At 34.9% G+C, this 109,797-nt stretch overlaps 1 protein-coding gene and 1 non-coding gene across 2 annotated transcripts; both read right to left on the bottom strand.

Annotated features, from left to right (window-relative positions):
* Positions 1-1,177: 1,177 nt before the first annotated feature.
* TRNAA-AGC (transfer RNA alanine (anticodon AGC)) lies at positions 1,178-1,250 on the bottom strand. The gene has a single exon. It is a non-coding gene; the product is annotated as a tRNA-Ala (tRNA).
* Positions 1,251-17,900: 16,650 nt separating this feature from the next.
* On the bottom strand, positions 17,901-67,637 carry ena (ENAH actin regulator enabled). Its single transcript, XM_089649670.1, has 14 exons — positions 67,325-67,637; positions 50,818-51,778; positions 40,373-40,538; positions 35,009-35,164; positions 34,800-34,897; positions 33,827-33,998; positions 33,408-33,628; positions 31,603-31,678; positions 28,636-28,689; positions 27,167-27,361; positions 25,173-25,334; positions 23,394-23,603; positions 22,852-22,969; positions 17,901-21,509 (listed from the first exon to the last, which is right to left on the bottom strand). Exons 2-14 carry the CDS (start codon positions 51,591-51,593, stop codon positions 21,481-21,483), a joined length of 2,433 nt encoding a protein of 810 aa, XP_089505796.1. The 5' UTR covers positions 51,594-51,778; positions 67,325-67,637; the 3' UTR covers positions 17,901-21,480.
* Between the last annotated feature and the right edge of the window lie 42,160 nt (positions 67,638-109,797).

The following is a 109,797-nucleotide window of genomic DNA, read 5'->3' as shown; positions in this document are numbered from 1 at the left end:
GTAAGCTGTGTGGAGGAAGTTCTGGGAAGGAAAAAGGTATCAGGGGTGGTTAGGAATCTGGGGGTCAGTAGTGACGGACGTATGGATCCATCCGTCCCATTGTGATGCAGAACGATGGTTCTAGACAGTTCGGATGGAGAGGTCAAAAGGTCTCCCTTAAGCAGTCTCTCCTGACCTAACCCGCTGTGGCGGGAAGTGGACAAATGCATCGGCCGCCAAGACCTAGATTATAAAACTATCATTATTTTGTATAAAAATTATTCCTTGAAATTCTATCATTTGCAAAACTTATTTATAAGTATGTCGATTGCTAAATTGTAAATCAAAATTCCTGCGAATCAACATAAGAATTGAAATTAATTTGTACAGAAAGATCTCTCATGCCTTGTATTATTTTAAAGAAAGTTTAGAGGGGGGTCAGATAGTTAGTAGTGGAGGTCTAGGCTCACAGCGCGTACCAACTACTCCTCGTTCAGAACAATTTATGCTTACTGAAAATTCTTCAAGTACGCACTAAATTATAGCTTTTTGTTTTCTTTTTTAATACAGAAAATTTCTTTCGAATATTCAAGTCATTCAAGTATTATTTAAGCCTATGAAATTATTATTATTAATATTACATTAATTAATTATTAAATTGCACTAAATGAAATTTATTTTTCTACATTTTGGATTTTAATCATATATTATATTATTTTTTATATTCCTCTTGTGATTTTTAAACAATTTAATTAAATACTAAATCTTTTTCAATGTGATTTATCTGAGATAAAAATATTATTCTTTAATAAAAATAAAAATCGATATTTTTGTGCAATATCAATATTTTATTTGCTCAATTTTTGCAAAATCTGGCTTCTTTTTGAATATTTTAGTAATATGTAATTTGCAAGAGATTAAAAAAATTAAAAAAACCCTCCATATTTTATAAATAATTTTAATTCACTTGGTTCAACATTTCACTATTAAAATAATTATCAATATAATTCTGATGTCTCCCACAAAAATGACACCACAGATAATAGTAACAATGGAGATGGGCCATGAATCACTATTAGTATCGCACTGCTTGCACAATGCGTCTCACTTTGCCTTTGTTTATATTTATCCACGAAACGAATGACTTTCATTGCATAACAAATAATTACTCGCCTGAAATATCCATACAAATTGAAAATATCGAAGACGGGAATTGAACCCGCACCTTCTGATTGCTGGTCAGGTGCTCTGAACCACTAAGCTACGCCGGCTTATTCCCAACCCACAAAATAATTCAATATGTACTAGTATTTGTAATGCGAGGTGGTTCTGCTCCGGGATTTGAAGGTCTTGCCGTAAAAACACTAAAAATCATTAAAAATTATGTTTCTACACCAATCTCTCATATTATAAACAATAGCTTTAAGACAGGAGTTTTCCCGAGCACGTATAAGAAAACCATAATCTCTCCAATATTTAAGTCCGGTAGCCCGGAAGACATTTCTAATTATAGACCCATTTCACTCTTATCTAATAAAAAATTGCTAAAAAAAGACTAACTGCATTCTTTAAAAAAAACTCGATTATAAATGAAAATCAATTCGGTTTCACAGAGGGAAAAAGTACCCAAGATGCCATTGCAAAAATTTCATCTAGTATTCAAAGTACCCTGGACAAATCAAATAAATGTATAGGAATTTTTATTGACTTAAAGAAAGCTTTTGACAGCATTTCCCATGAAAGACTTATATTAAAATTAAAAGAAAATGGCATTGACCACTTAGCCCTTAAATGGATAGAAAGCTACTGAACAGAGAGAACTACTGAACCTCAAATTGTAAAATTAAACCAAACTTTTAGTACACCACTAACAAGTACATTTGGCATTCCTCAAGGCACGGTCCTCGGACCATTACTATTTCTAATGTATGTAAATGACATTTTCCAACAGAAAATCAAAGGTGAATTAATCTCTTATGCTGATGATACTGTTTTATTAATAAAAGGTCAAACATGGGAACTAGTTAACAAACTTGCAAATGAATGTATTAATATCTTAAAATCATGGTTTGATAATAACCTACTCACACTTAATGCCAAAAAAACAACATATGTATTATTTTCACTACAAAAAATACCTAAACACAAAGTAAATATCATAATCCATGATGAAAATTGTGACAATGTCAACTGTAAACTACTTAATCCTATTTGTACTGTAATCAACTCTTCTTCTGAAATTAATCATCGATGAAAATCTGAAATGGAAAAGCCATATTACCGAGTTAGTAAAGAGAATAAGGAAATGTATATATATATTTGTTAGGTTAAGAAATATTTTAAATGTGAAAATACTAAAAAATGTATATTATGCTCTTGTCCACTCCCTGCTTATTTACGGAATCATAGGTTGGGGAGGATCTTATAAAAACAATCTAAATTCAGTAAAAGTCTCGCAAAACATTATTATAAAGGTAATACCTACTTAAAAAAAACTCCACTTTCCCAACAAAATTGCTTTTTAAATTGTTTCCAGTGCCAAATATTGATGATATATTTAAGCAAACTTCCATTATAAAAATGTGTAAAGAAAAAAATAACAAAGAATATCAAGAATTTTACAAACTCATGAGAAATGGAAATCAATTTATTACGCCAATCTTTAAAACAACTCAAATGCAAAACCATTATATTTACCAAGCCATAAAAAACTACAATAATCTCCCTTCCAAATTGCGCTGTATTACGAACCAACAAGAACAAATAAATAAAATCAAACTTTTTTTCCAAAAAAACTTGTATTAAAAAATAAATAAATACATTATTATATATTTTACACATAACATAATATTATAACATTGAATCTAAATAAGAATCGTGGCTCCCTTATCAGGCACAAGAGCTCCTCTTTTCTGATAAGGTATACATGACCAATTATGAACCTTAAAATTATATTTTTGCAAAATATGTATGTATTAATGTAACCCATATGATCTATATTAAAATATAAAAAATAAAAAAATAAAAAAAATTTCAATCAACAATTATTGCTTATTATATTTTTTCACTTGTAAACAATCAACTTTATTTTTGTGGGAAAGGCTTTGTTAGTGTGCTGAATTACCACTAGATGGCGTTGATACATATTATATCTACATTTGTTGGTGAAATGTTTGACTTGTCAAAGATTATTATTTTTTAATGATAAACTATAATTTAAAGGGATATTTTAGGCGAGTAATTATTGCTTATGATAATTTGTTATCCTTTGTGCCATGCATAAAAAACATTGTCTTTCAAAAAACATTGTTTTTCATTGCATAGCCACTTTGATAGTGCGTGCAGTTTGATCGTAGCTCGGCGACAGTGGGCATACAAAAATGTCATATCGCCCTGGGTAGTTCAAACGGACGCATATCATTAAATACACATTTTTCTCAACATCATCAAAGTCTCAATAACTTTTGTGGTACAAATTTGTCCAGGAACACCTCCATTAACAAACTTTCCATAACACCTTTTGCCATTTACAAATTTACATTGCTGCAGTCAAAAAAATTCATAGATATATTTTTCTACACTAACAGAATATGCATAATGGGTTAATTCACAATTATTACAAAATTTTACAAGAGATGATCAAACTCTTTCAGATGATTTCACCAATCTAAACTAAGCGAACTCTGTGAATTAAAAATTAGCGAAGGTTTTATCTGTTCCATTAAGTCATCATAAAAAATAAGTCAAATTTGTACATTACGGTGTATATTATCTGTATAGTATATTATCCGACAACTACTATAGTCCGCCCCTAATTTTTACTAGTTGAAAGCACAAAATCATGCTCCATAATTGTTCGGTATTCATAACTAACTAACCAACTCGCAGTACCGCGAGGGTAAGCAGAGAGGACGGACCGCCAAACAACTCTTGGCACACACTTCTTGCCTCATTCACATTCATACATCGTCTCATACATACTCTTCTCTTTACATGGCACTACTCGAGTATCTGATTCACTTTGATTGTGCCTTTGCGAATCTCCACATTTCTCACACGATCATACATGGTTTTATAATACATACGCCTCAGGGATCTCATTTCAATAGCATTCAATCTATTTTCTTCCTTTGTCTGCCAGTTCCATGCCTCACTTCTATACATCAGGGTAGGTACCAGCACTCCATGGTGACTGATAGCTTTGCTTCTTTGGACAATTTAGTGAATATTTCGGTATTCATATTATGTCAAATTCAGTAGTACACCGTGTGCTAGACTCGAGCGTCAAGCCAAGTACAAGGACGGGTTGAGTTATCTATTATCTTACTTACACACTCAGTTACTATACTGAAGTTTATCTTGTTCATTATTGATGTTTTAGGACATTTCTCTATGTGTTCTAGTAACTCTCGCATGTGATTCTGTTAGTTTCGTTTAACTACATTTTTGGTTTGAATAAGTTTGAAAAATAGACTTCTCGCAAGCATAAACATAACGCCTTAACCCCACAGGCCTCTGGCATATTCTGTCGGAAGATCTGGGCATTTCCGCTTTGCAATAAAATCCAAATAAATGTACATTCTGACCGTATCTAAAAACTAAAAACTGTTTTTGAAAGGTGACGAAATACGCTTTCAAATTTTATTTTTAGAAATAAACATTAAAAAGTTTTAAAAATAGCTTACTTTCATTTTTCCGTCTAAACACTGAACTAAAAAACACATTTTATCATATAAAAATTCATGATTTTTATTATTTTTTCTCGAATTTTGGCTTTGGAACTTTGGCTTCATAGAAGTGTACATTTTAATACTTCTATGAATAATTTCTAGATTTAAATATAAAGTGTGGTGTTTTCTCTTTCTAACACCAATAAGATCATATTTCTGACCATGACAGTAAGAGAGGCACAACGATTTCTATGATACCTATATGATCTGTTCCCAAAATCTAACAAATTGGCCAGAGAGTCAAACCATTTATCAGTTATAAGCACCCATTAAACTATCAATTGCGATGGGATACGTTTCAAGTATTATTCTCAAATTTAAAGATAGAATTATTATTTTATTTCGAATTATTAATCTCACTTTTATTTATATATAACTAGTATTTTTTATAACTTTACCATATATTTTCTTTATGAAGTTAGCCTAATATAAATAATTTTTTTACAGTATTATTTTTACCTACTGCTTCATTCCCTTAATTCTATAAAATAGCGTAGATCTTTATTAAAATAATTATAAATTTAATACAAATATAGTTAATCAATGCTTTAATTCTTATTTTTATAAAACGTTTCTCAAAGAAGCAAAAATGAAGCCAAACGAACTAGGATATTTTGTGTTAACCTTTTGAATGTGGAAATATTTTGGTTTTATAAAAAGAATATCACATTATATCACTTATACTCTGCTCATGAACAAAAAAAAATTTAAACTTTTTTGAAATGTCTTTAGCTATGTTTAGTGATTTTTAAATCTTTCCCTTTTCCCTTCCAGTCTCATGAAAAAATTATCAGAATTGAATTGTTGCTTGTAATGGCTTTAGCTATGTTTTGTAACCGGATCTGAAAAGCCAGGTATTTCCCAACCTTCATCTTTGCTTTCTCTTTTCCCTCCCCAATATCCTTCAGTGTTACAACATTCCTCAAAATGGGATGCTATAGTCCCCATTGGCTTAGAGTAGTAATCACGAACAGAGTATAATTAATTTCATGCATAAAAAACTGATTTTGTATAATGACTGCAATTTACGATAAATAATAACTATTACAAAAAATTAAAAATTTAAAAAAATACTGCATAATGTTCATGATTAAAAAATCTCAGTCATATAAACTGATTTCCGTAAAAAAAAATCTGATTATTTTTTATAAAATGGTTTAAACATTTGTTAATTATTTAAATATTACTTTAATATGACATAATCTCGCTGTAAATAATTTTAGATTTTATAAATGTTCATAATCATCACATTAAATTTATGGTTTAATTTTAAGGCTATGTTTGATTCTACTTACATTAAACTAGAAAATTATTTTATCTTTTCTTTTAAGTTTTCACAATCAATCTCTCAGCCAAATTTGTATGCACAAATATTGTATTATAACGATTGCGTATTTTAGAAAAGTACCAATAATGTTGTCGTTTTTGATATACTTTTCAAAACCGTCCACAAATATTCATTTATAATTCACAATTAATGCAATTCAATGGGATGTCAATTTTAATCTATCTTATGTCATATTGGAAACGTTTGAGTTTAGAATTGATTCATGTCGGAAACGGAAGAAAAAAAATTGAGTTGTTGTCATTCAGAGTTATTTATGTTAAAATAAAAATGTCAGTTCCTGACCTGTTTATTTCTCCAAATTGCACTTTGACCCTATAGTGTCATTAATTTTCCACGGGTTTCCATAACTGTAATTTTGGGCGTCGACAAATACAGGTTTTCACAAATAATAGTGGTTACCGCAAATACTGGTTTCCGTAACACTTGGTTTCAAAATAAAAACCACTTTCTCCCTTTTTGTTATACATTGTTGTGTGTTAATTTGACATTTGATATTTTCACTGAATGAAATGTATAATTGTTACAGTATTTGGATCTGAATGAAGTAATGATGATTTTTAAGTTTGATGGCTGATATAATGAGAATGCTAAATAAATTTCTCAGTTAATTTTGAAATGATAACTTATGGAAATCACTTTATACATTGTCTTTATTTTTCGACAAACTGATTTCCGATTGTTACAATATTTAAAATACATAAAATCAAATCGCTGCACTGCCATTTTTTTATAGAAATTTAATTATAGTCCAGTTACTGCAAGAACTACCTTGATTTGTACGAAATATCGTCCTGGCGAGTTTTTAATCAAGCCAATGTCAGGCAAGTAAAATGTTGCCATTTTTGGCCAAAAGTGGAAATCTCAGGCATCAAAATTTTGCAATATCTGTTCCCTAATAATGAATACTAAATAAAAACAACGATCTGAATGAAGCTTTAAATTGTGAATGCGGCTTCAATATTTTTCAAATTCCTCCAAATTATTGATCCCCACAATATTAATGTTTTGGCGTTTAAACGGTTCCCATGGAACGCCGATTCTCGCCCCGTTCTAGGTTTTGATCAAATTGTGATCAGCTGACACGCTAATGGCCATGTTGTTATACTTGAAAGCTAATCACAATTAGATCAAAAGCCGAAACGGACCGAGAATCTGCGTTACATTTTGAATTTTTTGCACTAAAGGTCTCAGTTAAATGGGCTATCTCAACCAGTTTCAGCCGTTGACAAGAATAACAACATGACCGTTAATCCAAAGATGAAACAGGCCGATAATCAGTGTTTAACAGGAACCATTCAAAAAATTCTAAAGGCGCTGATTGTTGATTTGACGGTAATCAAATGTAATGTAGTTTGAAACACCCAACTAATGCCGGGGAGGACAGGACAATGCTGTCTTGTCTTTGTCCTAGTGTAAACAGTAGTTTGGAAGATAGGACAATTAACCAAGACATTGTCCCTGAGATACAGGGTTTTCCAATAAGAGGTGTTATTTTGATGTACAATCGTAAAAGATCAATGGTTTCGTTGCTTTTGTGGCACGTAGCGCCGTCTTGTTGAAAGTAAATGTTGTCCAGATCAATACCATCCAATTCCGGCCATAAAAAATCATTAATCATCTCTCGATAGCGCAATCCATTCACCGTAACTGTTGCTCCAACCTCATTTTTGAAAAAGTAAGGTCCAATGACTCCGCCGGACAATAAACCGCACCAAACAGTCACACGTTGAGGATAGAGAGGCTTTTCAACAATAACTCTTGGGTTTTCCGAGCCCCAGATGCGACAATTTTGTTTGTTGACGAAGCCACCGAGGTGGAAATGGGCCTCATCACTCAAGATGATTTGCATTTGATTCACTCAAGTGAATTTTAATAATTTCAATGCGTTGTTGACGCGTGTATCGTTCCATTTTTATTAATGGCGTAGTTTCTACTTGTCAAATGTTATAAAATGACAGCTTCAAAAGTAACATCTACCGAAATAGCGGGCTATTCAAAATAACACCTCTTATTGGAAAACCCTGTAGATGGGAAAACTATATTAGCAGGATAATGTCTTACCCCATCACCGCGCCCAGCCGTGTTGTCCGTGTGTAAACGCGTTTGGACAAGACGGTACGCAGTCGCTTCACGCTTACATTTCTCGTATTTTGGATTAAAAATGTCGCGTAAATGAACATTATCAATATATTTTGTTATAAAACAACTAATATTTTTCGCAAACCTGCTCATAATAGGTGATTTCGTATATCTATTTTCACAGCATTCTGCGTTTGAATTACAGTTGAATCGTTGTACTGTCCCATAGTCCTGTCCTGCGCGGTTGAGGCTATTCACGGAGCTGTGATAGGATAATATCGTATTGTCCTCGTGTGATCTCGGTATAACTCTCGTAATGGGGTATTATATCTTAAAAACTATAAAGGTTACGGTAGTTCTGTGCGGAACTGAAATGTTTATAATTATTACACCATTATTATACATAAACAATAGTTGTATAATGTCTGGGAATGGTTTTTGTATATTAGAATTCTGCTCGAAATGCAATTACATCCAATGTTTTTTTGTTGAAAATTTTGAATCTAAATGATTTAATGAATCTGTTAAATTAACTACATATTAAATTGTTAAGCGTAAGAAAATTGGATTTGAACCATTGCTTAAAATAATAATATTAGTGAAATGACGCATGTATATATGAACGATAAAATTGTGGTTATGTTACGTTTCGAAAATGTATTATAGAATGACACACTTAACTTTGCAGTCTAGGCGTTGTAACTGTAGATATTTTGAATACATAAAAAATTAATGTATTTAATAAAAAATCTTATTTTGTTCGTTCCTCTTCTGGCTGCCTGCAAAGGTTAATATGTCAAGCTCTATTTGACGTGTGGCGCTCAATTCTATCTGCCTGCCCTTTCGGAGGCACGTAAAATGGTGTGTAACGAATAATTTATTAATGTAATTATAGTTAAATATTTTGCAAATATACAGCAGGGTTTTCGATTATTTTTAAAGCGTTTTTCGAGTGTCGCTAAGAAGTGTGGATATTATTATTATATCACGATAATTAAAATTAAACGGTATTAGGAATACCAAATGACAATTCTTGTACTCATTAAGGAATATATCTTTTATTCTTGTAATCATTATTTGTATGTTATTTGCTCCCTTTTTCCAACGAACGATCGGCAATCTGTTTAAAACGAGATTGTTGATTTTTTACTTTAAATATATTGTTTGTTTAACAATGCGTTAAGGTTTGTAATGAAAATAATATAATATTGTCTAGGTGCATAATATGTAAACTTGTCGGGTGGCGATTTTTGATGTTTTCAAAATAAATATTGTATTTATGAAATTATCGTGTTTTTATTTATTTTTTTATTCACTATATATTATGTTTGATTATATTTTCAAATGTTGAAATTGAAGTTTACATGTTTACAGGGGGCATAGTCCAGTGGTAACGCATTGGACTGCCATTCCGAAGGTCGCGGGTTCGAACCCGGCGTGCGCAGATAAATTTTATTTGATTAATTTGTGTTATTTCACAATTAATTAATTAAAATAATATATAGTATATTTGCGGCACGTTCCAGAGTGGAAGATACTACCAGTATCGCCCTGGTGTAAGACCACCATTCAGAATTGAAACGTTGCTCCAAATGGCTTTAGCCGTGTTTAGTGACTAGATCTGAATAGCCAGGTACTTCCCCACCTTCCTCTTTCCCTTCCCCACTTACCTTCAGCCTCACAACATCCCCCAATTGGGGATGCCATAGTCTCACTGGCTCCAGACGGGAGCAGTTGGGACTCTTGTGAGGTATTCACTATAAAAAAAATAAAAAAATAAAAAACACATGACCACAAATAAAGCTCAAAGTTTGCAAGTGAAAAGTTCGAAAGCTAGTAAGCTCGAAAATTCAAAAAGAATTCTCAAAGCTCGTGTACCGGACAGCAGATGGATGTACCTAATAATTAATTAATAATTAAGAAAATGAATATTCTGATATCACATTTTACGATGAAGAATTCTTTGAGGCTTATCTCGCACGATGAGTCATCTTGCTAAGAATTTAAAGCACTGCACACGTATCATATCGCCAGTTCAAGGATGAATTAGTCGCACGACAAACCGTGGGACTTCAGTATATGTTTAGATTTAAGAATAATTGCTCCACATTAACATGTGTAGAAATTATTGTATTCGAACCACGTGTCATATCGCCAGTTCAAGGATGAATTAGTCGCACGACAAACCGTGGGACTTCAGTATATGTTTAGATTTAAGAATAATTGCTCCACATTAACATGTGTAGAAATTATTGTATTCGAACCACGTGTCATATCGCCAGTTCAAGGATGAATTAGTCGCACGACAAACCGTGGGACTTCAGTATATGTTTAGATTTAAGAATAATTGCTCCACATTAACATGTGTAGAAATTATTGTATTCGAACCACGTGTCATATCGCCAGTTCAAGGATGAATTAGTCGCACGACAAACCGTGGGACCTTAGTATATGTTTAGATTTAAGAATAATTGCTCCACATTAACACTGTAGAAATGATTGAATTTAAACCCAATAAATACGCCAACATCTGGCTCAACCAGTCAGTTGTCCGACGACTTTCGCAAGTTGTGTTTCTATTCAAATCCTTACCCAAGGTACCCCCAGAGGAAACCGGCATTTACAGTCAATGTCACTGGCGTAGGTGTCCAGTACAGCTCGCAAACTCTAATCTCAAAAACTCGAAGTTCGATTGAAGATTTCAAAGTGATCTGAGGGTTATGTTGTTGTGTTGCGTTTCCTCTTTCGGAACACTTTCGAGCGTGCAAACTCGGCCATCTATACAAATTGGCAACTGGCGAGCACTTAATTGAAACCGGTCATTACTTAAGATTTGTCCCTGAAGTCAAGGAAAGACCCAAAAAAATATTGAGTATGCCTGATTACGGAGACAATGAAAATCCACAAAAACACATTCCTGCTTCATGCCGCTTGAAGTCCCGAAAACCCTTCTGGGTGGAAGGAGAGAGGCTCCTCCGGTTACCTCTCACTCCAGAAGATAGGTGGAAACTTGTAGTGGCAATCGGCTGACGCACATCTTGTGCACGATCCCATTAGGAGATAGCCTATATTCCCACTACCTCGTAAACTACTTGAAAAAGTGTGTAGTTTGCATACATTCTACCCATGCGTCGCTCTAGTTCGAATGCGCAAATTGGACAACACTGTTAACTCTTGACAGGCCAAGAAATTGAAATTGCGCCTTGAAACTCGAGTTCATACCAGCTGCATAGCTTAGAAGTAGTGTAGATTACGGAGTTGTATTTTGGTAGGCGCCAATTAGTTGCCACTTAAAACAGGAGTTCATACCAGCTGCATAGCTTAGAAGTAGTGTTGTTTACGGAGTTGTATTTTGGTAGGCGCCAATTAATTGCTACTTAAAACAGGAGTTCATACCAGCTGCATAGCTTAGAAGTAGTGTAGATTACGGAGTTGTATTTTGGTAGGCGCCAATTAGTTGCCACTTAAAACAGGAGTTCATACCAGCTGCATAGCTTAGAAGTAGTGTTGTTTACGGAGTTGTATTTTGGTAGGCGCCAATTAATTGCCACTTAAAACAGGAGTTCATACCAGCTGCATAGCTTAGAAGTAGTGTAGATTACGGAGTTGTATTTTGGTAGGCGCCAATTAATTGCCACTTAAAACAGGAGTTCATACCAGCTGCATAGCTTAGAAGTAGTGTAGATTACGGAGTTGTATTTTGGTAGGCGCCAATTAATTGCCTCTTCAAACAGGAGTTCATATAAGCTGCATAGCTTAAAACAGTATATAACCGACTACAGTATAGCGCCCTTCGTGGTAACAGGACGCGTCCAAACACGTCCTCCAACCGCTTTGTGTTTTTTTAGTATTTTCAAGGGAAATGACGCAACATCCCTTTGAAATTATTTTTAAAATCAATCAATCAACATTTCAACTTAAATAAAAATAAACTTAATAATTATTAGAACTTTGTGATTTGAGTGCAGTGTTTTAAAAGTGAATATTCGGAAATTTGCTCAAAAATATTGGACATTCGAAACGAACGGTGATCGGTAAATGCACCCCAGATGTTTTCAACGTAATTCTCGGAAACTGGGGAAGTTTGGACCCTGGCAAGTTTTTTACTAAGCCCAGGGTAATTTATCATCCAGACCGTCGATTTTTATTGCGGGTAGAATGCACCACTTCAACAATTACCAGGAACAGGATTACATGGAGATAAATGATGGACTTGCCGAACGTCACAGCGGTGCTGCCAGGGTCTCTTATATATGTGAGGTGTCAGCGCTTTATTATTAGCAGCAGATACATACCTGGACGCTGTTGTTGGATGCAGTGGACTCTCTTGCTGCAGCAGCTGGTCCAGTTCCTTCACCACCTAGGATTCTTGCTTCAGAGTCTCTATCTTCGTAGAACGTCACAGCGGTGCTGCCAAGGTCTGGTATATGTGAGAGGATAGTGTATCAGCGCTTTATTAGCAGCAGACACATACCTGGACGGAGGATGAACCTCGTGCTGGCACTGTTGGTGGATGCGGTGGACTCTTTCGCTGCAGCAGCTGGCCCAGTTTCTTCACCTAGGATTCTTGCTGCAGAGTCTCCATCTTCTATCTTCGTGTCACCTGTTCCTATACTTCATTTTACTTAACTTAACCTCACTCTATTTTTGTAGTATTTATATTTTTCTGTAATACCTGCATCAACTGTTAAGCGCCACTGAGGTAATATCTCACAAAAGTGGCGCTATACAAATTATCCAATAAATAAATTAAAAGTAGTGTAGATTGCGGAATCGTGTTTTGGCAGGCGCCAATTAATAGCTGACAGCCCTGAATTGTTAATGCCAAGTTGCGATGCCTACTCAGCTATTCCAAATACAATTAATTTTGTGGGTAACAATAAACTCACTACTGACTATTATCATAGACACCTCAGACTTATGACAGGTCTTATACAAACCTAGTATAAAGTAGTTCAACTAGTGTTAAGCATCGATGACACGGGGCTAGTTTACAAGCTACAAGCCAGCGAGTTCGCTAGCAGCTTGTAAACTGGCCCCGTGTCATCGGCTTTTTTACAATCTGCTAGTTGACTATCCGATTTACTCGCCATTCGCTGGCGTGTTGGCTTATAAGCTAGTTAACTAGCCGTGTGTCATCATCGCTGCTAGTGAACTAGTTGCGAGTATCTTTGCGTTTTGGCATTCAGCAAAAATGTCAACGGAAGTAGTTCGCGCGGCAGTAATTATCTTAGCTTATGCTATCAAGAAGGATTTACAATGAAAACTAAAGAAAAACTTGAAGCAGAAAAGAAAATGGGCAAGATCAAGGATAGAAAAACGCGATGAATATGGTGCTTCCAGCCGTTTATTGAGAGAGTTAAGGACGAAGATCCTTTGGCTTTGAGCGAGTGAAAAGTTTTGTGTGTCATCGACACTCGCTAGCTTATAGACTCGTTGACTAGCAGCTCGTAAACTAGCCCCGTGTCATCGATGCTTTACACTGGTATATACTTCTTTTGAAATATGCATCGTCTTGCTACACTAATTAATTGTTCTTTAATTTATTGCTATTATTATCCTGTTTACCACTGTACGCTTGTAATTCGATTATCACTGTATTGTAAAAGCCGTTATATGGCGTTTGAATAATTAAATAAATAAATGTAAAAAAAAGACTTGCATTACGATTCTATAATTATGTATATATATAGTTGGGACCTTTACAAAGAGATTGGTATATAATATTCATATAAAAACATAGAATAATTTTGTCTTTTCTGCCATTGAAATGAGGCCGGCGCAAAAGTTAGAACTACCCTTCCCGGTGTTAAGCATCAATCGACCGAACGGGTAAAACTACCTTTCCTGGCCGAAGTGTGTTATATAAAAAAATAAACATTTTCATAAGAAAAATATAAAATCGTATTAAAATAAAAACACATATTCATTTCGTTATTTTTTATTTATTTACAACACGGAGGAAGCAATTTTAAAATAATACAAAACTGACGTTTCTTTCTTTACACTTCCCGACACAATCAACATCTTTTACTATTGGTTTATTGGTGTCCATTGGATTATTTTATTCTTAAAAATAAAGACTTTCAAAAATGATTCATAAGCACTTCAAATAATAAATTATATAAAAATATTCAAAATAACACAGGAAAAAAAATAAAGCATACAATTCTTTTAATTTATTCAAAAAATTTCATAAAAAATTATTTATAGTTGTTTTGTAAAGAAAAAATACACAAAAAAAATTATCACAATATATTAATGTATCACCGAAGAATGTAAAAGATTTAAAAAAAATACTATTGGAATAGAAAATCATAAATTAATTATTATATATAAACTTCAGAATTTCAAATAAGTAAAACCAATTTGACAAGTTTGTTTTTTGTTTGTGCGTTCAAATTTTGCATTTTGGCTTCGATTTTATAAGTTTTTTAAATTTTCTGAAGATATATTTTTTAAAGAATGATTTAAGTAGCAAAATTTTTTTTTCAAGTAGCAATTTATTAATGCTTTAAAAAATAAAGAACAGTTTTAGACAAAACATAATATTTATAACAGATTTGAAGGCCTTTTTTTCCACAAGAAGTCAAATGAAATAAACACAATGCTCATGTTTTTATAATGGACTAGTATTTGCTAACCGGTTTCACCTTAGTTTCAAAGCTATAATTTAAATAATTCTTGTATAGTTTTTTGTGTTTTGTGCTCGAAAACTGTTACATCAATCTAAAAATTCCAGACAGAGCTGTGCAAAATTTCATGATGCCAGAACTCACCGTTTTAGATATTTTGCTGCTTCATATAGCAATCAGATTTTAACTTTCGTTAAATCTGCAAAGACCCTCAAACCGTCAGCTCATTCTGTCAGGCATTTCTAGGATAACAGAACTATTTTCAGCTTACAACGTCATTTTCACTATGAGCTTTGGAGCATTAGAATACCCATTAAACCGTTAAAAAATAAGAGAATATGCAATATTTTTTGTTCTCTATTAAAATTGCGTTGCATGAAAATACTCTTTGTGTGAAAAAGGTTTAAAATTTTACGCAACGAAAAAAAAAGATTCCATTACAAATTAGATTTTTTGTTTTTCTATTACATTTGGAAGAATAATAACACTACATTGATAAGGAATTTCATTATTGAATATACACACAACATGATGTATGCTTACATATTAAATATATTCACGTTCAAATGCGTCGTTTCCTTTCTTATAAACAATTATTACAAAAGTGTCAAACTTCCCGTCAATTCTAGCAAAAATGTTACAACTTACGCACGTGCGCGCCACCGAAAAAACATTGCACCTCGATGTGCCGTTACATGTTAAGTTATTATTATTAATTAATATGCGTTCATCGTATATAAAAATCCTTACTAACTAAACTGGTTACAAATATTCACACATTTATATAAATACTATTACTAAAGTAATAATTACTTTTAAATTAAATAATTTTAAATCAAAATCCAATCAGATTTATTTAAAATGCTGTCTTTTCTATTATATTTCAATTTTTTTTTATAATCTCTAGTGGGTAGGTACTATTTTTTGGCTGTTTTTTAAGATTTTTAAAGAGATCAAACAAAAAAACGTGAAAATACAATGTAAAAAATTATATATAAAAATTCAACATATCGAAAAACTGTCTGTCTATAAATTTTGGAAGCAATTTTTTTTTTTTTAGAAATAAATTTTTTCAAAATATTTATGATTTCTTCACAGGATACTTAATCACGATCATCAAACATTTTTGTGCTGTTATCTATCCAATTTTCAACAAAGATGTTAAATATTTTTTGTAAAATTTTACACTTATCTTTTTTTGTTGTTGTAGGAATCGCTTAATTATTATCATGAGTGTAACATCAATAAGCAAATTCAGAATATACCACGTACACTTTCACTGACTAAATAATGTTACAGCTTAAGTTCAATTGAAACAAGAATGTTAAAGCTCAAGTTCAAATGACTTCAGAATATGATAGCTTAAGTTCAGTTGAAACAAGAATGTTAAAGCTCAAGTTCAAATGACTTCAGAATATGACAGCTTAAGTTCAATTGAAACAAGAATGTTAAAGCTTAAGTTCAAATGACTTCAGAATATGACAGCTTAAGTTCAATTGAAACAAGAATGTTAAAGCTTAAGTTCAAATGACTTCAGAATATGACAGCTTAAGTTTAATTGAAACAATAATTTTAAGGCTTATGTTCAAATGACTTCAGAATATGACAGCTTAAGTTCAATTGAAACAAGAATGTTACATACACCTTGAGAAAATAGGAATAATGTTGTTACAGCTTAAGTTCAAATGAAACAAGGATGTTAAAGCTTAAGTTAAAATGACTTCAGAATAAGATAGCTTAAGTTCAACTGAAACAATATTGTTACGGCTTAAGTTCAATTGAAACATGATGTTAAAATGGCTTCAGAATATGACAGCTTAAGTTCAAATAAAACAAGACTGCTACAGCTTCCGATAAAATGATAACACAGCTTAAGATTAAATGATAGAAGAATGTGACGTCTTAATTTCAACCGACATGGTTGTGACAAATTAAGTTTAAATGACGTAATGACGGATGTTACAAGGTAATTAGTTCAAATGGCGCAGGAATGTTACAGCTTATGCTCAAAAGACACATAAGAATGTTACAAAATGAAGTATTATAAGAGTTTACAGCCTAAGTTCAAATGGTGCAAAAATGTTACAAATTAAGTTCAAGTGATGCCAAAATTAATTTCACCACAAAAAACAATGTAAATTAAATATATTTATCAAAATCAGTTTAAAATTAGACCAATTTTTTATCGTTTTGATATATTATGTGTAGCTATGTTTTGTTAATACTTAATGTAATTATAACTTCAAAGTCATATAAAATCCAAATAACTCATCCACATCGCCATAAATACATTAAATAGTACCATAATCTAGAGGAAATTAATGACTTAGTGGTATATTTAGATTTTATACCAAATAAAGGCAGTCGTAAATTCACACAATATACGATATTTCTTAAAAAAAAAACCTTACCACATTAGTATCTTAAAATCTAAAATAAATACTTATTGAGATACAGTATTTTAATTTATAACTTATATGGATAATATTTTTATTATATTATATTTCACCTACAAAGCCTAATTTGAAATATTTAAAATTCGTCCATTTTTATATCTCATTTTCGTCGTCGGTTGATGCAATATTTTTTAATTTTTGTTTTTGGCAGTTTTTTTTGTCTAAAGAAGTTTAAAAAAAAATATTGAATAGCGCACAAGAGTCGCAACCGTTCCCAATCGTCAGTTGGATTGCGGCATCCCCGATAATTGGGGTATGTTGTGGTGCTGAAGAGAGGGCGGGAGATGAGGGAGAGGAAGATTGGGAAGTAACTGGGTATTCAGATCCAGTCACCAAACACGGCTAAAGAACAAGATTCTCAGTAGTGCTTTTTGGAAAAGAGAGGCGCGACACGAAATGATTCGTCATATGTCAATCGGCAGATTTTTACATATCGAATAAATACATAATTATGTGTACTTAAATAAGTAAAAAATAATAAGTAATGTACAAGCACGAAAAATATTTCGCAGAGATATAAATTTTGCACTAAGAGTATCAAACAAAAACAAAAAACAATCATGCTCACATATTGTATGCTTCCAATATCAGCTATAATTAAAAAAAATTACAAAAAAAAAATCTAGTTAATGCTAAAAAAAAGGAAAATTTTGTAAATATAAGTAGTGTCATAAAAAATCCACATTTTGTTTAAATCGGAAGTCATTTGTTTCTCATCATTATTGTTTATAAAATTCTTTCGTCAACTTTACGTATTATATAAATAATGGTTATGTTTAAATTTTGACTTAACACGAGGAAAGACCATAGTCATAATATGAATAATTTTACAATTTAACACAGCTTTATGATAAATATTACAAGTTATGTGTGTATTTTATTATTATGCCAGGATGTTTTCTTAGTATACTTTTTCAATGGTTTTAAATTAATATTTTAGCATTTGAAATTGAACAACTGAAATGATCTTCAAATCGGACATACAAAATTTACTGAGTGCCTGAGATCAATTCCTCTATCACGACACAAGCAACATTTCCGCTTAGTGTGATGGTAGTAGAAGATTTTTAAATATTGTCAGGTTATTCATTAAAAGAATTCAGGTTAAACCGTCCTCAACGATCCTTAGCTCAAACGCAATCATACTCAAATGATTCAATATCACACATAATTATTCTCATATCACACAAATCAAGTATCTTTGGATTCTTAAATCAGATGCAATAATCCTTATTACACAACATGATATTTAAATCAGGCATAAAGATCCTAAAAACATACACATTGGCCCTTAAGCTGTTGAAGGCCGGATCATATTAGTGGAACAGAAAAATATTAGTGGAACCTAAAGTTTTATTAACCCAAACGATGCTGATTTCGTTTTTCATACATTTTTCGAAGCATTAAGGTCAAAATCGAATCACAAATTATTCTAACAAGGATATTTTTAGAATACTCGCATGTTCTCCAGAGACCCATCCGCGTTCCACTGGTTAAATCATTTGCAATGATCCTTATCACACAGCATAATCCTTATATCATACGAAATGATACTTAAATCAAACAAAATCCTAAAATCATACACAATGATCTTTAAATCATGTGCAATGATTCTTAAAACACACAGCTTCTTAAATCATTTGCAATGATCTTTAAAACATACCACAATGATCTTAAAATCATGTGAAATGATTCTTAAAACACACAGCTTCTTAAATCATTTGCAATGATCTTTAAAACATACCACAATGATCTTAAAATCATGTGAAATGATTCGTAAAACACACAGCTTCTTAAATCATTTGCAATGATCTTTAAAACATACCACAATGATCTTAAAATCATGTGAAATGATTCTTAAAACACACAGCTTCTTAAATCATTTGCAATGATCTTCAACAACATACCACAATGATCTTAAAATCATGTGCAATGATTCTTAAAACACACAGCTTCTTAAATCATTTGCAATGATCTTTAACAACATACCACAATGATCTTAAAATCATGTGCAAAGATTCTTAAAACATCCAGCTTTTTCAATAATTTGCAATAATCTTCAAAAACATACCACAATGATCTTAAAATCATGTGCAATGATCACAATGTACCACAATGATCGCAAAACACCCACAAAGCTATTTTATAAGGATGAAGATCTGAAAAATCTCATCCCTTGGTTGACCATATAAAGAAGTTGTCAATGTTAAGATGAAAATTTTAATATAACTACTGAAAATAATTATTCTAAAACCATTGACTAAATAAATTCATTGACAACATATTCGAACGCGCTGTAAGTATATTTATATGTATAAGAATGTACTAGATATTATTTATAAAAGTTTATATGTAATATATTACATTAGGTTATTAGATAGACATGCGCCAAATTGTTCTAAAAACAACAATTCAACTCTGTCGGTGTTAAGTTATTTATAAAATTATTTCATAATTAAAATATCTGTTAGAACGCATTGATATATAACAAACACATGGAGTAGAACAAAAGGCTATTGTACATTGTTTTCCATTTGAAATTTTAATCATAATTTCGATATTCTGTTTCAAGTGGTTTTTTTTAATCCAATCAAAACCAGCAGGTTGTTTTTTAGGTTAGGTGGGCCAGCCTGTCTCTTCTGTACCAATGCGTTCACAACACCTAGACCTAATTACAATGATAATATATATTATCGTGTATAATAATTTAATTGCCGTAGAAAAGAATTGTCGCCATGCTATAAAAAAAACTTGATTCAGTCGCCAACTTTATAAATATCTTTCGTTATAAAAACCTTACCCAACATTTCAATAAGCAAACGATTCACTTCTTCGAGACATTTAATTTTACCGTCAGATTCGAGTGCTGTTTCAACAGAAGAAACCGCCGTTCATTTAGCCGTGTTTAGGTCTAGATTTGAATAGACAGGTACTCTTCCTCTCTCCAACATACCCTGAATTTGGGATGCCCTAGTCTTACTGCCATAGAGGCGGTTGGTTAGCATTAATTTAAGTTTTTGCACTGTGATTGTGGATTGAACCTGATGATGTTAAGTACTAGTTAGTAGACGAGTGTACAAATGCCACTGGTTCCTATCCAGGTGTCGTGGGCGATTATAGTATTTGTAATTTTAAATGTCTCGTAAAACTGATTGAATGCCTTCACATGCCAACTTTCGTTTTGAATATCTATGGGGAAAATCAATTTTAACATTACAAAAGCGATATTAAGAGAAAATCTATTAAAAAAAAAAATTCTAATAGCAAAATTTGTATATCAAATACAAAAAATACTTAATAAGAATGAAATTGAATGCAGTGTTTTCTTGTTTAAGTCAATTGATGAGAAATTTCACAGAAAAAAAAATCCTTTTGTTATTTATTTGAAATAAATTGCATAAATTCAAATGTCTTTTTGAAAACAGCAATTACAGAGTGCTTCAATTGGAATTGTTCAAAATGCAAAAGTGGAAAAACTCGGTAGGGCGTAGCACTTTTCACTGAACAGACGAACCCAGTGTGTGTCGGAAGTGAGATTCATTTTCGCTAGCTTCTTCAAAAACATATCGAACATTTTCTTTCATTGACCTGTCTGGGGCATAGGAGTCGATAAGTTTAGGAAACTCCTCAACTCCTGCTGGTCTCCTGCCGTCTCCCTCCAGTTCAGAATGCCCTTTCGATGCTGTATCTCCACACCTTCCAGCAATCTAAGTTTTGATTTTACAATACTAATAACCATAGGTCATTCATCTCATTCCTGGTTACACTGACACTGATTCCTACCCACCCAACAAGCGTTTTTCCTTTGCATAACTTCTTATTCTTTCTTTACTCAAAAACACCTTCCATAGAGCATCTCTAAAGATGTGGAGTAAATGCAAAAAAAAAAGTACTTCAGGCATTATTACTGTCTTTTATGTGGTGGAGTTTCAATACCAACACCGAATATATAAATTCATAAATATTTTCTCACTTTTGCATTTTGTCAATGGTTCACTGCTCATGTAAAAAAAATGTAACAGCAACGTAAAAAAAAAAAAAAAGATGAAAAAATAAAGTAATAAATGCGTGGGATGGTATGTTTAAATTGCAGGATTACACAAATGCAGAGGATCGTAGGGCGGGATGGCGGTGCCCTGTCGCATCCTCTTCCTGTCGCTAAGTCTTTGCTCTTTCGTCTTTACTCTTTGATAATAATTGGCCGCGGGTAGCGAATAATGGTGATAACGCTAATTGTTGTTCGCCCGTCGCAATTACCTTCTCGCCAGTTCCATTTTGACAGCTGTGAATCAAAAATAAACAATAATAATTAATAAATGAGAAAAAAAGATTTTGGCATTCTCACACGATAAAAATATTACCATTTGTTATTTCAGCTACTAGCATTATATCTAGCTCTCTCTCATTCAAAATTTAGGCGTATTAGATCTATCAAAGAATTTATATATAAAAATGCAAAAATCTGTCATATTAAATACATGTAGGATTACGAAAGATTTTTTAAATATTTATGTTGAGGGATCAGTAGGATTTATAGGCCCTGTTAGAAGTTCTACCGAGCCGAACCCTCTGATATGAAAATATCTGGAGTCGGTGAATTATTTTCCCATTTGATCTCTGGTGAGTTGACGTGTTGTTCTTGTATTGTTTTGTATTTATTTTGCTTATATAATGCACTTACATAATGTTGATTGACTAGATGATCATTTGTGGAAAAGTGTGTGGAAGGGTTTTTCCTTTGGGGAAGATTTAACCCGGACAACAAAATCGGAAGTTTAAAAAAAAAAAAAATTTGAAAGCATCATCGCCTTTCAAAAACAGTTTTTAGTTTTGGGATACATTCAGAAATATTCCATTTGCAAAGCAGAACACACAAATTCTCCAACTGACAGCAATATGCCGTATACATTAATTTTGGACCTCCAACGCTTTAACGCCTGAAAGACCGGAAACTAACAAATTAGGTCCCCGCGCACTGGTACTCGCGAGATGATAGTGCAACACGTTTCGATGAGATATTAGTACGCAATAGCGCCTCTATAAATCCAGTGATTTTAATTTTTTCAAAGTTTCATAAGAAGTGTCAATAGTCGATTGAAAATTAAAATAATAATATGAATTATTTTTATGAGTATTATTACTTTTTTTATACGTTAAATAAAAAAAAGTAATTGCTAATATTCCTAATGCTGAATGAGCAGTTTACAGGGAAACGCGTTCCCCGTGATTTGATATATTTTGTTGTCCATCCTATACAACGATTCAATTCTGAATGGTGCAATTATATCTCCTAGAGGGAAGAGATAGAAGGCTTAGATTGAAAGTGGCTTGCCTGCGATAATCTCCTGCCTGATGGAGCTATATATCTCTGGAACGGAAAGAGCCACAATTCTGAGATTTGAATTAAATATAGATCTATCACTAGCCGTATCTCCGAGAGCGTTAGAGCTAAGGGACTGAGAGACGGAGGCAACGCACCTGTGACAATCTCCTGCCCGATGGAGCTAAATATCTCTGAAACGGAAGGAGCTAAAAGTCTGATATTTAAATTGAATGTAGATCTATTATTAGTCGTATCTTCGAAAGCGCAAGATCTACGGGACTGAGAGACGGATGTTACGAACCTGTGATAATCTCCTGTTTGATGGAGCTGACCTGGGCGCGCACTTCTCGAAGCACCTCCTGCTTGAAAGCCTCCCACTCTACGGGGCCCACGCACATGCCTTCGCCCGAGCCGTTCACCTGCAACAAATAATAACAACTTAAATTAGTATGCGCCTGAATAGATATTATACACACTAGAAATAGATTTGAATAGAAGCCAATGTCGCCAATGACTTGGTACCTTTTGGTTCTAGCACATTAAACATGCGTTCTGTCTCTCTTACACTTGCCTGACATCTATTTGATCGAAATGAAAATGTCATAATGATGATGAAACATTGCTACATCGCATATCTTAAGTTCTTCTTCATTCTAAGGTGAAATCCAACACATGTGTCATTAACGTGATGGATTTTCAGGGTATTTAGCTGTAGCCTAATGAACACTCCAAGGCTGTCTGAAACGTTGGCTAAAGCAGGAGAAAGAAAGCGCAACATGCCAAATTGAGTGCCAATGAGTTGAGTATCACATCTTCGCTTGTTGATGCCGTCCGTCTCCTTACCTTATTGTCCAGGTCGTTGCCGGTTGGCGGTGGGGGGGGCGCCGGTGCTCCATTCGTGGCTGCTCCGTTGCCATTGTTATTCCCGGCGGCGATGGCCATCATGGCTGCGGCATTGTTGCCATTGTTGATTGTGATGCCGTTGCCATTGCCCAGGCGATGCGGCAGAGTGGCGGATTTCTCCCAAGTCTTGAGAGGTTCCTGTCCGCCTTCCTGCAAATTTAATAAATTGACGAGGTCAATAAACGAGTATCGGTGCGCGTGCACTATTGCTGCTACATTTATACCGAATTCATCAAACTTAAGAAGCCATGTTTACCAATATACTGATTCGAGTGACAACCATATCACCTGGATGGAGGAATTTCCCAAGACTGCTGACGGATTGATCGAGTATAACAGACAACAAGATTATATGACACAATATTGGAGTTCAACATAACTCAAATCAGCAGTAGCAGTGGAATGAGGGATTTTTAGTGCATAAGTTTAGTTCAGTTGATATTATTCTGTCAATAAATATAATCTACTTAATTGACCTGTTGTCATTTCTCTATACCTCAGAAAGGCTGACGTAGTGGCCGACCGGCTGCTGATGTCTGCATAATTCTTCAGAAAAGTATAGAGCCATGACCTTAGTCGGATTCCTACAGACTTAAGGCTGTAGAAATGAGATTCCTGTGTAGTAAAACCATTCATGGCCGTGATTGCGGATTTGTGGTAAAAACATGCATGGCCGTGACTTTTTATTTAAATAATGACATACAGAGCTCCGGGCCAAAAAAGGCCCCTTCCTCTTAAATCATGACTTTAAAATTGGTTGTAGGAAGATAATTTTTATTTGACTTTTAGAAATAATGGCATACAGAGCTCCTTATGCATGGCCGTGTTAAAGATGTGTGGATTAGCAATAGCAATGAGCAAGATTAAGAAAGAAATGGTTTGGACATATAGAGCGAATGGAGGTAGAAAAAAGTGTCAGGAGCGTATTTGCCTGCAAAGGAAGGATGCTTGGGCGCACTAGGTTCAATACTCACAGCCAGTAACCGACTTTCACGTTTCAACACAAGTTATGCTTAGGAAAAAGATCATTACTATAAACCTTACAATTTATAAATTTCATGTGTTTTTAATTTAAATATATAATATGAAAGTGAATGGACAAACACGTCGGAATCGCCTGAGGAAGACACGGCACGATCAAGTTAACCAAATGCTTGAGTCGGGTCAAGAGGGAAGATGTCTCTTGGTTTCACAACATGGTATTTAACTCACCAGGTATCTGAGCCTTCTTCCTATCAAGTTGGGACATTACCTCAATAAAGCAGGACCCAATACGGTGCCTTTTAGTATTCCTTTTATTATGAAAATATTTTTAATCTCAAAAAGGAATATTGCTCTTATTATTGATAAGGAGATGGTCTGCATTTCCTCTGTAAGTACTCAGGTCATAGGCCCATTGCTATCTCCCATGTTTTGTTTTATTCCTTTGACAGTAGTCCAGCCCCTCTAATATAGTCTACCAGGGTTATCACTGAGTGATAGTCTATGTCTCCCATTTCCATAACATGGTATTGAATTCCTCAGTTATCCGAGCCTTTTCTTACCAAGGCGGAACATTGAAACCATAGATGAATGGGATTTTTCTTCACCTGTTGACATTTCCTTCAGCTATTAGTGTTTACTTTCCACTCACAACAGCTGCATGTAACATGTCGGCGTGAGGTGAAAGTGTCCCGTTATTTAGTTTCTATCTGTTGGCGTCGTTGAGACATTGCTTACCTCACTGCGGTCAACCTGCGCCCGGCGTCTCGCCAAGGTTCTCGCCATCTCGTTCATCATTGAGTGCATGGGCGTGGCGGGCGCTGGAGTTGGCGTGGTGGCCTTGCCGCCGCTGCCGCCAGACGACGTTGAAGAACCGCTGTTCTCTTGGGGCATCTGCTGCTGCAAAGAGATAAAAACATGTTAGAAGCAAGCAAGGTGAATAGATACAATAGTATAGGTAAAATAGAATCAAAATGCACAAAATAAATGATAAAATTCATGCGTTAATGAAAATTTATTTATATGCCCTTCTAGGGGTAGTTTTTGAAAATACATGTTTACAGAGTAGATCGAGTGAGGGATCGTTTACTATGTTTTCATTTTTGCTAAATTCAATTAGACCATTCCCAAGTCGATATAATCGATATTTGGTGATATAAGACTGGTTTTTAGTAAAGAGACCTAGCCCTTCAAGCCTCTGGCATATTCTGTCGGAAGGTAGGAGTATATCCGTTTGCAAGAAAATTCAAATAAATCAAAAAATTCTCAATGCTATCCGAAAACTAAAAACTGTTTTTTAAAAGGTGATGAAAAAAAACACTAATTAAAAATAAACAATAGTAAAATATTAAAATATTTAAATATTGAAGACAATATTAGTGATTTCTAAACGAAAATCTGAAACAGAAAAATCAGAAAAGGAAACGGTCACATCTGGGACTCGAACCCAGGACCCTTGTCTTTCCGGGACAGTGCTCTACCAACTGAGCTAATGGGACCCTATTCCCCTCGGTCACTTTTAACTGTATCATACTTCGAATAAGAACCACTAACAATGTGCCAATAAAAATGTGCGGTGAAAAAATGAAGACAATGTTAGTAGTTCTTATTCGAAGTATGATACAGTTAAAAGTGACCGAGGGGAATAGGGTCCCATTAGCTCAGTTGGTAGAGCACTGTCCCGGAAAGACAAGGGTCCTGGGTTCGAGTCCCAGATGTGACCGTTTCCTTTTCTGATTTTTCTGTTTCAGATTTTCGTTTAGAAATCACTAATATTGTCTTCAATATTTAAATATTACAATTTGAGGTTTTACTCAATAAAGTTATTCCGAAAAATAAAAATATTAAAACTTTGAAAGGAAACATAAAAAAGGTTTAAAAATTAAAATTACAAAATTTTCTTAAATTTTTCTCAAATTGCTGTCGGAACCTTTGGTTTCATAGTGGTGTACATTTTAATTTAATTCCTCTATGGTGACTTTCTAGATTTGAATATAAAGCGTGGTGTTTTCTCTCTCTAACACCCTTTAAATCATATTTCTAACCATCACACTAAGGGAGACACAAGGATTCCTATGAGAGATAAGCTGTTCCCAAAAGCGAACAAATTAGCCTGGGGTCGTTAAAAGTAAACAAAATAACAAGGGTCAACTCCCTAGATACCCAATACAACAACGCCTTCCGCACAATGTTTTGTCTCCCCAGATACTGCAGCGCTTCCCGTATGTTCACGGAGGGGCGAGTTCACGGATATGCAGCCCTTATTAGATCCAGGGTGGCAGGAATGAGGGAAAGGATAAGAAGCTCTGGAAATATCCTCACTATGGAAGCCCGCCTCACTCCATCCTCCAGCATTGACGCACAATGGAGAAAAATACTAGCGCCTAATATAGTCACGGCTCCCTAAAGGCTTCAACTTACTATTATTCTATTTATTTTATTTTATTTTCAATTTATTCTGTTTTTATTTCTTTGTTTTTCTGTTCTATCTTTTTGTTTTTGATTAGATATTTTTTGTATCTCTATATGGAATGTGTGGGACTGCACTAACTTCCCCACATACCGGAATAAACACTTATTATTATTATTTCTACTGCCAAGAAGAATTTATGAGCAAATTTTCATGAATTCTGTGACTTTTGATACTATTTTACCTGTACTAATCGTATCCTTATGGAAGCAGGGCCTTAGGTCATGTTTACAGAAGAGATGTTAATTATTTTATCACTTACCTTATTATTAATTGGCGGCGTGGCCTTCTTAAGCCTGGCGTGCTGCAGCTGGGCGGCCAGGGAGGTGGCGGGACCACCAGCGGGGCTGTTGGAGGCCATGGGCGGCGGAGGAGGGGGCGGGGGCCCGCCACCTCCTACTGTCGCCGGCTGCAGGACGGCGGCTCCGGGGGGAGGCGGTGGGGGAGGAGCGCCACACTGGAAAAATACATAATTCATTATTGCTATCAGAACACTTTCGTCCAGGCTATATCGTGGCCCCACATCGTAGACGGAGGATCTTTTTCAAGCCACTGTGATACAAGATGGTTCTAAATGTACACATATATTCAACTGAGTATTTTAAGTCGCCATGTTATTTTATATATCATTGCCGGGCGTGTAATACCTCTAACATGAAAAACAATTTAAGAGTGTAAAAACCAATTTTGAAGCAATAAAATGAAGGTGGACCAGCAAATAACATTTATTTATATTAATAATGACTATTAGCCACCGCCCTTGGGGTGATTTTTCACGAAAATGGCGCTATATAAATAGGCCAAATATTATTATTATTAATGTATACAAACATGTACATAAACTGATTTCCCGAAAATTAATAAAATAATAAAGAATTAAAATAAATAAACAAATTAATTAAAATTAATAAAGAATTGTAAATCTCTCTCCATTTTCATTTCTTCCCCTCCTCAAAACAACCCTCCACACAGCATCCTCACAGGTGACACTCTTATTAATGAGAATCCAATGGAGCTTGAAACAGGTTTATATTAGTAGCATTGATGGCATGTTGTGGAAGTTTGTTCCATGCTTCCACTACTCTATGATAGTAGAATGGATGACATGTTGTGGAAGTTTGTTCCATGCTTCCACTACTCTCTGTTAGTAGAATGGATGACATGTTGTGGAAGTTTGTTCCATGCTTCCACTACTCTATGTTAAAAGAATGGATGACATGTTTTGGAAGTTTGTTCCATGCTTCCACTACTCTATGATAGTAGAATGGATGACATGTTGTGGAAGTTTGTTACATGCTTCCACTACTCTGTTAGTAGAATGGATGACATGTTGTGGAAGTTTGTTCCATACTTCCACTACTCTATGTTAGTAGAATGGATGACATGTTGTGGAAGTTTGTTCCATGCTTCCACTACTCTATGTTAGTAGAATGGATGACATGTTTATAAGACAAGGTTTTATGCATAGCATAAAGGATAACAAATAATTAGTCGCCTGAAATATCACCGAGTAAAAATAAATGCCGCCAACGAGAATTGAACCCGAGCCTCGTGATGTTCATCATCAGAAGGCACGGGTTTATTTACATTATTGTTTATAATTATTTGATAACGTTTATGACGCTGCCGACCTAAGGATTGACTGTTGTGAATTGTTATTTTCCGGAACACACATTTCCGATAAGTATGCCGGAATCATTCCATTAAGTGATAAATATGCAATTAAATTACCTGTAAGGTGAGTGGGGGGGCAGCAGGGGGGGTGGGTGGAGGCGGCACTGGCCCCTGCAAAATAAATAAATAACATCAAAATACAAATAACAGGTAAAAATGAGAATCACTTGCTATGTGATATCATGGAGTGGTTTAAGAGGTTACTCATAGATGGCACTAGATAGTAGTTTAAGAGGTTACCCATAGATGGCACATAGCTGTCGATAATGCAGGAATTGAGACTATAATAAATACTATTGCAACCTCAAGGTCAAGGCCCAGAATAATTCCTACCGCCTGCTAAATAAGCCATCAGCGCTAATTGTTATCTATCATAATAATAAAAGTCCAAAGTGTTTTGTTGACCCTGGAATTTTATTTATAGGGTTTAACCCGGAGTATAATATAACTTCCCCACATACCGGAATAAACACTTATTATTATTATTTCCACTGCCAAGAAGAATTTATGAGCAAATTTTCATGAATTCTGTGACTTTTGATACTATTTTACCTGATACCTGATTTTTATTTGATACTATTTTATTTAGGAAAGTTTACACATTACAACTATACATACATATTATGGTGTACATTGATTTGTAACTTTTATATTTAAGGTTATTAAATTAACAAAAATGAAGAACTATTAATACAAACATAATATTGTGAAGGTAAATAGAAAATAAAAGTACAGTTGTGATTTCTCAAAAACCGCCTCACTAGGCTAGCCTGTGTTGAGGCAGAATTTTTCGTGTTAGTTCCTAATACCATTGAACATACCTATACTTGTATTAAGAAGTATTCGCTCAATAATGTGTTGGTAATGTGGTGACTTCAATAACTGCGAATTTGGGTGAATGCACCGGTAAAGGCCCTATTCTTATTTTTAATCCAAATTTTTACATTATCTTTAAATTTTTTTTGTGAATCACATTGTTTTATGTTGTCTGGAAGAATGTTGTAGAGTCTTGTCGCAAAGTATTTAAAGTTTCGTTGACCAAACGTAGTATGTGTTATCGGAATTTGTAGTAAGATTTTGTTGTTGCTTCGTGTACATCGTGTACATAGTTAGAACAGAAAACAAAATCTTTGGATAAAAAGGGGAACGAATGCGAATAGCATGTAAGAAATATGAAAGAGAGGGCATGATTTGAGATTTGAGACGGCCAAAAAAATCATAGTGATTAATTTTTTGGTTATTATAGCGTTAAAGTGATCATCATCAGGGCAGATGGTAGATTATTGTGAAGTGTTTGTTTATGTATGTAGAAATGATACGGTGTTGTGCATGTCAATTCTGTTAGGGTCGGTATTTCGGTATAATAATTATTATATTATTATAATATTATTACATTGAACACCATATTAATTTCACTAATTAGTGAAATTATAGTATTTTGTTTTGGTGTAACCGTCAAATACGGGACACCAAGAACTTATTAAGCTTAACCCCTGTTATCCCTATTGACATTACGTAATAGGGTATTGTGGATATCAATTTCATCCATAATTAGACTTCCCAGTATTTCAGGAAACAATCTTATTTATTTATTTTTATTTATATTTTAAATTCATATTTACAGAATAAAAAATTCCAATAACAAAGATACATTATACAAGTACACAATCATAATTGCCTAATTAGCGATTTAAATTTATTAATGCTCATGTGGAAAATGTCAATGTCAGAGGCTAGTGAGTTTAGAAGGACTATCATTTTTCCGAGAGGCATTGCTAATGGTAAGTTAGTCCTACATCTCGGAAGAATGAATGGTTTGTGCCTAGGGGCCGTTCAAGTATTACGTAAGCAGATTTATAACAATTATTTACCCCCTCTTCCCCCTTGTCACCAAAAGTAAGCAAAGCTCTTACCCCCCCCCCTCCCATGCTTACGTAAAAATTGGTATTTTTCTGTGAATGTATTCTGTTTTTTAAGCGAGTAACTAAACGTATTAATTATTTGTGGGAATCCCCGAATATGTATTCGGTTTTCAAATATAGACAATGTGTGGGTTGCCAATGTGTAAAAAAAATAACTACTGCTGAGCAGTGCTGACGTAATCACTATCTCGACCCCCCACCCCCCCATGTCATCAAAAAAAAGCAAAGACCCCCCTGCCCCCCTATAGTGCTTACATAATACTTGCACAGCCCCCTACGCGCTCTTGCGAAGTTATCAGGGACGTAAAATAAAATTTTATTCAATATTTCTGGATTGTTGATATGACCGTTCAACAAGTTATAGGCCATCATCAGCAACGCAGCTTTCCGCCTGTTGACAAGACTATCGATACCCAGCATTCCGGAAAGGAAGGCTGATGGGTATAAATAGGGATAGTACCCAAAGTCTCTAAGATAAAGATAACGTAGAAACTTCTTTTGTACTTTTTCCACCATTATTGTGCACGTAGCATCCCTGGGTCCCCATATTATTGAGCCACTTTCCAAAATACTACGTACTAAGCTAAATTATAGATGTAAACACTAAATCTACACATCTGCCCTGATGATGGACATTGCAACGATGTCCTAAACGTTAAATAAGTTAATGTTATTATTTATTAGATAAATCTATAGATGTTAAGGTTTATACATATTTTACTGTGCCTGTCTCACTAGGTATATCCTGTATCACAGAGAGACCTGGCACCCTAGCATAAACACATTGACAAAGGTTTTCAAAAATAATTTTAGTAATTTGTCATCGTTTCTGAGCACGACTGCAGATTACCAAAAAAAAAAATAACAGTTCACGTTGATTAAATTGAGCATATTTAGTGACGTTAACTGCTGGTTTGTTCGTTGGCGATCTGCAGTCATGCTCGGGAACAAAGACAAATTACTTGACTATTGGCAAGTCACTCCTGAAGATTGGGAGGTTCACAAAAAATGTATACGCGGCAAGAAAAAAATTGCAGAATGAATATTGCCATATGAACATCAATGGATTTTAAAGGAGAAAAGTGTGAATTGTTATCCTTACCGAATTGTGCAGGTTTTGGTGGGGTGGGACTGGGGGGGGCGCGGGAGGTAACGACATGGCGGCCGACATTGGAGCACTGAAATATAAAGACAAACGATTATTATAAACATGTATTCACTTTTCTTTTCATAGTTGCGTGTCCACAAAGAAAAATCTATGTAACCCTAAGCTTGGATATAAACTTAATTGAATACCTCTAAAAGCAGTGATGTTACACAAGATCTAGGAGTTACCATATCACAAGACTTGAAATGGGAACCGCATATCACTGGAATCCTCGAAGACCAAATTCAATAACATATTTGATCAGGAAAGCCTTCTGGAGAAGCAGTCGATTTAAAATTAGTGTGAATTAATTTTTAAAATATAAATTAAAAATAATGGACGAAAGAGACATCTCTGGTCAGTTTGGATAGATTTTGCTCTGCAGGTGAGTGATGACGAATTCCAGTCACCTTTGCATTGATCAGTTGGATTCATCCGGATTGTATCATTTGTCAAAAGAGGTCTATTTAAGACAAAAATGATTAAAATATATTTTTGTCACAATAATGTGGCAGTACGTGTGGAATTGCAAATGTGCTAATTCATCATTATTAATAATTCTACTCTCTTGAGAGCTGGTTGACATATTTTAATCTCATAGTGCGAATGCAAATATATTATTGTGTTGATCTGCCGTCTGCTGCCGAATTTGAAGATCAAGGAGTGGAACTAAATTGCGAGTGCTATTTTCTGGTGAGTCTTTCTGTTAATATGTATTTTGGTGGCTGGTTTATAAATGTTGCTTCTCCTGCAGAGTGAATTCAATGATCAATCCATTTTTTTCACAGGGAATTAAAATATTCCTTGATGGTCTTTGCTACTTACAAGCTAGATCATCACCACCTTCCTTGATCTAACACCAGATCAGACCATGATGTAAAATATACAAAAAAAAAATTGCGACCTCTACTGCAATATGTTTTACAAATATGGAGCCCATTACATAGATCTAATAGAGAGAGTACAGAGACAATGTACTAAAATACCAACAGCTTCGAAAGATCAGCAAAACCAAGATAGACTCAACGAAATAAAATTAGCAACATTAAAAGAAAGAAGAGAAATGGGTGACTTGATTGAAACTTTCAAAATTTTATCTGGACATTATAGTTGCCCTGGTAGTCAAGAAATCTCAGGATACATAAAAAAAATTAACAAAACGCCTTTTGCATCCAATCCCAGGAAACACTTCCTTGCAAATAGAGTAGTGGAAGCATGGAACAAACTTTCACAACATGTCATCGATGCTACAAATATAAAAAAATTTAAAGCTTTATCGAATTTTTTTCGTACTCCACACAAGAGGCGCTGAGGAAAATAATTTCCCTCAGGGCCTATTTCATCTGTAGGGATGCTGTATGAAGTGTTTTTTGAGGAGAGGAAGAAGTGAACATGGGTCTTAAAGAGACCCATGTTGTAAGAGGGAGGAAACACAAGAGGCTGGCAAATCATTTCACATGTTCAAAAACGACCTAGTAACTCAGATCATCTTCCATTGAAATACCAATAGACCAAGCACAGCACTCCCACCCGATGAATGTGCACTAAGAATTACAACAGTTTTGTTAAGATAGGGGAATCTATCAAACGGACCGCCCGTTTCTTTAACAAAAACTTTTTTTGGGCATCAGACTAGAGGTGGCTGCCAAATTACAATAACAAGATAAGTGGCTATCTTGGTTGCCGTTTATATAGCAAGGTGTTGTTTGTAGTTGTGCAAGGTTTACCACACAGGGCCCTCAAAGATCCTATCAGCGTACCTGCTAGTCCTGTGGTGCGTATGATTATGGGTGCCCTGCTGCAACGGCAGGGAGTGGTTGAGACTGGGTCCGTGGGGCGGGGGCTGAGGTGGGGTTTGCACCGTCGCTATCGGTTGTTGTTGGGGCTGTTGTTGTTGCTGCTGTTGTTGCTGCATCTGTTGTTGTTGTTGTTGTTGCTGCTGCTGGCTGAGGGTGACGGCGGCCATCTGGCTATGCAGGGCCTGGAAAAACAATATTATATTCATTAACGTCGAACGAAATAAAGTCGAACGACGATTATGCTCGGGATATCTTTTCAATTCGTCTCCAGAGACCATTCTATTATCATCCGCTAGAAGTCCACAATGAAGTTCTGATAGATAGATCAAAACTCTGGTCAGCATCTTTGAAAAAATTTGTTGGATCATGTATTAATTTACCTGCTGCTGTTGCAAGGCCTGTTGTTGCAACGCCTGTTGCTGTATCTGTTGTTGCAGCGCCTGTTGCTGTATCTGCTGCTGGAGCTGTTGCTGTAGTTGATTCTGTTGTTGTTGCTGTTGTTGATTGTGGTGCTGCTGTTGGATTATTGCCGCGTCTTCTCTCGTCATTGTTCTGGAAAAAAAAAAATTATTTCAAAAATGCTGATGTATGGTAATTACAGAAAATTCTTTCTACGAATTAAAGAACTGAGTGGGTGAAGACATTAAGTTACAAAATTAAAGTTAGGCATTTAAGGTATGTTTTTTGATAAATTGTAACATCATGCCTCCATTGTTCTCAATTAATGAAATAACTTTTAAAACTAGACCTAAATGGGTTCCTTGTCAAACCCCGGAAATTTTTAATTTAGTACTTAATTATAGTGAAATTACTGTAGAAAAAAATATTGGGCTACTTCTTAAAATGGATTAATTTCAAGACTTTATATTAGAGAAATGCCCGTTTCGCAACAATGCTCTAAAGTATCGCTTTTGGCTGCGAGCTCCCAACTGACTGACTGAATTGATTCACTATGATGCATTTCTAAGTTTGGCCACATTTAAAAGGGTAGTCATTGTATTATATTGTGTGGAGGCTATCGTGTCCTACAGTGGAAGATATTAATGTTTGTGATGAAATTAACATTATCAAGAACTCACTAAATGAAAAATTACACTATGCATTGACCATAGAATGTCCAATTCCATGAAGAACTAACTGTAGAATATTAAGGGTCACAGATAATTGATTGTAGAGTGATAATATTCACAATGACACATTTTTCAAAGATGAAAATTGATCCTCCACACAGTATAACAATGCTTGGATGCCTAGAGGTGTGTTCGGGGAAGTATGAAGGGAGTTGTGTGGGGTATTGGCTGGTGTTGGGTTGGGCTGTGGGTGGGGCGGGTGGCTGATAGATATATCTCGAACCTGTACCCCATATCCTCATCGAAGTGAACAGCAGGCGGGTGATGACCATTGAGCGCTGGCGCTGCAGCCGGGGGAACTCCGGTTCTGTTGGCCAGCACCTGGTGATGAGAAAAAATACATTAATAATCAGTCGAAGGTGGCCGTGGCGAAGGTGGTTGTAGCAGTTAGTTACCACCCAAAATAAGGGTAAAACAGACACAAGGACCCACCTCCAAGGAGTGCATCATGGCACGGGCGAAGCAGTCTGCGTCCTCGCGGCACGAGAAGTTGAGGCCATAGACTTGGCGCGAGTCCCGCCACTGGTGGAAAGTGGCAGTCGCCTGGTTGTACTTCAGGCCGCGGACGATGCCGCAGTTAATAACCACCTGAAATTATTTAAAAATGTTAAGTACCACTGAACAATCATTAAAAAAATATAACAAATAGTAAAAAAAGAAGATGAAGAAGAAAACCCAATCATCGATGGCAGAAACTCACTGCGGAAGCAATATGGTTAAATCAATATGGTTTTTAAAAAAAAAAAAAAGTACCTCAGATGCCATTGCCAGTGTGACAGACTTCATTGTAAAAAGCCTTGATAAAGGAAATAAATAAATATATCTCAATCTTTTTAGACCTCTCTAAGGCTTTTGATACAATATCACACATTAAACTAATTAAAAAAAACTTGAAAAAATCGGCATTACGGACAAAGAGCTAAACTTCTAAAGCTACATAAATGGACGCAAACAACAGGTTAAAATACAGAATACCCACAGTAACCAGCGCTCAACTGACTATGGAATTCCACAAGGAAGCGTATTGGGACCAACTCTGTTCTTACTGTATATAAACAACTTTTGCAACCTTGAAATTGAGGGAAGCATTGTTAGCTTTGCTGACGATACTGTCTTACTGTTTGAAGGCAACAATTGGACAGCTGTATTTAAAAAACCTGAAAAAATATTAACTTAGTTAAAAAATGGTTAGATATAAACACGCTTACCCTTAACACAAAAAAAAAACAAAACATATCACTTCAAGCATACTACAGGCCAACCTAATGATGATTACTCCATAAAAATACATAACTGTACGAATTCCAATGAATGCAATGAGTGCCCCTGTATAGAGCGCACTCCACAGATGAAGTACCTCGGCCTCACCATTGACCCATACCTCAAATGGAATATACATACTCAGATCATTGCAAATAAAATTAGGAAAACAATACATTTCTGGAGGACGGAACGTGATCAATGTCGAATTGGTACATGGAACATTAGAGGAGGAATGGAAAGAAAGATGAACGAACTATGTGATACAATGGTGAGCAAATGTTTGGACGTACTGTGTATAACAGAGAGTATGAAAAAGGGTAGCGGTACAATGCAGCATAATGATAGGCTCGTCATTTGGTCTGGGAGACCAGATACGGAGAGGGCTTGTCAAGGTGTTGCAGCGCTACTGTCTCCCAGAATGATTGAATGTATGTTGCAGTATGAATGTGTAAGTCCGAGAATAATGTGGATCAGATTTAAAATCGGTTTGACAAGGGTGTTTCTTGTTATTTGCTACGCCCCTGTCAATTCTGAAAGCGATGAAGTGAAAGATGATTTTTGGACTGGTGTGAATGATGTAATGAGACTAAAAAATATGAACGAAAGGATTATAATGGCAGGCGATTTGAATGGGTGGGTGGGAATTAGACGTGACGGATTTGATTCGGTCTTAGGTATGTTTGGGGATAAAAGAACGAATGACAACGGGAACAGAATACTTGAAGTATGTTTAGAGTGGAACCTGTTTGTGTCGAATACTTTCTTCGATCATAAAGGTATCCACCAATATACGTGGGAAAGAGGAAATGAGAGGTCAATTATTGATTTTGTAGTAATTGACTCTAGGTTGAGAGCTGTTACCGAGGACACAAGAGTTTTCAGAGGGGCTGAGGTCGAAACTGACCACTTTCTTGTAGTGTCAAGAGTAAACCTCTTTCGCGGTTGGCGCTCTAAAGTGAAAACGGTACTAACTCCAACAAGAGTCAAAATAGAAAAACTACAAAATGATAATATGAGAAGTAAGTATATGAATTGTGCAGAGATAAGATTGAATGCGAAGGAAATGGATGGTCTAAGCATAGACGAAACATGGAACCACATAAAAGTGTGTCTTTGTGAATCTGCTAGGGAGGTTTGTGGAATAAGTACGCAAGGTAGGAAGAAAGGTGATGCATGGTGGGATGATGAGATTAAAGCACTGGTCTCAGAGAAGAAGAAAGCATGGTTATGTCTGATTGCGGCTGGCAGTGCTTCCAGCGAAGAGAAGTATCGAGCGAAAGAAGTATATAAGGAATGTAAGAAAAAAGTAAGAGTTGGAGTGAAAGAACGAAAGAAACGCCTGGAAGAGGAAGAAGGAATGAAAATGACAAACCATTTCCAAGAAAACATTAAGTTGTTTTGGAAAGAAGTCAAAAGGTCCCGGAGTGGCCCAGAAAACGGAAGCATGAAAGTGATAAAATCAAAAGATGGAAAAATGTTGACGAATGAGGAAAAAATAAAAGAGAGATGGATGAATTATTTCGAGGAAGTCTTCGAAAGCGAAGTGAGTGACAGTGACTCCAGCGGTGAATCAGATATGAATGACGATGGAGTGAATGTTACCGAAATTAGCATGGATGAGATAGAAAGTTCGATTAAATGTATGAAGAATGGTAAGGCTGTCGGGTTTGACAATATTGCTGCTGAATATTTTAAAGGAGGTAGCCGTATAATTCTCACATGGTTGTGCAATCTTTTTAACCAATGTTTAAAGGAAGGTTATACGCCTTTAGACTGGAGAAGGGCTGTGATTATGCCATTATACAAAGGTAAAGGGTCACGTATGGAATGTGGGAATCATAGGGCTATTAGCCTGCTAAGTTCAGTTGGCAAGCTGTATGGTAGAATTTTGATTGAAAGAGTAAGAAAGGAAACAAAAGATAAAATATGGGATGTGCAAGGTGCTTTTATGAGTGGAAGGGGGTGCATGGACCAGATCTTCTCATTGCGTATGCTCACTGAGAAGTTTCTGGCAAAAAACCAGAAACTTTTCTGTGCCTTTGTAGATCTACAAAAAGCATACGACCGAGTCGACAGGAAAAAGCTATGGAAGGTGTTGTCCAAGTATGGAGTGAATACATATCTGACTCAGGCAATCGCGTCTCTGTATGAGGGAAGCGTTGCATGTGTTAGGGTAAACGGTGGTTTTACGGGGTGGTTTGATATCACAAAAGGTGTTAAACAAGGCTGCGTAATGTCACCGTGGTTATTCAATCTATACATGGATAATTGTATGCAAGAATTGAAAGAGGTGGGATTGGGCGCGAATTTGATTAATTTGAAAGTATGTTGCCTGTTGTATGCTGATGATGCGGTGCTGATTGCTAATAGTATAGAAGATCTACAGTCTCTCGTGTCTAGGATGAACGAAGTATGCATGAAGAATGAGTTAATGATGAATGTAAGTAAGTCTAAAGTAATGGTGTTTGAAAGAGAGAGTACGAAAACAGTGTGCAATATAATTGTGAATGAGGAATACTTGGAGCAGGTGGATGAGTTTGTGTATTTAGGAAGTATGTTTACGAGAGATGGGAAGGCTGACAGAGATATTGAAAGAAGGGTAAATGCAGGTAATTCCGTTAATGGAGGACTGAACGCCGTTGGCGCTAACAAAAAACTGTCCAAAGAAGCGAAGTTAGCAGTCCACAACGGAGTGCTGGTACCTACCTTGATGTATGGAAGTGAGGCATGGAACTGGCAAAGAAAGGATGAAAGTAGATTGAATGCTGTTGAAATGAGATCTCTGAGGCGTATGTGTGGTAAAACCATGTTTGATCGTGTGAGGAATGTGGAGATCCGCAAAGAGTGCAAGGCTGATGTAAGCGTAATGAGTAAGATTAAGAAAGGGACGCTTAGATGGTTTGGGCATGTAGAGCGAATGAGCGAAGATAGGAGTGTAAGGAGGATATATGATGCAAATGCGAATGGTAGCAGAAGTCGGGGACGCCCGAGGAAGACATGGCACGATCAAGTGAATCAGATACTAGAGTCGGGCCATGTCAAGAGTCAGAATAATAGAAGAGTATGTATGAGACGATGTATGAATGTGAATGAGGCAAGAAGTGTGTGCCAAGACCGAGTTGTTTGGCGGTCCGTCCTCTCTGCCTACCCCTGCGGGGAAACGGCGTGATGGTTAGTTAGTTAGTTACATTTCTTCAGATCCGTAAGGAACTTCCTTAACTTACAAATTCTAAAAGCGATTTATTTCGCAATTCTATTATAATTCTAATTCTATCATTGAGTATGGTATCATTGCATGGGGAGGGGGTACTTCATCAGCTCTAGATCCTGTTGAAATCGATCGAACTGAATCATGATTAAAGGGACTGGGCTATCAAAGGTAATGAAGTGAAACATGGAATATAGCACAATGGGCCTATGGCCCGAGTGCTTACAGGCCTTATGCAAACCGCATCCTCCCTACAACATCGCCAAAGAGGACCTCCCGTGTGGAGGAATTTTAATGGTCTTAAAAGTACATTAAAAAAAAACAAATAGTTTTGTAGAGGTAGGTACAAGAATGATTCATGGTACATCGAACGCTCGAGATCTTTCAGAGCGGCGCTCAGTACATATAGTGTCTCGTCGCGACTGCTGAAATAATCTCGAACGCTTGTGCTCTATATAAAGCCGCGCTGTCGGGGTACCTATGTCGTCAGTTTTAAGCAGCTACAGAGTCTAACAAGTGAGTACCATACGAGCGCACGTCGCTAACTGAACTGGGTGGCTGTTCCGGCTGGTCCCCGCTCTTATCTCACTACGCCGCCATGGGCCACGGACCTACTACTCCCGGCGTTGCACGACCTTAAAGGAGAGGCTACAAATTATCATCGACTCCGCGGGATTACAACAGCGCATTGGCTTTGTGACATCTCCCCAGGCCACCACATACTTCACACTGGAGTATCAGGAAGACTCAACGTCTTCCCCAGTGCTGAACACTATCAATAAGTCCGGTCTCCATCAATGCGGTTTCGAGCCACTGACTTCATCGCCTCGACAACTCCACCACCGTTCATCTCCGCTTCATCGGGTGTTGGCCATCGACCAGGATGATTCACCGCTGACTACATCCACCGACGGGGTGTTGATCTTCGGCCTGGAGAATTCGCCATCGATCAAGTCCACCAACTGCGTGAGCAACTCGATAAACGCTGTGACCTCACAACCACTCATTCATTCGTCTTCTTACCACATCCCCAAAGTGTTATTTTGTGTTACTGTGCAGACAAAGGAATTCCCCTTGACTGCTGTTCCAGGAAACTCCACATCAGAACAGATATCTGTATATAGATTAGAGGATCCGGCTCGAAGGACCAACTAATAAAGATGTTGTTGTGATACTGTGCAGATAAAGCAATCCCTATAGGAGTTATGGAAACATCACATGGTCACAAATCAATATTAAAAATTATAAGACTAAGTAGACTATTTATACATAGTAACGTGACCTGTGTAGAAGAGATGAAATAAGAAAGCAGCGTGGGGTATTACCTCATGGTCGTGCAGCTTCCTCCCCACCACCCGGAAGGTGTTGAGCTGCGTGTGGTGGTATATGTGCACCTTGGACAGGCCGGAGCTGCTGCCCGAGGGCACCCACTTCTTCAGCGCGTCGTCGTAGACCATCACCGAGGCGCGGGCGCTGCTTATCGACTGCTCGCTGAGGAAGAAACAACAACAAAACATCGTTAGTAATGTACATTTTAACCGGCCCCACGTTGGGTGCCAAATTTAATTTGACCCCGCTTTGGCGCACAGGCGCCAACTCAGACACAAAATAATTCAAATACATTCATTATAAGTCATAGAAAAAACATTGTCAAGAATTAAACACAACCCCTTGGAATAAGATGTAAGATGGTTATATCTGAAACAGCAATGTTATAAGACATTTAGCCATAAATTAGCTTTCCCCTAAAGACCATTACAATTTACTTATTTATTTATTAATTTTCAGGAAATCGACAATTTACATTTACTCAGTTTGTACATAAGTATTGTATAGCTAAAATAAAACCAATTATGGATTTCCTCCTTGTGACTTTACCTCTACTGAGACAGCATAATATGGAATAAGTAAATTAAATTTGTGAGAAAGGAATATGAATTAAAAAATTTATACAAAACAAAAGATTATATAAAACAAAAATTTACGAAACAATACATTTATAGCCATGGAGAGAGGATGTAGATATAAATCAAATCATAATAGAGATATAAACAATATAGACATAAATGTTATTCACAAACTATCAGAGAAATATTCTTTTTTGGACCTATTGTTTTGGTAAGTTCGCAACTGAAAATATAAACTTTGGATAATAAGCTATTGTAATAATAATAACACATCTTTTATATAGCGCAGTTTTGTGTTACATTACACTTCAACTGCGCTTTATTATTATCGCATAACTTTGCCTTTTCAGATGTTAATCTCAGGGGTCGATTTATAGATTTGTCCTTAGTTAGGTACCATTAAGATTGGACACAATTTAGTGAAAATAATATAGATTATTAATTGTAAGCCGTATAAAAAACATTAAGAAAGAAACAAGAAAAAAAACATCGATACGATCGAAGATATTAATCGGCCCCAGCTTGGGCGCCATTTAATTACAATTTTAAAAGCGTGAAAAATATCGTTAAAATTGCACCATTCATAAAACGAAACAAAAATGCAAGAAATGCAGAACAATTTAGTGGGAAAATGCATTAAAACACGGACTCCTAAAGTGAAAGCGAACAGGTACAACGCTGACGAATTGAAAGATAAAACAGAAACTACTAAAAATCTCTGACAAACGTAGACAAGAAACGTTTTTAAAATAATCCATTCACCATAATATTATAGTGTTGTTTGTATCTAGTTCCTACTAGAGAATGATAACAGAAAATTCCTTATGATTTCTTTCCATAAACAAAGTTCACACCGTCAACAAAGCATTACGAAATACAGATGAAGACAAAGGTTTTGAGAATAGCAGCATATTTACATAATAGACGTGTTGAATCACCAATGCTACTGGAGTGGAAAGGGTTTAATGGTAATGATATAATAAAAATAAAATAAAAAAGGAATTCCAATGTCTTTGGAAGTCAGTGAGATGTCGTTAACATTTGAGTCGTAAAATCTCTCTCAACAACATTACGAAATAACCACATAACTGATAGATGAATAATTATTTTTGGAATAAATTAATGACTAAAACCTCAAATTGTAATATTTAATTATCAAAGACAATATTGGCGATTTTTGACGAAAATTTTAAATAGAAAAGGATCGAGAAACGGTCGCATATAGGACTTGAACCCAGGACTCGATTCTAGCCCAAGGTTATTAGCCCAGTCGTTGTTCGAGCGGAATTACTTCGTTTGGCGTATGTGCCTTCGACGAGGCTTAATAATAAGAGTGCCGAACAATTTATGTACTTTCAACTTGGAGAATCGACACCAAAGACCTTCGCTAATGGAACCCTATTTCCAGAAATATTTACAATTTTTGCTTAGGTAGGTGCAATACCGTGTCGCGAACTCCAATTCTCTAAGAGCTGGTATACAGTATAATTTAAATTGGTTTTCTGCGTTTGGTTTTGTTGTAGCCGTCAATTACTGGATACCAAGAACTATTCAGCTTAGCACCGTCGTCTTTATTTGTTAATGATTTATTTTTTTATGAATTTCATTACACATCTGCCCTGATGATTGACACTGTAGTGCGGTCCGAAACGTTGGCTAAAGAAGGAGGTAGTGAGCGAACACGGCATAATACCCCAAAAATAAATCACTGTAATACAGGATAGTTTTTATTAAATGATAAAATTTTACGAACTTATTAATCAGCCAACAATTTGTTAAGCACAAGGGTTCAACGGGATATACACGAAGGACTTTCCAACGATTTGTAAGCTTGATTGGAGCGTATGACGAAACTAAGCACAATTTTCAGAATTACACAAATTCATGATTATCTAAAAATTCCTCGAAAAAAATGCTTTATACATTATTTTTTTTCCATTTTCTCCGAATGACATTTAATATCCGTATTTCCGAATATCCTTATTTTCTGACGCACCGAGTGACGACTCAATCAAAGGAAAATGGTACAACGCATATAATAATAATACATTATAAATAACAAGTAAGTTAATTTATTATAAATTGTTCTGAATGCAACCATTGCGAGTGCCGCTCAGTGCGGCATGCATCATAAAGAAGTTACTGCACGTTTACAGGGTAGGACCTAGAATATTTCGTTAAAATGGCGCCATAATTGAAAAACACTAATTTAAAGCCCTGAATATTATTTTGTAAAACAGCACAATATGTTGTTTGCAATTTACAAGCGCTATCCTTGAAGGCAACAGGTTTGTTTGTATCGCAAAACAGGCGCAATTGGTTCACGTTTTGATAATTTATTACAAATCGTGATTTGAAAATATCGCACTTATGAACATGTGCATTAAGGTTGGATAGATTACATATCGTGCCAAACCGCCCATTCAGACAATTTGCCAAGACAAAAACATCATATAAACTTATTACCATAAAATTTTATCGAAATTATCTGAAAATGGTTGATCTTCTTTTATTGTATAAAATTTGTTAATTCAAGATTGGATTGGACTGCCCTGACGTTGTTAATTTTCTGTCATTACACATACCTCCAAAGCATACTAGATGGAACATAACAATAAATTTGTATTCAATTCTGTCATGGAGACAATTCATAGACTTGCCAATAAATTTATAGATCGCTGACATTTTCGTTTTTAATTTTGATACATTTACAGCCAAAATAATTCACTACTTTTTAGTAAATATAATCTACGCGCATGATTAAACAGCTTAAGAATTCATAACAAGTTTTTTTTATTTTTTTTATTTCAAGGGTTCTTCAATTAGCGTGTTATTATTAAGTTTATTGTATTTTGTTCTTTATTTTGCAAATCTTTTAAAATTTATATTATACTGTTGTTTTTAATTTAATTTATCATCTTATCGTAAAAGCTCAATATGGCGCTAATAATTAAATTAACTGTTAAATTATTATCATAATAACAAATTAAAGTATATCGGACCTTTCCCAGACCACAAGGTCACCGGAATCGTGTAACCTCGTTTCTGAGGAATTTCTGAGTACACTAACAAACCGCAGAACCTCCGAAAAATGATGCCAAATATGCACTAAACGAAAAACCTAAAAAATGCATATAATCCGATGTGCAGCCATAATAAACACAGCTAAATCTCCCACCTCGATCCCAACATAACACAAACAGACATGTATGTAGTATAAAGCCTCTGTCGGCTGCTGGTGATGCTGAAGCAGAATAATATGATGCTGCAAAACATGTAATTTTTGTAGAGTTTTTAGGTAAAAAAAGGCCTCTAAATCTATAATAACCAGGTAACATTTTAAACACCCATATGATGCAAAAATTGTGAGGCGCATATGACGCCGTTCTATTCGTATAAAGAACATTAACTTTAAATTCAGTAAATTTAAATGATTCACCACTTCATGGAATATAAGAATCTAGAAAATAAAAAAAATAAAAATTATCAATAAACACAGATTTTAGGGCTTATCCTGACAAATTGACAAACCAAATTGACAAACGCTTATCAAATTGATGAACTTCAAACTTCAATCAGTGTTTAATGCAGCAGCACGGCTCATAACCGGGGTTTCAAAATATTCGCACATTTCAGAACACCTTCGTAACCTTCACTGGCTCAAGTGCCCTGAAAGAATCCAGTACAAACTGTGCTGGATGGTGTTTAAATCCATCAATGAAATGGCCCCACCCTACATCTCTGAACTATGCGTCCCGGAAAACACTGGTCTGAGGCAGTCAACTCTTAGATCAGCAACATCATCAGCTGTAGGCAGACTGATAGAACCTATGCGCAAGCCAAATACTAAGTTTGGTGATCGCGCTTTCGGAGTATCTGGGCCGAAGGCTTGGAATAAACTCCCTCCGGAACTAAGATCCATAACAAGTCCAACAGAATTCAGGTCTAAACTAAAAACTTACCCTTTTAAGCTGTCGTACCCTTAAATTAAATATACCATTCCTGAGAGAAAGTCCAGTTATATTCAATTTTCCAATTATGTCCTAAATCCTGTATCTAAATTTCGCCAATAAACAATTAGATAATGTTAATTAAATGTTAATCTCAAGTGACCTACCAGGTAAGTATTGTACTGTATATTATCTCCATAAATAATTAAGTAATAACATAGATCACTGTAGAAATGTATTATAAGTTTGTACAGCGCCCTTGAGGTGATTTTACACAAAAACGGCGCTATACAAGTCATCCAATTATTATTATTATTATCTTGTTTATTTATTTTATATTCAGCCATATTAATAAACGTGTTTTAAATTTTACACAGCTGATAAAAAACTATTTATGTGTAAGCGATTGTTTATCAGTTGTGTATTATGTATTATCGACTGTGGTTTGGTAAAACTATTCAAGCCACAAAATGAAAAAATTACAGGAGATGATAAGAACGAATAATTAAAAATCTTTAAGTATTTATGAAAGTGGTTAATGGTTTTCAAAAATTTGATGAAAAATATTGAAATTCTATTCATAGTTATATATAAATAGATGTAAGTCATTTGAGTGATGTTTGATCTATGATTTTCTCGAAATAACCTGAAAAAATTGTATTCATACATTTAGTTTTTAGTGTTAAAAATGCCTTAATCAGCAAAAAACCATTTTCCATGTTGTACTTTGAAGACTATTTGAAGGGTTTTTATCAAAACACAGTTCGTCTTACTTGCGGTATAAATATTAAACGGGCGTACAAGGTATAGATAGTGGAAATCTCTACTCACAATCACCGCGGATATACCGGCCGTATTAGTAGATTTATATCGGCTGGCCCCTCAGTATGTATACCGACAAGATAGCGCAGGCAATATGAAAAATGGCCGAATTTGTTGAATTTTTATCGCGAAGTACAAATATCGATCTTTCGCGTAGTGAAAATGTAAAAAAAAAAGCAGTTAAACCCATTTGTAGCACTATCGAGGGGATATTTTAAATCGAAATATCGATTTACCACAGCAAATACGGGATGCATAATCGAATTAACATTAATCGGATCAATAACATTACAGATGACATCTGAAGAAACGTGAAGTTAGCAACAAAACACGAAATGCGAAAATGACCATGTTTTTGAGGTTTGGAACAAAGTGATGCCAGTCAATAAAAAATCTAGCGTGAATATTATTAACTGAATTATTAATTTGAATATTAGTAACGATTTTAACCCTAGCAGTATACGGACCTCTTCCTCGTATAGCTATATCAATGCTGCAGCGGGGTATTAGAGAATCTTTATAAGTAAGACTTAATTATTTACCTCCACACGGAAAAAAATTAAGATATAAAATATTGATAATTTATTAAAAATCTCGTCAAATTATTCGTTTTCCCTTTAAAAACGGGACAGCAGGCCTTTAAAGAATCAATTGACAGATTTCATAACAAACTTTCATAACAAACTTTCATAACGTATATGCTATGAGGAAGTCGGAGCACGTGTTCTTAAAAAATAAAATGTTTCCGCGTTTCGTCCATTATATTTATTACGATAAGGCCACCTGCATGAACACGCGTTCAATATATTCTGAATGACTAATATTTTAATATAAAATGGGCACGCAGTCACTTTTTTAACAGTATTTCGATAGATCAAAATATGTCAATTTACGCAGTAAACTTAACTTATCGAAATTATCTGAAAGGCGAAAAATATTTGATCTCTTTTTATTTTATAAAATTGTTCATTGAAGGTTAGACTGCCCTGACACTATAAATTTGCTATTTTTACATATACCTCCAAAATATACTAGACGGAATATTTTATTCTACAACAATAACTTCGCTACGAATTCTGTGTTATATACACAGAATACATAGGTTGGGCAATGAACTAAGTGATGTCGCTGACATATTTAATTTAAACTTCAATACATTCTAAGCCTACATGATCCTAAGCTCACCTAAAATAATAATACCGTCGCATAAACCTCTACAAATAGAAGAAAGGGACTTGCTTATTCTAGACAGCGAAAAATACCTTGGCTTACATATTGATAAACATCTGACATTTAAACAACACGTAGAAAAATTAAAAGCAAAAATCATCCCACTAATTGGTGTATTTGGTAGAATTGCCCATCTTCTACCAACGGAGATAAAGAGGGGCTTATACTTTAGTTTAATCCAGTCACATCTAAATTATTTAATATAAATATGGGGAAACACATACATTACATACCTAAATGATTTACAAACAATACAGAACAAAGTTATTAAAAAAAACTCTTCAATTATAACCCGGACACTCCCACAAAAAAACTGTATCAGGAAATGAAACTTTTGAAAATAAGAAAATTGTACGAATACAACAAATGCCTCCTAATTTACAAAATCCAAAATGGACTTATACACACAAACCCAACATTTAAACAAACGTCACGAGTACACGAACATTATACTAGGCAACATAACAAATTGTACACACATGCTGTAAGGACTGAAAGTGGCAAAAGAGGCATTGGCCACGAGGGTGTACAAATATACAATCTCCTTCCAGATAAACTTAAAACGGAGAGTATAAATGTATTTAAAAAAAAACTTTTTAATCTTAAGTTATTAGAAAACTATTTATTTAATGTTATATATTTAAGTTAAGAAAGTGAAATGTAATAAATGTAAATAATGTATGAGAAATGATTATATTTTATTTCGATTTTCTATTGTTTGTTTTATACTGTTGTTAAAAATGAAATTTGTAATTGTTATGTACTTAAAAGCGCAATAGGGCGTCAATAAATAAATCATCCATATTCATTTTTGTTTCGTGTACCCTAATTTTATTTGAATAGTATTGTGTTGAACAAGTCCATTGCCCTTGTATAAATTCCGCCCTGGTTACTACAATCTCAATATGCGTCTTGAGCAGATTCGGCTCTGGCCAATGATTAAAGCGAGGAATTTGAAATGAATGCATTTCAGAGTTATTTCAATATCAACAAAGCCGACTAACGCGACGTGAAGATGAATTTACATTAGCACCACAGACATAGGAATTAATAGACGAGAAGATAAAGGCGAGGGGTAAAATCAACTGTTGAAGAACGAAGGGAGTGAAGATGACTGTGATTCGTCAATAAATAAATCTGACAGTAAATAGGCATCTCGCATTATAATATCACCATTTACTTCTTAAAAGTAAAATCTGCTTTGAATGAATAGACATTTTTACATGGGAGCGCAAATTACTCGCCACGTTATGAACAAATTTGCGAAGTCCAAATTCGGCAAAGTAAGGCAGCTTCTATATTCAGAGTCGTAGTTAGTTTCAGAGTATTTAGTTAAGACACTTTTATAAATGTTCATAATTTACTTCCCAGCAACCAACCAGCTTTGTGTTTCGCGTCCAGACGTTTCTCGATGTGATAGTAACAACTGATTCATATTATACGATGTGAATATGCTTAAAATAAAATAAAATAATGCTTATATATGGAATGTAATACGACAATTGGGTTTATTCTCTTTTTTCGCATCTATTTTTACCAGTTTTCATAGTACAAGTAAACATTTTGCCGTGTTATTTCGTAAAATGAACCGATGATGCCTCGACCATAGTTCGCACAAGAATGATGACGTCACGTTTTCAAATATCACTTGAGGCCGTACGCGAGCCCAGCCGGCTCAATGGAACCGGTATGGGGAGTGGGGATAATACGCTTTTAATCACTTAGGGCAGGTCTACTAATATTCATATGTCTATGATTAGCACAGTTGTTGCAACAGCGAGAAGGTTTTACGAAAACAACGAAATAATAATATCTCGCTGTGTGTGCGTTAGCAGAAGACATCATGGTACGATCAAGTCAATCAAATACTTGCTCTGGCCATGATAAGATTCAGAATAACACAAGTGGATGTATGAGACGATGTTTCAGACACTCATTTCCATAAATCCGTCATTCTATCCAAATATTTTTTTTTTCATTTTTTTATACCGTAATTGTTACATTATCTAGCGATTCCGTTCATTCAATTTTGCTATTGACTTGCTTACCAATGGACAATGGACAATATCAGCGGGAACATAACAAGTCAATCGGTTTAATTGTTGGCATATGAATCATCTAGATGCGTTGACGATTGATTTTATTCATTAATTTCATTAATTTAACATATATATCCAGCTAACAATAAAAACACCCTAATATAATAGAACTTCCTTCTTCTTCTGACGTTAGTAAGATTAGATTGTTATTATTAATTTTAGTTGTAAGTTGCTAAATATGTAAATACTCGTATACAGGGTGTATCGGCACTAACCCGACAAACTTTAAACAACTATTCCTTAGCACATTTGGAGTAAAAAATGTTATGGGCACTTTGCTGTCCGGTAGCATTTTTTTTTCAATTAAAATAAAAAAATTAAAAATTTCCACACTACATCACTGTCATTGGCATCGCTTTTCGTGTTCAACAGCTGTTATAAGCAAGTATGTCGAAAAGCGTCTTCGCTCTTTCGCACACACTAAATAATAATAGTTAAAAATGAAACGAATAGTGCCGTGCCATTTCGTTGTGACTGTAAAAGCGCGCCAATATAGGTACACACGTGCATTATTCAACGGAATTCGAATAAAATATTGCCAGATGGGTTTTCAAACTTTGACAAAGGATAAAACAGTGGTGACATGTGGTGAAAATATGAATAATAATTTTTTTATTAAAAAAAACGTTACCGGACAGCAAAGTGCACATAACATTTTTTACTCCAAATGTGCTAAGGAATAGCTGGTTAAAGTTTGTCGGGTACGTGCCGATACACCCTGTATATGTCATTAAGATAGTAGTTATAGGCCTTAGTCGTAAGTCACTAGATATAAGTCTTGGAGATAATTCAGTAGTTCTAGTATTAACTATTTAAGAAATATATTTGTACAGCGCCCTTGAGGTGATGTCTCACGAAAACGGCGCTATATAAATTAGCCAAATATTATTATTATGTATGAATGTAAATGAAGCAAGGAGCGCGTGCCGTGACGCCTCTCTATTCCTACCCCTGCAGAGAAACGGCTCCGAATGCACCAAAGATATTAGGAATGCACAAATAAGTTTGGTAACTTGTAACTAATAACAACAGACAGATTAATACTATGATTACAGCGTCATAAAAACAGGAGTTTTTTTTAACGAAAATAATACACATGATTGGTAAATACTCTCAGAAGTGGCTTGATGAAAGAGCACCATTCAGAATGCTTGAAATGACTTTAGCCGTGTTTAGTTACTAGATCTGGACAGCCGGGTACTTCCTGATCCTTTTTTTATGTGGCTACTGCACACGAGCCCCAACTGTTCCCAACCGTCTAGAGTCAGTGAGACGACGGCATCCCCAATTAGTGCTGTGAGGCTGAAGGCAGTGTAGTGCGGATGGAAAGGAGATGGGGAAGAGGAAGGTAGGGATATACCTGCTATTCAAATCTGGTCACCAAACGTTTCGATTTTGAATGGTGCTCTTTCACCAGGGAGATACTTAAAGTATCTATCACTGTGGAACGCGCCTATCTATTCCTTCATCACTTTCTTCAGTCTCACAACATACTCCAAATTCGTGATGACATAGTCCCAATGGCTCCGGGTAGTTGGGACTCTTGTGCGGTAATCAGAATTTAAAAAAACACACAGTAAAGACAAACCATAATAACCGGTACATAACGAATCATGTTTTCGGCGATAGGACCAAGGATGAATAAGCAATGAGATCCATGAAAGATAAATAAAAATAGGCAGGAATTAAACCCTCCCGGTGTGACACAGATCCAGTCATGTAAAGTAGTAAAAATAAAAACCAAAAATAATAAAGATCATACCATGACCAATAGTTCTTCCAGGCTTCCGGCACCGAATCCATCGACTTCCTCTGACTGTTGGGATTCTGTATATCTTGAACTTCCGCTTCCACCTGCTGTGACTGCTTACTGGGATCGTCAAACTTCTTATTCCTCGGAAGAGTCCAAGACGCTGCAGCCCTATCGTCTTCCAGCTTATTCTGCATCTGATGCAAGAAGCTACCAGAAATTGGCAAAGCAGCACTTGACCTGGACAGATTCGCCAAAGATCCATCAGTCAGATTAGATTTTTGCTGTTGGATCTGATTTAGGCTTCGCGTGGATCCTGATTGTAAACTTGAAATCGTCGGCTCAAATTGTCCAGTATTTTGACTTGGATTTGTGACGCGAAGATCTTGTGTGCTTTGGTTGGTTCTTGCTCTAAATTCAGTCTCAAATTCGTCTTGATTCAAAAGACGAGACGGAGAAATACCAGAATTCTGCGCATTTTGCAGTCTTTGCATGTCTTCTGAATTCATTGAACTCACACTAGCACGAAGATCGTTTCGCATTTGGTTCTGGTATGGTTGATTTGCTCTCGGATCCACGTTTTTAAGATCTGCTAAATTTCCATTTGTCATTCTTTGATTAGCAACTTGGCTTCTGTGACTGCTGACACTGCTTCTGACAGCAGTATTGACTGCTTCTGTCAAATCTGAACTGTCAATTTCTTCTTGTATCTGCCTTTGAACACTGGCTAGCATAGCTTCCAAATCGACTAGCTCAGGAGCCGATTCGGACTTGAGTGAGTGACGCATTTTCACAATTGTTTATTTTGCACCAATCACAAGGCTTGTTATGATTGACCAATCAGAGCATTGTAAAACCAGCCAATGAGATAGATTTTAACTTTCTGTAGAGCGCAGTACTATTTTATTTAATAATATAAATATACTAACGTTTTTAAATTGTTTCTGAATCACTTCATTACTTGATAAAAACACTAGATTGAAAGAACAATGGTTTGTTTAGGTAAAAATTTAATATATATAGATAGATAGAATATAATACGTGTTGTATGTCACATACGTTATTTTAATAAATGTGCATTTTGCAATGAAGGATTACAACAGAGGATATAGATAAAATTGTTATCAAATACAATGAGTAACGTTTGAAAACAGACAATTTTGTTGGACGTGATGTTAGCATTATCGCAAACCTAGCATAATATATTAACCTTTCCGCACCGGAAGGGGTTATACACTTCCCCCAAACAAGAGTTGTTTTTCACATCACAAACTCTATAATTTAGGTTAACCTAAAAAACTATTAGGTAACAAATCTGAATTCAAAATGTATAATAATAAATATAAATATTTATATAAAATTAGTATAAAATACAACGATCTATGGCGTCAAAAAAATTGCACTGCTTATTTTTTGTGAAATTTGCAGAACAACGCAACTGTTTTCAGCTCGCAAAGTTATTTATATCATAAGCTATAAAACAGCTTAAAACATTCATTAATAATTCTAAACACAAGCACATCTAACAACGTACCTCTTCTTTTAGTATTGCCTCATTTCGATCCCTCATCCGCTTTATTTATTGAGTTAGGTTAGGTTAAAAGTGGGCATGGACAATGCCGTGAGATACATCTGCGTAATTTAACGATAAACACATAATCCAGATCATTAACTATGATTATAAAACAAACATATTAAAAGAAGGTAAAAGTGGTTCCCACGATGAAAGTGATAGTTTGTTAGATGCGAGAGTTAATTATTTTTTATAACGGAAGGTAATTACAATCATGATTAAAACGGTGAAGTCTACAAAAGATTTGTGTTAAGTGTTGGTTTCCAATTAATTGTGATATCGTAAAGATTCCACAGTCACTGGTTTATGACCAATGATTATGAATGTAAATGAAAGCAAATCAGAGAAAACTGGCAAAGTAAACACCACACCATTATGTCGCGTTGCGCTTCCTCCTCCCTTAGCCAACGCTTCGGACATTCAAATGTAAAACTGTCATCAAATGGCCACTCAGTGCCGTTAAGTCCGTTTTAGCCCTTGAACAAATTGTGATCAGCAGAAAAGGACAACTATCATGGTATCCTTCCAGTCACAGTACTTCCCAAACATGAAATCACGACAATGTCAAAAAAAACATGGCACTGATTGGCCTTTGATGACTCTCTCACACGTGAATTTCTGCGAAACAACTGGGCGAACAATCACACAATAAAGTATGAGAAAGTCGCTCAGCATTCGCACGTTATCTCTAGAAATACGAAAAATCTACTGATTATCCTACCGAGATAACGGTGGACAGTGATAAAAATACATATAGGGAAATTGCCAAAAATATTACATTGGTTTTAAGCATAATTTTGTTAACCTTTTTAAGGTATTTAGTGAATATAAATAAGATTAAGAAAACCAATGAAAAATGTAAAAACAAATATAAAACCTTATTGAGCACAACCACATTTCAGATTTTATGCGATTTATAAAATTTGCTCGCTAATGTGGATGGATGGCCATCAATTTAACCTACAATACTTTCATCACATTTGTTCAGTTTGCAATGTTTTCTGTGTAAATATATTTTCCGTAAAAACAAATACTGTTTTAGAAACAAGATCAAATTATCTTTCCGGTGTATGCATTGAAAATAAACATTACTATTTTTAAATAATAAAACTTTAATATCAAACGTGAAAAATTTTGTCAAAAACGCTAACCACATTTTAATTTAATTTTTTACTCCAATCATAGAAAAATTGAGAGAACTCGATATTTCGAAAACACATTAGTTTGGTTTGGAGAATTCGTAAGAAAACTGTACCTTCACTTTTATCTCGTTTATAGCGGCGTGAAATGTGAATTTTTCATTTTGGCTATTTTTAGGATTTTATTAGTGAATTCTAGTAATTTGAGGCAAACTGGAAATAATAATTATTTCTCTTTCTAACGTCGATAAATTATGTATTTCCGCATGATAGAAAAAAATATAAAAATATTTTTACGCCCGGTCATATTTGACCCTCAAAAGCTGGAGGGGTTCAATCATGAGAAAAGTTTCAATTGGAGAAACTACAAAACACAATGTTCTATTTAATGATTATATTGAATGTTGTTACCGGTGAAAAAATCACAAAACGTAACGTTTGAAATTGATGAGATTCGCAAAGAATGCAAGGCGAAATGATTAAATTTAAGAAAGGAAAGCTTAGATGGTTTGGGCATAAACCGAATAAATGAGGAATCAAGTGTAAGCCAAATACTAAGTTTGGTGATCGCGCTTTCGGAGTATCTGGGCCGAAGGCTTGGAATAAACTCCCTCCGGAACTAAGATCCATAACAAGTCCAACAGAATTCAGCTCTAAACTAAAAACTTAACTTTTTAAGCTGTCGTACCCTTAAATTAAATATACCATTCCTAAGAGAAAGTCCAGTTATATTCAATTTTCCAATTATGTCCTAAATCCTGTATCTAAATTTCGCTAATAAACAATTAGTTAATGTTAATTAAGTGTTAATCTCAAGTGACCTACCAGGCAAGTATTGTACTGTATATTATCTCCATAAATAGTTAAGTAATAACATAGATCACTGTAGAGATGTATTATAAGTTTGTACAGCGCTCTTGAGGTGATTTTGCACAAAAACGGCGCTATAAAAGTCATCCAATTATGTTTTATTATTAAGGAGGATATGTACAGGTATAGGAAGTAAACAGTAAAAGAAGTCGGGGACCCAACATGGCACGATCAAGTGAGCCAAATATTTGAGTTGGGCTATATCAATAGTCAGAATAACAGTATGTATGAGACGGTGTATGAGTGGGAATGAAGCGAGCAGTGTGCGCCGAGATAGAGTTGTTTGGCGGTTAATCCTAGTTAGGTATTTAATAGCTTTTCTGGATATGAAAAGATTTTTTTTAAATATTTGAATAGTGATATAACATAACGAGTAAAACCTCAAATTGATATATTTAATTATTAAAGACAAAATTAACGATTCTGAAACGAAAGATGTGAAACAAAAAGATTCTGTCACATTTATGAGTTGGCCTTTCGTGCCGGGGATGTGCTCTGACTAATGAGCCTATTCGACCATATCAACTTACGTCATTTTTAACCGTATCGTACGACTTCGACTGAGAGCTACTAACATCATCTTCATGTTCATAAGCCCCGCATACCCAATTTCTACCGATTTATAACAAGTTTCTCGTAAAGGCGATGCCATACGTAGTAATGCAAAATCATGTGTTTTTGGTTTGAAAATTTGGTCGCCTAGAAATGTTTTAGATGCTTTAATTAAATACTGCGAGTAGAATACATCTTGGCCTTTGAAATAATCGAGTATTTTTTAGATACGTCTTTTTATAAGCCCAGAAAAAAATAATGTAAAGGCCTATGAAAACTGCTTTAAAGTTCAAAATCTCCTACTTACGAACCTATTTTCGGTTATGATTTTATTGTATAATGTGGCAAATTAAGTTATTTATAAAATGATCGAAAAAAAATTAAATATTTATGCCTGAACATCCACAAAATAAAATAAAAGGCAGTTTTTGGCCATGTTTTTTTCTTGCATAAATCAAAACAGGCGGATGGTGTTAAGCGGGAATTTAAACCTTATCGCCATCTACGTAAGGGTTGTTATTGATAGCGGCTCAATTTAAAATATTACACGACATAGTGCATTGCCTTAACTCTTTAAGTTTTTTAGTTCTGAAGATTTTTGAAGATAATATCAATTTGTTATGTCGAAACGTTAATTATATGAAATTCCCTCGATAGAAAAAAATCGCAAAGCAAGCCCTGAAAATGATTTAAAACACGTTTTGTTCTGTTATTTAATATTATAGGCATGAACAAAATATACAGTATATCTTTAAATGCAACTAAAGCATTTATCGAGAGATTTTTGTTCTATTTCAAACGAGTCGTGTTTTATTACATATTTTCACCATTTTCGATTAATTATTACCTATTTATTTTAAACTATTAGCGCGCTCCCTCTATAACATTCATATTTACATCTCGCTTTCAAACCATCTTTGAGCGCATACTACGGGGTCTTTACGCATATTTGTTTTGCATTTGATTGTAAGATTCTACCCGAACTAAATGCAATCTAGATAGTGTCTTGGATAAATGTGTCCATTTTTATTTTAATGTGAATGTTTTTATTTTTATTTTGATGGTAACCCGAGGAAGACATGGCACGATTAAATGAATCAGATACTCGAGTCGGGCCATGTCAAGAGTCAGAATAATAGAAGAGTATGTATGAGACGATGTGTGAATGTGAATAAGGCAAGATGTGTGTGCCAAGACCGAGTTGTTTGGGCGGTCCGTCCTCTCTGCCTACCCCTGCGGGAAACGGCGTGATTTTTAGTTAGTTTTTTAATGTGCGACATTTGTGACTTTTCTACAAGTCTGAATTCAATTCCTAGATGTGACTGAATCTTTTGCTCTCATTTCTGTATCATTCGTTTGAGAGTCGTTAATAATATTGTCTTTAATGATAACATTATTTTTTTAATTTGAAAATTTTCACAACACACGCAACAGTTGCAAGGAAATTACATAGTTAAATTTGATCACACAAAAATAAACACTTTCGAAGCGTACAAAATGCCGGAACACAGAAAGATGATTCATAAATGAATTTGGTTACACTGGGCAAACGTTTAAACGTGATTCACATCAGCAGAAAAAAAACACGTGCGAACTTCGAGGGAGGAAAATTATTAATGAAATTTCATATGGATTTTTTGCAAATTGGTCCGCTTGGTCGGCATAACAATAAAACACAAGAGAATACCGTTAAAAACAGATGGTGTCAAAAATGCAGAATAACGGAATTTGTCGAAGATTGGCGGAGATTCCCGAGGTAAAAATGTGTAAGGATTTTTCTAATCCTTTTTAGGGGTCTTATTGTTAATCAGGTAAAAAATAGTTTTGTTGTGAAGGAATAACAATCAAACATACTAATTTTGGTCATCTTTTGATGTGCGTTATTCCTGCGGGAAGCTTTTAAACTTTGATTGATAAATTTGCTTTGAATTTCTTTTTGGAGGTTTGAACCCGTAATGCCTGGGTGGAACCTAACGCATTTTCTCACTCAGCTACTAAACTGTAATAAAAAAGAAACTGTTTAATACAACCAAAGTGTTTCGAAACAAATTTTAACTCAGTTCACGAGCTAAGTTGATAATAATTCGAATAAGTTAACTTACTTTAATTAAACAAGCCTTGAAGTCTGTACTGGAAATAATTACGCGAAAAATGTACAGTACACTACTAATTACAATGAACGTTGTAAAAACACTAGTTGTTGTAATTTGTAATAGCTAGCCAGCAGTTATTGCCGGCAATATCCTGACGTTGCCAATTCAATAAAATGTGTATAAGTTCAGCCTGTGCACGTTTGCACACGCAAAACTCGAAAACTAGTCGACCGATATCGCTGAAAATTTCAACGTTTGTTCTTATTAGTGCAAGGAGTGTTTATTTATTGTTTTTGTGTTTAATTCGTAGAACTCCATTTAATTTTTTTATAAATTTAATTTTGATTAAATTTGATAATATTATTATTAAGTTCTGCAAGTGTTTTAGTTTTTTATTATTGTGACAGCTGTTTCGGCTTACAAGGCCATTTTCAAACTGTGGTTAGTCCACATTGAGACGACGTTTTTATACTATTTCAAATGTAAATTTTGAAGGTGCATACATTGATTTATTACTGGTTACACCGATGACATGATCTATTGTTGGTTAAACCAATCTATGTTTCCCCCTCAGTAAATGGTAATGGGTTCTTAATTATTTACTAATGACTTTATTGCTATGAATTATTTGGGTGCATTATACTGCTTGGGTTTTGTGAAAATACTAAGAAGTGGTGAGTAAATTATTTTCCGTACTTTATTAATTAGTGTTAAATTTGGGTCATTCGTTCGTTTATTGATTTCTAATTGTTCAAGTAAATTTAATCTAATGCCCTTTTTTTCTATATGCAATGGTTTAGGACCCTTGTTGTTAAGTGGGGTATGATTATTCACCAAGAGATGTTCTGCGAATTTTGAGGATGTGTTTTTATTATTATAACATCGTATATGTTCCTTGAATCTAGTTGAGAATGCCCTCCCCGTTTGTCCGATGTAAGTGGCGTTACAATCGGCGTGGTCACATTTTAATTCATATATGCCACTGTTATTGAGTATAGGGATTTTACTTTTAGAGTTTTTAAGGCTTGTTCCTAAATTATTGTTTGTTCGAAAAGCTATATTTAAACCACATTTTTTAATTTCTTTTGCAATTTTTTCAGATATTGGGCCGAGGAATTCGAGACATGCAAATTTTTCTATATCCGGTAAATAACAAAAATATAGAAAAATTTGCATGTCTCGAATTCCTCGGCCCAATATCTGAAAAAATTGCAAAAGAAATTAAAAAATGTGGTTTAAATATAGCTTTTCGAACAAACAATAATTTAGGAACAAGCCTTAAAAACTCTAAAAGTAAAATCCCTATACTCAATAACAGTGGCATATATGAATTAAAATGTGACCACGCCGATTGTAACGCCACTTACATCGGACAAACGGGGAGGGCATTCTCAACTAGATTCAAGGAACATATACGATGTTATAATAATAAAAACACATCCTCAAAATTCGCAGAACATCTCTTGGTGAATAATCATACCCCACTTAACAACAAGGGTCCTAAACCATTGCATATAGAAAAAAAGGGCATTAGATTAAATTTACTTGAACAATTAGAAATCAATAAACGAACGAATGACCCAAATTTAACACTAATTAATAAAGTACGGAAAATAATTTACTCACCACTTCTTAGTATTTTCACAAAACCCAAGCAGTATAATGCACCCAAATAATTCATAGCAATAAAGTCATTAGTAAATAATTAAGAACCCATTACCATTTACTGAGGGGGAAACATAGATTGGTTTAACCAACAATAGATCATGTCATCGGTGTAACCAGTAATAAATCAATGTATGCACCTTCAAAATTTACATTTGAAATAGTATAAAAACGTCGTCTCAATGTGGACTAACCACAGTTTGAAAATGGCCTTGTAAGCCGAAACAGCTGTCACAATAATAAAAAACTAAAACACTTGCAGAACTTAATAATAATATTATCAAATTTAATCAAAATTAAATTTATAAAAAAAAAAAAAAAAAAAAAGGAGTGTTTAGTTTGAAAGGTATAAGAAGTCAGGGACTTCCGAGGAATACGCAATGTTCCGTAACGCTGATTGCTTTTGACAGGCTGTGTACTAACCAATCGTACCGTCAGAATTTAAACTGTATAGTTTAAATTTCGCACATGTCAGCTGGATCCACGGAGGCCGTGGGCCGAGCAGTTGCACAAAAACGGTTCGTCCTGTCAACTCTCGATCGCCGGTTGTCTAATCGGAATAATCATAAGACGTATTTTTATCGCAATTTAATCTAAAATAACGAGTACTAACAACCACGCTAAACGTCCCAGTGCTGACAGATGATGCTCACTATGCAGATTTCACCATCTCCTCCCGGTAAGTTGATTGTGAATTAACGTTATGTATTGTGTTTTTGCATCGCCTGTCACAAGCCATATAATTCATTATACTTTATCTGTGTGGAATAGCCCTTTAAAGTGCGGCTATTCCAACCCCTGTTCGTTCTTCGAACACGCAATATTTCTGCACAGGAATGAGATACGGGGTCAAATTTTATAGTCGATGTAATGTACAGGGTTTTCCAATAAGAGGTGTTATTTTGATATTCAATCGTAAAAGATCAATGGTTTCGTTGCTTGTGTGGCACGTAGCTCCGTCTTGTTCAAAGTAAACGATGACCAGATCAATACCATCCAATTCCGGCCATAAAAAAATCATTAATCATCTCTCGATAGCGAAATCCATTCATCGTAACTGTTGCTCCAGCCTCAATTTTGCTTGTTGACGAAGCCACCGAGGTGGAAATGGGCCTCATCACTCAAGATGATTTGCATTTGATTCACTCAAGTGAATTTTAATAATTTCAATGCTTGTTTGAAGCGTGTATCGTTCCATTTTTATTAATGGCGTAGTTTATACTTGTCAAATGTCAAAAATGACAGCTTCAAAAGTAACATCTACCGAAATAGCGGGCTATTCAAAATAACACCTCTTATTTGAAAACCCTGTATTTAAGTCAAGGTAGAATTTTTTCTACTTAAAATCAAAATTATTTCGTATGAAAAATATACATCTAATGCAATTGTATAAAATACTTCACGCTAATGCTGAGAAACTGCAGGGTGTGATTATTAACAATATTGTATACGGCTCGCAGATTCTTCAATAGTGACCAGCTGCTGATCCTATACATAACTAATCTACGCCCAACAGTTGTATTGGGAGTCACCTCTGGGCTGGAGCCTCACAATACTTGATTCTGTGCAAAGGAGGGCGGTCCGTCTCATTGACAATCCATTGTTAACAGACCGATTGCACAGACGCAATGTGAGGAGTCTGTTCAACAGGGATTTTAATGTAGCCTGCTCTAAGGAGCTAGCAACATTGATCTCCGATGCACCCCGTTCGAGGTTGATGTTGGCGTCACGAGAACGGGTCGATTCTTCGATCCATTTTGGTCTAAGTCGGCTCCGTAAGTGTAACGAGAACCGAATTTATATATTCCTTCCTACAGCCCCTACCCTTAACCCGGCTCAAAATGCCGCCCAACCGGGTTGCGACATAGTTCCTTGCCTTTACACTGTGCACTTAGGGGCTCTCTTATTAGGTGTCACATAATTTATTTAAAATTCTTTATGTAAATTCCGTTGCGATTTTTAGTATCAAATTGGAGAGGCGATATTTTAAGAATATGTATGCAATCATACATATTCTTAAAATCAAAGTATGAAATTTCGTTTGACTTGATCGTATCAGGAACCGTCCGAGAAACACAGAAACGTGCTGAATGGATATGCACTACTGTGTCTGTGATTCAAGATTCCGTTACTCATGTTACAAGTGTTTTGTTTTTTACGGAGAACGTTCACAGATAGCTTCATAAAAGGGCGAACATCAAATGCGACAACATACACAATCCTAATAAATTATAAAAACAATGAACTGAGGGCGAAACTTAATGCAAAATTTTATATTTTGATTAATCTTTATAACGAATTGGTGTACATTGTGAATACCAAAAATATGTTTTAGATACATTGAAGGTTTTCCTATCGCTTCGCTTGATTAGATTACAAATAAAAAAATGAATTACTCAATAAAAAATATAAATGCAAACTACTAAAAAAGATTTTTTTTCAATAGAAATGTATGAACGCATAATGGAAACAATTTTTTTTTAAATACAGTATTATAGCCAAGAATATCTGTGACAGTTTCACTTGATTAACTTTTTTGCTTTCTTATAAAATTATTTACAAAATAAATAAAAACAAGTTTTTTGCTTGAAATCGAACGTTTCTAGACTCCGTTTGTCAAGCGATTTTAATGCCTATTACCTACGATATAAGGTATACCAAGAATATACACATTTTTGAATTTAACTGAATTGTTTCGGTTAGACACCTGATTCAATAGTTTAATTCTAACAATACCAACTTGGCAAGTTTTGTGGATCATTTAAAACATTTATTTCAACAATACTCCTAAACACATCATGTAAACCTACAAATAGCTGTAATTTTCTGCTTTTGTTTCTTGTGTTTGTATGACTTGTTGCATAGCTTTTATCAAATGTAATTTTATTCTTATTTTTTATGTTTCAAAATATCTGTCAAATTAAAATTATACTACCAACCATGTAAAAGCCCTCTGGGCGTTAAATAAATAAAAAAATAATCGTGTACCACTTTCTGTACATTTATCACGAGCTGGTGGTACAAGTCATGTTCAGCGATGTTTGAAGACTACAGTACATAGTTAATGTTTTCACCATTACTAATGTTATTTATTGGCTCGAAACATCGTGCTCATAATTAATTGACATTTCTTGCGCATGTTTCATTAGTTTACAACGTTGTGATGTGACACGTTCAGTCAACTTGGAAAACGCATACCCTCAAATTAAATACGCACGAACTATGTTGACAATAGGTGGTGTGATGTTTAAAAAAATATTTATGCTGATGAAAGGATTGTAGTGCCATAATTATAGACATGTTGTTTCTTACGTAACATGGTCTCAATAATGAAAGTACATAGACTATCGTGCCTTGCTCCTAGTCTCTTCTGGGCACATGATTCCAATTTTATTTGTTTACAGTAAGTTCACGCAGGAGGCCCTAGGAAAATAATTAACCTCTGACCCTTGAAAGTCAACTATTCCCTAGCTACAAACAGCATGACAATATCTAAATCTCATATTATCAGTACAATAGGCGGAAATATTGCTTATGTCTTGAGGGAGGACTTAGCCAATCGAACCGGCAATCAGGCACGATGACTACTTTGCCTAATTTGTGTGAAGGGTCTTTTTGAGGATAGGAAGGACTGAACATCTGTGTTTCATCCCTCCTACATGAGTGTCTTGAAAATATCCGTGTTGTAGGAGGGAGGAAACACTGAGGCCAGAAAATCGTTTCACAGTCGAGCTGTTGAACTCAAGAACGAGGCGTAGAAAAGACCCGTTATTTCGTGACAAGTGTAAAATGTGTACGAATGTTGTGTTTTCTAACTGTGCACCGGTGCCGAAGGGATCATTGAGGCTAGAGCCTCGGAACTTCTTCAAATTAAAATACAGGTAGAACAAGAACAACGTTCCTACCAGACGCCTGTACTCTAAATATTGCATATTGATAAAAGGAATCTATCAAACGGATCGCCCATTTCTGCACAGACAAAGAATGTTTCAATGTTTTTGGGGCACCAGACTAGAGGTGGCTGTCACATTCAACAGTGAGGCGCACTTGCGATTTGTACAGGGTCAGCAGTAGTTCGATGGATGCAACAGATTACAAATACATACTTCAAAATAAATACATTATTAGCCCTATCATAAGTCGTACACACGTCTTCAATGAAAAATCTTCCTTCTCACGTCTTTTCAGAAAACGAAAAAAATGCATTTTTCCCTTTAAATTTTTCCAAAAAAACATTTTGTAAAAAGAGGTTTATTTATCTGTCGCTTATTTTAATCTGTGATAAATAGTTAGGATGCTGGCAAATTTTCTCTTATCTGATATCTATTATTATTTTAATGACTGTACAGTTTAGGATTGTTATAAACGGAAGTGGCACCCTCTGTTATTTTCTAAAAGAACCGTTGAAGTTTTCAAACAGCGAACGACGTCAGCGGGTTTTTATCTACTAGTTAATTATTACTGTATCACTGAAAAAACGAACGCAAACAAATTTTATAATTTTTAATAACAATTTGGAATTTTAGAAAAGAATGTCAAAATGGTGGCTGGAGAAAATAATCGACGATCACGATTCGCGTGTCTCCGATTGGTTGGTATTTTCTTCATACTGACATAATTTCCGCCAATCAGGGCATCGCGTTTCAAACGCAAACAATTGATTGATAATAATTCGAATTCCTAACGAAAAGCAAACTTTATGGACAAAGTTTAACATTGAGTATAATGATGTAGAAATGAGATCCGTGAGGCTTATGTGTGCTAAATTGTACACGACCATGTTAAAAATATTGAGAAGAAAGGGGTAAGGAGAAAAAATATATATATGACGCGAATGCGAATGGTATAAGAAGTCGGGGATGCCCGAGGAAGACATGGCACGATTAGGTGGATCAAATGGACACGGGAAGGAAGAATATAGATACAATTTTGCATCCTAACAAATATGAGTGAACTCTGGTAAAACGTATAGAATTGTGTCCGGTGACGTCAGACGAGACACAGAGTAAATGAAATGAGATCCCTGAGGCGTATATGTGGTAAAACCATGTAAGATCGTGTGAGAAATGTGGAGATCCGCAAATAATGTAGAAGAAATCGGGAAAGCCCGAGAAAGACATGGCACGATCAAGTGAACAAATACTTGAGTCGAGCCATGTCAAGAGTCAGAATAATAGAAGAGTGTGTATGAATGTGAATGAGGCAAAGAGTGTGTGCCAAGACCGAGTTGTTGTCCTCTCTGGCTACTCCTGAGGGGAAACGGCGTGATGATTAGTTAGTTGCTGCAGTATCGCCGCGCACATACCGTGATGTCACACGCTTTTCGGCCGGCCGCAATTATGTATCAATTTTGACGGCTTGTATCGTCGTTAATATCCGGTATTTTCCAAAAATTCTAAAAGTTCTGTCCTCAACACGCTCTATACTTAATATGATACATTTGTAAAAAAACATTAAACTTCACTGTAGGAAATAACTTCGTTCTCCCTTATTCCGGACATAATTGTTAATAGTCATTTTGTTATTTTTCTAGCTCTAACATATATTAAAATACAAACATAATGATTGACCTTCTCTATCTAGGAAAGTGACATTTAAGTATTTACAATTTTAGAAGTGATCGATTCTTTATAAGTTCAACAGCATTCATTTATACTATAATATCAAGTACGTTGACATTAGAACAATAACAATGACCAATCGATAATCGTTTCCCGTGTCTTAGATCTAGTAAACAAACATAGTTAAAGTCATTGATTATTTATAATTTCATTGAAAAAACGCCGTGGAATTTCAATTCAAGTCCATGATAAAAAATCTTAGTAATTTATTTAATTTAAACATCCCTTGAACCTTAAAATCCAACTGGTACTGATAAACTCAGTATCCCCTCCCTGCACGGAGAAAAATTAGTATTGCTGATTTATTAAAATCCTGTAAAAAATTGATGGCAGGCCATTTCCTAACAAACTATCAGCACATTCAGAATATATCGGAACACGGATTCATGCAGCTTAATTTATCCTAATAAATTACGCAAATTATTAACCAACTAATAAGAGGCCAGCTTCACGCTACCTACCAAATGATGTACCACGGACGGCCTATATCTGCGAACGCACGGCCTTGAACTAGCAGCGTTCCCAAGCCAGTAGTAGGCTCTAGACCTGATCCCAATAACGTTATGTGTCGTCCCTTTCAATGAGGTCTTAGAAAAACCTAGGCTGAAACCAGACACTGAAGCATGTCTAGAGGAAGTCTTTATCTTTCGTATGCAGTCCGGAATTAGCGCGCTGTTTAGGCATTTGCGAGAAGTTTGTTGCATTCGTTACAATTACATTTCAGTAATCGAAAATTTGATTCCTAAATGTTAATCTAGACTACTAGAATGATCTGAATAAATTATTAATCATATTCAATTTATTTTGACAAATTTAATATATAATATTGCTTGTATTATTTCTGCATTTAATATTAAACATATTTGTTTGCCGATTGCAGACTGTTTACATAACCCGAATTCAATATTTAACTAAACAAATTTGACTTAGCTTTATCTTGAAAGATTATTTGCTCAGGTGATTTTAAATTATGCACAAAACTACAAAAATATTTATTTTTATCGTCGAGTCTTCGTCATATCTTTAGGGTCTGTGATAAATAAATGCAAGATGGCCAAACTGATAACAAGGAAGATTGATAAGAGACGTAGTACGAATTTTTGGAGATGCTGTGTCGAGACGAATGAGTGAACGTGGGTCTTTAAGAGACCCGTTGTAAAAGGGAGGAAACACAGAGGAGGTCGGAAAATAATTCCACAGTCGAGCTGTTGAACTCAGAACTAGTCGTAGAAACCAAACCGTAGACAAATGCTGGGCACGCGGCTGGCATGTTTTCTGATTGTGTGCCGGTGTCGAAGGGTTCAATGTCGGTTGTTCCTCGGAGAATCTTCCATCGAAATACCGGAAAGCGACTGTATTTTATACTATTTATTGATGAAATTATTAACGTCAACACAGGCGTGTGTGCTAGTGAGGTTATAAATTCAAATGTAAAAAATGATACAATGTAAATAAACAACAATATCATATTAATCCGTCTCATTAATGTAATGCCTGTCGTTTTCTGAAAATTATAATTTATAAGAAAACCTTAACAGATGTATCTATCAATTTTCCTTATCTTCCTCTTAGCAATAAATTATTGATATTATCCATAAACTAACTCATAAATAAATATTTGATAACATGTTATCATCGATGAATCCTATCGTTAACTTTTACTGATAAATCTTTTTTCATAATCATGTCATCCGTTTCGAAAGAAATCGAAACAAATTCACTAGAATCGATTAGGTAATCGAGAGACAAAATTTCAAAATACCTGAAACCGGCACTATTACTAGTTGCAAGTTTAATCGAAATTATCAAAGAATTTTAATGAATTAATGACTTTTCCAATAAATTACGTGCGGGTATGCATGGACGGAAACTAGTCGCACAGGCGAGAAATTGGTGAATTTGAAGTCGATTTTGTGATATTTGAGCTTTTGTTTTCGAGTAAATTGAGTTCGAATTTGCAATTTTTATGGTCAAAGAAACTAAAACATATTTTGTGCGTCTTTTTCCACATCCCTCGACTTTCATAGTTGTTACCAATTTTATCATCGTAATATTTGCAGACATCTAAATCGAAGTCTTCGTAGGTATTTTAGACGTCTCAAAATCAAAGTAATTTCTAAGAGTCATCAAAATATCACAATAATTTTAATCGACACCATCAGTACACGAATCGTATATTTCGAGAATGCACATCACTAGTCAGAAAACATTCCTCGAAAAAAAATATTTTCTCTTAGAACGATCTTGAAAAGTAAAAATCACCAACAAAAGATGCAGACATAAAACATCATCAATAATATGGATGGCGTTTCGAAAAAAAATTACCTAACGTAATATTTATACACAGGGCTTGTGTAATTTTAGAGGATGCAGTGTGGAGAGTCTCTTAAAGTAAAACAGGGTCTTGGCGAGACCCTCTCTCTTGGAAGGAGGAAACACAGTGGCTTATAAATTGAAAGTTTGTAATATAATTTGCATTTTGATGGGAAATAACCTCTACCAAACTACCCTTAGAGAAACGAGGGCTTTTATAATATTTTACAGTTTTTATTTTTATATCAAAATATGGATAAGACATCTGATTGGCCTTTCAAAAGCAATTATTTGCGAAGGCGAAATAACTGCTGAAAACAACAAAAACATAACACAATAGTACATTTTCAAAGAAATCAAAAATAATTTTTGTTGTAGTTATTGAAAGGCTAATCCAGAGATTTTACGACTTTTGTTTCATATTAAACAATAATAAATAAATTAAAAAAGAGTGTAAGACCCACAACGACCAAAGCTGATGAGAGAAATGATCTCATCTGATCTATTAATTTCAGAAAGCTGTGCAAATTCCATTACACCAAAGTTCATCATTAGAAATATTTGACTACTTCAGAAACAATGTTTTTTATTTAAATAAAAATTGCAACCAGGTAAAAAAAATATGATAAAATAATATTGACATAAATTCTATAGAATCAAAAATACATATTTTTTGTGTAAATCTTAACAAACCATTGTTTTTTCACTGCGCACATAAAACACAACTAAGTTTATTATATTATATTGATATTACACGCATTCAAATCACAAAACCACCAAAATATGTATTTAAATAACACACTTTTGTTAATATTACTATATTAATACATTCCGACCACAATAGTTTCCACACTTATCAGCGCAGCACAAAAGACCGGGAAAAAGATAACACAAACCTAACCGCTAACGTAGAATAACAATGGAAAATTATAATTATTAAAAACAATAATTGCATTAGAAAGGGCAATTACGTGGAGCGAACCGAAACACGTCCTCGCGCGGCGATCGATCTACTTCGACTGAATTTCAAACGGTGGCATTCGTTATTCGTTCGAATTTCGAATGGATGAGTCCAAGAACGAATCGGGGTAACTTTGCCCAATGTGAAATTATATTGACATTGAAATTAAAACGGGGCAGGTTGTTTCATCATGGCTTTATTGTTGGCTGGAAAAATATATTGATTGATTGATTAAATTGACACTTGCGCCCGTATCTCAATTCATCGGGGGCCATTTGGTATAAATGATAATATAAATAAATTGAACGTTGGGTTTTACGTTATCTCTGTCACATATGCCCTAGCATTTCAAAATGGCGTAGTACTTAGGATACTTGACCTTTATTTCGGAGGTTGCTGATTTGATTCCTCTCGAATAGTGACAATTTTAGGTAATTTTGTAAATGATTACGTATGGAGCTCTTTTAAAGTATTTTAAAAATCATTACTAATCAAACATAGGCAATTAGTATTTACCTCCCAATTTCGCAAAAGTTTCAACCCTATTAGTGATAATTTGCTATGTACCCAATGCCTACGGTACCATAACATAACATTTGTCAATGGGGCATTGTTTAATTTTTTGAAAATCAATCAATAAATTATTATTATTATCCAAATATGATAGAAATAAGGTTTCTAACTGAAATATAAATATTGCGTTCATCTACAAGTTTATGACGGAAACAAATTGTGCAAATTTCATGATATTAGAGGCATCAAACAAACTGGTCCTTTGCTTCATAATTAAGGGTTATCCAGCGAGAAAAGTGTTTCAGTTTACATGCTCAAATTAAAATTAATGTAAATAGTGATATTATGCTAAATAATCCACTCAGAAAAAAAACTTTGAAAGAGTTTTTCAAAAATGAAAACGAGTCATAAAAATGAAGAAATAAAATGATAAAATAATAGAAATAATAACTGGGTTTGCTCGATGCCCACGTAATGTAAGTTATTTATATTTAAGATTAATAAAAAAAAATACTTTACCATTTAAAAAAATTACGTAAATCAATTTAAAACATTTGTAAAACGATTAGGGTATCGATTCTCCAGTCCAGGCCGCTCGCAATCGCCGTCGAAAGTACATACATTGGTCGAAGTTCTTATCTTTGAGTTTCGTCGAAGGTACATACTCACATACGCCAAACGTCAAAAGTCATTCCAATCGAACAACGAGTGGGTCGAACCATTCGTTATTCGAGTGGAATGACTTCGTTGAGAATCGAGGCCCTGATTTTATTTTTCAAGACGATCAACTTTTATTTTCTTCAGGGCCTCCTGTGTGGAGTTAATATAAAAAAAACTTCCCGATGGATTCAGTTAGAAACATTTTTGACATTTAGGTAATAGGTTTATCGTAATTAATTGAAACATACCCAGTGGAAAGATCCATTTTCTAGGCCTGCTAGAGAAAATTAGACCGCAAGTCCGTCCAATACGCTGGGGCCGCGAGCTGCATATTTTTGTACACGCCTTCGTCACTTACGTCGTTACGATTCCGACTTTATTTTAGAGTATTGTGTCATCTTAGGGGCCAGTTGTTTCAACAATCAGCTGACAAACATGGCGGCCATGCTTGTAATATTTTGAAGTGATCACAAATTTAAAAAAAACTTAAACGGGCCTAGGATAGGAGTTTGGTGGGGACTGTTCAAATGTAGACAAAATAAAAATGAGGCTTTTTGATGGCGATTTTGCATTATAATATCGTTGAAAACATAAAAATCGCCGATTATAAAATTTTGGTTAACTGGATAAAAGAGACCAATGTCAAAACAGAACATGCCAAAAGAATAGGTTAGGTATGTTTATTTTTACTTATTTCAATGTTTTGTTTTGTCGTGAAGCCAACATTTTAACCAGACATTTGTTCAAAGTTTCTTAAGTTTGTGTCAAATCCGGCCCTGCGGTCACCTTGGCAGTATGACACACACACATAGACGAATGAGCCCTGTGTCAACACGGCAAGCAACGAATGACGTCACAAGCGCTAATGATAACGAGAGGCTACCGGCATTGTAGGCCTAGCGTATAATAATATGTTCCGCTGATAGTTCGGTTGCAACCTCTCCTTCTTTCTCATTAGGCGGAAAACAGAAAGAGAGGTTACAACGGAGCTGCCAGTGGTTTGTTTATTAGGGTGGGCCCTCAATAAATCGAGAGTATTTTTTAGAGAGATCGTTCTCTCAGCGGTCTCAAAAGTTTGCCTCTAGCAATTGAAAGCGTCTAGCGTTGAAATCGGGACCTATTTCGACATTTTACTTTTTTTTCTTACCGATTCCCATATGGAAACTACATCGGGACCTATATGAAGATATTTACTATACCCGAACATTATTTTTCAAACAGATAGTTGCAATTATAGAAGAAATAATGTTTTGGGACGGTACTTAATCGTCAAAAATGGGAGCACCTTGAACATAACCACAGATCACAACATGGTAGCATCCGTTATTTGCACTTGCCGTCAACAAATCGTACGTATATATTAAAAAAGTAAACATACAATAATTCCACACAACGTTACCTGGTCACGCCGTTAATGCCATTTTTGTAATATTAGAACTCTAGTACACCCAGCCGCCACTGCTAACAAGAAAGAAATGTGCATTTCTTCGTAGTAACAAGAAAGAAATGTGCATTTCCTCATAGTAACAAGAAAGAAATGTGCATTTCCTCATAGTAACAAGAAAGAAATGTGCATTTCCTCATAGTAACAAGAAAGAAATGTGCATTTCCTCATAGTAACAAGAAAGAAATATGCATTTCTCCATAGTAACAAAGAAATGAGGGTACTAGAAGCAAATCATTATTATTATTTTTTTTTAATGTGATGGTACCTACGTGCCCTAAGAATGTTTGAAAAAAATCAAGCCGTTAATAACTTTTTTTTTACTATGATACATCTATTTTAAAATGTCTCTTAGAACTTAAAAATAAGGATTGAACCTTATTTCCCGGGGATTAGACTCAACCGCGCTACCGATGCCGAGCGGATAGGACCGACATTTATTTAGTATATCAACCGCTGTAATGTCGTCCGATTTCAGAGAAATGCGTACACATCCGCGTCTGTGTAATTGATTGACACCAAAAGTTGATAGAATGCATTGTCATCGACAACGAGTCAATCTGCCGAACGGACGTCGTGAAGTGGGTTAATTTCCGCTTCCGAGATTTGTATTCAATCAAATAGATTAAAAAAAGGATTGTCATTGAGATAGTGACGATTCTCTCGAAAAATTGTATAATTCGTTATTCGAAATTTTTAAAAATGTTACCTAAATTAAACGGTTTATAAATAAATATTTTTTAATTGTCGGTCCACCCTAAAGAATGTAGCACGATACATAGCATTTAGTTATAACAGGGTGGTCGCTGCGTACCTTGCCCTTTAGAAGGCAGAGTACGATGTGCTTTTCAGTCGTATCGATCCGTACGCAAATAAATAAATAGGTGAAGCTAACAGGTGATGCCAAATGGAATATGGACATTCAAACAAAGTGAACTACCCCGTTTGTAAGGGGTAGAATAATATTGTCAGTTGTCAGGAAATTGCTGTACACATATATACACCGTGTTTCGCGCTTATACCACGAAGCTGGGGATATTAATGACGAAAAAGTAGCAAACTAAAACGTGCCCAAGATAAATTTAAAAAAATGATTTACAACACTTTCATAAACACACCTTTAATATAATCATTATTTCTCCGTGCTCGATCAGCTGTCACATAAATTACATTTATTTTGAACTAGCTGTACCCCGGAATTGATGAATTGCTGTGGCTCAATCTGTCTGCGGAGAAACAATAGCGAGCGCGTTTTTACGTCCAACAGATGGCGCTGTCTCTCTAAAAAAGTAAATTTGTTCAACAGACGGCGCTGTCTCTCTAAAAAAGTAAATTTGTTCAACAGATGGCGCTGTCTCTCTAAAAAAAGTAAATTTGTTCAACAGATGGCGCTGTCTCTCTAAAAAAGTAAATTTGTTCAACAGATGGCGCTGTCTCTCTAAAAAAGTAAGTTTGTTCAACAGATGGCGCTGTCTCTCAAAAAAGTATGTTTGTTCAACAGGTGACGTTAATAATAATAATAATAATATTTGGCTAATTTATATAGCGTCGTTTTCGTGAGAAATCACCTCAAGGGCGCTGTACAAATATATTTCTTAAATAGTTAATACTAGAACTACTGACTTATCTCTAAGACTTATATCTAGTGACTTACGACTAAGGCCTATAACTACTATCTTAACGACATATATACGAGTATTTACATATTTAGCAACTTACAACTAAAATTAATATTAACAATCTAATCTTACTAACGCCAGAAGAAGAAGGAAGTTCCATTATATTAGGGTGTTTTATTGTTAGCTGGATATATATGTTAAATGAATGAAATTAATGAATAAAATCAATCGTCAATCTTAAACGCATTTAGATGATTCATCTGCCAACAATTAAACCGATTGACTTGTTATGTTCCCGCTGATATTGTCCATTGTCCATTGGTAGGCAAGTTAATAGAAAAATTGAATAAACGGAATCGCTAGATAATGTAACAATTACAGTATAAAAAATGAAAAAAAAATATATTCGGATAGAATGACGGATTTATGGAAATGAGTGTCTGAAAAAGTGAGTTTTTAGTTTGGTCAACAGATGGCGCTGTCTCTCTAAAAAGTATGTTTGTTCAACAGGTGGCGCTGTCTCTCAAAAAAGTAAGTTTGTTCAACAGATGGCAATGTCTTTCCAAAAAGTATGTTTGTTAAACACAAAACGACAAAAAAATAATGTATTTACATGTCACAGGTGACATCTATATAAATATATGTATATAAAAACACATGCGTATTCGAATGCAATGTTGTGTCAAAATTTCAAAGAAATCGGCGTAGAACTCTCGGGGATTTAAAGTTTTGAACAAAGGAACATTAAATTTTTTTTATATTGAAGATAGACACTTCTTTATAGTCGGAAAATGTTGCTTGTGCAATTATGGAGGACTCAATTAGCAGGGGATAGAACCCACGTCGACAGGGTGGTAACCCGACGCATTTGTACATCGGGCAACAGCGCGATTCTATCTATTTATATTACTTTTTTTTTTTTTTTTTACAGTAATACCGCACAAGAGTCCCAACTGCTCCCGTCTGGAGCGAGTGAGACTATGGCATCCCCAATTGGGGTATGTTGTGAGGCTGAGGGTATTGGGGAGGGGAGGGAGATGGGGAAGAGGAAGGTGGGGAAGTACCTGGCTATTCAGATCTGGTCACCAAACACGGCTAAAGCCATTTCAAGCAACGTTTCAATTCTGAATGGTGGTCTTACACCAGGGCGATACTGAGAGTATCTTCCACTCTGGAACGTGCCGCAAATATACTATATATTATTTTAAATTAATTAATTGTGAAATAACACAAATTAATCAAATAAAATTTATTTGCGCACGCCGGGTTCGAACCCGCGACCTTCGGATCTGTAGTCAAAAGCGTATACCACTAGACCACGCACAGCAAAAATAAAACGTAAACAAAATATAACCTCTCGCGTTTAGACAAAGAAAAATAAGGTAATAAATACTCTCGCTTGACATTCAATTTCAAAGAGATTCGCTGTTTGAAAGACTCTTCCAGATTTGAATATTACAAACGGGAATATTCAATTAAATATTTTTAGGTAAACATATCTGAAGTTTTTATTTAAAATCGCTTACCGATGGTTCTTATCTTGTAAACAAGAGCAGTAACATGAACAGAGATAGTTTGGTGTTCTCTCTTTCTAAATCTGTTTAAATTATACGTCTGACTATAATATAAAAGGAGATAGAACGAGTTTTATGAAAGAATTATCATTTGGTGACAGATATAGCACTGCATCAATTTTTAGATGCAAAGAGAAAGCTTGATGTTCTCTCTTTCTACATCTGTTTAAACTGCGTGTCTGACGATAACAGAAAATTAGATAGAACGATTTTTTATGAGAACCTGTCATTTGGTGACAGATATAGCACTGCGTCAACTTTTAAAAGCAAAAAGGAAGCTTGATGTTCTATCTTTCTAAATCTTTTAACACTACATGTCTGACTATAACAGAAAATGAGATAGAACGAGTTTTATGAGAATGAGTTTTATGAGGACGTATCTTTTGGTGACAGATATAGCACTACGTGACCGGAGTGGTTAAAAATATTTTCTTTTGCTTTTCCACATTTTGCACGCTTAGGATATTTATATTTATGATGTGTTTTCGTTTATCGAACTTGACACCGGATGGAAGATTGCATTTTAGTAACGCAGGATGCATTTGTTATTTTGTCGCCTGTGTGTTTTACTATCGACGGGAATTCGTGCAGAGAAAATGCAGAGATAGTCTTTTGTTCAATAGAAAACCCATATTTCTGTCTCTGGACTGTCGATAAAAATGGTAAAATTATCATCGGCTCCGGTAAAAAAAACATTTAAGACAGCAAAATACCCTAAAATAAAGTCAGAATCTTAAAGTGAAGAAGGCGTGTACAGAAATATACGATGCGGGGCCCCGGTGTATTGGTCGAATTTGCCCTAGCAAAATGATCTTTCGGCGGGGTTTATTTTAATTAATTCTGATAAATTTATTACCAAAATCTCGGATGTTTCTATATTAATACCTCGGTAAGTTACGAATTCACCGTCTAGAGTCTAGACTCTAGACCAGTGATACTCAACCTTTTTCTTCTGCGGGCCACATTCATATGTTTGTAAAGCTACGCGGGCCGCAACACTATACTGGTCAGTGTTGCCCAACGGTGTGAGCTTGATTCCCCCTTTTATTATTCGAAATCCATGGGGGGGGGGGTTGTTAGATAATTTCAGTAAAACATAATAATTCCCCACAAAAAAAAATTCAAAATGAGTGCTCCCCACAAAATATTTGAAATCCATGGGGGGAGGGGGGGTTGTTACAGAACTTCGCTGAAAAAAAATTCCGCATAGCCAAAAACATCATATGTAATTCCCCACAACAATTTTTCGAAATCCATGGGGGGGGGGGGGTAGCTGCGGAATTCCATTTTCGAAAATTTCCGGCTGCAAAAAGTATTAAGTATTAGTAACACTGGTAACCATTTAACTTTGGAAATGTCAAATTAACGTGATGCCGCAGGTTGAGTATGACTGCTCTAGACTCTAGAAAAATAAAATTTGTTGTTTATATTGTGGGGGTTATCCTTAGGAGATACATATATACCAATGTGAACTTTTATATAGTCCTTTTTAAGATGTACTATTCAGTAGTACATTATTTAGATGTATCTCACGAGGTTTAGCCAGCGTTAGCAATGTAAGCGCACGAAATATTTTTTTACGACTTGATTTCAAAACATCGATATTTCTCTACTTTCTATAAATATAATATGCATGTATGATATATATAAACCTTCCGGAAGAAATTTTCTAAATGATAGTGAAAATCCTATCAAAATCCGGTGCATAGTTTAGAAGAATTAAGCGCGCAAACAGGCAGACGCGGATAGCTACTTTATTTTATACTATTTAGAGATCGTTTTACACGATGCTTTTTTCCATATGGATTCGGTATGAAAAATGTGCTAGTTTTATTTTTATACCGATCTTCGTCCAGTTTGGCACGCATTTTTAAACTGTTATGTTGTACCTACCGCGTATAGTAGGGAAGTTTTATGTAACTACTATTTAACGTATTATACGGAAATGCTCAGTGTTTTTGTGAATATATTATAGGAATTAAACACAGTCCAGATTTTTAAAAATTAACTTTAACTAACTATTAACAAGTCGATGCCATACGTAGTAATGCAAAATCATGTGTTTTTGGTTTGAAAATTTGGTCGCCTAGAAATGTTTCAGATGCTAATTAAATACTGCGAGTAGAATACATCTTGGCCTTTGAAATAATAGAGTATTTTTTAAATAAGTCTTTTTATAAGCCCAGAAAAAAAATAATGTATAAGGCCTATGTAAACTGCTTTAAAGTTCAAAATCTCTTATTTACGAACCCATTTTCGGTTATGATTTTATTGTATAATGTGGCAATTTAAGTTATTTACAAAATGATCGAAAAAAAAAAAAAATTTATGCCTGAACATCCACAAAATAAAATAAGAGGCACTTTTTGGCCATATTTTTTTCTTGCATAAATCAAAACGGGTGGATGGTGTTAAGCGGGAATTTAAACCTTATCGCCATCTACGTAAGGGTTGTTATTGATAGCGGCTCATTTTAAAATATTACACGACGTAGTGCATCGCCTTAACACGGGACGCCCTGAGGAAAATAATTTCCCTCAGGGTCAATGTCATGTTTGGGATGCTGTGCGGCATGTTGGGGGAGGGAGGAAAACAGAAGAGGTCGGCAAATTGTTACATAGCCGAACTGAACTTTGAAATCAAGAAAGAATCGTAGAAACGTCCCGTTCTCATGTGCCAAAATCAACCGTGTACAAATGTTGGTCGCGTTTACCAACTATGTGCCGAAGGGATCAACGCTAGTTTCTCGAAGCATCTTCCATTGAAATACCAGTAGAACAGAGACAGAATTCCCAGAATACCTGTGCTTCAAAGACTGCAATCCATTTGTTAAGATAGTGGAAGTTATCGGTTTTATAAAGTACTAGTGGACCCCACGATTCTTTGCTGTTGTTAATATCTATCTCAGGCATCTCCGACTTATTCCACCATTCACTACTGTATATCACAATGTTACTGTTAAAAAACTACATTACATCGAATTTAATTCTACTCCGTATCTCATACCAGTGCAGAGATATTGCGTTAAATATTCCACGGGCGTCAGTTACGATTCAAACCACTCTCTCACCCTTGAGATGATTTTGCACAAAAACGGCGCTATACAAATCTTTTATTTTTTTAATTTATAATATTTTTTAAATTACAATTTTGGTGACTTTCTCAACTACCACACTAGGCTCATGCCCGTATTATGGCAGTCGCACATGATTTATGTAAGAATAATAATAATAAAACATAACGTAAAAGAAAAATGTTATGGTAGAACAAAAACTAAAAAAATGCACAACATTATAGAAAGCATATTAAAAATAAAAATAAATAAATGATAGAGTTGAAACTTTTTTTTATAAACAGTGTTAGGAACTCAGGCATTCCTTAAGGCAAAGCTTAATGCCAAATCACTATTTTGATTAATCTTTATAACGAATTGGTGAACATTATGAATACCAAAAATATGCTTTAGATAAATTGAAGGTTTTACTATCGCTTCGCTTGAGTAGAATACAAATAAAATAATAAATTACTAATTAAAAAATATAAACTACTAAAAAAATTTTTTTTCAATAGAAATGTATGAAGGCGTAAAGGAAACAACTTAAAAAATACTGTGTTAAAGCTAAGATTATCTGTGACAGTTTCACTTGATTAACTTGTTTGCTTTCTTATAAAATTATTTAGAAAATAAATAAAAACCAGTTTTTTGCTTGAAATTGAACGTTTCTAGACTCCGTTTGTCAAGAGATTTTAATGCCTATTACCTACAATATAAGGTTTATTTATTTATTTCTATATAATATTTACAGTGTTCACATAATTATTTATATTTGTACATGATATATTTCAAACTTATAACTATAATATGTTGTGTGTAAGGTAGGTTTGAGAAGGTGAAACTGTATGTGAGTAATATTGTATGTTTCGTGAACACCTCACTAGGAGAACCTGTGCTGTATACCAAGAATATACACATTTTTGACTTGTAGCATCCTCTTAAAGAAGGTTCGTCCCCTTTCAAATAGCTAATGTTGAACATGGATAGTAAAAAGGGATATATAAATTATAGACTTTATATCGGTGTAAATCATTGTATATTTTAGGAGCGATGAACCAGAATTGTAGCGAATGTGGTTCTAGTGTTAGAGAGCACGCATCCCCAGGTTTGATGAAAAGGTGTGTGCTTAATGTTGTGGACAAAAATGGGGTTATTTTTCCGTATGAAGCACAAACTTGTCTTAGTAAATAACTGGCGAATATTTAAGACACTAATTTTAGAAAATAGTTCGTTTGAGGGGTAGGTAGGTTGGCTTTTAAATATAATTCTCAAAATTAGTTTTTCTACTGTAACAACTGGATTGATAATAGATTCATTAATATTAAGAAGATTTTGTGTCCTCCAAATTCAACAGTGGGAGCACTTGCGATTTATACAGGGTCAACAGTTGTGTTTATTATGTGTTAAAAAATGTTAAAATCCGGACCGTACCTAAAGTCTCAAAAAATATACATAATATTATATAAACATATACAGTAACCACCCTGTGAATCGAATCTTCGATAGTGTAATCGTATCGCCTTATCGTTTCTGAATACGAAGATACACGGTGTATTTTGTAATAATGTTTACATCGAACTAAACCAGTTTTTCTTCGCGGTATTCTAGTGTGACTAATTTGATCGACCTAACGCATTTTTATTACTCACGTATTAACACGTAAATCTAATTGTAGGTATTACAGGAAAAATAGACCGAAATAGCGTGTTGTGGGCGTGTCCGTAGGCCTGAAGTAAGGTCATTTTTTCCGTACTTCAAATGTTTTAAAATATCGAACGATTCATTAGAGCCTTGGAGTCTGAAAATCACAATAAATGTCAATGACACAATAATTGAGCTGCTCGGGCGTAGATCATGTTAGGTGACAAAGATAATTTTCATAGTGGTAGCACTGTTAGTGTAACAGACGATTACAGCAGCTTAATCAATGGTATCCGACATACTGTTTCGTGTAAAGAATGGTAAGTAATGCAAGACGGCGGATGGCTGACACATACCACGTTCCAATTAATGGAAAAGTGACTGCAAAAGTCGTAAATTCTTTAGTCATTGTAGCAGTTCCAATATTCTATGGCGAAAACAACGACGCAGACTTGAAGATATGACCACGATAAGTTTTGGTGCTATTCTAACCATTTTCATGCAAAATATGGTAAGTGTTTTCATTTAACAGGTTTTACACGCTACAACTTTCATTGATTTAAAAGGCTTTTGATTGTATCTACATGCACATGCCATTGTTTACATGAAAATGTTGTCATTTCATGACATTCGTAGATCGTGGAACAAAAATTATGTTGTTTTGAACTAACATTAATTTCACCTCAAATACCGTGTATTTTATGTACTGGTAATTTTCCATTTTTGCACTTATTAGATTTGGAACTTATAAATATGTTATGTACCATAAATTGGTATTTATGTTCATGCAAAAGCTGGCCACTAACTTTTTTTTCCATTTACCAAGTTGAATTATTTTTTTTATTATTTCAGTTTAAATCGTATAACTTCAAGGAATATTTCTTTTTACTGTCTGATAATGAAATTTATAAAAAAAGGCTTAATTTTTAATGAATTAAGAATGTTATTTTTATGAACCCAAACATTCAAAATACAATATGTCAAAACTTGTTTTTGTTAGTTAAGCTTTTGTACTCCAAATTATTTTTTAAATGGTGTACCAGCTACTCATAGAGTGAAAATATGAGGAAAAAATGTTTCTTGGTAAGGCAGTAAATAAAATTATATAGTTATGTTTAAATAAATATATACCTATCTATTATGATATAAGATTGTTAATAAATGAAAAAAATGCATTTTCTAATCTTTATTATGGTATTTTAGAAAGCATCTCCCAAATGCATGGTTTCCCGTCTGCCACCTTTTACTGCTCTTTTCGAGCAGACCACACAATCCCGCTTGGGACATTTTCTTAAAATATGGACTTTTCCATTGAGCCTGGTGATGGGATGGAGTGAGAATATTTACTGCCCAGTAAAAAATATTAAAATAAAATGAATGCGTGGTTACTGTTATGTATAAAAAAATAGCAAAAAGCACAACGAATCGTAAGTGGGTACTGTATACAACTAAATAGAATCATGTGTATACCTGTAAAATGAACCCTTTATTTTTAAACATTAAAATGTATACCCATTGTTTATGTCGCCGCTGCGGCGCCATCGGAGCTGTTAAAATGTTATGTCGCCGTGGCGGCGACAACGGAGTACAAAGAGTTAACATTGTCTACACCCGAACAGCTGAATTTTCTTTAAAATAGGTATAGAGCACACTTCTCAGTTCTCACAGGAATTTGTTGATCGGTGGGTCCAAAGTTTTTTTATTACTCATATTAATTTTAGCGCGAAAAGCAGATTGTACGCATTATGATTATACTTGGGAGCAAACACCTTAGCTGTTTTATCTTGCTCTTATTATTAGCCGATAAGATTAAAGTATTAGACAAAACAAATAAAGTCTTTCACGGAGTGTTTGTTAAATTCCATAGAAAATTACACGCTTAATTTATATTACAGTAGTGATGGGTATAAACGAAAAGTATTCGAATAATCGAAAGTTTCCGATTAAAAAAAAATTTATAATAATAATAGCGCATTTTGGTTTTACCTCCAACAGATGGCGCACTTTCGATGAGAACTTTCGGAGATTTAAGATTTTGAACAAACGAACATTTACATTTTTATTTATATAGATTACCCCAAAAAGAAAAAGAAAATGGCCTTTCAAAAAAATTGAAATATTGTTTTTTTCTTAGTAATGTTATTATATTTCCTTTATTCTTCGTTCCTTTCTTCTAAGCATCTCTTTCTTAATGTTACTCATTGTTGAAGACTTACCGTAAGGTTTAAAAAAACACCAAGATGTTTTAAATTAACAGGAACTTACCTGTAAACAAAGAAAAAGCATTTGTTAATACATTTTATGACAAATACCACAGAAATGGATAGTTATCTACATAGAATTATTAAAAAAAAAAAAACAAGTAAAATAATACATCTATTTCGATTGGTTTACATACATATTTAAAAACATATATTTTTTTGGTTTGATTGAGGATTGAATCCTCCCCAGGGACTGGAAACAAACGCGCTAACAACTGAGACAAATCCCGATAGGATAGGTATTTTAACAATCAATCCAATTACAGAGAAATGGGTGATTTGTACCAAAATATATAGTCATCGACAGCGAGTCTATCTGCTGAGTTTCAGCTCGATCGGATGTCGGGAAATGGGTTAATTTAAACTTTCAAGATTTGCTTTCATTCACGACAAAAGTGAAATTTAAATAGATGTATTGAAAAGGGAAAGAAAGGAGTATAAGGGGAATATACGACGCGAATGTGAATTGTAGAAGAAGTCAGTACTGGACGATCAAGTGAACCAAACGACAAAAGGAAAGAAAGGCGTGTAAGGATATGTTCCAAGATAACTCCTGAAAATGACAATACAAAACACCTGTAAAAAATTCTACAAAGTTATAAAAAGTGATGAAACAAAAACTAGATTCAATAGTTACATATATAACCTAGTTTTTGTTTCATCACTTTATGGCTAACTAACTTACTAAAAATTAGAAAACTGTACGAATACAACACATGCCTATTAATTCACAAAATCCAAAATGGCCTCATACACACAAATACTTCATTTATGAAAACATCACAAGTACATGACCACCACACAAGACAACATAATAAATTATACACAAATTCAGCAAAGACAGAGTGTGGTAAAAGAAACATAGGCCATGAGGGTGTACACATTTATAATCTCCTTCCTGATAGCCTGACAACCGTAAATAGAATAAATATATTTAAGAAAAAATGTTTGCCCTCAAGATCAATGAGCAAAACCAAAATGCTCTTAGTTAACAAAAATATGTTACTTAGGTAGTAAACCATAATTATTAATATATATATATATATATTATTTTTGTTTTAATCAATGTACACTTAAGTTAACAAAGCGAAATATGTATTTCTTTCTTAATAAATAACTAAAAAAAAAAAAATGGCACTTTTTATAGGTGTGTTGAATTGTCATTTTGATGAATTATCCGGTCACCGCAAGCAGAATATGTGACGCGAATTTGAATAGTATAAGAAGTCGGGACGGGACGATCAAGTGAACCAAAGAACAAAGGAAAGAATGGTGAATATATGACGCTAATTTGAATGACGGAAGTCAGTGACGCCCGAGGAAGACACGGCACGATCAATTGAACCAAAAACTAAAGTGGGACGATGTATGAATGTGACTGAAGCATTTATATTTCTTTTTTATTATACGGCAGATTATTCCTCCAATTACAGCACAAGTTTCTTAATTTTCCATTCTTAACATTTGGGAAGATACAAAGAAGTTTTAAGGATAATTAAATATATCCACCGTTTCAGAAAGGTCATTCAATAGTACCATTACTATTCTCTCACTATGCTGTGCTAGAACATCTGTTCTGCCGTGCGGTATCGTGAACAAGTCGTGACGACGACCATGGCTGAAGTTTTCAGGCACGTATAAGCGATAATATTCCAAGGGGATTATTAGGCAATCGATAAAGTTACGCATCATATTAAAACTAAAAACAGGTTTTTTCACAGAATTTGAACAATTCATCAAATTTCATGGTTGATTTTCAAGTGCAGTGAAGGTTCTATTCAAGAAAATAAATAATAACAAAACCTGCTTAGAACTTGAAAATTAACTTTGAAATTTGATGAATTGTTGAAATTCTGTGAAATAACCCGCAAAAAGAATTGCAAGATTTGCATAACATCTGATTTCCAGACTAAATCTATTTGTTGCCTACTCCTGCGGGGAAACGGTTGGTTAGTGAGTTAGTAAGTAGTTGTGAGATTATTCGTGTGAGGTTGCCACCGGGTTCTGAACCCAGAACCTTCAATTTCGCGCACGAGCGCGCTCTCTCGCTCGTAAAATAGATTCTCACGAGATGGACTCGGTAAATCTTGTACAAAAAAACATACGATGAAATTGCTACAATTAACTTCGATAACTACTCGAAAATGACGACACAGAATAGTCATTATTCAAAAAACCCAGACCTCTGGCACATTCTGTCAGAATTTGCGCGCATTTCAGCTTTGTAATAAAATCCAAATACCAAAATTTCTGAACGTATCCGAAAATTAAAAATAGTTTTTGAAAGGTGATGAAATGGGCCTTCAAATTTTATTAAGAGCAATAAACATATATTTTTTTAAATATTCAAATTGTGGATACAAAAATTCATTATTAAAAATGGGTCACCTTACGTTTTTTCGTGTAAAGAGTGAATTAAAATTACTGACAACGAAAACACACACACAAGCACGTTTTATTAGACAAATGTATATAACCATTAGTGTTACCTCATTTTTTTGTCATTTCATATAAAAACAATTAGGATGGGTTGTTTCATAGAATTTGAAAAATTCATCAAATTTCAACGTTCATATTCGGGTTCCGGGAAAGTTCTGTTATTATATCATTATAGGCCAGTTACTTTGACAGAACTATTTCAGTATAACACTAACCAAACTTGAAAAGATAGAGATTTTTCACCATGACAGTAAGAGACAAAATGATTTATATGAGAACATATAAGTTGTTTACAAAAACTAAAAGATTAACGTAAGGCTGTCAACTAGCAATACGGAGGTCGCGGATTCAAATACCGGCGAGTTAATTTAATTTGATTGATTTGTGTTCATTTATAATTTAATCATTTAAAATAGTATTAAGTTTATTTGCGGCACGTTCTAAAGTGGAAGATGCTCTCAGTACCGCCCTGGTGTAAGACCATAACTCAGAATTTAAACATTGCTTGAAATAGCTTTAGTTTGGTCAACAGATCTGAATAATCAGGTACTTGCCCACCTTTCTCTCCCCATTAACTCACAACATACCCCAATTGTGTATACTATAGTCTCACTGGCTTTAAACGGTTGGGACCAGTTGGGACTCTTGTGCGGTGTTTACAATTGGGGATGCCATAGTCCCATTGGCTCCGGACAGCGGGGAACAGTTGGGATTCTTGCGCGGTATTCATAAATAAATAAGCGTTCAAACCACTTCTCCATGATCAATTGGCAAAAGCTCTTAAAATCTATTTCCTCAGCAGTTTTAGTAATCAGTTACACATTCTTTCTTTGGAACTCTCTGACTTCTGTGTTTATTTCTTTTAAGGTATTTATAAAATATTTCCCATTTAACTAGTGTTAAGTCTGTCTAGTCTGTTTTAAAATCTATGAACACTGTTCATTGAACTTACTTTTAAATTAATTTTCTTATGTAAAAATATGATCCTTTTATTTTTATTAATGTTTTCTTTCCCGAAATGAGTTTTTTTTAACTTACTGGGAATAATATATTATTATTAAATTTAATGTACTTAGGTATTATCACTAAATAATGTATGGACCGTATCTTTTTCTGAGTTTTCTGTTTCAAATTTTCGTTTTGGAATCGCTAATATTGCCTTCAATAATTAAATATTACAATTTGAGGTTTCACTTGAAAATTATTGTCTTAATCCGATTTCGCCAAATCACTCATGAAGCTCGAGGGGAAAAAATCGGAAACAAAAAAACTTGTACCAAGAGGCAGTACGGAGACATCTATCGGTTTAATGACACAACAGTTACCACTGTACAGAGGAATTATAGATTTCTTTAAATTTAAACGAAAGGTAATAATCCTTGCTTGCTGACTGAATGCCGATGTAAGAAGTGTATTTCTAATTTTCTTTAAATCAAACCCCAAATTTCCTTTAAAATAATATTTGAAAGTATCTCTTAAATACCTAACCATGTAAACAATATTATTTTGAGTGACTTTTTATTTTTTTTTAAATTATGTACCATAAAATTGGTCCAAATAAACGTCACTATCTCAATGACAATAATTCCTTTCTCAAACTTTTTTTAGGCAGCAGTACAACGGAATTCAATTCTAAATTAATAACCTATCTTTTTAAGCTATCATACCCTTTAATTAAATATACCATTCCTGAGAGAAAGTCCAGTTATATCCAATTTTCCAATTACGTCCTAAATCTTGTATCTAAATTTCGCTAATAAACAATTAATTAATGTTAATTGTCAATCTTAAGTGACCTACCAGGTAAGTATCGTACTGAATATTATCTAAATATATAGTTAGTAATAACATACATCATTGTAGAAATGTATTATAGATTTGTACAGCGCCCTTGAGGTGATTTTTTCACAAAAACGGCGTTATACAAATCATCCAAATATTATTATTTTCTTCAGTGTTTTGTTTTATCATAGAACACCAAACCATAAACCAACACTGTTGTAGAAAAACTCGGGCGAAATCGGATCGTAACATGATTAGTCGATTATAATCATAGATTATCAGACACTAATCGATTAATAATTGATAAGTGGAACTTAATTAATTATTATCTGTTTAATACACATCCGCGTTTCCATACCGGGTAGTGAATCGAATTGAAACTATTCGCGGAAACCATTAGGTAAGTAATAAAAACCATTTGCTGGTGAAAATAATAAATTAGTCACGCATGTTTGGCCGGTTAATTGCAGACTGCTCTGTTGCAAATTGCGAACTGGACCGACAGGTGGAATGACCAAGAAAATCGGTATGCAATTTAACAGCCCTCCACACTAGCGACCACGTTAAAGTATTGCGAAGTCTGTGATTCAATCGAAGATTTAACTCTTCATGTGCCGACACTGAATTAAAAATCTCTTCAAATAATTAGTATTCCTGTTAAAGACGGGATTGTGGGCCTTTAACGAATGAATTGACAGGTATCCTAAAATACGATGTCCGAACACGTGTTCATGCAAATTCTAACATTTTTACATTTCGTCCTGATATTGTTAAGAGCAACGCAGGTAATGAGCACGTGTTCCGATATTATTACGATTTTACTAACATATAAGGAAGCTGCTTACAGTCCCGTTTTTAACAGGATGACTAATAATTTGAAGAGATATTCAATAAATCAGCATTGCTCATTTTTCTCCATGTGCCAGCTCTGCCAGCTGATTCTGTTTTCCTAATAACTTATTTGTCTTTCGAAAGATGTTCTAAATTGTAATAATATTTAAAAAAATAGTATCATATACAGGGTGTATCGGCACGTACCCGACAAACTTTAACCAGCTATTCCTTAGCATATTTGGAGTAAAAAATCTTAATAAAAATCTGCACTTTGCTGTCCGGTAACGTTTTTTTTTTAATAAAAAATGTATTATTCATATTTTCACCACATGTCACCACTGTTTTATCCTTTGTCAAAGTTTGAAAACCCATCTGGCAATATTTTATTCAAATTCCGTTGAATAATGTACGTGTGTACCTATATTGGCGCACTTTTACAATCACAACGAAATGGCACGGCACCATTCGTCTCATTTTTAACTATTATTATTTAGTGTGTGCGAAAGAGCGAAGACGCTTTTCGACATACTTGCTTATAACAGCTGTTGAACACGAAAAGCAATGCCAATGACAGTGTTGTAGTGTGGAAATTTTTATTTTTTTTGTTTTTAATTGAAAAAAAAAATGCTACCGGACAGCAAAGTGCTCATAACATTTTTTACTCCAAATGTGCTAAGGAATAGCTGGTTAAAGTTTGTCGGATTAGTGCCGATACACCCTGTATACATTCTATTATAAGTAGTTTCCCCTGAACAGCTCAGAGGATTTTTTTTAAATTGTACCTATTGGATACGGCGGCACACAAGAGAGAGAAATAATAATATTCGCATCGTGTAAAACGCCCATTAGAATGATCAACATCACCACACCTTGACCACTGAACGCTTAACCCCTCAAAAGCCTAATCACCACACTCTGACCAGTGCACGCTTAACCCATCAAGCCTAATAAACACACTCTGACCAGTTCACGCTTAACCCATCAAGCCTAATAAACACACTCTGACCAGTGCACGCTTAACCCATCAAGCCTAATAAACACACTCTGACCAGTGCACGCTTAACCCATAAAGCCTAATAAACACACTCTGACCAGTGCACGCTTAACCCATCAAGCCTAATAAACACACTCTGACCAGTGCACGCTTAACCCATCAAGCCTAATAAACACACTCTGACCAGTGCACGCTTAACCCATCAAGCCTAATAAACACACTCTGACCAGTGCACGCTTAACCCATCAAGCCTCTGTCATATTAACCTGCATATTTCTTAAACACGCTTTCAGAAGGTCGGAGAATTCGTGTGAATTTTCGCTATGCAATAAAATCCAAATAAATGGAATATTTCTGAACGTATCCGAAAACTAAACACTGGTTTTGAAAGGTGATGAAGTACGATTTTTTTAATTAGAAATAACCATATATACGTACTAGATGTTTGCTTCATCCTTTGATTAAAAAAAATTGTTATTCAGTTTGGTTGGGTATTTTGGCCTCAAATTTAAGATTTATATGAAAAGGGCCGCCCAACCGCATTAAGACCTTCGAACTCCTAAACGCCAGACAGACCAATGAAATTTACAATAATAATATTGGACAATTTGTATAGCGCCGCTTTCGTGAGATATCACCTCAGGGCGCTTTACAGTTGATAAAGTGTGATATGAAATAAAGTGAAGTTAAGTTAAATAAAATGAAGCACAGGAACAGGTGACATAAAGATAGAAGATGGACCCTCTGCAGCAAGAATAAGAAGAGGTGTTAAAGAAACTGGACCAGCTGCTACAGCGAGAGAGTGCACCGCGTCCACCAACAGTACCAGCACAAGGTTCGTCATCCGTCCAGGTATGTGTCTGCTGCTAATAAATCCTCGTGCTCAAGAAAGAAATTTGATATTTAAAAATGTTTCATAAATAATTTCACCTTAGAGTAAGGTAAAATTGACCTCACACGGACACGTCCACAACGGCTCTAACCGACAATACGGAAATGAGATATTTTTCATAATATTAAAATCTTAATTGCGTCAAAAATTATAACCACAACCGCAAAATACATACAAGTAAATAATATCACATTAAAACTTACATGGAGGCCTGAGTTTGTACATAAATAAAAAATAATATTATGTGATTACGATTAATAACATTATGGTAATTAATTAATTTTTTATTTTTTTTATTTATAGAATACATGATAATACAATAATACATTTTCTTACATGTGATACATTAAATCACCACACTAGGCGACTGCCTGTCTCGTGGCGACCAATGGTATATAGTTAGTATGTGAGGTCTAGTGTTAACATATGAATTAAATATTTATACATGTTTAAAGTATGAAAGATTATATTAGAATGAATTATAATGGAAATAGAAAATATAAAAATGTTAAAGTAGAAAGCAGAAGACAAAAAAAAAGGAAAATAAAAAGAATAAAGAAGAAATAAAAATAAAAGAAAAACAAAAAAATAAAAAATTTAGAAGTCTAAGACATGCTATTATGCAGGAAAAGATCAAATACATAACTCTCTTTTCTGGTTGTGTAAGTGTACATGCATGTATGAGCGCGTAAATACGCGTGTACACGCATACATCCACACACACACTTATTCATATTTATAGATGCATACATATTCATACAAAGATATACAAATATATATGTATACATACATACATATATATATGTATGCATACATACATACACACACACACACACTAAATTAAATGTAAATACTTCGGTTAAGGCGACACAAGACTCTAATAACGGGGGTTTGCCCGAGGCTCACATTATAGTAAATAGCTGACGTGTACCCAACATTGCTGGGGGGTTATACTTAGAAGATTGACATATACCATTGCGGACTTATGGGCCAGTGCAATTAGTGCCAAAAAGGAGGCCGCGATCGTAATTATTCCGGTAGTCCCAATTTTTTATAGAATGATCCCCTGATGTAAAATCTGAGTTTCCGACCTTGGCGCACCTGTGCTCGCGCCGCCATTTTGAAAAAACCGGCCGAATTCGCGCCAAAATCCAGTTTTTCCCAAATATCTCATTTCCAATGCAAATTTCGGCTAAAGTAGATTAAACAAGTATAATAGAACATAAAATTACCTACAACTTTTTCAAGAACAATTTTCTTCTATCTCTAATAGGTACCGAGGTAGTAGAGGAAACTCAGTTTATAAAACATATAAAAAATTGGGACTGCCGGAATAATTACGATGGCGAATCGCTAATTGCACTGTACTATTATCTGTAGGCCTTTTTAAGATATACAATTCCGTAGTACATGATTTTGATGTATCTCATAAGGTTTAGCCAGCGTTAGCAATGTAAGCGCCCGAAAATAATTTTTTACGACTTGATTACTAAACATCGACCTTTCTCTACTTTCTATAAATATAATATGCATGTATTATATTTATATAAACCTTCCGGAAGAAATTCTATAAATAATAGTGAAAACCCTATCAAAATCCGATGCGTAGTTTAGAAGTACTAAGCGCACCAACAGACAGACGCAAAGAGCTACTTTACACTATTTAGAGATTCTGACGAATTCGTAACGATATATATATTTAGAGCGATCCCTACGGATGTAGGTAAGTTATTTATATTTAAGATTGATTAAAACAGTAACTTAACATTGAAATATTTTGTGTAAAACGGTTTGAAAATTTTATAAAACTTTTTTCAATTATAAAATTAGCAGTAAGCTTCAGATTTTATTTTTCTAGTCGATGAATTAGTAACTTCCCTAGGTATCCCTCTAGAAACATTTGAGATTTTAGTAATAGGTTCATCAGAAATAATTAAAATAAACGCCATGGAAAGATCAATTTTCTAGGCATGCTAGGGCAAATTAGACCGTAGGTCTGTCCTATACGCCGGGCCGCGCGCTGAATATTGTTTTTACACGACTTCATCACTTATGTCGTTAATATTCCCACTTTATTTTAGAGATTTGCTAGGGAAAATTTAGCCGCAAATCTGTCCAATACACCAGGACCGCACGTCGCATATTTTCGTGGATGGCTAATTCACTTACGTCGTTAAAATTCCGACATTATTCTAGGGTATCGTCTCGTCTTAAGATGACAATTGTTATATTTCGAGATTGGTTTGTTGTGATGATAACTTACATTTTGAAAACACAGATGTCGCACCGATATCAAATAATATGGACATTACATTGCTCGAGTAGACCCGTAGACCCATGAAAAATCACAGGAAAATCATATTCACTGTCAGGGGTATTTTTATGTGAGCCCAAACTACGTAGAGCCAGTGGAAATACGACATTCCGGCAATTTGTAGAACGTGAAGAGAAGTGGGAGATGAAGGTTTGGAAGTAGCTGGCTATCCAGATAATCTATAAGTAACGGTTCCATGCAATGGTGGTTTCTTTAAAAAAATAGTTAAGGGTTCAAGGATACGATATAATAATGTTGGTAACCGGATAAAATATATATTTTGCCTATGTAAGAAGTCAACTTGAGTACAATTACGTTGAACTACAAACACTGGTAAGTTTTTAGATTTTCACGGCCAAAAGCATTTTTGTTGTTTGTTTTTGGGGTGTTATGCCGTGTTGCGCTAACTCCTTCTTTAGCCGACGTTTCGGACAGCGTCGCAGTGTCCATCATCAGGGCAGATCCGGTAGAATCGGAATATCTTCGGATCTACCGGATCTGCCCTGATGATGGACACTGCAACGCTGTCCGAAACGTCGGCTAAAGAAGGAGTTAGCGCAACACGGCATAACACCCCAAAAACAAACAACAAAAAAATACAAACACTCTGTTAATTTATATGAATATGCTCAAATTGTCAGACTGAAAAATTTTCACTGACTTGGGATTTCTACACAGAATTTTTAAATGATTTAGTTGATAGTCCGGTATTGCTAGAATTGATAAGCTTCCGGATACCACAACGTAATACTAGAAATCAGGATTTATTTCAGTGCAGAAATTCTGGGACTAAATACCATATGTATTCCTCTTTACCCAGAATACTAATGGAGGGAAACAATTATACCAAGTCAGTGGACATCTTCAATTTATCAAATATAAAATGTTGTTAATGAAGCAATTCAGTTATGTACAGTAAATAATGTATATTTCTTAATATTCATATGTAAAAGCCCCGAAAAAGGGCGTTAATTAGTAAATAAAACAGAGCAGCAGGTCACCCCTAGTGGTTCGTTCTCGCTACGTTCGATGACCTAGCAGGGTTTTTCGGATTCAGGGGGTGAGGTTTATACAGGTCTGTCCATCAACTTCACCGTAGTGGGAGGAATTAATTCATACCTCACTCCTGGATACACTGCCCTTACAGATTCCAGACACACAACTCATACCCTTTTCCTTCCCAGAACTTCCTTTCTTTAAAAATACCATCCACACAGCATCCCCAAAGATGACAGGCCATGATTTAAATTATTTTCGTCAGGACCTCCTGTTAGGTGATAATAAACCACAAGATAAAAAATAGGTTAAGTGTGTTATTTTTATTTTTTACTTCACTTTTCTTCAATGTCATGAAACCGATACAATAATTTTAAATAAAACACGGGCGAGGCCGGGTAAGAAAGCTCGTTATAGATAAAATCTGACTTATACCGTTAGGGTAATAATCGAGTCTAATCGGACTTATCTCGCCTTATCGGTAAGAGAGATTGGTATGAATTGCGTTCATTATAAAGGTATCGATTCAATTCAAGTACCTACCTACCACCTGACGATGGAATAATTACGGTGGATGTGTTACTTAAGCGATGTAGTTGAATCATAAACATACAAATTAAAAACTTGCCTTAATATGAAATCATTTCGACTAGCCGGAGGCAAACCACGTGAATATATTTTTGGCACCAGAAGGATTTGAGAATGATTTGAATTAACTACGAAATCAGTAGTAAATTGACCGCCGAGGAGCGCACATTGAAATAACCAGACACTGCGCAGAAAAAATAATTTGTAAATTAAACTAAATCGGTAACAAAATATTACATTTTGAAAACAAGCCCAAACTTTTGTTCACCTGATTAGGGATTTGGAGTAAAGTTTTTTTCGCAGCCAGTTTATATGCGCGCCACTGTAAAAAAGGATTCGTAATTAGTGAGCTGATTTTATTTTCTAAGACTGAAAAGTGATGTTACAACGTGATTTGCCTGTATCCTGTGAGATTCATTTATTGACAAATCACAGGACGAGTGACGTTCACGCCGCCTCCCGCGCAAGTTGGTTTGTTCCCATTTCCCTAATTGGCTCATCTATCAATTTGACTGTCTATGAGTTAAACCAATATTGAATTTATTTTTTAAGGACCTTCACTTTGTCACCCATCATCAGATATCATAATTTCTAAATAAAATTATAAATCATGCATATGACAGCCAGAATATCTTGCATTAATAAGCATTAAGATTCCACTACGTAATACTAAAAGTCGGGATTTATTTGGGTGCAGAAATTCTGGGACTAACTACCATATGTATTCCCCATTGCCCAGAATACTAATGGAGGGAAATAATTTTACCGAGTCAGTGGACATCCTCACTTAACAAATACAAAAGATTGTTACTGAGGCAGTTGCATGTAGTTTTACGCCACTACTTCGTTATTCTAGAAGTATCCAAACAAGCTTTTTGGATTTTCTCTTATTTTTAATATTTGCTTCTGTGGCAACTGGAATATTCGAGAATGTTTTATTTTCCACCTATATAAACGACAACATGAACGAAATGGTCAGTACAGTACCAGCAACCGCGACATCGAGATCGAATTATTTTGCCTACGTGACGCGCTTCGGAACATTCTCGAACCTTCCTTTCGTAAATCATTTTGTTGTATTTTCTATGTTTATTTATTGTTCTCGGATGTATTATTAAAAACCGCTTCAGCCAAATTTCGTAGTTATTTATTAATAAAAAGAATACCGAACATAACTACATGCATAGTAAATACTATATAATTTTTACTAGTGTCTCACAAGTAAAAGGGCGATAATAAATAAATAAACAAATAATAAATATACATATAATGTTCGTTTTAGATCTCGAAAGTTCTACAATCCCAGTTGAAGGTGAACAGGAAAGCATGACTCAACCGAAAACGGGCCAATTTAGTGACGAATCATTATTAAACTTATTCTAGGGAGAGGGCCACGTTTCATTTCCCTAAAACTGTAGAAAACCCCCACTAAACAGGCACTCCTACCAACCTATGTAAAGGTGGTATTTAATTCTGGGTAAAACGCTGGCACCGCTATGACACAATTTGTCAAACTTATTTCGCCATAAGTAAAATAAACAGTGTTTCCGTTATGGTTTTTCGTGATAATTTTGAATGTTAGTATTGTGTGTTGCGCTTCCTCCTTCTTTAGCGAACGTTTCGGACAGCTGTATAATGTCCATCATCAACAGGGCAAGTGTTATAGATTGTGGTGAAGTATGTGTTTATGTATGATACCATGTTGTTTAATAATATTTTTTTATTTATCATTAGAACGCGAAGCAAATGTATCGTAAATATGATTTGAGATTTTGAGGGCCAAAAGTATCATAGTAATTTATTATTATTTCTATTATAGACTTACAGGCCTTGTATTTTCTCGGTAGGGAAAAAATTGTTAACTAAAAACCCTAATATGTGTAAAGATTTTTTTAATTTATTTTCTATGAAGTGGTGAATCATCTAAATTTACTGAATTTAAAGTTAATGTTCTTTATACAAATAGAACGATGTCATATGCACCTCACCATTTTTACCCCTTTTTGGTGTTTTAAATGTTACCTGGCTAGTATAGACTTAGAGGCCTTGTGTTTTCTCGGTAGGGAAAAATTTTGTTTACCTAAAATGTTTTTCCAGTATCGAATGTGTAAAGATTGTGATACCGTGTCGCCAACTGCAATCCTTTAAGAGATGGTAATACATTATAATTAAAGAAGGTTTTTTGAGCTTAGTTTTGGTGTAGCCGTCAATTATCGGATACCAAGAATTATTGAGCTTAACCGTCGTCTTTATTAATGTGAATTGGATTTTTATATTGCCTTCGTAATTAGGCGTGTTCTACGTGTTTTGGGTCTTCCCAGGATTTCAGGAATAAATCCAAAGAAATGGCCGGAATCAATTAAATGCTTGGTAATTGCCAATTTGTCAGGGTGGCCGAGTTTACATGCTCGAAAGTGTTTTGATATTCTTTTGGAGACGGACTGCCGATTTTTATGAATTTCTATTGTCTCCACAATTAGGCGTGCTTTATGTGTTTTGGGTCTTCCCAGGATTTCAGGAATAAATCCAAAGTAATGGCCGGAATCAATTAAATGCTTGGTAATTGCCAATTTGTCAAGGTGGCCGAGTTTACATGCTCGAAAGTGTTCTAATATTCTTTTAGAGACGGACTGCCCATCGTGGATTAAGGATTCCACAAATCCGATCAGTAAGGTTAAGACTAAGGAAGGAGATATTCTTATCAGTTTTGACGTAGTCCTTTCCCTAAAATGGCTTTCGAAAACTCCATGACAATGCTTAGGGGGTATTTCACTATGTCGGGCTAAATATCTGACTAGCTATCCATTGGTTGGCTTTAAAGATCAGAATAACTTCGTTATTCAACGGCGACCGTTTCACCATTGTTTCGAGCTTCCGGATAGATAACACTCGAAATAGTCTGGCAACATCGCAAAATGTTTGCAGTTACTCCATCTACTGCCACGGCTGTCATGCGTCACAGTCCGCACACCGCAAAGTGTGCATTTTTTTGGTTATGTTATGTTGATTATCAGGTCATTTTAGATAGATTCGTGTCGAATTAATACATTGTTTCTTATTTTGAACACAATCAAATAATTCAGGATGGATCATACAAGCATTCAAATTCATTCAACAAAATTCGACTCACTTCTCCGCTGTCAAACTCGGAATGTTTTGACGCCATCTTTGATTCGAGGAATAGCGCCTAACGTGAAGTTCGAGCACTGATTAGTCAAATCGAACTTTAACCCGAGCGTTAGCGTTATTCAGATATAGTGAAAACGAAAAAATGACTAATCCGCGGATTAGTGCTTAGTCAGAACATAATCAGAGATAGTGAAATACCCCCTTAGTAAGATATACGAGGAAGATATTTGTAAGCTTTTGAACACCACCTCAAAACGGGATACTTTGCAGTCCAGGGTGAACTTTTGAGCAAATGGAAGAAGTTGCCATGGGCAGTCCGTTACCGTCAGTACTATCCAAGTTCTTAATGGAGAAGTTTGAAGAAGTGGCACTCAACACAGCTTCGGCAGTGTGGGACTACGCCGATGATGTCTTCACCATTTGGCCTCACGGAACAGAGAAACTGAACGAATTCCCGACCAAATAATAATGGCTCTGTAACAATTCTGTGCTGTAAAACCACCACAACCCAACAAGTTTACAAATAGATTAAAGGGAAATGGATTAACCAATTACCGTTCAATGTAAGATTGTAAAAAAATATAAAACACCCGCTGACGTGTACCCGGCGTTGCTGGGGGTTATCCTTATGATATAACAGACACAAGATAGATATACAATTCCGTCGTACACACAGACATAGGAATCAATAGACGAGAAGATAATGGCGAGGGGTAAAATCAACTGTTGAAGAACGAAGGGGGTTAAGCTGACTGTGATTCGTAAATAAGTCAATCTGACAGTAAATAGGCATCTCGCATTATAATATCACCATTTACTTCTTAAAAGTAAAATCTGCTTTTGAATGAATAGACATTTTTACATGGGAGCGCAAATTACTCGCCACGTTATGAACTAATTTGCGAAGTCCAAATTCGGCAAAAAAAAATCGGTTCTATTTTCAGAGTCGAGTATTTCGTTTAAGTATTTAGTTAAGACACTTTTATAAATGTTCATAATTTACTTCCCAGCAACCAACCAGCTTTGTGTTTCGCGTCCAGACGTTTCTCGATGTGATAGTAACAACTGATTCATATTATACGATGTGAATATGCTTAAAATAAAGTAAAATAATGCTTATATATGGAATGTAATACGACAATTGGGTTTATTCTCTTTTCCACATCTATTTTTACAAGTTTTCATAGTACAAGTCAACATTTTACCGTGTTATTTCGTAAAATGAACCGATGATGCCTCGACCATAGTTCGCACAAGAATGATGACGTCACGTTTTCAAATTTCACTTGAGGCCATACGCGAGCACAGCCGGCTCAATGGAACCGGTATGGGGAGTGGGGATAATACGCTTTTAATCACTTAGGGCAGGTCTACTAATATTCATATGTCTATGGTCGTACATTATTTTGATGTATCTCATAAGGTTGAGCCAGCGTTAGCAATGTAAGCGCCCGAAAATATATTTTTACGACTTTATTACAAAACATCGACTTTTCTCTACATTCTATAAATATAATATGCATGGATTATATATATACAAACCTTACGGAAGAAATTCTCTAAATGATAGTGAAAACCCTATCAAAATCCGTTGCGTAGTTTAGATGAAATAAGCGCATAAACAGACAGTCGCGGATAGTGACTATGTTTTATAGTATTTTATACTATTTAGATATTCGAGATTGAAAAGTCGAAAGTTATTTAATTGACATTTACAAAGCATTGATAGCATTGAATCTACTAATTTACTAGGCCTGTTTCATGGTGACCACCGCATTAAAGTAGTTTTGAATAAATAAAAAAACACTTTCAATAGCTTATCAATTATTATACTTCGTATAATTAATATAATATTTCTCAATGATAATATTAGATATCCTTTTTTACTTTTTTTTCGTATCTAGTATTTGTTATATTTTCTTTTTTTGCTCAAGAGAGCAATAAATCATCCTGAAAAAATATGTTAAAACGCTATTTATCTACGTACGTTTCTCCACATTTTTAACGAGAGTTTGCTTTAAAAAAAGGTGTACCAAGACTATTATATTTAAAAAAAATGCTACGCCAAACCGCACAAGAGTCCCAACTGCTATCAAACGTCCGGAGCCAGTGAGACTATGGCATCCCCAATTGGGGTATGTTATATGGCTGAATGTCAATGCCATACAAATTTTTCTAAAAAAATGATAACTCCTTCATTTGTACACGCAATTGCTTCGTACGAAATTTTATAGCATAGTAATGATCAGCAGAATCCATTTCTAGCCAAAAAAATACCCTTGAAAATTCAAGTCTCTATGTCTATGAAAGGCGATTTTCAGCCCACTGTGCGTCGGCGGCATTTATTTTTACTCTGGAGATATTTTCAATTTGTAGTGATATTTCAGGAGACTAATTATTGCTTATAATAATTTGAATATAATTTACTTGCGCACGCCGGGATTTGAACACGCGAGATCATAGAGCATTACCCCTTGATCTCACCATTTAACAGTTTTCTTCTACAAATAAAATATTGTACGCTCTACGCTCTCCACCGGTTTTTAAATTATGCAAATCGTGTTTTTTTTTCAAATACGGGTTGTCGACCTATGCCAAAATGTATACAACATACAAAGTTATGCAGTTATTAATATATCGACAGGATGCGATGCTCCCACGCCCGCCCGTGGCACACTGGATTCGCCCACGGCTGGCGATATTGGAGTTACGTGTTCAGTGTTTATTTCCTGATTGACCAGATAGCGTTGTTGAGTTGTTTCTTTATTGTTGTCTATCTCGGAAGTGCTGCCGCTAGCGCTATAGCGCTAAATTGTAGCGATAGATTGAATGTTTGATAATTTGTTTCTGTGGCGTATTGACATACTTAACTTCGAATTAGAAAACTATTATTTTAATCAAGTGTAAAGTTATATTATTCATAAACTGTTCGTTCATAGATGGCGATAATTTAATTATTTAACGAAAAAACACTTTTTGCAAGTTATGCTCAAAATATTAAGATGGATTATTTTTTTGTGCCCGTACATAAGCAATATGAATATGAATAAATAGTTTTGTAATAATAATAATAATAACATGGCATTTATATAGCGCAGTTTAGGGTCATTTCACTTCAAGTGCGCTTAACTATAACAATCTTAAGAACGGTAATTCTTAAAATTATTCCTACAGTGTGCCTTACCCAATACAGATCTTATATTATAACACTAAATATACTGTTTATACAAAGTGATGACAAAACTTGGAATAACAATAACAACAGGACAGGACAAAAAAAGAAAAAACTAAAACATAATATAAAATTATTATAATATAATAATACATAGTGAGGCCAACATTACTGGAAAACTTTGAAATGTAAAAAAATATTTTACCAAATAAAAACAAAAAAAAAAACAGGAGGCAGTTTGTGCTCAGAAATGAGAATCTTCTGAGCAGACATTTTAAAAAGATACAATAATGAGACAACCGAAACCAAACAATTACCGGAAGTTTTAGAATATGGCTTATTATAAAATATTGAAAAGAACTTAAGATTTATGAATGGTAAGATTTAAATGATTTTGTTTTTAAAGCCCGTTTAAATTCAGCCAAATTCTGTTGAATAGTAAGAGCTGAGTGAAGTCTATTCCAGATGAGCGGGCCTGTTACACTAAAAGAGCGATCATAGTAAACGGCTCGATTAGACCTATAAAGTTCGATTAGACGATTACTAACATCTAGATCTACTGACCTTAGAGTAAGCTGTCTATTGCTTAAGTTTTGTCGGACACATAGTTCCGATGTATAGGCTGGCTCCATTTCTTGCAATGGTCATTGAGCAGATTTTAAACTCTATTATTTAAGGGCATCGAAGCCAGTGAAGGCGATCCCTTAGAAGTGGGGTACGTGTACAAACTCAATTCTTTCAAGAAAGGCATACAGTATCGTATCGGCGATTCAATACAATATTATGGGTTCTCAAAGTGAACATCGGTAAGATACGTGCAATAATGTCTCGTGACGTCACATACAGTACAATTCATAATTCAAATTATAGCAGAGCTGCAGGACTGCTGCGCATGTATCGTGACGTCACACGCTTTTCAGACGCTCGCAAATATCAACTTTTTGACGGCTATTATCTTCAGTACTATTTAATATTTTCAAAAAATTCTAACCTTAACAAGTAAGATGATACATTTGTAAGTAACATGAATATTCGTTGTAGGAGACAACCTCATTATGCGTTTAGTGAACTTGGCGTTCTGCAATAAACTTTTATCGAAACATGACCGCGCTTACTATAATAAACAACGTTACCTAAATAGGGAGTAAGCAGTACACCCAGAGGCGCGCTTTCCAAATAGGCACATACACCGTGCCTACCCTACCTTAATCACAATTTATTAAATTATTGCAAGATATCACTAGACACTTTCAATAATACGCGCGATGTTCCAAGATACGAATCGCAATACCAGTACTGCCATACTTACAATGTGTCAAAAGCAGAAACTAAGTACGCAAAATGACGGAAATGTCATATTCAAATTTAGACGCAAAAATGTACATGTGCGCGCAATGCGCATACAAGGGAAAAGATTTGCTGTGTTAGCGTCGAAAAAGGCATTGCCTTTCGGCACAAATTGATGGCCTCCATGGTTGAGTGTTAAGGCTCTCGACTGGCAAGCTGGAGGTCGCGGGTTCAAATCCTGGCAATTGCAAGTAAATTTTATTTGATTAATTTGTGGTATTTCACAAATTACTCATTTAAAATAATATATAGTATATGTGAGGCACGTTGCAGAATGGAAGATACTCTCAGTATCGCCCTTGTGTAAGACCACCATGTAATACCAAAGTGCAAATTACTAAAATAAAATTAATAAATAAAAATAAAAATAAAACTATTCGGAGTTAAAACGTTGCTTGAAATGGCTTTGGTCTTGTTTGGTGACCAGATCTGAATAGCCAGGTACTCACCCACCTTCCTCCTCCCCATCTCCTTCCCCTCCGCAATACCTTCAGCCTCACAACGCACCCCAATTGGGGATGCTATAGTATTGTTTCACAGAATTTGAACAATTCATGAAATTCATCAAAAAGTTAATTTTCAAGTTCTTTGAGAGATGTATTCAAGTTCTGATTTTATTTCAGTTCTGTGAAACAACTGGCCCATAATTATAACAGTACTTTAATAGGACTTTAACACAATTCGAAAAATAATTTTCACTGACTTGGTATTTCTATATAAAATTCTAAATGATTTAGTTGATAGTCCGGTATTGCTAGAATTGATAAGCTTCCGGATTAGAAGTCAGGATTTATTTCAGTGCAGAAATTCTGGGACTAACTACCATATGTATTCCTCTTTGCCTAGAATACTAATGGAGGGAAACAATTATACCAAGTCAGTGGACATCTTCAATTATCTTTAAACAAATATAAAATGTTGTTAATGAAGCAATTCAGTTATGTACAATAAATAAGGTATATTTCTTTATATTTATATGTAAAAGCCCCGAAAATGGCGTTAATAAATAAATAAATAAGAAAGATACACAGAAGTTAGAGAGTTCCAAAGAAAGATTGTGTCAATGGTTAATAAATCTGCTGAAAAAATATCGTTTAAGAGTTTTACCAATGATTTTTTGTTTGCTACTCGAAGCTTAGGTAAAGCGTTGTATTGCGTATATGCGATGTTTTGTAAGGAATTAATTAGAAATTTGGTCGTGTGAGTACATGACGACGAGTGTATTTGACTTTGGGACTAACTTTTGGTGTACGTCGGAATTATGATACATTATTTCCTCGCACGGGCGAATAACAAATATTTCGGTACGCCATGTTACAAAATACAATAAAACTACTAGCGAATCCGCGGTGGAAACGTCGGCACACTACGTGTTATTTCGCTGTTTTTCTTACTGCCTGACCTAATTAATAAAAAAAACTTATTATTGTAGAAAGCAATCACTTTGTGGTTTGACATATTTAATAAAAATAAAAGTTATTTTTTTTCAAACCACGATTTTTTTTATTAATTTATTGACAGACGGGTTTCGTTTAGCTCAAACATCAGGGTGCAAATTAATACTACAAAAGAAATGCAAAGCGTGTGCCTATATATATAAAGACAGATGTAGTGGGAGACAACAAGATAAAGATATAACAAAATAGTGAGCAGAATAAATTTATATTAAGGCGATGCCATACGTAGTAATGCAAAATCATGTGTTTTTGGTTTGAAAATTTGGTCGCCTAGAAATGTTTCAGATGCTTTAATTAAATACTGCGAGTAGAATACATCTTGGCCTTTGAAATAATTGAGTATTTTTTAGATAAGTATTTTTATAAGCCCAGAAAAAAATAATGGATACGCCTATGAAAACTGCTTTAAAGTTCAAAATCTCCTACTTACGAACCCATTTCCGGTTATGATTTTATTGTATAATGTGGCAAATAGTTATTTATAAAATGATCGGAAAAAAAATTTATGTCTGAACATCCACAAAATAAAATAAAAGGCTCTTTTTGGCCATGTTTTTTTCTTGCATAAATCAAAACAGGCGGATGGTGTTAAGCGGGAATTTAAACCATATCGCCATCTACGTAAGGGTTGTTATTGATAGCGGCTCAATTAAAAATATTACACGACGTAGTGCATCGCCTTAATACAAAGGAAATGGGGAAAAAAAATCCAACAGATCATTATGTACACTAATGGGTTAAAATAATCTATTGGAAGTGACAAAGGATCAACTGACTCGGGGAACTGGGAAATTTTTTATTGGAAACAGACCTAAAATTGGGCTACTGACTAACTTACTAACTAACCATCACGCCGTTTCCCGCAGGGGTCGGCAGAGAAGACGGACCGCCAAACAACTCGGTCTTGGCACACACTCCTTGCCTCATTCACATTCATACTTGTACATCGTCTCACGCATACGCTTCTATTATTTTAACTGTTGACATGGCCCGACTCGAGTATCTGATTCACTTGGTCGTGCCATGTCTTCCTCGGGCGTCCCCGACTTCTTGTACCATTCACATTTGCATCGCTCTAAGCGTCCCTTTCTTGATCCTACTCATTACGCTTACATCAGCCTTGCACTCTTTGCGGATCTCCACATTTCTTACACGATCATACATGGTTTTACAACACATACGCCTCAGGGATCTCGTTTCTACAGCATTCAGTCTACTTTCATCCTTTCTCTGCCAGTTCCATGCCTCACTTCCATACATCAGGGATCACCAGCATCCATTGTGGACTGCTAACTTCGCTTCTTTGGACGATTTTTAAATTGGGCTACTGGATACGTCTAATTGATTATTAAACACATTCTTTGCGGGAAACGAGAAAACTCGCCATACGCCTTTTACAGTAAGACGCGGGAGACGAGTTTACTCGTTTTGTTGCGCAAAGCTGTAAGGAGCGGGAAACTTGTAAAAAGGGGGTTCTAAATTGGTGCGGGGTCGTGTGTTTTCTATTGTCGACGGTACCCGATCTATCTACCTGTCAATACAACGAGTTTGAAACACAACAAAATAATAAAAACAATAAAATCGTAGTCGCGTATGTTCCGCTCACAAACCACGCAGTGAAACGCGGTACATGTGCAAGTTTTGCAATGTGCCCCTGCATAAAGGAAAGTGTTTCGAACGCTATCACACGTTGAAGCACTATTAGGTTATAGTTTTTTTTTATATGTATTGAAAATTTCTAAATAATCTTGTAATTTTGTATGAATAAATTTCGATATGTTATTTCGATTGTGAAATACTGTATTTTCTATGATTCCCAAGAAAGTAGAAAGTTGTTGATCATAAAAAAATGAATTACACATACATTGCTAAGTAAATAAATAGAGACATCTTTTTAAAGTAAAACATTGAAAGTTTCATCGAAAAATATCAAACAGATCATAAGATATGAACATTTTGCGGAAAGTCTAATTTTGGCGCTAAAATTTAAAAAAAAAACACCCGCGCTTCGCCCCCAATTTGGCGGTAAAATGCCCGACCATATATTGTTTAAAAACTTTGTGGCGCCACTGACTACAGCCGCTGTAGCACCTATCCATACAAGGTTGGGCGTCATTACAATTACCGGATGACTGCTATACACGAGCGATTCAAAGAGAATCCTTCTAAAGTTAAAAAGAACGCTGCACTCGCCTTGCAGGATCACTGTCACCATTCTTTAAAGATAAACGATTATTTTAAATGTAATTGTATTTTAATTGCGATTACAATTATAACTAATTGTGCATGTGATTTGCATTTTTCTAAGATGAGAGCGGAATTCCTGACAAATATGGGACGATCTAAATGAATATTGACAGCTGTACGTGTTATATTCAACGTTGTACAAGTCACAGTAGACGAGAGTTTGCATGTCAATAAGATGGCACATAACTTGAAGATATCTTGATAATACAAAATATCATAACCTATCTTAATCTATTAAAATTGCGACAAAATATCGTCTTCCGCAAGTATTTAAACAAGAACGTGGAATGAAATTAGGCTACCAAAAAAATGACAAAGCCAATACACAAAATAGTTTATTGTGTACAAAGGAATACAATATGATAATGCGCTGCCAGAAACCATAAAGTCTGCACCAATTGGATAGATCCAAGCCCGGATTGTAGGAGCCATATTAATAATTAATAATAAAAAAATAAAAATAAAAAAATATTAAAAATATTGCAATGTATGAATGTAAATAATAATAAATGGGACATTTCTAAACTTCGATGTACAAATGGGTAAAATAATAATCAATATTTATTATACAAGTAAGTGTACAATGTGCGTACCGCTAAAACTCAGAAATGAGTCCCGGTACGATCAAAGGAGTTATGTGGTGTGGTAGCCCTCTATCCCCCACCCACGAAGAAGGTTCCCGTTTTTACATGAAAGGCGTGCTTTTGAAGATATAAGTGCTGGAAGTTTAACAGTCCAGAACATTCGAAAGCATTCCACAACATACCAGAATATTACGGAACATTCTGGAATGTTGTGAAATGTTCGGGAATAGTCTGATCATAATGAACTTAAAACGGGATTACAGGCCGTTTCCTGATATTTTTTAATAAATTCGATATCGTGACAACACATTGGTATCTCTAAATAGTATAAAACTGTTTGTGCCCTTAGTTCTTCTAAACTGCAACGGAGTTTGATAGGGTCTTCACTTTCATTTAGAGAATTTCTACCGTAAGGTTTAAATATATAATACAGGGTTTTCCAATAAGAGGTGTTAGCGCACTTGAAGTGAAATGACACTAAACTGCGCTATATAAATTCCATGTTATTATTATTATTATTTTGAATAGCCCGCTATTTCGGTAGATGTTGCTTTTGAAGCTGTCATTTTTTGACATTTGACAAGTAGAAACTACGCCATTAATAAAAATGGAACGATACACCCTTCAACAACGCATTGAAATTATTAAAATTCACTTGAGTGAATCAAATGCAAATCATCTTGAGTGATGAGGCCCATTTCCACCTCGGTGGCTTCGTCAACAAGCAACATTGTCGCATCTGGGGCTCGGAAAACCCAAGAGTTATTGTTGAAAAGCCTCTCTATCCTCAACGTGTGACTGTTTGGTGCGGTTTATGGTCCGGCGGAGTCATTGGACCTTACTTTTTCGAAAATGAGGCTGGAGCAACAGTTACGGTGAATGGATTGCGTTATCGAGAGATGATTAATGTTTTTTTATGGCCGGAATTGGATGGTATTGATCTGGACAACGTTTACTTTCAACAAGACGGCGCTACGTGCCACACAAGCAACGAATCCATTGATCTTTTAAGATTGAATATCAAAATAACACCTCTTATTGGAAAACCCTGTATATGGATATTATATTTATTGAAATTAGAGAAAATTCGAGCAACGCCGGTTAGCTTGGCTAGTGGCTAATAAAACATGGCTTCACTTGTGTCAGACATTTTGTAATAATGCGTGTACTCAGGATCAATGCTAGGAACAAAACAGTCAACAAAGAATGACAGGATATAAAAATGACAGCTACAGTGAGGTTATGAAACCTTTCTAGTTTTGAAGTTTCGAGAAGTCAACAATGATTGGTGGCGATGCGTCTCTCGTGATTTCAGTAGCGATATCTACGGACTGTGCGCGACGTGAGTACACAACATGAGTATCGAAGATACTTTATTATCTCTGTGGAAGAAAGGCCTTAAGCCTTCAAGCCATTTAGGAAAAGAATTTTCCTTAAGGCCTATGTCATCTTTGGGGATGCTGTGGGGAGGGTCTTTTTGAGAAAAATAAGAAAATTACTTTTTAAAGATCATATTGAAAACATTTTAGAAAAAGTCTACAAACAAATGGGCTTCATTCTACGAATCACAAAACCATTCAATTAACCTTTTACACTTGAACTACTTTATATGGCATACGTAAGATCTAATCTCGAATTTGCATCTGTCATTTGGAATCCACAATACCAAACTTATATTAACCGAATTGAAAATATTCAAACAAAATTCCTGAAACACCTGTCGTATCGTTTTGAAAATCATCAATGTAATCCTATTACTCTTTACAAACGAAGAAAAAATTTTGACGTACTGTTTCTGTACAAAATTGTGAACTGCCTTATTGACTCCTCAGCCCTGTTAGAAAGGATTGCATTTCATTGTTCTGAAAGCAATACCAGATCAAATACCTTATTTTATAAACAACATTTCAAATCGAAATACGCACAAAACTCCTTGCTCGGGCGTATCTGCAAATCTTATAATGCCTTAACCCTTTCATCCCCAGTGTTAATTCAAATTAACATGAACTTTGTGATTTTTTTTTACCGTAACGGTAGCGATTTAGAAAAGTCATGTTTTCGTTTTCTTATAGTTTGTAGTATTTTCTATGGCGTCTATTTTTTCCGCTCGTTTGAAATCCTTATTCCCGCCACAACAACGATAAATATTTTGACATCTGCTGATTGTGAGTTTCATCGAATTTCTGCCGTCATTGATTACGTAATTTAAGGTGAGATATCAATATTTTATACTCGAATTACAAATATTTTAACGCATTAAGATGTGTTCTATAATAATAACATCAGTTCAATTCACTGTTCACAGTCATTTCCCAAAATATTGTAAATGAATTTCAATGTTCATTCAAATTAACACTTGTAGTGACGGACATGTTTTCGACAAGTATGTCGAATTTTTAAAGATTTATTATCCTAGATTATTTCTTTATTATTATATTAACCTTAGAGATTATCACTACATTGTCAATGTGCATTTTTGACATGAAACAGTTATTTGTATTACTTTTGTGTTATGTTTATTTTAGGTTACTATTTAAAAAATAACCTCTGACGCCCAATGTTAATCCAAATTAACATAGAAATATTTCTAAAAAAAAAAAAATAATTAAATGTCAAAAATTTTTAAATAATTTTCTGAGGTATTATCAAGCATTACATATTTTATATGTGTGGAAACAATAATGCGGGTGTGAAAGGGTTAAGCGATATTGACATTTTCCACTGTACCCTTAAATCGCTTAAAATCAAATTAACCTTACTATGTACCTAAGTTAAAAATATTACTTCTGCATTGTTTAGTATTCTCTTTTTAATCATTTTTCACACACACTATGTACTTTATCACTTTTAATTAATTTCTAGCTTTTATAAATATTATAAATGGAACTTAACTGGTTTAAATCATGTTATATATTTTATGTTCAATTATTTTTTTTGTAAAACTGTATGTTTCCTAAATAAACTAAAATAAAAAATAAATTAAAAAAAGTGAACCTGGGTCTTGAAGAGAGTCATGTTGTATTAGGTAAAAGAGACGGCATGTCATTCACAGCGAGTCACACGCGAGTTTCAACTCCTTCCAACTGTTTAAAGCCGGTGGGACTATGGCATCGCTCAGGGTATGTTGTGAAGTTAAAGGCAGTGTGCAAAGGAAGGAGATGGGAGAGAGCAAGGTTGGGTAGTAATCTAGCTATACAGATCGGTTCACCAAACACGGCCAAAGCCATTTCGAGCAAAGTTTTGATTCTAAATGATTGTAACCAGGGCTGTTGTTATGTTATCTGTTAACAATAAAGCCTGTGACAGACCACGCTATATTTTCGTTTTTGGCCTATTCCAGCGTATCGCTCGCCATACATCGAATTGGTAGTGTATGGCGAGAGATATGCTGAAATAGACCAAGCTATGATGCGTATATGATATATTATGTGTCGCCTACCTAATTTTTTCACAATACACGTACCTCCCCTAATTGCACGGATCAAAGAACAAAAGTTGTCATTTGGAATGCCTAACAATGAAAATCGGGTAAAATAACAAGTAACGGATGTAGGTATACAAAGCGATATTAAATGCATAGAATATTGAACCTAGTAGATCTCGCGTCAAATATGGAATGTATTGCATTGTACTACTCATGCTTACATTTTCTAATTAACTATTATTATTATTAAAACGGCCACCATCTTGAAACGTAAACCGAATGTGGAAACAAATTTTTAGAATCACGAAATGCAAAACGATTGAGTTAAAACAGGAGGTTGAAACAATACTGGCAAGTATTATTACATCGGTGGCTTGCTTCTAATAGGGATAAAGTCAGTTTTTCAAATTTCACGAGGCCTATGTAGAAGGAGTCCCAACTGTTACCAATAAAATCCCAACTGGATCTAGCGAGACCTCAGCATTTCTAATTGGGGTATGTTGCGAGGCTGCGGGTAGTGGGAAGTGTAAAGCATGCAAAACCGTATCTTCTATTAGCTTAAGATAAGATATCCTATGAGGTAGGAAAACACTCTTGTCCAGGCCGTCTCCCAGTAGCAGAGTGCGCCTATATGCCATAGATGGAGAATTTCGTTGAAGCCACCGTAGTACAAGTGCTAAATATGTTTACCATTTTATTTAATTTTCAATTTATTTAGATGTATGTTTTTTATATGGCAGACAGAGCATTATTGCACTCACCGCTCTGTTCAGCTAAAATAAACAAAAATTATTATTATGATTATTAAAGTGTTTAGGAAATCAAATCTGCGGGGTGAGATGATTTTTCACAAAAAACTGCGCTATACAAATAATTTAATAATTATTATTATCTGATTGACACCATTCGATCGAAAGCTGAGACGGGCCGAAAAACGGAGTTTGAAATGCCCCAACCTTAGATTAAGTCGTTTTTGTTTTGTTGCAATAATAATTAAAGTCGATTGAGCGAGTGCTCGCTGGTCACCCAGCCGAAGTAAACAGGATATACCCAGTTGTTGTTAGCCCGGGAAACTGCCGGGCATCCGACTAACATCTGACCATGGGCAATGCTCCACCAACCAACTGGCAGTATGGTCAATTCGTTCTACCGTCGGGAATAATATAACTGTAGAGTTCTCTAACTTCTTTCAAATTCGGCGAGAAATTGTCTGGTATCGTCGATATCACTGGGCCTCGATTCTCGATGAAGTCATTCCACTCGGACAACGAGTAGTTTCGACCCACTTGTTGTTCGATTGGAATGACTTGACGTTTGGCGTAGTGTGTTATGTTCCTTCCACGAGATTCAAAAATAAGAATGTCGACCAATGCATGTAATTTCGACATTCTTATTTGGAAGTATCGTGGAAGGTACATACTTACATACTCCGAACGTCATTCCACTCGAACAACGAATGGGTCGTAACCACACGTTGTTCGATTGGAATGACTCCTTCTAGAATCGAGGCACTGACCCCTCTCCACAGTTGGTCAGACTAACCAACTGTGCAGGGAAAATTATAGATTTATTTATTTGGTAATTTTGTCATGTTCTCCATAAAATGGTTATGCAGCAATATATTACGGAGAATATCACAAATTTAGTACAAAAAGGTCAAATATAGTTGCTGAACTGTGTGTAAGTGACAATACAGTGTATAAAATGTAGAGGGTCAATGCAGAATCGTTAAGCAGTCGAGTCGCTCTGTTACCAATCTGATAATTCCAAAATGTCATTTCTTAGGTACCATAAGGAACCTAAAGATAACCATTGACATAGTTTAAATACGACGGTCTCCGTGGTAAAGGGGTAAGGCTCTCGACTAGCAATCCGAAGGTCGCGGGTTCAAATCCCGGCGTGTGAAAGTGCGAAAGCGGCGTGATAAATTTATATTATTTCACGATTTATTGATTTAAAATAATATATAGTACACTTGCGACACGTTCCAGGGTGCAAAATACTCTCACCATCATCATGGTGTAAGATCACCATTCAGAATTGAAACGTTGGTTGAAATGGCTATAGCCGTGTTTGGTGACCAGATGTGAATAGACAGGTACTCACACCCCCTCCTTCCTCTTCCCCATCACCTTCCCCTCCCCACTACATTCAGCCTCACAACATGCCCCAATTGGGGATGCAATAGTCTCACTGGCTTCAGACGGTTGAGAGCAGTTGGGACTCTTTGAGATTTTTTTTAAAAATAGTGTTTCATTATTATACTTAAAAAAAACAAAAAAAAACAGCAGCGCATTCTCCTTAATTATTTCTCAACCGACAGCTGTTTTTTTACCATAAGAAGCCGCTATTTCGTAACGTTGAGTTGGGAGTATTTCGTAAACATTGCCTCTCTCATTCCGGCAATCAATTTCAAGATTAGCTCAAACCAAGTGGAGCGATTTTTGGATTAATTCGATGATTGTACTACGTGACCGAAGATTATATAACTTGGCTAATTCTTAAACAAATAATAGACTTTAATAAAAAAAAACACTAAATTAGTCAAGGTACAGCATTACAAATTACAAATCATTTTATTTAACCGTTCAGGCTAATTTGTTCGCTTTTGGAAACAACTCAAAAGTCTCACCGTTGTGCCTTCCTTACTGTTGTGGTAAGAAATATGACCTAAACGGTGTTAGAAAAAGAAAGCACCACGCTTTATATTCAAATAAATAAGTTTACAATAGACAAATTACAATGTGTACCTCTATGAAGCCAAAGCTTCCGACCGCAATTTGAGAAAAAAAAATGAGACTCCTGTGTATTTTTTTATTTATTATAATTACTATCGGACGTGTACCCGGCGTTACTCGACCTTTCTCTACTTTCAATAAATATAATATCCATGTATTACATATATACACCTTCTGGAAGAATACATATATACACCTTCTGGAAGAATACATATATACACCTTCTGGAAGAATACATATATACACCTTCTGGAAGAAATTCTCTAAATGACAGTGAAAACCCGATTAAACTCCGTTGCATAGTTTAGAACAGAGGTTCCCAAACTTTTTTGTGTCGTAGACCCCTTGCCATGTTTTTCTGTTTTTGGTAGACCCCCTACTTACCTGATATTGATTTTTTGTAAATTTCTAACGTAAAAGCACATGTTCAGTTTTATACATTTATTAATTGAATTTAAATTAAAACTACTCAAAATAAAATTTTGTATCTGTTAAATAAAG

Source organism: Hesperophylax consimilis, chromosome 30 (assembly GCF_061612785.1).
Source record: "Hesperophylax consimilis isolate HC1 chromosome 30, BYU_Hcon_1.0, whole genome shotgun sequence".
Lineage (NCBI taxonomy): Eukaryota > Metazoa > Arthropoda > Insecta > Trichoptera > Limnephilidae > Hesperophylax > Hesperophylax consimilis.
The sequence above is the reverse complement of the archived record's forward strand: the minus strand, read 5'-3'. Positions and strand labels throughout refer to the sequence as shown.

What these genes read in the sequence shown, in the direction of transcription:
- ena (XM_089649670.1), bottom strand. Translation starts at nt 51,593, where the DNA reads ATGCGTCACTCACTCAAGTCCGAATCGGCTCCTGAGCTAGTCGATTTG. An exon ending in CCATGATGCACTCCTTGGAG is followed by an intron (nt 34,898 to 35,008) that starts GTGGGTCCTTGT and finishes TCTCATCACCAG; the next exon opens with GTGCTGGCCAACAGAACCGG. An exon ending in GATGAGGATATGGGGTACAG is followed by an intron (nt 33,999 to 34,799) that starts GTTCGAGATATA and finishes TTTTTTTTCCAG; the next exon opens with AACAATGACGAGAGAAGACG.